General features: G+C 45.1%; 3 protein-coding genes and 1 long non-coding RNA gene across 8 annotated transcripts in view; 2 read left to right on the top strand and 2 right to left on the bottom strand.

The window, feature by feature from the left end:
• Positions 1-1,215: 1,215 nt before the first annotated feature.
• On the bottom strand, positions 1,216-15,696 carry tubgcp3 (tubulin gamma complex component 3). Its single transcript, XM_023803413.2, has 22 exons — positions 15,407-15,696; positions 14,167-14,274; positions 13,545-13,612; positions 13,224-13,301; positions 12,568-12,764; positions 11,891-12,066; positions 9,745-9,857; positions 8,443-8,568; positions 8,298-8,366; positions 7,849-7,981; positions 7,601-7,767; positions 7,004-7,114; positions 6,628-6,736; positions 6,183-6,372; positions 5,794-5,929; positions 5,586-5,654; positions 4,614-4,749; positions 4,330-4,418; positions 4,054-4,185; positions 3,772-3,912; positions 2,489-2,605; positions 1,216-1,541 (listed from the first exon to the last, which is right to left on the bottom strand). The coding sequence occupies exons 1-22, from the start codon at positions 15,480-15,482 to the stop codon at positions 1,380-1,382; spliced, it is 2,703 nt and encodes a 900-aa protein (XP_023659181.2). The 5' UTR covers positions 15,483-15,696; the 3' UTR covers positions 1,216-1,379.
• A 1,671-nt stretch (positions 15,697-17,367) lies between these two features.
• atp11a (ATPase phospholipid transporting 11A) lies at positions 17,368-69,729 on the top strand. 5 transcript variants are annotated; one of them, XM_023830609.2, is made up of 31 exons: positions 17,368-17,835; positions 40,154-40,276; positions 41,272-41,361; positions 41,460-41,540; positions 42,556-42,663; positions 45,393-45,521; positions 46,169-46,272; positions 46,448-46,498; positions 47,226-47,290; positions 47,848-47,929; positions 48,665-48,815; positions 48,904-49,101; positions 49,436-49,609; positions 49,788-49,954; positions 50,138-50,209; positions 51,155-51,228; positions 51,387-51,490; positions 53,211-53,392; positions 53,901-54,152; positions 54,906-55,080; positions 55,513-55,615; positions 56,107-56,252; positions 56,445-56,504; positions 56,746-56,873; positions 56,954-57,089; positions 57,586-57,609; positions 59,921-59,986; positions 60,116-60,219; positions 60,315-60,480; positions 64,116-64,215; positions 65,272-65,407. In XM_023830609.2, exons 1-30 carry the CDS (start codon positions 17,797-17,799, stop codon positions 64,203-64,205), a joined length of 3,444 nt encoding a protein of 1,147 aa, XP_023686377.2. In that variant the 5' UTR covers positions 17,368-17,796; the 3' UTR covers positions 64,206-64,215; positions 65,272-65,407. The 5 variants fall into 5 exon arrangements, with proteins under 5 accessions (XP_023686377.2, XP_023686474.2, XP_023686214.2 ...); XM_023830706.2 differs by lacking the exon at positions 64,116-64,215 and adding an exon at positions 61,772-61,860 and having other exon boundaries at positions 65,272-65,402; XM_023830446.2 differs by lacking the exon at positions 64,116-64,215 and having other exon boundaries at positions 65,272-69,729.
• A 36,431-nt stretch (positions 69,730-106,160) lies between these two features.
• On the bottom strand, positions 106,161-109,415 carry LOC111847084 (SRY-box transcription factor 1). Its single transcript, XM_023818015.2, has one exon. It carries the CDS (start codon positions 107,823-107,825, stop codon positions 106,797-106,799), a length of 1,029 nt encoding a protein of 342 aa, XP_023673783.1. The 5' UTR covers positions 107,826-109,415; the 3' UTR covers positions 106,161-106,796.
• A 10,847-nt stretch (positions 109,416-120,262) lies between these two features.
• The window catches only part of LOC111847154 (uncharacterized), a 5,138-nt gene continuing 3,504 nt past the window's right edge, over positions 120,263-121,896 (top strand). The window contains exon 1 of the long non-coding RNA XR_002839038.2: positions 120,263-120,753. This is a non-coding gene — a long non-coding RNA (uncharacterized lncRNA). The remainder of the gene's footprint in view (positions 120,754-121,896) is intronic.

Raw genomic sequence — 121,896 nt, 5'->3', positions numbered from 1 at the left:
GGCAAACAGTGGGTAAATTTTGTGGAAAAACGACAAATTCACATTATTGCCCCAGATGTTGGATCATGGAGGCATGTATACCTCCTTAAGATCCAGCTTGACTTCATTCATTCCTCCAATATAGACCTTTGTATTTAAATTAAATCAAACTCTCTCCTATTGGCACTCCAGCAACAGGGAAAAACAACTCACACTGATCCATTCAGACATTCGTCACCTGCCACACGGCTGCACTCGGGTTCTCATCCCTGAGGTGGTGTGTTGTGGGTGCGCTGTAATCAGTGCGTGCACCTTAACCCTCTCTCCTATACTGTTGTAATGGCCCCTAGGCCATCTTAAGAAAAAAAGGTTTGTTTTTTTTTAGAAAAAGATTTATTCAAGAGATGACAAGATGGTATTTAACACATACTATACAAAGCAGGAATTGTCATGGTTGACTCCAGTGCGCCCCCCCCCAACCACCATTCAAACTCCTCCATCAGCTTCGTTTCCTTAAGACACCTACTGAAGACTTCAAGACTGACAGCATGTATGAGCCTGTGTCTGGTGAGGCTACGTAACACAAGCTGTCATACTGGGAACAGGCCACTTAGCAATGTCAAAATTTTCCAGTGAGGTGGGGGGTGGTGTACACAGGTACAGAAGCCAGAGCAGACCTACGACCCATGTTTCTGGGATGAACACAGTGGGGAGGGCAGGGTCTGATGTTTGGTACAGAAGGCAAATGGTGGACAATTCAACATGCCGGTGGAGTCACTACGCGCAAAGCAAACAGGTTACAAACGGAATACTGTGTGTGTGAGAAATTTCACCGTGAGCCTGATGGAACAGATCCTGAGCTCCAGGACTTTGGAGTAAGGCAGAAATCGTTGAAGGGCAACATCTGTACTGGTAGGCGTGCTACAAGAACTATAAATAATTTTAAAGTGAGGCGTCTGTACAGGGAGGAGCAATCCTTAAGACATCAGGGTATATGACAAACAAGCAAACATTCTTAAAAGTGCAAAACTTCAGGATTCACAGACTCAATGATTTTAAACTAAACAGAGCAACCAATAACAGGGCAATAAATGAACATGATTATCAGAGGGGTGGAGTTAAGCAGGGCTGAAATGAAACAAGGCAGAGGCAGGGGGAGAGCAGGTATGACCTCGTGCTGCTTACAATATCTTACTTGTGTCTCTGGTCTCATAGGATGATTGCTGAAGATCTACATTTTGGCAGCATGATGGGTAAAGCAGACATGTGGTTTTGTGATGTTTTTTTTGTTTGCCTGACAGTGGATTGAGTTCCATGTAGCCCTATTGACCAGGTGTGTGTTTACACTTTAATTTATCAAAACCGAGGAGGAGGAGATGGCCGTGGGCCCAAGCATCCCATTAAATGTTGGAGCTCCGCCGCCCCCTGGTGGCTCCGAGAGAGACGCGCAGGCGGGGGTCCCTGGCCTTGTAGTGCTCATTGAAGTCCAGGCGGAAGCTGAGAAACTGGAGACTCTCGTCTGAACTGCTCATGAGGAGAACCAGGAACTGCTGCACGATCCCCTGTGACCGAGACACCAGACCACGATTGGTGAGCCAAAGGGCAAAGACAAAGCACAAACACAACATTCTTTACATATTTTAGAGACTCTCCGCCATGGTAACAACTAGATGCTGTTGGAACGACAATGACTAATTTCCCAGATGGTCCCATCTCCCCCACTGCATCTCATCTTCACCCCCGACCTCACCGATCTTTTACCCCCTTACACCAAAGTTGCGCTTTTAATGAGGATGTTCTGGGGAGGTGGAGAGAGTGTGACTCAATGTAATCAGGTCCACCAGACCTACACCTGTCTTTTCATGTGCTATCGCTAAGTGGCACTGCTTCAGTTTTGCTGTGATTTGTCTCAAAAGTTCGAGACCTTCTTCCATACAAAGCGTCTGTGAAGTTTCAAAAAGATCCATCAAATACTTTTTGATTTATCACTCAAACGAGATCAGTGTCTGAGGCTGCCCTTCTCTTTGCCACCACTTGTGTGGTGCTGCTTCAATTTTGGTGTGATTTATCTCAAAATTTGAGCACTTCCAGATCATTACCCATAAAATGTCTACAAAGTTTGAAAAAAGATCTGAAATTCAAAAAGATTTTGGATTATTAGGCTAATGAGACAAGCATCTGTGCTAGCAGTCGCAGACTGGTCCAAAAACCATATATATCTCCCGTCTGGGGAATATAGATAGCATGTTAGCATCAAATTGACTGGACCAGTGTTTCCCAACCCGGACTGTCATGGGTTCCCTGAGGACCGGGTTGGGTCACTTCTAGGACTCTTGCAAGTCAGACAGCAGCTGACAAACTGGATCAGTGCATCCTGCAGTGGGAGCCCAATAGAAAGTCTGTGTATAAGGAGATATTACAGGTCGCTGCGTGAATGGACCCTGCGTGGACCCTGCGTGTGGTGCATTATGTAACGTTGGGGGGGTGGGGTGTGGGATGGCTCACAAACCTGGTAGAAATGTGTCAGTATTCTGAGTTGTGAGCACATTTTTGGTATTGTCTCCTGGAACTTCTGGACTCGCTTCTTCTCCTCTGCCTCTTCGGCAGCCGACACCCCCCACTCCCCCTGAAAAAGAGGCGGGCATCGCATCAAACCATTAAAGGTGCAGCATGTCACGGGGGGCAAGCACGAAATGAAACAATCCTTTATTCGCCATATGCACAAGTATGAGTACAGGTACACTGGAATGATTCTCTTTGCCTACCCCATCTTGCTCTCCATGAGACACACAGACACATATGCAGGTGCGAGCGAGCTTGGGGAACCACAGCGAAGAGCAGAAGCCTATGGGCGCCCATGGAGCTGGGGGTTAAGGGCCTTGCTCAAGGGCCCTTGGACATGTGACCATTATGCCGAGGCTAGGTCTTGAATCGGTGACCTTCTGATCATGGGCAGAGGCGCTTAGCCCGCTGAGCCATTCATCGATGAGTCGGAACCCCAACCTGGATTTGTGTGGTGTCTCTCGAGTTGTGGAGCTGACAAGGTTTTATTTCTCCCACGACTGAACACAGAGCAGCTGTACAGATGGCAAACCATTTTTACGGACAGAGAGAGATATCAGGTAATGTTGCAGCAGATTTGTCACACGCCGCCTGAGATGCGAGTCTCCAGCCTGGAGGAATTTGCAAGAATTCACCCTATTGACCTGCCAAGTTAGGCCGCATCTCATAATCAACACCTGACCAAGGCCACACGCAAGCATTTTAAGTGTCACCACAAGTTTGGAAGTTCCAGCAGAAATTGGGGAATCACTTAACTGGACCAGTTTCTGTACCAGTTGTGTAATTATGTGAAATGGTATCAGGACACTTTGGGTAAAAGGTGCAAATCGATGTAGCTTTAAAAATAAAAGGACATTAAGGAAGCATCAGCGCAGCCTGATGATTATTTACAGGCCTTATAAAACCAGCTACCACCGGCGCTTGTTTACACAACACCTCCAAATGCTCCTCCTGTTGCTGAAATCGATGGTAAGAGAAGACGACCACGTGGCTTGCAAAAAACCTGGCTGCCTTCCAGGAAGAGTGCCACTGGAGGGGAGCAGACATAGAACCAATCTGCGCTGACTTGAATCAGCCGGACACATGCTGCCACAACTCAAGCCACCTACCGTGCTTAGGGACATCTCCTGCAACCTTGGACAGCACATTAAAAGAGTCCCGCCCAGCCCAGAGGCCTCCGTCCCCCATTCTGAGCCCACGTCGCCCTGTGACCCGCCCCTCCGGCTCTACCTCGCCCTCCCGTTGCTGCTTCCTGTCCTCGAACGCCGTCCTCTGCTTCAGCTCCTCCAGGGCGGAGCGGTAGAGGGCATCCTGCGCATTCTGGAACTCGATGATCTGGTCGAAGATGGCCCTCAGCTGGTTCAGCAGGGACTGGGCCGGGGAACACGGGTCATTATGCTCTTGGGGTTCTGGATATCGCTTGAGGATACGCGAGAATAAACTTGTCTTTTACATGTTTCATTACTACAGGGCCTAAGTCTGTGCGAGTATGTGCGAGTGTGTGGGTATTACCCTGCTGTTAGTGTCCAGTAAGCAGCGGGAGATTATGGTGCTCAGGAAAATCTCATGGGCGGCGATAACTTGGTCAAGGTCCTGGGCCTGCTGGACCTTGTTCCACAGCTCGTCCCATGAGCATTCAAGAACCTATACACATATAGGGAGTGACTTAAAACACCAAAAAATACAACGGGGAACATCACCTGGCAAACGTCACTCATAAGCAGCATGAAGCGACTCTCTCAAAACACGCAACTGCCCCTTGACTGTGCTGGACAGAAGCAGCCCTACCTCGAAGGTGATGTAGTACTGCATCTGATGGATAAAGTGAACCATCTCAGAGGCCAGAACGTGACACTGGTGCAGCACCCCTGACAGCTCTGTAACACACAAACAAACCACATCACTGCACCTGTATATGCCTGAGAGAGAACAGCAGCCCACATCCACAGCTGAACGAACGCGACCCTGCTGTCCAGAGTCTTAACTCCTGAATCCTCTAAGGATCAGGACCTCCAGGAGATCGCCAACCTCTCCAGAGGCGCCGCTAATTAGGAAGGGGCCTCGGTTCCCACCTGGCATGCCCTTCAGCAGCTTGCCGCTGCACATCTGGCCTTTCCAGATGTCCGTGAGGATGTACTCCATGCGCTTGGCGCGCCACAGGAAGTTGAAGACGCGCAGATAACAGCTCATGCACTCGCGCGTGAAAACCTGCGGCGGGAGGAACAAACGCACACGCAGGACGTGGCTTAGACATGGCTGAGCACAGCGCAGCAGAGGGCATGCAGCTCACAGAATCACACACGTCCTGCTTGGAGCTCCGACTGAGACACGGTAATGCCACATAACACCCTGGTACTTCCATCTATCACTCTCAGAAGCTCATGTTTTAAATCCATAAATGAAAATCTGAAGTTGGTCACAAAATAAATCCTTTCAAAGCCACAGACTGGACAAAGATGATTTAATAAACACTCATTTTGAAAAAGTACTAAAAAAAAAAACCCCACAGAGCTGAGTTAAGCAGAGTCGGACCTAGCGATAGACGACACCTAGGGTCCGATTGGCACAAGGCGACCCAAATAAAGTCCCCCGTTCAACAAAATAATCTAATCTGTTTCTGGCTACAGGCCTGCACAGGGCTAGGTTCAGCCCTCTGTTTACGTGGAGGATGAAATGATGATTTTGTTGAGTTTTAGATTTGTACAGTCGTTCATTTCCATGTTTTCCAAATTCCAAGTCTATTTTTGTTACTCATTAGTTCGTTAATATAACAAATGTTTGTACATCAATATACCAGTGGGTGGCGAAAGAGACGGTACGAACGATATGTTCACCGATCTGGACCTATATGTGCAGCCGGGTCAGATCGAAATCATTTTGTTCACTTAAAAGATTAGTTTAAAAAGAACCAATCATTCATCAATGACACAAGTCTACACTTAAGGCTATTAACAACACCAACAGGAAGGGGTGTAATACGATAATAATATCGGAAAACCTCCACAGTGTTCAGCATTTCGGAGGGAAAGGATGAAGGCTGTTACCGTGGCGATTGGTCCATCCACATGGTAGTCCAAGCTGAAGACATCCCAGCCAGTATCTCCTGGCGACACCTAGAATGCGATGGCCAGATGTTAGGAAACAACCTTCCGCTGTCCCTGGGTACACGCTCAGTACAACAGAGACAGGAACACATTCAGCCAGACCGAGCACCCAGAATCCTTTGCGGCCAGTAGGCGAGGCCCGAGATACCTCCAAGAGCCGGACGTCCAGCCGCTTAAGGATCTCGGGACTGTCGAACTGCGCGTTGGTGGCTCTCACTGCGGTCTCCAGGATGCCCGTTAGGTTGTGCTGGTAGAGCGTGGTAGCTGGACGTGCCAATTCAGGCCTGGGTACAAGGGAGCGAAGTTCAAAGGTCAGGGGTAAGGAAACACCAGGATGAAGTTTGTAGATGAGTAGATGGAAGCCCAAAATGGTTGTAATTCAGTTGAATCATTACTATGTATGCTAGCACAAGCTTACGATGTGTTACATTCAGCATAGGGAGTCCTTTTCTCAGGTAGCAGAGTCCATGAGGTCATTAATCCCGTTTCTGATTTAGGGTTCAGTTTCAGCCTAAGGACAGGGGAGGGCGCCCTCACTTCAGCAGGTCCATGAGGTGGCGGATGAAGTCCCCCTGGCCCAGCAGGAGGTAACGTCGCATGGCCTGCAGGTGTTCCAGCAGAGAGTACTTCTTGTTCAGGATGTCCAGCAGGTACTTGCTGGTCTCGAAGTACGCTGCGTCGATCTTGCCCTGGAACGCACCCTCCAGGTCGGTGAAGAGCTCGGCTGCTGTGGGGACAGAGGGAGGGGGTGGGGGAATTACTCAAGGCTGACGTCCACAAGATTCGAGACGCTCCGCCAGTGGGCCCCATCGACCGTTTCCATGGTTTCCATCAATACACAACAAGCTGGGGAGTGGGGCTCCAGTGTCACTGGTCAATATTCCTCCCACCGAAGTTCTCCATCTCCCCTTTATGCGGCCCGTGGACGGGTTAAACGGCGATTTTTGAGGCAGAGGCTACTGCAAACGCTTAGGTGGCTCACCATCCCTAGGGGAGTCAATGTCCTTCGACCCAGGCGTGATCTTCCCGGGCGGCGTTCTGTCATGGCAGACCTGATGCAGGAAGTTGATTGACTTTCCAATGAGCAGAACCTGGCAGAGAGAACAGGAGCTTCAGAGACTGTGTGGCTCAGCTGGACAGCACGCTGTGCTCGTCATCGGAAGATTGCTGGTTCAAATCTCAAGCCCTTAATGTCTGTCCCTGCTCGCTCAAAAATTGTTGTTCTTTGTATCGAAGCGCCTGCTTAATAAATAAAACATAAAAATGTAATGTAAATGTCTGTCAAGCATGCTCTGGCACCAGAGCATTACGGATCCGATCCGATTCGCGGGCCTTGGAGCGGCGGGGGCAGGAGGCACCTTCCGGGACTGATCCATGGTGATGAATGAGGGGATCATGGACTTGCGCAGCGTGTACTTGTCGTGCCACAGCCTGTCCGTCTTCACGGTAGGGTCAGAGGCCACAAAGAACTGCAGGGGAGGGCAGAGAAGCACTGTGGTCAAACACAAGCACAAGGACTGAGATCAAATAATAATAAAAGCGGCTGATCCATAAGATGAGGGCGAAATGCAGCATTTAACAGATATCCAGCCCGAAGTCGAAAAAGAAGCATCTCAGAAAACGGCAGGGAGACTGGACGCTTAAGAGCGGCAGACACCGCAAGCCAAATCCCATTACGCGCTGGGCAGCCAGGACTGTGTTAACGCACTAATGGAAGGTCTGGGAGGGGGAGGGGGGCGCCAGCGAGCAGGAACATTAAGGGGAATCCCACAGGGACCGTTAAGGCCGAGCTGGAAGGAGCTCACTTACGAAGCTAAACTGGGGATCTTCCTGGAACTAGACAGTGAAGGTCAGAGCAAGGAAAGGCAGAGGCAGCAGGCATGGGTCTTTCTGCTGGACCTTTGAACAGGTTACCAAGCCAAACAGCTTGGCCCCTGCACCCCCAGCTCCCTTACCTCATGGTAGGTGTCCTCCAGCTCCCCATCATAGATCCAGCGGTACAGGAAGTTGAGGATGGGGTGCGACACCAGAGCCAGGACGTGCTGCACCAGTGCACGCATGGAGGGGTCCCCCGTCTTCCCGTAGGCGTGCACTGCTGAGGCCAGCTCCCCTCCTTTACGTCCTGCCAAGATCAGTCATATGTATTCAGGGACATTTTAAGTGGGCCGACCGCACCCGACCAGACCCCTCCCCCGGCGCTCACCTTGGCAGTAATCCACCAGCGTCGCCAGCGTCTTGAGCCGGACCTTGGGATCATAGGTCCATACGAGGAGCCTGCGGAGGGTCAGGCTGCACTCCCCCCCGACGTTGACACCCTGGTCGTCCTCCAACTGCAGCTGGGGTACACAAATGACCCGGGGTCACACCACCCCCCAGACACCAAAGCACCACTAGCTCTGAGCCATCAGTTAGATGTTATTGGGTACGCCCACCAAGAGATGAGCCCATCCCAGTTAAATTACTTTAACAGAAATATGGATTCCTGGGGCCCTCCCCCTCCTAGATTTCAAAGCCGAGGTTGGGAGTTCAAAGGTACACTCACTGGCAACTTTGTGCTGTACTGTGTAGCTCTGCGGTAAAGGCACTATTTTACAAAAAAAGATGAAAAATCGGACAGGAGGGAAAGAATCAGATAAGCACAGATTGTCCTACCTGTGAGTGCAGGACAGATAGCAACCGGTAGTATTCCTTCAGCTCCTGATGGAGGGCAGCGCAGAAGCTCTGGACATAGACAGAATCCTGTTAACCTCACACACACATCCACCAAGAAAAGGCCGCTCCGGGCTTTGTCTCCTACCTGACCCACCAGGCCAAAGGCCCGGTCTAGGCTCCGGGCATCTGTATATTTCCGCACTTTGTTGTGCAGCCAGCCAAGCTCTGACAAACGGCTGCTGAGGTCCCGTAGCGACTTGGACAGGGGCACCTAGAGGGTGCCACAGGGGAACAATGACAATCAGGGCTAACACCAGCAGCGCCAAAGAACAAGCTAATGCTAATGTCACTATCAAACTGCAAACAATATATGCATTAAACGGTTAACTATGCAGATGCTAGCGACACAGAGGAACATGAAGTCCGGAGTAACCATGCTAATATTAGCGCCAGAAAAGGTACACGGGCTAGGGCTAATCATGCTAATATTAGCGCCAGAAAAGGAACACGGGCTAGGGCTAATCATGCTAATATTAGCGCCAGAAAAGGTACACAGGCTAGGGCTAATCATGCTAATATTAGCACCAGAAAAGGAACACAGGCTAGGGCTAATCATGCTAATATTAATGCCAGAAAAGGAACACAGGCTAGGGCTAATCATGCTAATATTAGCACCAGAAAAGAAACACAGGCTAGGGCTAATCATGCTAATATTAGCACCAAAAAGTCTAGGAATAATCATGCTAATGCTGGTGCCAAAAAGGAACTTGAGTCAAGGGCTAAAAATGGCAGTACTAATATCACGAAGGAAGGTGACTTTAAGGCTAATAGCAATGAAGTTCATATCCACGGTCTAGCAACTGGCTATCCTTGTGTTAAAAAATTTATAGCAGCACAGGGTTAAAGGTTTCTGCGCTTCATAATAGAGAGGAGAGGTGACAGTCTACACTTCAGCACACAAGCTGCATTTAGCAGCAGACGAACACCAGGTACAGAAATGGGTATGGATTTTATTTTGGAGTCCACCTTCTTTATATATCTGGGGGCTTCAAGGGCAATCAAAGCAGTTATTGATTTGTTTTTGCTTTCAGGGCGATTACCAACCAACTGTACAAGACAAGAGAATGCTGAGGCAGTGTGGTGAGCATGCTGTCTGGGGGCAATAGGTCGGGCTGACAGGACAAGACCAAGGAGGAAACACAGGGGTGAACGTGGTCTGCCTGGACCTGGGCACAGCACAGGAGAACCACTCACTACATAAAGCCAGCTGGGAGAAAAGGCTGAACTAACAGGAGCTCTGAAATGAAGATGGTCTAATGGTACCGCTAGATGCTATAAACCACTCAACGTCACGCAGTTCTAGATGCCAGTGTCCGCAGGTACAGCTTCTACGTGGGGCAGGAGAGGGGCGGCCTGAGTGAACGAAGGCAGAGGCATGTGGACGTACCTTAGTGTCTATTTTGTAACAGTTCTCAGGGGTGCACATTTTGATGAACTTGCCGTCGATTCCCTGGAAGACGTAGAGGATGTCCCGGACGAGGGCAGATTCGGCAATCTCACCTGAGCAATGAGAGGGTAGAGGCCTTTAAGTTGAATTCATTTTATGTAATCCTGGACTCAGGGGCGTCGCTTGAGATTTTGGGCCCCATGAAATAATATCATATTGGGCCCCTAACCCAGACCCATCCAATTATGTTTGAAATTATTTAGAACCCCTGGCACGTAGGGGTCCTTTTCCCTGCATTTACGGTGCCCCAGTCTGGACAAGAGCAGAATCATTCTACATCTATGGAGCCCCAGAGATCCACAGAGGAAGGCAGTGACTGCACAGATTTCGGAGTGGACGTGACATTGAGACCCAGATCAGAGATACTGCTTTTCCACTAGTGCCGGGCCGGTGCTGACAGGGAGCTGGTTCTCAGGTGTTGCTCAAATAGCAGGCCCTAAAAACCAGCCTGCATCTCCACTGGTTAAAAACAACATTTATACCAGATGGTGAGTATGCACACAATGACAGGCACGAGTTTGTTAAATAATGTTTTTTGACATATAATGAAAGCATTACTAATTCACCCTCACCATCAACTGACTTCTCAACCATGCAGTATAGCTGACTTTGACAATGGAAAAAAAACCTGTGGGAAGAAAATACATCTGCCCAGATGCTCCAAACCCCCCCCCCCCCCTTAATCAATCTGCATAATGGGAATAAGGCTGCCGCGATTAGCGAAGGAGTCGATGACGCAGATGCTGAAAATGCGTCGACATCAATATTTCAAATCGTTACTTTTTTTGTCATCGATATTTTTTATAATTTTATTGAAATTACATTTTGATTTCTGAAACGCTTCAATCCATAACAACAGTTTTCCTTTAATATCACTGCGTAATTATGGGAGTAATTCAAATTATCACTAAACAAAAAGGTGGTTTGTACACTGAGGTTTCGATGACGTACCAAGGCGGCACGAGCGATAAGCACGAGCACCTGAAGGGGAAACACAGGCGCCGTTCTGGAGGATGTTTATGTCTATTTATGTTTATTGAATTACCATTAATACACTTGCTAAATATACTTATTATTAAAGCCATGAGGTTGCCAAAATAAAACTGAAAGAAAACAGAAACTGATGGAAAAAAAATCATTACCTGAAATAAAAATGGAAACTATGTTACCAAATAAACGAGTCAGACTTTAATCAGCAGAGTACCCCCACCCCACAACGTCTGTTTACCCAGTTTAACCACAGTATCTTCCCTTTAAAAAGACGTTCTGGTGGCTCAGCCGTCCCTTTCTTCACCTCCACTTCAGTACTTACTGCTTCCATTATTTACCCACAGGACAGCATGTGGTGCTTCACCATATTTCATAAGCATAAAGATACTCCGAATTTATACAGATTACTAACTTTGTTGTTTAGACATCTGTAGGACACAACAGACCCTGGATTCAATCGGACGCAACTCATCCAAAACTCCAGCTTCATAATTCATTTGAGTATATAAGTCACCCTCTGGAACACACACTTAGCTGAGCAAGCACCAATTTTTGACTGTGTGTAACCATAAGGAAACGTACTGCATCGCACTATGGAGGCTGGCTGCCTACAATGAACACATCACAGTGGGGCCTTTTTACATTTTTTCTGGTCTGTGCTGCTTTGTGAGTGTTCCTTATTAATATTTAATTTATATATTTGATTTTATATAAAATACATTAAATTTATATTTGTTTTAGTTTTGCTAATTTGTTGATATGAACGCGGCCTACTTTCTCCAGCTCTAATTTCTGCATATTTTCAGGAAACGCTAAAATCAAACAAAACATCGATCACTGGAAACAATATATGCGGCTCTGCTGAAGTTTACAGCCCCCCCCCCCCCCCCCCCATATGCTGACAGCACGGGTTCACAGTTTCAGACCAGCAACTCTCTGGATCTGGGCCGGAGCCAGTTTTCCGAGGCGTGGCACCAGTGGACTGGCACAGAACCAGTTCCAAATTAGGTACCAGCTTGGCACCAGCACCATGTTACTGGAATTGGGTTACGAGAAATGCAAAAGCCCCTTGGGGGGGGGGGGGGCGACGACCCACCGTTTTCGTCACCGTCTCGCCGTGGCCTCAGCTGGGTCCTGGCCGCAAGCGCTGGCGGGGCGGGGGGGCCTCGTGAGGTAGGTGCTGTGGCTGAGGGCGAGGTTCCAGGAGCCAGGGTCCAGGCCAGGCGAGTCCCAGGCTGCCGCAGAGAGTCCCCCAACACCTGGGCCGGGGCCCTGGGGATGACGAGCACACACAGCCTGAGCCTCCAGTGCAGCAGAGTCAGTGAAAGATACATCCTGTCCAGCAAGAGCAGTAAACACTAATGGCAAAGTGAAAGCTCTGAAAGGTCGCCGACGACCTCCACTCCAGTCCTCTGCTACGCTCAGAAGATTTAACGGCAGGCGGTGCCCTGACATCAGTTTAGAACTCAATTAAAAGTGCACCCTCCAGAACACGCTGGGCGCTAATTGCCTCTCCAAGGAGAATCGGAGAGCATTAAACACTGTGGAGGACATCCTTAAACATTTAACGGCGCTTTGGATCCATACAGGGAATGGCTAAACGATCCTTGCGAGGCAGGACGACGGCTGCGTACGGAAAAGCAGTAAGGTACGAGAGCCCATACATTATTCAGGGCTTTTAATGGTTCTGCAGACAGCTTGGGAGGCGTGATGCCGTTCATCAGGGGCACTCTGATCTGGGGTCAGACTGTGGCCGCGAGGCTCTGAGCTCACCCCGACAGCAGGGCTTGGGGAGTGAGGGTGGGTCCGTTGAGGGTGTGCGTGCCAAGGCTGCTGATGCCACTGGTACCCAGGGTGGAGGAGCGCTCTGGGTGGCCCAGAGAAAGGCTCTGGGGACGGGCGCAGTAGAACGGGGTAGAGTGGGCATCCCGGGGCAAGGCCTGGGCGAACATGGAGCCATAGCCGGCCACCTGGAATGAAGAGGTCACATGACGCGTTACGCTAGCTGCAGGTTTGATTCTCCCAATGGGATGGGTGGGGGGGAATTTAGCACCGGTGATTAAACGAATAATTATATGGAAAAGACTGACAAATGCTATTATTGGATATTATCCATGCATCCATCCATCCATATTCTATGGTGCTTGTCCTATGTAGGGTCACAGGGGTCCGCAGCCTATCCCAGAAGCTACGGGTGCAAGGCAGGGAACAACCCAAGAGAGGGCGCCACTGCAGTCTTGGCAGTTATATTTAGACATAATGCTGAAGATCTACAGTTTATGCATCTTTGGAAACTGCAGACATTTTGGATATCAGAATTGGGTGCATCAGGTTAAAATGTGTGTGTCCACCCTATGATTTGTTTTGCAACGCTCTGTGTCCTTTATAGGTACAAGTTTAATGTGAACGGGGCGGAATACCATACTGACCCGGCTGCATGGCTTACGCGGATCCTCACACAGGCTCAGAAGAAGGTATAGGATGGACCACCTGTGCTTGAGCACCCCCTGTATAGAGAAGCAGAACATCCCCTAACTCTCTGACGACAGGTTTAAAAGCATTAACAAAATATATCCCCCCTGCATTTATTTATCCCATCCAGCAAGTGGCTTGGTCATTAAAGAACCAGACAAACTATAGGAACAAACACAGCAGTGCTCAGTTACATTTTACATGCTCCACCGGGGCACCAAAGTTGCAAAATTTTCCAGTATGTAGCAGGTAGCGCGTAGCACAGCGGTCCAACTGACCTGCGTCTGGAGTTTCCGGTGCAGTTCTGAGAAGAGGGCCGCGTCAGCCTCGCGCCTCTGCTTGAGCACTGCAAAGGAGAGCCAAAACAAATAGCCCGGTTACAGGTAAAGGCTTTGCCAATCTTTAAAAACTAGGTAATTTGCACAGCCCTGGAATAATTTGAGGAATTTAAGAAATTAATCTTCATGGCTTCAACGTGGATCAATAAATGGCCATTAAACAGGCTTAATAATTAAAATGCTCAGCACTAAAAACTCCCACTGCACTGCTGTTCTTGGACTATTCTTGGCAAATAAAGATTTGTTTTTATCGGGCCCCTGACCAAGCAAAGTAATAGCATATGAATACAGAAAATTCCTGTCAGTAGAAAGGTAATGGACGTCCTAGAATAGTCAGGTATCACTCAGAGCCGACCGATTGAAAGTGCCTGGACAGGCTGACCTTGACGAGCACAGGAGCTCAAACCCTGTCCAGAAAGTCACAGGTTGAAAACCCACAATTGGGCATAGCGAGGGTGTGTAGGCTTCATAGAAAACCAGTAATTATAAGTGTTCCCCAGGATTCATGTGGGTTCCCCTGAATGGCGACCGACAATCTGACCAAATCCCGTGTGAGACTCACACTCTTTCTTGATCTTCTCTGAGACCAAGAACTCGTCACGCTCGATGGTGGGGGCGTAGTTGCTCCCGATCACCCTGACGGCATACTGGAACTGGTGGGCCACTTCAGCTGAAACAGACGCCTTCCAGTCAGGGATGCACTAGTAGCACAATAACCCTGAAGCACAAAACACTCACTCATTTTTAGTAAAGTTCTTTCAGAACAGAACTATTTGGCTTTTCCACATACATTCACTCTAACACCTGACTAACTTTGGACATGCACCTGTGCACTTCAAAATATCATGAAGATCACACTTAGCCTAAATTCAATTCAATTCAATTTAATTTACTTATATACAGCGCCTTTCACAGCAGTCACCCCAGGGTACTTGGCATGGGTGTGTGTTAATACAGTACAATTCATTGTATTATTAACCCCTTCTGCTTATGTGCATGGTATTATATGTATAATGACATTATTGTTTCTCCACCAATTAATCAATTTCGCTTTGCTCTAATCTAATCAATATTACATAGTACTGTTGGTGTAACAGATTTTTTATTCCTTGTCTTCTCATGGGATCTGGTCAAATATGCACATACATTGGGGTAAATCAATAATCAATCATTTGGGAGGCAGCCACAAACAAGCCGATATTGTCATGATCTATGGAGTTATGTCTCCATGTTAGGCTTGGTACTACCGCGATTAAGAGATAAAAAGCAGATCTGGGATCGGGCAAGCTCACATTTGACAAACACTTGGCGATTAGAGTTACAGTGGTCATGGAACTATTCAGGCAAAACTGGCGATGGGGGCGCACCCTCCTATGATGCTGGCCAATGAGATTTTCACACTGGCGCACAGAAGCATAATTAGATACCAGTTCTTTAGAGCCACATGCCATTGAACTTCAGCTCCAAAAGATACGGACAGTCGCGGGCAGTATCATCATTTATTCACATTAACGCATCTACCACGGCGATATTTTTAAAGAAATTTGTCATGGTGATGTAGATTAAATGCACCATAATATCAAGGCAGTAGCTAACGGCGACTTGTGACAGTTAAAACGCGTCTAACAGGACAGATTGCACCTGCATGTCAGCATCCTGCTTAATTACATCTCTTTGGGCCTTTTGGCTCCTGCTGCACCCAATCTGTGAAAATAGCCACCACCGGTACTGTCCCCATGCCCAAGGCCGGACCAGTGCTATTTTATCCGGCAGGACAAACGCCCGGCGCTGGCCGCAGTTACCTTCGCTTTTCCCAGTGATCCTGCAACAAAGGCTCTGCAAAAGGACGTTAGGCGACTTCTGGTCCAAAGCCGCCATTGCGCCAAGCAATCTTCTACAAGCGAGCGCCGACTGGGAGTCGCCTTCTACCTGCTGTTGTCGTTCGCGCGGCAATTTTCCGCTCTTAGCAACAGCGCCATTTTAACCAAACCCGCCGAAAGCACTTTTCGCGGCTGTGAGTGTGAACTGGGCTGAATTATGAAAGCGTCGCATCCGCTGTGATGTGCGAGCCGCACGAAAAAACGGTCCGGCTGAGAATATGGACACAGTCGAAGGTTCCCAAATATTTCTTCCTACGCCGTTATTTACTACTGAAATCTCATATAATCTATATCTATCTACTAAATATATATATAACATGTTAATTAGACAATGTATTATATAAAACTCCGAAATATAAATATAGGTTAATTAGGCCTATTTAATCGCTTTGTTTTTTTTCGCATAGTAAGCAGTGTTTTTATTGCTATTTGTGCTATTTTTTCATAACGGTAGTTTTAACAGTAATTATTTTGGTTGATATGGTTTCTCTTCTTGAGTTATAGCCCCATCACATAGAACTTCTTAAGGCATGCAATGAATTCCATGCCGCAAGCAAAACGGCTCGCATAATTGGAGATATCTGTTTCATTTTTTACTACAATACTAAATACTAGAGTTTAATTTAATTAACCCCGAAATCCATATATTACTATCGTATCTCTGCCTTCACCGGCCCTGCATTTCACTCTGATAAATCAACAGTACCGTACTCACGTTTTTTCGTCCATAGCAGCCCTGTATGCTGTTCAATTAAATATCTTTAAACTTTGTTTTTTTAAAAAAAGTGGAAAAAATCCCATCATTTCGGATGAGCCTGTTATACCATAGCATACACTATCTTCTCATTCTTAAAGTTCTCAATGAGCAATTTCTCTGATCACTGTTAATCGGAAATAAAGGCACGTACTACATTGACTTTATTTCGAAGTATAGTTCTTAAACTGTGGATTGATAGCCCACTTATTACATTGGCTGTGAGTTTCAATGTGCGTTTTGATACCAACTGTTTTTTTTTGTCTCCATTGAACTAATAACGCTTCTTAAATTGTGAATGTTACTGAGGGTTCACATATTGCATTCAATAAAAAGCTGCGAGTTTAATGTCCGTTTTATGCCAAAGAGTATCCCTTCTCATTCTCCACTTAATTAATAACAAAGAATTACATTGAATTAGGTGAAGATAATTGAATGTTTTTTGCAAGCCAAATATCCAAGAACTATAGGCTAATTCACACAATAAATAATTTTAAGTATATTAGATTCTAACGTTGAATTACATCGGATAGTAGCGGGAAGCAATTATTTAAACTTTCACTTTGATTTAGAGCATGGGCGTCGCCCAGGGTATTTTAAACCTAGCCCCGAGTATTTTGCCCCCAATGCCAATTTTCCTTCAAAAACAAAAAAGTCAAGCCCGAGGTGAACTTGACTTAGTCCAGAATGTTTTCAATGGCTAGAAACTCCCCTAATTTAGAGCAATTCTTTATGACTTCATTGATCAACTGCAGAGTCGTTATATTGTTCACTGTTATTATTTAATGTTTCAGTGCTTGAATTGCGATCTATTTTTTGAAGTTCAAAAATACATGGAATTTTTCTATTTTACGATGAAGAAAAAAAACTGTGTAGTGATTTGTGACAGTCGAGCTGCATAATGCGCTACACGGAATTAAATTTAACGCACTGCGACCCCGCGTAGGACAAATGAAAATGAACGGATGGTATTAATTGCTATTCACTCGCTGCCTGGGTTAGGGCAGACTGATGCGATGTTTCTGTGCGAGCTGTCCCTCGCCATCGCGAGCGACGCTGTCGCTGTCCTTCGGGGGAGTGGGTGTGACTACGGAATGCGCATGCGCCGACAGCTCCCATGACGTATAACGAAAGAAAAGCTCGAGCTCTCCTACGACCGGGGTCCAGGCGGATTACAGGCGAGGCGAGGATGAGAAGGGAGGCAAGGAAAACATAAAAAGAAAAGAAGAAGGACTTGTCAAGAAAGAAGAGTACTGACCCCACGAAAAGTAAAGCCAGGGAAAAGAAGAGTAAATATTGTACATTAATATACGAAGGAACCCCTAAAAACTATGAATCCCCAGCGCGTAGTGTCGTTACCTGTTCGATTGTAAGACATGACAGTTAGATGTTACAGTTTGCCATTGCCGGGCAGAGCTGCTACTTTATTGCACACTAAGAGTGCAAACGTCATGGATCACAGATCAGAAAACACAACTGGCTAGACCTTCAATAGATCAACTGAGGTTTGATAAGAAAAAAAATAGAAATAAAGACGGCCAGGAAGGTGTCGAGAAGAATGGATTTTAGCGCACTTCGGAATCTCATCAGCAGATATGTAAGTAGGGTAGGACCTGTGCTGTTTCACTCAGCCGCTGTTTTCATTCCAACTTGTTGGTCCGAATGCTTTGAGGCAGACTCAGGAACCCCCCACAGATTGATCGCACCTCTTGGGGTATAGGGGGTTACGATTTACATTACACGTTTATTTTTGTGTTAAATAATTTCTGTATGGATGTTAAATAGTGTCTGATTTTCTTGGAAATTATTCAAAACACGGAGAGGTTACTTTGTTGTCATGAATGCAGAAAGACTGACCCACGGATAATGAAACAATGCCGGGTACTTTCTGTAAACCTTCCTGAAAGAGCGTGTTTATCCTTATCGCATCCTGCGTGAGTTTAAGGAAATTTACGTCCCCTCTGTTGAAACTTTAGACCAGTCAAGTATCGCGAAGAAGTGGCCGAAAACGGTAGCATATCGCGCCTATTAAGCAGTATGTTCAGTTTGTTGTTTTCCAGACAGTCGTGTAATTTATACCTGTTATCTTTAACGTTATATAAATTGCGATAAAAACATCTTTTTAAAATACAGAGACATTTGCCATAACAAAATTCAGTATGCCCTGTTTCTGAATGGTATTTCAAAGTGGGATGAACACGGACACGTGTGTGAATTCTTTTGTCCGTTATTTAGGTATAATAATACCATTGGATAAGAACAAACACAAAAACCTGAAGTAAATGTATGTATATCTCATAGTCTGATACAGGTTTAGGTGTATGTTACTGTATATATTATAGGTACTACGCTGGAGTCTCACGTATATAAAAATCTGATTTAATGAATAGAGAAACACTCGATTATTTTCTTCTGACAAATAAACACAGTATTTTAATTTAACTTAACAACAACTTTAACTTTAGCAAGCAACACTGACAAGCCGTTTCAGACTTGTCTTTATTGTAAATTGGAAAGAATTGATACAGAAGCAGATGAGATTCAGACCGCAGAAGCCGAAATACAATATATAATATGGGTAAGCAGGGTGATGTACAAAATGAGAGCGAAACCAAGGGTGACGCCATCGTGGACACATGTTGATTAAACTCACAATAAGCCAAATGCTGTCGTTATGTATTTTCATCAAAGCAGCTGCCGTACACTCATCCTTAGCTCATCCCTTTACTTTGAACGAACGTTTTGCGAAATCGATATACGTTGTAATATGTTGTAATAATGATTGTGCCTCCCTCACGCATTAAAACCTGAATGGATGGAAGGATGGATAAAACAGACGCTCTGGTCTTTCCCAGCTTTTGTGGCAGTTCACATTTCCATTATAGCAATCAAATATAGCATCCAAAAACGTGTTTTTCTTTGAAAAAATATACGTACAATATCGGATAAAAGTGTTGAAATCTACTATTATATATCAGGTTTGCGTGGGTACTTAGCCGTGAAATATGTTACTGTGTGAAAGGAGGTTAAAGATAAAATGAACAGATAACATTTATCAGATCTGGTTGGTAAACGGTAATATTGCCTTATGTATAACTGCGCCGTCCTCCATACGAAGGTAAGAAAGGGTGAGTAGGGTAACGCAGCCGAAGGCCAGGGTTTCCCGTGTTGATACCTGCGTTTTTCTTCACAATGATATGTTGGCAGACGGCCCAAAAGCAAGGTTGTTTTGCAGTCAGCATGACAATAACTGTTGATGAGTGAACATGGTAGGGAGATTACTTGCTAATAAACAGACATGGTAAAGAGAGCGCTCAGAAAAAAAGTCTCTAGGTGATTTTTACTCTTTAACTTGAATAGTTTGCATCATTCATAAATAAACTGTATTTGGCAAAATGATTGGATGAACAGATGCTCCTTACAAAAATTGTCTTTATCAACCCGCAAAGTGATGACAAACTAGAATTGTGTTAGCAGAAAAACATTTATATTAATCTGAAGTGAAAGTCAAATATAAATGAAGTCATGTTGTCACATCACTATTCTGATTACTCATCAGCAGAAAGTTTAGAGATTCCAAGTAAAAACCCATTTTTGGTTCTAAAATTCCCAAGAGGCATTTTTTTCCCCCAGCATTTAGTGTAGAATACAGCAGATACTGAAGCAGGAGGTAAACAGCTGGAATACAGTGCCCAGTGTCCTTGTACTGGGATCTCAGTGTGCCGAGTGGGATCGACGCCACATAGCAGAAAGAGCACAGAGGACGCGGCACGAGATGCTTGAAATAAAGGTCCACTCTGGGACGGAAGCAGTGCGGGGCTAATTTCAGTCGTGTCTGGAAGGAGATTCTGTGTATTGGTGTGTGTAGCCTGGGAGATCTCCACGCCATGGGCAAGAGTGAGGCGGATGAGAGACACACCAGCCCGGGCTGGGGCTGCTGTGGCTTAGGATTCAGTTTCATTTCCCCTTTTTATTTTTGTGTTGGTTTTTTTTCGGTTTCTTGACTTGTTTATATTAAGAAAAGTCATTGGAGCATTTTAATCCCGCAACCCCTCCCTGCCTTAAACCATCACAACATAAACAGTACTAAAGTTATGTGGAGGTGACACAACTAAGTTACAATGTTTCAAATATAAAAATTAACTGCTTTGGGAAACTTTCCCAGCTTTGATGTCTTCTACAGTTCATTAAAAAGATCTTTCAGAAGTAAGCTTTGTGTATCCAAGAATACATGGACTTGATATTCCACTGCAAGCAGCTGTTTCTGCCACCAGCCAGCTGTGCTGGAGTAAAAAATAAGAATACTTGTGGCGTAGTGTAGAGCTTAGTAACGCTGGTGTTTCACTAACGAGGAGTTTCACTTGTTTAGAGATTGACTTTTCCAACTCACAGGACACTGATCAAGCATATTTAACCCAAAATAAATTTAGTCTTAAATTTATTGTTATTGTTTATTGTTAAAGTGCTCCACTCATAATCCTCCCGCTAGGTACAACCAAAGTTAATAAATTTGCTATTTTTTCCATAGCCAATGGGACCTCTGTGTCAACCAAATATTGCAGGATCCCTTAATGTCAGGAGATATTATTTTTCTTCAGAATAGTATCTCCAGTCCTGTAACCCTGGAATGTCAACCAGATGAAAGACCTGCCTGCATTCTTCTTGTGCAATTTCATCCATCTAATGCACAGAAAAAAACGCATTCATCCCTTTAAACAGCTACAGTTGAATCTGATATCCTAATCCGTCTCTCCTTGGGTCCTGCATCAGAGTACAGAGGCCGACTGTTTGTGTAGCTGAACTGGGTAAGACGTAGTGAATGTCGGTGACCTCATATCCTGAACGGTTCATATTTAATGCACGCTTTCCCTCATCTGCCTGGCTGCTCTTTACTGAGTCTCCAGCAGTTTGGCCCTGAGAGCTGGAGGTGCTGAAAGCGCATGGCACGACTACCCTGCCACGTCTGTGATCTCATTAACAACGTTCAAGCTGTCTACAGTACATGGTTCCCCCAGGGCCTCCAGGCACAGTCCTTCCCTGAAAAAAAAGGATGTAATTTACGGGGGAAGAAAGCAAAAACAAACAAAATCACAAAATTAGCAATGGTATAAAAAGCTGATGCAAAATGGTATAATCTATATATAACCAGGAAGGAACAGCTCTACTGAGAAAATAACAACCTGGGGTTTGGTTGCATACTGTAACATCGCACTAGTCCAGCAGGTGGCATAATGGTTAAGCTGCGCTATTAACAATGCAGTTGAAAGGTGTCAGCTTAGGCTAATCTACTTGTAGGGATGAGCAGTGTTACTAAAAGGGGGAAATAGCCAGCTTGTCTGGTGCCTGGTGCCTGGCTGTCTCTGATTGAATAAGATTGCCATGATTGGTGCCACACCGGAGTGGGGGCTGTGGGGGCACCTTCCCAGTGGAGGTTGGGGGGCCACTCGATGTCACAAAGGAGTAAAGATGGCAGCTTGCCCCCCCCCCCCCCCCCCCATCCCCCATTGTCTCCACCCAGTCACGACGCTTCTGTTAGAGCGAGGTCGCCATGGAAACCATCATGGAGACGTGCCTCCATGTGCTCCGCAGATGTGAAGAGGGGGGGCCGTTGCTTCCCTGGTGTTTTTCTCTTCCTGAACGATTTTACATTCTGAACGATTAAAAACTGAAGTGCTGTTGTCCAGAAAAGGGCATGGAGGGGCTATAAAGATCACCCGGATTTATTATGTTAAATAATCTGAAAGAGGACACCATTTAAAGCCAGCTGAAGGAACGTGTTTTGGCCGGTATGTAACAGCATCGCGATAAGCTCTGGTTCCTAGACGTAACACCATGCCTGGCTCAGCCTTGAGCTGGGTAACCTCCTCTGAATTCACCATGTCGAAATACATGGCTCTTTCTGAATACTTTGGGGTGCAACGACGCCCCCTATCCCTGCTTCCATAGATTTGACGCACGCTTAGAGTCAGCTTAGCGGCTGCATGACTGGCTAATCTCCAGGATTATGGCAGAGTTGCCTGTGTGGTGTCTGTCCCCCCCCCCCCCCCTGCTTCTTACATGCCCAGAGGTGCTGGCTGTCATAATTCAGACATTCCTATTACGCCGTCCCCAGTCTCACACTGGTGGAAACCAGGTTTGTTGTGGATGGTGGCTTTTTCACTAAGCAGCTGTTTCTTTGGATCAATTATGAAATATCCAAATGGAAACACAACATATATAACAAATACTGGCTAAGGGAATGAGTGTAGACGGGATTACTATGCCTTGCATTCATTTCCTGGCTCAAACCCAATGGGAAACAGGCAAGTAATTAATGGAAAGTGGGTTGAACCAGCCAATGACTGGCGGCTTATGATAATATTACTGGCAGTAGGTTTGTGCACGCTAATACTCCCATCACTGGAAGATGTGTCTTGCTGATTTTAGGTTATTAATAATTATTGCAACGGTGATTTCACATGCTGATCCTTATCTGAAATATTGGTCTCATCTATTGCATCCATTTTCACTTTTGTGCCGTGCCTGATGAGGATTATTGTGTTTGTGGAGATAATATCAACGACAGAGACCGCAGGAGAAGGTTTTTGTGGGGAAGAGGTCTAGGGAAATAAAGAATTGAATTCTTCTCATATGGGGCTTCCAAGAAATTCCTTTTCTGAAGTCAAAAGGATGGGCTTTAATAAATCTCAGATTTAAGAGTTCCAGAGGAGCTCTGTAATAATATCTCAAAAGGCAGCTCCCCTACTCGCTGGCCCATGAGTTGTACAATAACAGAAATGTGAGTTTTATTTACAACAAGAAAATTGCTGTCTCATTAAATATTTTTTATGTAGCATTAGGCAGGAACTGCTGCATAGATGGTTATATTATGAGCACCTTGATCGTCGTAAAGAATCATTTTTTTCTCAGAGCAAACAGCTTCGGTGAGTTGCCTTTGATATCAGAAGCACTTAAGCTGTCACGGCCAAAAGTGAAAACTCTATCGTAAGAGAGAAAAGCACAAACATTTAAAACGTTGTAGAATTCCTCAGAAAACGCCTTTTCTAAATATATTTATTGTAAGTAATTAAGGTTATTTGCTATTTGGGCTTTAGAGTGTCATTACTCCACAACCTGTATATTTACAGTGACTGACTGGGTGGACAAGTGGGCTCATTTGTAGATTTTAACAAAGCATGGATCTAGAAGTGGAGTTACGGTCACGTCATTGATCATTTGCCTCTTTTTGGGCTTTCTTATGGTTTTAGCACTCATATATAAAGTTTTCTTTTCATTTGACATACATACTCATGGCGGATTCACATGGAACAAAGCGGCGTTCAATATTTAATGCGATTCTGTGTCGCTCCCGGTCGCTATGGTAACGAAGCAGGCGTCTGCACTGCCCGTGCCATGCAGCTGCTGTCCGCAGCCTGGCGCGAGTGTCCCCACGATGCACCAGGATGGTTTAATGTAGCATCAGACTTATGAACTCTGCCCTGGGGTTCCAGTAATGCTGAGTCAGGCAGAGCCATAATTGCTCCTCAGGAATGATGTGCGACTTGAAACTAAGATTAAACAGCAGGAAAGTGCTGAGGTGACCCGCTTGCCCCTGGGTACATCCATAATTTAACCATTAAAGTTCTGCAGAGCTTGAACACGGTTTTAATGGGAAAAGACTTCAAGCACGCAACCCCTGGTAGGTGGATAATGTCATTCTGACAGATTACCGATGATTCCACTGGATGCTCTGTGGTGGCCAGATTTGAAGACCTCTGCAGTGTTGTGGCCAGATTTGAGGACCTTTGCAGTGTTGTGGCCAGATTTGAAGACCTTTGCAGTGTTGCGGCCAGATTTGAAGACCACCACAGCCCCCCCTCCTTAAGATGCCGGTTTTGATCCTGGTGCCTGCCACCTTGGGGAAGTGGTCTTACATCTTATGTCTGTCGCATGGTGTGTGGTGTGTGGGGCGTCCTGATCAAAGACGTTCCTGCAAGACGTTCTCCCACCCCCTCCTAACAAAAAAAAAGCACCATTTGCCACTAACTGTCATTTTTATGAAGACATTTGGAATGCTCCTCCTACCCCGGGCTTCCAGAGGGGCGACCTGAGGCTAACCCCCTGAGTGGTAGCCTGCAAGCTCACAAAATAGAATCAGGGCACCCACTCCGACAAGGTTCATTGACCCACACTGTGACATGATATCATTGACGTGACGTGCAAATGAGTGATAGAGAACCGATTGTGCTGATGTCACAAACAAATTTTTTGTGTGGTTGCCCCGTGCTGCCCCCAGTAAGATGCCGCTGTGGGTGGTTGCCCATGTCGCTCATGCCTAAATCTATCAGTGCTTAGGTAGAACATATATCATTACAGATATAAATGATTATTTCTAAAGTATTCTTTTGGTAATCCTGTAAATTGGACCATCCTTCTCCTTCTTTAACCCTTTTCCTTCACCCTTGTGCCCCCTCCCTGTTGACTTGTTTCATAGTTACTTCCTGCTCTGTCATCCAAGTGGGCAGGGCGTGTGGGACAGTGGGATAGTATCAGAACAAGGCCCATTTCTGGCCTGTCGGTGCGTCGTGACGGGTTCGGATTCACACGCAGTGTGGCAGATCTCCGGGTCATTACCGTACTCTCTGGCCTGGTAGGTCTCTGGCGGAGCTAGTCCCCTGGGCCTACGGTGTGATTAATGCTATCCCCAGCTGTCAGGAAAGGGGGCACTTTTCTACGCTGGCCGGTTTATTTCATGGGTGAGAGGAGCTTCAATGAGGGAGAGACACACGTCGCTGTATTTTAACAAGCGTATCGGTGGAGAAGGTGAAATCTCTGTGAGCTGCTCCGACGGAGCCCTCGGGAGCACAGGCACTGGAGGTCACATTCCGCCGCGGCGAATCGATCCTTGGAAATACATCGGTCTCTTTACACAGAAATGCCGTTATTTATGCTCTGGTCACGCCTTCTGCACGTTGTACAGCGGACTGGCTTCCCGGCCCACCTACGAGAGGCTAACTCGAGCCACCGGGAGAGTGAGAGCATGGAACGCAAGAGAAAAACCAAAAGGAATTATATTCAGCCCCATGTGGATTAATGCAGATTGAAGTTGGAATGTGCAGCGCCGATCACTAATTTCTTGTTGTGTAACCATAGCCCAGAGTGCACAACAGATATGATGTGCATCACATAAATATCGCATAGCTGTCAGTGATCTCTAAGAGAAACAACACAGTGGACACGCCCTGTAAAGTGCTGCCCCAGGAAAGTATACACAGCTACAGGAAACTCCCAGCCTCTAAAAAGTATACAAAGCTACAGGAAATTCCCAACCTCTAAAAAGTATACAAAGCTACAGGAAATTCCCAACCTCTAGAGCTGACCAAAGCACTCGAGCTCAAAATCTCTGAGTTTGGAGCCCGGCAGTAAACACTGGTGTCATCAGCAGTTGGAACTGCAGTTAAGCAGAGCGAAACTTCATTACCAAATCTCTGCACTCATTAAATTGTTATTTGTTAAATGTTAAATTAGGGAAATGGAAACTCATTTCAGATTTCCAAAAGAAAAAAAATAATATCAGCCTTAGTAAGCAGGTGGGAAGGACCTTTTGAGAATCATGTGACTGAGGGTCTTAGAGCTCAGATTAAGGCGTGGCGGTTTCCATGGGCCAGGAGCAGCAGCCTCATAGGCTTCCCTGAAGCTCAGGGGAGGAGAGACAAGTAGGCCCAACGAGGGTGAAACCGGAGTGGAGGAAAGATGGGAAATCAGGAGTATTTTGGCATTTAAAGGAGCCGGGGGGAGGGCATGCGATCCGGAACGAGGACACAATGCTACGTCAGGTATCTTGCTCGTTACGTCCTCAGATCAAAATGAATTTTATTACCTAAATGAAGCGTGTGTGAGAAGCGTGGTATGGATGCTGACTGTATGTGTGAATCTTACCTTGGGGTTAGTGTTTAATATGCAAGTGGATTATAGCTGTAAATGTAGAAAATTCAGAGAAGCAAAGGCTGAGCTTTCACTGGGTGGTTGATGATCATGAGGCTCTCTTGCCTTTGGGTTGACGGTGGGGGGGTGGGGGGGGGTAGTGACATCTATCGCTCTCTGAATTGCTCTGGGACATAGTGATTTGGCTGGCAGTGAGTCACTGCCTGGTTAGCAGCTACTGGAGGGGAAGCAAGAGGCCCTTGCATGCATCACTCTGGCAACTATTGAGAAGTTCTTGAGAAGTTCCTACAAGTTTAAGTACATCTTCACTCCACATTCTAGGGTATTCCTGAATTCCTGCTAACCACAGTCTGAAAATGGAAGGAACTTTATGAATTTTTCATCAGGATGCGTATCACATAGCTGCAAGCGTCAAATGAAAAGGTTGTGGTTTGCTTTGTGTGTTGATCTTTCAGCTTGTAGAAGGGGGTCTTTCCTCCAGGTTGGAGGGAAATTTCTGATCATGCTGGGTGAATATTTGTGTAGCATAAACCATAACGGGACAGGGAACTTGGCTGTTCTCTAATTATTCAGTCTAAGAAACCTGATGAAAATTTTTCTCATTAGTTTAAGACATAATTATTTTTGTGTACTTTGAAGCTGAGCTTTGATCCTGGATTAAAAAAATAATTCCAGCGCAACATAAAAAATGGAATGAGTGTTTCATGTGAGATATTTAAGGAAGTTAATGCAAAAGATATTTGTTATCGGACAGTGTAACAGCAGGTGCTGCTCACGTTTGTGTTTACAGCAGTCCTGAAAAGCCCGTCACTCTCATCCTACCTCCCTGCATACTGGAGAGCTCCATGCCGGCCTGGGAACAGGCAGCATAACGTGTCAGCAGCAGCAGATACAGCCTGGAGGGCAAGCTTTAATGGGGATCAAGTCTCAGCTCTGTAATTGGCTGTTGGAGTGAGCCAGTTCATTCTGCCAGGTTGGGGGTGGTGCTGGAGTGAGGCTGGGGGTTGCTGTTACAGGATGTGCCCAGAAGGGGATGTCCAGTCAGCTGACCTTCTGTTTGTCCTAACTGGTCCCATAGTGATACAGTGGGACCATCCGGCAGATGTGTCAGGTGGCCCAGCTCAACTGACAGGCTGTACAAGCCCCTTAGGTAGAAAACTCATTCAGACGTGTTTAACATTACAGGGAGATTTAGGCACTCAGGGCCTCCTCACATGACTGATCACATGATCACACATCTGATTTTGTAAGGTTTGGGAACTTGTAAGAATATACATCTATACAAATTACTTATACACATACAAGTAGTATTAAAAATCAAAGTAATATAACCACATATAATGCAATTGTGTCATTTTTGGCCAAATGTACAGCAACAGTGTAAACTATTAACAGTCAGCAGCTAATAAACAACCGTAGGGATTGATGTGTAATAGATGGACCATAGACATTGAAAGTGGGTACAATAAGTGAGAAGGGTCTCTGTGTCTCTGTGCTGTTGTCTCAACATGGTCCTGTCTAAAACGGACCGAGTTCTTCCAGTCTGAGAGGGTGGAAGTGTGTGTCTCGCTCTGGAACAAACAGGCGTTTGTTTCTGAAAGTCATGAAGAGGGCATGTGACAGGGAATCTGTTGGGGGGGCTGATGGGCTTTCTGGAACACTTGGGATTGCTAGTCTTCATTCTTGAAGGATGTTGGTGCAGTAGCACCCTGGTCCATATGTTACCCTTGTCTCTGGGTCCAGTGATGCAACAAAGCATTGACAACAGTGACTCAATGCTTCTCCCGCTTCACATTTTTTGGCAAATAATGAGCTATAATGAGCTGCACAATTTACCTGATTACCTGGACATCATATCTGTATATCCTTGCTATGCCTGGACATCCCCTTGGGCACCATTTCAGGGTCACTATCTCAATAATTATATAAAAGAAAGACAGAGAAAACATGAAAGACTTCACTTCAAAGGGGAAATCAGAAGAACCCATTCAAGGTTTGGGAACAAAAGCAGGAAGTGCAGGCAGGACGCCGGAAGGGTGAAACCAGAGAAAGCCCACCAGGACATCTGCCTGGCTTTCCGAGGCGATCCGCATCGGCGCTACCAAGCCAGAGGGTAGAAATGCCCACCAGTCAGTCAATCGCTCAATTAGCTTGTCCACAGAAGATGCCAGTTTTGAAAAACAAGCTAATTAGCTCACTGTCAGGCGTCTTAAACCTAAAAATACACCAACCCACAGGGGAACCTGTTTCTCGGTGTTTGTGAACGGAAATGGAAAAGCTGTGATCCGAGAGTTTCTTCTCACAGTCGGACAGGTTTCTTCTTGTTCTCCAGTGGCCTACACTCCAAGAAGGGCTGTCTGCTAATGGATGGAGGTTACAGAGAGACACAAACCTAACGTCATGGTAAATTGGGTAGATAGGGCACTAGCGGCGCTGACTCAGCAGTGGGGGGGCATTGGCTGTATGCTCGGATCAGTCCCGCTGCTGCATGCATGTGGAAAACCGCTATAAATTCCCAGCTGTATATGGGAGTAAAGCGGTCAAACTGTTAAATGTACAGGACCTCCAGTGCCACGCGTCAGGTTTATTGTTTAAAGCACTGGAACCAAAGCGTCATAGCGCCGACGGATTTCAGACAGCGCTGGTGTTATTGCGGCATCTTTCCAGTGAGCAGGAATCGCTCCAGTAAGTTTCCAGTGGTATGGAAACATTAAACCACAGACCTATGCACTCCAGGAGCAGATAAGGACACCTGTCATGTGGCAAGGGAATAACAATTCGACATGATACAGTTACCCGTCCTGTTATTCAGCGAATAAGGGCTGCGTGAGAAAAAAGAAAAGGATGATGGTAGGAGGGAGGCTGAGAAAGGTGAGGGCCAGGGGGTGGCGGGGTGCGATTCTCTTTGGCAGAGCCTGCTTCCCATTTTCCAGCCGAATGTCCAGATGTCTGGATAGGCCGAGTTTACCCGAGGCCAAGTGCTGTGGCATGGAGATGTTTACAAGGTGAGGGCTGCTGGGGGGCCATTTGAACCAGAGGTGCTGTTTGATCCCCGACACACTTCACAGTTCCGCAAACGGCCTGTTGGCTGCATGCCTGAGTGCCCGAGACACACATAAAACTCTCATCGGGCCCCATAATTTAGTTTCTCCTGGTTTTCCTCAAACACAGAGATGCTCTTTTTAACGGTGCCCGTAAATTTTTGTGCCTTGCCAAATTGCCGGTATTGAATTATTATCGGCAGCTGTTTTTCAGGATTCACACTCGGTTGCCTCAGGAAATTATAAAGTGGCTTAACTTCCCTCTGGAAAATCTCTGCACGGTACATTGGTGACATGTTTGTGGCAAAGATGCACCACTCCTAATAAAATTAAATCCCCCAGACAGCGGCTTGAGTTGCCTGATCTGGCCACCAGCATCAAACAAGCTGGTGGAGAAATGCCAGTGGTGGAGCGCTGGCTCTTCACAGCCTATGGCAGCGCGGCACTGAGGCGGGGCAGCCCCGGCGTGAGCTGCCTGAGCTAATGGCGGGAAGTCGCGGATTATTTATGAAGTCAGTCGGGTGACTCAGTCCTCTGAAATCTCTTGGCTGACTCTAGTCGTTCTGTTTTGTATTGCTGTCACTCGAGGCTCTGCCCCAAAATCGTCCCCAATCAAGTAGAGGCAGGCGAGTGACGGATACACGTCCCTGAGGTACTGAGGAGTTCCTAAAAGGCACCTCTCTCGTGTTCAGGTCACAGACCCAACATCACTTGATGAGAGTCTGCATGTTCAGCACCTACAACCTGCATAATCTCCCATCAGAAGTGTGGGCTGTTCCCGTCTCTGGGGACAATGCTTGGTTGGGTTTCGTTTGCAATCCTTTCTGGCATCACCTTCTTTGACCTCTTCTTAGGACCTTAGGGGGGGCAGCATTTACTTCACGGTCTCCTGAGCCACCTTGGCCTTGTTTTTCTTCTTAACCAATGGTCTCTTGGCTTTTCAGACACATGATTGTGATGCTGCACTCTTAAGATTTGGTTTAATATTCAGCCCGATACAGTAAAATGTGTATCTCTCACAGGGCTGAAAGGCTCCTGAGTCTCCTGATGCCGTAGCCCATTGGAGGAACGGAGCAGAAGGGTTATTATCACGCAGACGGGAGGTTGCAAGTGAGAGGGTGAGAGCTGGATTAGCACAGTTGTGTAATGTTAGAGTCATGTTAGGGCAGCAGATGGGAGTCACACCCTCTCAGGCCTGGGATCAGCTCCCCCGGCAGGTCTGACTGTGCGTGTCAGGCAGGAAATACCGGGTGTGTCTCTGCCTTGGGCTGGTGAATCAGAGCTGGTTTGTCAGTTTGTTAGTCTGTCTGCTAATTGCTGTAATTAAGTCGGCTGTGGCCCTTACAATGTTCCCCCCACTCTTCTCCAGCGAAACGTGTCATTCCGTCGTTTAGCCTGCAGGAGGCGTACTTGCCTGGCACCATCGCCAAGTGACCATGGAGCTGAGGCTGTAGTCTTATGAAAACACATGGCTAGGTGCTATTGGCCATGTGATGGTGTCTCCTCGTGGAGTATCGTGACATGCGAGGAGAAACACCTACAGGTACCTCAGTTGGTGGTTCCTGGGAGGTGAAGTAGCTCATATGGAGCAGGATCAAGTTCCCTGATGAAACCCCTTTGGGTTAGTTGCCTTCTGCTCCATGAAAAAACGAGCCCCCAAAAAGTCCAAGACGTGAATGTGTTTGTTAGGATGATAAGATTTGCGTTCCATCGCAGGTCCTGTGACGGCGGAGCCGTTTCCACCTTAAGAACAAAATGCTGTTGGCTTCATTCCCCGTTTCCCATGTACTTTTCTGTATAGTACATTATCGAGTTCTTAATTGATTTTGTTGGAGTCTGCGCTTTCATTTAGCCTCAGATGCGTCTCCACGGTTCTCATTCCACCTGGCCTCCTGGAAGCCATTTCCCCAGAGCTGAAGGAAAATGGCGGAATGCATCTTGTGAGGAAATGAGATCAGCAAATATGTCAAAAGGAAACCTGACAGCTTGTTGATGCTATAAGCCATCAGATGAGTATCTATCTAAAATGATTTACGTCCAGGGCATCAGAACTGGGGGGAGGGGGGCATATACCCCTTAATATTTCATTTGCTTTCACCCCCCCCCCCACTTCATAAACAGACATTTGTATATAAATTATTAAGTTGTATCTCCCCCAAAATCAAACTCTCTCCTACGCTGTTGATCTACATGGGCAGACAGAGTCAAAACTAGTTGTGACAGCAGTCATAGCACTTGTGACAGTTCTAATAATGGTGACAAGGTCACAGCACCTGTGACAGTGACAGAGTATCAGTACTAGTAACAGAGTGACAGTGATGAATCAGAATCCGAAAACTTTATTGATCCCGGAGGAAATTGTTTAACGGTGACAAAGTAACAGCACCTTTGACAGTGACAGAGTGACAGTACAAGTAACAGTTACAAAGTAACAGCACCTGTGACAGTGACAGAGTGACAGTACAAGTAACGGTGAAAAAGCAACAGCACCTGTGACAGTGACAGAGTGACAGTACAAGTAACAGTTACAAAGTAACAGCACCTGTGACAGTGACAGTGATAGTATTTGTAACATTGGCAATGTGACAGTACTAGTAATGGTGACAGAGTGACAGTAATGTGACAAAGTGACATCACCAGTGACAATGACAGAGAAACTACACCGGTGATAGCAACAAAGTGACAGGAATGGTAATGTGACAAAGTGACAGCACCAGTGACAGTGACAGAGTGACAGGAATGGTAATGTGACAAAGTCACAGCACCAATGACAGTAACAGAGTGACAGCACCAGTGACAGTGACAGAAATGGTAATAGTGACAAAATGACAGCAGCGATGACAGTGACAGGGTGGCAGACTTATGCTGACAGCAGTCCCCGGTGATAATGGTGAACTGCTGAGAACTTGCTGTTCATTCTCCTCTGACCTCTTGTCAAGATGTCGAGGTTGTGACTGGGCCACCAGGAAATGATATTACCCGAGCCGGAGAGCCGCAGTGCACAGATGCAATTACAGGCCCTGCCATCCATTTCTCCTCATTAAACAGGCTGAAGTCCAGCCTGGCGTCACGCTACTCCACGACAAGTTGGGCTTTTCTCTGCCCAGAAAGGCCATTAGCGTTGCTCATAACTCATTCCTGCTACAACCACTTAGTTAACCTTTCGCCCTTAAGGAAAAGGACTTCGCATCAGTGCCACGCTCAGCAGAACTACCAGGTCAGTTATTTTTGACTCGTTATTTGTGGTGATGAAGCCGTGGACCGGCTCAGTAAAAGTAAAAGAATGTCGGGCTGTGGAGAGCCGCTCCGGCACGGGACGGCTGGGCACGTCGTGGCCCGACCCGCTCTTAGCAAACCTAGCGACGCACGTTGAGCTGGTGACATTGGAAGAGAGCCAAGGCTCCCCTGAGCTTCTGCATTATCCAAGTGAATAGGTAGAGAGGACAGCGTGTAGCTGAGTATTACTGCAGGTTAAGTAGGTCAATTAATGCTTCTTTTCAAGGAACATGGGCTGGCTGATCACAGACACCTGTGCTTGACTCCTGAAAGGGCATTATGGGATACAGGAGTTACACATGTCCTGTGACATCCGATCCGCAAGTATACGGCAAACTGCAGCGTGAAATACGTACTTTTGGGGTGGAGTGGCTTTTCTAGCAGAACGGAGGTGGTCACAGTGACTTGTCTTTAATCTGCCAGGCTCGTAGACCGTGAATGCACATAGCGGGGCAACCTCTTTTCCTCTTCTCACGCCTGACAGGACTCGAGGCAGATTTCATGGGAACCCTTCTTCCCTTGGCCAGGTCATATGACTGCTGCGTGATGTTATCTAGATAGAGATCCAGGTTCATGCTCTTGGCTTTAAGGTATTAGGCCACCGTATCACTAGTTTCCTCTGCTAAGCTGTCCTCACCCCCTAAACCTGTTCCTCTCTTCCTTGGTGGTCCAGATGCCAGTGTGTTATGCTCTCTTGCCAGTAAATCCACAAGTTCAATGTTTACTTAGAGGGCTCAGTCACGGCACCATGTGGCAGAAAAATGACAGCGTGTTGCGACACAGGAGAATATTCTACTTTTGTTTGGGGTTACCTGCTGGTCTGGTCTTAAGTGTAGTCCTTGGGCAACAGCCATCATCCAGTTCCAGAGCTGAATGTTTTGCTGAAACCACTTTGGCTATATTTTAACTGAGAGCAGAAGGACATGATGTCTAAACCTGGACTGTTCATGCTTGGGAACCACATTTGGTTTTAGTGCCCAGAAATATCATGAGTTAGGAGGCAAACCTTTGTCATATTCACATTATGGAGACTGTATGTTAGGTATTTGCTCATTGGCAATCAGTAGATTAGGTTTTCCCATCTAAAGGACTCAGAGTCATACTATTGTATGATTTCACTATGTTATGCACCGTATTTTACTGTAACCTTTACATCCATTAACGACAGACCGATAAATTACACCTCTGGTCTGGGAGGCTGGTTTCAGAAATAGGTCTTATCTTTTCCCACTAGCGAGCATCCTGCCTGCTTTTATCATGCTCGTATTTCTCTCAGGACACCGTCAAAGTCAGACACAAAGGGATGCTTGTGCAGTCGCTGGCTTTTCTGTGCATCCCCCGTCACCCCATAGCAATCCGACAGAAAAGGTGGCTTTGTTTACCTTCCAGGGTATGTCCTGCCTTTTGTTTTGTTACCATGGTAATAACATAGAATCAGTGGTTTTAATGGATTAAAGAGCAATCTTCAGCAACCCCCCCCCCCCCAAGCCACTACCCCGGGGTTTGGTTAGAGGAGCCCCAGAGTGCAGGTGAAATGTGATCTTCATCCTGTCACGGGCTGCTAACGGGGCACCTAGGCTCCTTAGCCTTGTCTCTTGGACCTGGAGATGCTAAAGACCTTCCAGCGTCTCCTGTCGTCACTCTCCTGTCATTTTTTTGTCACGTCTGCGTTGTCCTCAGCGTGTCGTGCAGTCTGCTCCTCTCTTGCTTTTTCCCCACCGCACACGACAGGTATTTTGCTGCTCTTATGAACATTTCTGGCACTTGTTGCCTCCTCCTGTGCATGCAGCCCTGGCGTCTGGGGTGTTGATTGAACACTAAATTCACAGCTAGGAACAAACCTTGGATTTGGGTTTGCGGTCCGCCGCAATTCCGGTACAGCAGGGAGAACAGCATTTGTTTTGAAATGATTTATTATTAAACGCAAACACAATTAGGAACAGTAAACCAAAGCAAAGGCAATGTGGCTGTCAATATGTCTGAACAGACTGCATCATAATAATCATTATAACTAAATCTCGTGATCTCTGCTACTGCTTTTTGTTATATATCTGTAGCAAAAAAACACAGCTATGGCCATAATAATTTTTTTAGCCCAGTCTGAATTTCCTGCTAAAAGCATCTTAAATATCAGAGGGAGACTAACTTGCGGAGGCCGAACACACGCGTGGGTGATGTCACCTCAGATGAGTTAGCATGTTTGCTGATGTTTACGGCATCATATTCAAGTTCGGTATAACAGAGCCGCCAGACAGCCATGACCTTATCAGCTACTCTCTCCAGAGTTGGTGTACTTTGCTGGGAAACCAGACTGACCCCAAACTGCTTATTATGACTGGCTGTAACCACCGTTAGCTCACAGCCACAATTAGCATGATGTTTTCTGAATTTCGGTTCCGCCCAAATGAAGAGATGCGCTTATTTGTTTCATTGTGTGTAACGAACCGAAATGATGTAACATAGTGGTAGACGGTGAATACGTGTATCACTACAGCCCCTCCAGGGATAACGATCGAGTCACATCAGCGTGGTCATTAATCTTAGAACCCAAGGCAACGGGTTCGTCTTTTTTTCTTACTTCCTCTCTTATTTCTTGAATTATTATTCTGTCTGCTCTCTTGAACCCTTTTTCGGGATGAGACGGAGCTCGAGAAGGAGCCCCCCCCCCCCCTCCTTTGACCACAGGTGAAGACAGCTTGGCACCTGGCTGCTTGGAGAGCAGGCCCCCATTGTCTGTAAGGGTCTGGGGGGGTTGGTGGGGACTGGGGAGGGGGAGGGAGGAGAGCCAAATAAGGAAACAGTGATGATGTTTCTATAAATAAGCAGCACAGTGAGAAATAGCCACTCTGGTCAGATGTGAAATGTAGTATTGATCCCTCCTCCCCCAGGTCTAAAAATACTCTGATTATGGATTCTGACCCAGCACAATTCTGATAGGAAAAACCATGAACAGAAGTCTCCCACATCACAGACGCTCAGTTCCGAACATGTGACAAAGCAGTAAAACTAAAACCGAATCAATCCAAGAGGTCAAAATCACTCTGAGAAGCAATGCGTCTGTCTGCGGATCGAAGCCTTCGGTTTTCCCAGGCTGGTTTCTCCAGTTATGCCACCGATGTGATGAAGCTGTCACTCAGTGACATGCTATTTCTGGCTTGTTACTTGTGCTCGATTCCCTTACTTGGACGGCCTTGACCGCCAGTGGTGCCTCACATCCCTGTGCGCTGAAATGTAAGGAAGAGGTGCAGGAGTGTCAATCAGGGATGTGTAGAGCCGACCTCATCGTCACATCCCAGATTCAGAGGCTTATCAGCCAATCCTATTCCTGGATATCTTATCCATGCTCAGAGGCACAGTTATTTTGAGAGGACTTCTATGTGTAACTTCAGATGAACTCTTCGGATACAGGAAGGGGGGGGGGGTTTATTTTCCTTGTGTTGGGGAGAGTTCCAGTGGATGCATTTTTCCTGGGGGCTGTAACTGTGGCATTACCTCATGGGATTGCCCCTCCCCCCACCTATGTCAGACTGTTGGGGAATCTTGTGCCAGTGTTCACAGTCGTGATGAGTCTGTTTTGCCTTTGCCAGGAAACATAGGGCCTAACCCTAACCCTAACCCCAGCACCTTTGCATTTCCATCTGCATTTTTTCCCTCAGACAATAAATATCTTTTGCATATGCAAAATTATATTTGTGCTGCAATTATAAGAGTGATCTCAGAAACAAGCCTTGATTCGCTCCCAAATGTGGCCAGCTCAGTGTGATGGCTTTATAACGGGTTCACCACGGACCACCGAAAAACAAGTAAAGGGCCAGAAGACCTTTGGTCAGGACCCCAAGGTCCACCGATGGCATTACCTCGGCGATACCCGCACTTCATGTGACAGTGGATTCAAATTAGTCTTCCTCTTAGTTCCTCACAAACAGTAGCTGACAAATGTCAAATGTCACCAGAGGCAAAGCATTAACACCTAATCCTGTTGTCTTCTCAAATTCGACCCATGGCTGTTTTTTTAATACATTGATTCAGTTTAGGGAAGGATAGGAAAGACCTGTGAGATTTGTATGAGTTGTATGAGTTACAGAGAGGCTTCAGTCTTAATTGGCCAGCCGGTGTGACTCGGGAGACAGAAGCAAACATGATAGGGGGACTTCATCTGAAGACCTGTGTTTACTCTGTCAGCAGGGTAGAATTGCAAATTAACTTAATTGCTATGACGACAGCCTGACCCGTATAAGGCATCAAGCAGGGCATGAGGTTTGACACTGGCGGTGTGGCTCAGTAGGATTTTAGATGTCCATAATTGATGAAAGGTCCCCTAAATAATGAAAATACAATGAGCTACTGTATAGCTTCTGATCAGTTCTCCTTATGAACGGTGAACTCTTAATATTCAGCTTTGAAAACCACACAGAGCATAGTTAACTTATCACCAGGAGATAGGCAAGTTTCTGAGAGACAACAAGGCTGGGATTTTTGAGCTTCTGTGGCCAACGAGGCCATGGGCAGAACTGCTGCGTCGTGTGATATGAATCCGGCCCAGACACTGCCAAACTGACAGTTGGCGGACTCTTCCGGCAAGGAATTAGTTCTGAGCCTGAGGATTTTTGCTCAGACGCTTCATCCCGAACGTTGTCTGGATTATCATCTGCCCCTTGAGTGACAGTCGGCACCCTCTCATTTTGCTGCCCCTTGTGTCAGCGACAGATGTTATGCTATGGCAAATTTATATATAGATGTCTGTTGACAGTTTTTAAGGTAGATCTGTTTGATACAGATTCCGGGGAGCATCTGGGAGCAGATGCTTGCCAGACTGGAGTCTGTGTCCCTGGCAGGTAACAGTCACAGCGCGTGCAGCCAAAGCATGTGGGAGTCTGAACTGGCAGGGCGTAAGACAGCACCCTCATTCCTCATGCTGCATCCTGATTGGCTGATTGGCTGAATGACTGGGATAGAATGCCGTAGTGCACTCTGCTCTGATACAGGAGGGAGGTCATTCGGAAAAGGATATTCCCCTGATTGTCCATCTACAGCCTCCAGACTTTAGAAAGTAAATATATCCGTTAAAAAATATAATATCCATTACTTGATTATACTGTTGGGCCAACACTACTCTGAGATCAGATGCCTATCCCTGAGATCAGATACAGATGAATCTGTGGCAGAACACAACAGAACAGTTGTGATACCCTTTAGAATTCGATAATGTATCTGCGAGGAAATGGCAAAGCAGTGCATCGTTAAACACCACAATCTGCTGTGAACATTCTCCATTCTTAAAACCAAGCGAATTAATTGATGAGTTCACCCTGTAAGACCACCACAAGTGTTGCACTTGTGGACCGGTGACCACAAACCTATACGAACAGATACGACATACATCTGCTCACTCCTAAAGGTGTAGTAAAACCCAAGTGACCCAACTTTGGTCATTCTTGTGGACTTACATAAAATTTGACTCAGAGCTGCTTGTAATTCCTTACTGGACTGCTCACATACAGGAAGGTTAAGACGAATATCCCAGTAGGTTGTATTTACAACTCCATTTAGAATGCACACTGCATGCATGTTTTAAAGCCCCACCTCCACCCCCCAACACACTTTACATGCGTACTTAACCTGCCTGTGAGGTGATTTATCTTTTCCTTCCTGTATCATATTTGATACATGATCCTGATGCCAAGCACCCAGTCTTAGTTCTTCTCTAGCTCAGTGGTTTTTAATGAGACTTCTCTTTAATCATTCTTAACCGCGTCAACCTGAGGAGCACGGCTGTGAAACTGCCACGGAGACAATAGCAACACAACTGTCAGTGCCGTTAGTTGCATGGCAGGTGTCATGTAGCCTCCGTACAGCAGTTCCACAGAAGTCACGGGTACCGGGGGAAGTAGGACACAGTAAAGCAGACACTCTCTGCCGTGACTGCCGTTGGACATGTGTCATCACCCCTTCTCAATGGCACCGGTAGCAACAGTAACAATGGACAAGCCACTCCATTCATGACTCTGCCCCCTCAACTGATTGGGTTACGGCCAGTCATGAGGGCTTGGTGGGCGGGGTTTGCTTTCCAGCTTTTCAGCACTATAATGGCGCTGGAGAAAGTACTACATAACAGAGAGCATGGCAAGCAGTGGTTTATAGATACATAGATCAGCTCGTCAAGTTTTTGGAAAGTAAACCTTTTATGTGATAGTGGAGACATTTTGTGACTCCTTACATAGATATATAATTAGCTAGCTAAAGTAATATATAATATAAAATCTAGTTAATGTAGAATGGTAGCTAATGTAGAAAATCTGGCTACTATAAAGGCTAACTATTGCAAAATCAGTGTAAGAGCCTGAAGCGATTGTCGCAGAAACAGCTGAACAAAGCCACATTGTCCAGTGTGAGTCATCCCCCTCTGGAATGGTGTTACTCTCACTGCTGCCAGGGCATGTTCCAGTGAGCCAACTTTGTTTGGGCTGGGGGGGGGGGGGTGGGCTCAGAAATTGAGTGAGCCTGTAGACCAGCTGGGGAGGATCAAGGTCTGTTGTGTGTGTCAAAGTAAGGACCGATTGTTTGGTGTCGTAGTGCTGATGTGCACACAGCCTCGCCCTTCACTCCTCTGTTACGCTACGCAGACTCTCCCCGTAACAAACCGTCAGGTGCGTCTAGTCCAGATACAACAGCTAACAGCATGCAAACCTTTGTGGATGCTGCGTAGGAGGAGTCTATATCTGATCGCATAGATAATGTGAAAATGCGGGTATAATCCTGTGTGGATGGCAGTGGAGGCCTGGATTCAGGGAACAGGCCGGTCTTGAGAACACCTGTGGAAAAATGGAAGCTTGCACAACTTCCACAGAGCTGGTACTGATGTCTTCAAGCTTATGAGGTCTCACAGGTGCATGAACCAGGATTCTTAAGGATCTCTAGTAACTCTCAAACTTTTTTGCAGACCTAATCCACGACAGGTTTCAGAAACCAAACCAACCAATAGGGTGTGATTTAAATGTTCTTTCCCCCTATAAGTTAATTGATGATAATTAAATATGCATATTGAATGTAATCAGAATGCCTGCCACAGACATTAAAAAAAAGAACAATTAGTTTACTCTGTGTTTTCTGGGAAATATTTTGTCCTAAGAGAAGGAGCAAACTGGACTGCCTTGCATATGAAATGATATTGATTTTGGCATGAATAGTTTATTGATTTCCTTAGGGGTCCGAGGGAGATGCTAGTCCTGCATCTGGTAAACAGCTTTAGCTGCAGATGCGTCTCCTGGCTCGTTTCCGTGACCTCTTCCGTGTTTTACTGCCCACGCAAGCAGACTCATTGCGAAATGTTACCGTCATGGTGGTGACATTAGTCCACATTAAACCAAGGGCGGGTCTCTGCATATCGGGATTGGCGGGAGATATAGTGTGTCACACAGGAATGTTTTGTTCGTGCTCCTTGTTGCCAGTTGGTTCTGGGTACTCATGGTAGCAAATAATGAAAATGTGGGCGTAGAACAGTGAACCCGCCTTCTCTCTCTCCCTGGTAACCTCAGCCCAGTGTGTTAGCCCGACCTTTCTGTGTTGACACAGTCATTTGGATATTAAATCAATTCGCCCATGTTTCAGCTGTCAATCAGGTGCTAATTAAAATGTTTAGGACCACACAATGACCACATCCCTCTTGTCCCACAGTGTACCGGAGAGGAGAACTGGGTAGACAGCCGGACAGTCTACATCGGCCAACGGGAACCCCCACCTGGGACAGAGGCCTACATCCCTCAGCGGTTCCCCGATAATCGGATCGTGTCTTCCAAGGTAGCCCACGGACGTGAGGAGTGTTGGTGCAGGAACACATGAAACATGCTCTTCCTAGATGGATGTTGGTGTTGTAGGGCAGTGTTTCCCAATCTGATCCTTAAGGAACCGCAGACCGTCCACGAGGGAGGGAGCAAAAACATAGGCCATCTGTCGATCCCTGAGGCCCAGATTGGGAAACGCTGTTGTAGAGAGAAAAGGGCCACAGTCACACCCTTGGCTTCAAAGTCTTGCAGCATATCCTCCAAACATAGCCGTGCGGAAATAACCCTGGGAATTTCTCTGGCGGTCTACTGGTCAGGATTTGTAGCTCTCACCGGCAGGGCTTGGCTTTGATTGCCGGTCAGGGAAAGCTACCCGTCAACTTGTGGCCCATTTCGGGGGCTGTGCGTGGTTCAGCGGGTTAATCCCTTGTACTTGTGAACACACGGTCGCTGGCTTGAGCCCAGGCTCTGGCAGAATCTCCACTGGGCCCTTGAGCAAGACTCTTAACCCCCCCCAAAATGCTCTAGGGGTGCCAGATAAATAGCTTGACCCTAAGATTATACCCCAAGCTTTGCACTTAACTCTATATGTCTGTGCCTCAATGGGAAACGAGGCATGTGTTGGAAGGGGATCTGTAAAAAGAAGCACTCCAATGTACCTGAACTTATTTTGCATGAAGCATATAAAAGCATCATCCAAACATGCGCAACGTGTTTTCCTCTGTGATTGTTGCCAAGCTTTCTGAAGCACCGGTCAGCACAGCACCACTAAACCGCCTCCCTGTCACCTTTTCCACAAGCCCAGACGAGGAACCCAATGTCATGCTTTGAGTCATTGGAGCTTGGCAGCTCATATCAGGCTCCCCGTCACTGTCATAGACTTTGTTGCACCTATATGTTTTAAGAACCAGCTCTAAAAGCTTTAGAAGTGTGAACTCCTTTCACGTCACCAAGCATGTCTGACTGATCGCATTAAAATGTTCCGGCTAATTTGTTTCTGTTTCCTCACAGTACACCTTCTGGAATTTTGTGCCGAAGAATTTGTTTGAGCAGTTCAGAAGGGTTGCGAATTTTTACTTCCTCATCATATTCCTGGTCCAGGTGAGGATTTTAGCTCCAAATAACTCCCACAGCTTGCAGTGCGAGTTGTGGCAGCAGTAACCGAGGTTGTTTACCTCTGCCGTCTCCCACCATTTCAGCTGATAATCGACACCCCCACCAGCCCCGTCACCAGCGGCCTGCCCCTTTTCTTTGTCATCACTGTCACCGCCATCAAACAGGTGAGGATTTATTGTCACGGAATGCACTCGGGGGTGTCGGAGAATGTCAGCGCATTGGTTGAATGAAAGGCTTGTGTCAAACCCTCCTATGAGTCAATCAAGCTGGTTAGACAATGCTTGGACTCTACTCCCAAAATGGCCATGCAGTGGTAACTTAGTAGCTCTGTGCAATGGCATAGGATAGTTAGATTTTGCCAGCACACAACTTACTTTTGGTGACAGTGAATCCAAATTGAATGTGGTGGGTACATATCCTCCCCCCCCCGGTTGCCTCCTGCCCACACTGGCCTTGGTGTCTTGCTAGGATGCAGCTGGTCATCAGGCTCTTGCGAAGTAAAGATCAGGGTGCTGAAGAATGTTTTTAACTGCCCTCTGGTCATCATGCACCATGACACGTAGAGCACCAGAGCCAAAATGTGTCCGTAGGCACAAGTGACTTGGACTTACGATGGGATCTCAGTAATCATGAAGCAAGGGCTGGATCCCAGTGGATCCCACCGTTGTGATCATAAGGTATTTGTGGTCACATTTGGGACAGCAGTGTTGTCATCTTATGATATAAACCATTGAGATGCTTCCTATGCTGTAGCAATAGCTGTGTTGAGAGATGCAGTGAAAATCAGCTTTTGTTTATGAACCTAAGAAAGGTGAAGCGGTTGCTGGCTTTAATTTTGCGGAGTTCTCAGATTCGTGAGTCAGACGCCAGAGCTGATGTCGGCGGGGCATGGACAGGGACAGCTGGCTTGGCCTTCACACACTAAGTCAGGCCCACTGACCCAACAAAAATCACTTTCCCCCTTCTCTCTGGTAGCTGAGATGTGTGCACATGGCAAAATAGTGGAGAATCATCTTTCTGTAAATATCTCAGATATCATGTAGAATTGCCGGCTGTATTAAATCATAACAATGAGATATAAATGAAGATGAATTAGGTCATTGTCTTGCTGATAAAACCTGACATGCTACATCATTTGTTTTTGTTTTTTTCTTTTGTCCTCCTGTTATCCCGCCCCAGGGCTATGAGGATTGGCTACGCCACAAAGCTGACAATGCTGTCAACCAATGTCCTGTTCATATCATCCAGCACGGCAAGGTGGTGAGGAAGCAGAGCCGCAAGCTGCGGGTGAGGGTCTGCTGGGAGATGGGGGTGGTTGGCGGGCGCGCGGGAAGCCTGCCGTGAGTCAAACCCCACGACAGCCACTGGGCATCTTGAAAACACCGTGCGGTCTGTGATGTTACGATGAAGAGCCATGTAAAAACAAACCTTTGTCAGTTAAAATATGTATTTTTCTGCCATTAACCCCCATAAAATATTGTTCATCTGTCTGGTTTTTAAGTCGTCATGCGGCTTGATTCTCGAGGTGTGTTGCTCGGCAGTTAAACGGCAGTTTCCTGTTCACTTTGGGATTCTGCTCCACCGTGCAGCCTTTGGTATACCTCGCCTCGGCCCCTCCGCTGCTCATGTCTGCGTGTGGCAGAGCTCTGTTTGCCTCAGTCTCTGTGGCCATCTCGATTTAACTGGCCCACTTAACAATTGGCAGGGATATCTTGGCTTGGGGTGGGGAGGGGAGGGGAGGGGGAGCGCATGCGACTGAGCAGCTGTGCCTGAGATGCAATGAAAATTCCCGCTAAGCCGCTAATGCTATCAGTGTCTTCATATCCTCTTATGTTAAGGACGTGGCAGCCTCACCTGATGCTACCTAAGCCTGCTGTGCACAATCAACGTGTCAGACGTGTTTGGGTGGAATTTTAGCTTTTCCCTCCTTATTCTTTGATGTTAACCGGCTGGTTTACTGGAGTCCAAGCTCCTCTGTCTTCTGGTCAGATAAACCTCAGCTGGTGATTCCTGGGCTCTCTGATTTGCCGGAACTGATCAGTTGTAGCTCTTTATATTGCCCCTTTTTAGGGAGACCACATAATCCACGTCAGGGAGGACACTATGAGCTCGGACAGGATTTGTAAACTACCACCTCAATCAAAAGGACCTGGATTTCACTTAAGCACTGAGTTCTTGCTGTGCGCTGATTGGTCAGTCTTCTATAATCATGCGTGTGTCACCAATGTTAATGTTGATTGTTGTTAATTGGAGACTTTCAATCAAGGAAACAAGCCAGTCAAAACACAAGAGACACTGAACTATTTAGCCAAGAATAGGTGCCTTTCAGTTTTTAAATAGTTTGTGAAACCTGGAGTAGCTCAAAGTGTCTTCCCTGACATGGATTATCTGTCATCCAACCCCATTTCGAGTCCAGTACTGAACACTCACCTCCCTCGGTCTAAAGCTTTGGAGACGCCATGTAGTCATGATAAAAACAATGACTGATTTTTCCACGATTAGATGGTGCTAGTGGCACTTTCCAGAATATCTTGCTAATGAGCCACAGGTCTCTCAGCTCTGGAGACTCATTGTAAGCAAATTGAGCATTTGAATTGGTGAACTTTCCTTGTTGAACTTGTCATTGCACAAACACTGAACATGATTAGTCTTATTGATGTGCCTCTGAAGTGAAATGAACTGTGCAAAAAAATAAACAAGAACAGATGAAAAATATCGCTAATTGAGCTGAGCCATAGTTTAGAGGATTTCACTGTTGCTAAGACATACAGGTTTCAATCTGTTGCGTAACACATGATCCTGTGGAAAATAAATATGAACAGATGACCAAAATGTAATGAAGTCTATATGGGTGTTTATTTGTTATTGTGAGAACCAAATGGTTAATCGAGAGACACCGGCTTGCTGAAATTTATGCCAGTTTTATCATAATAAATTATGTTGCCTGCGTAGTGTGTCAGAACTGTAAAACAAAAAAAAAAAACATGCAGCAACAACCACAGGTACAGCCCAGGGGTCACCATGACATTGTCAGTGCTTGTAACAAGAACCACAGGTACAGCCCAGGGGTCACCATGACATTGTCAGTGCTTGTAACAAGAACCACAGGTACAGCCCAGGGGTCACCATGACATTGTCAGTGCTTGTAACGAGAACCACAGGTACAGCCCAGGGGTCACCATGACATTGTCAGTGCTTGTAACGAGAACCACAGGTACAGCCCAGGGGTCACCATGACATTGTCAGTGCTTGTAACGAGAACCACAGGTACAGCCCAGGGGTCACCATGACATTGTCAGTGCTTGTAACGAGAACCACAGGTACAGCCCAGGGGTCACCATGACATTGTCAGTGCTTGTAACGAGAACCACAGGTACAGCCCAGGGGTCACCATGACATTGTCAGTGCTTGTAACGAGAACCACAGGTACAGCCCAGGGGTCACCATGACATTGTCAGTGCTTGTAACAAGAACCACAGGTACAGCCCAGGGGTCACCATGACATTGTCAGTGCTTGTAACGAGAACCACAGGTACAGCCCAGGTGTCACCATGACATTGTCAGTGCTTGTAACAAGAACCACAGGTACAGCCCAGGGGTCACCATGACATTGTCAGTGCTTGTAACAAGAACCACAGGTACAGCCCAGGGGTCACCATGACATTGTCAGTGCTTGTAACGAGAACCACAGGTACAGCCCAGGTGTCACCATGACATTGTCAGTGCTTGTAACAAGAACCACAGGTACAGCCCAGGGGTCACCATGACATTGTCAGTGCTTGTAACGAGAACCACAGGTACAGCCCAGGGGTCACCATGACATTGTCAGTGCTTGTAACAAGAACCACAGAAATGGTATGTTGACAGTGCAAATGTTGTTTATTTTTTTCCAAAGAAGGTGAAAACAAATGTAACAAACAGCATTTGCTTGGTGCCATCAGGGAGAGACGGGCCCAGGGCTTCTCTCAGTGAAGACGTTGCTTTCTTCTCTGCTCACACTCTGCTTACCTTCTCAGGTTGGGGACATTGTCTTGGTTAAGGAGGATGAGACATTCCCCAGTGACCTCATCCTCCTGTCCACGAGCCGGGATGATGGCACCTGCTTTGTGACAACAGCCAGTTTGGACGGGGAATCCAGTCACAAGGTGGAGATCTTCTGTAGCCTAAGGCTTGTTGGTTGTAGGTCAAGGCTATGATGTTGACAGGGCATCCTTAGGTTACTCTAAAGGTATAGCTAGACTGAAGTCCAGCCAAGCTGGCAAAGTGGCCTGTGACTGAAGGGCTTATAGCTGTGTTTGGACGTGTAGGTAATTACAGGTTATGGTCTTGTGCTGGGAGAATGTCTTGACCAACTTACCTTCACGCCCCCTGCAGGATCCTTAAGGGTCATGCTCTGCAGATACCTCATAAATACTGTAATTCTGTAATTGGGCACAAATAGAACAGAATTATTGTTTAGGTTGTCACAGTCAATACCGCTCCCATTGTTTATCTTTAAGTAACGCATTCCGTGTAATCCCTTTGAACTAAATGCTGAAAGGCATGTGACAGATGACTTATTGTCCTCTTGAATGGAAGAAGGGTGTGTGTGTTCGCATTCAGATAGAATAGTGGGACGTCAGGACAGAGAAAAGAGCAGTACAGAGTGAAGCGGAGAGATGGAGAAAAGGAGATGAGTGAGTCGATGTGTTTGGTGTGGCTCAGGTCATCCTGTGGCCTGACTATGTCTCATCTCCCCATGACCCCGCGGTGTCACATTTACTATTTTCTTGCTTTTCCTTTCCCCCAAAAGACGTACTATGCAGTGCAGGACACAAAGTCGTTTAATACTGAGAAGGAGGTGGACATGCTGAGGGCCACCATTGAGTGCGAGCAGCCACAACCTGACCTTTACAAGTGAGTGACCCTGAAGGACCTCAGGGAAGCCAGTGATGCAGACAAACACAGCGTGTGTGTGTGTGTGTGTGTGTGTGTGTGTGTGTGTGCGTACCCTACATGCGTGTGTGTGTGTGTGTGTGTTTGTTAATGCACCACATAAACAACTCTGCTCGAACCACTCCCCTGCTTTCAGATTTGTCGGACGCATCAATATTTATCAGGACCGAGATGAACCCATCGCAAGGTAGGTCTATCATATTTCCTGCTTTCCCTGCCAGACAGGAAATTGATTACACGTTAAAATAGCCATTTGCTATGTCACAGGCCTCATAGAAACATAAGCTTTGCTGTACTGGGTCTACATTTTTATATATCGATAGCTTGCATGCATGGCTGGTATATTATGCTGATGATTTATGGAAGGCTATTATTGTTTGGCTCTTCCTAAGACTTCCCAGCCCCTGTGTAAATCCCTCACTTACTGCTGTAATTGTTTTTGCATCTGAATTTCTGAAAATGCCCCATCACAATATGTGGGGATTACCGTGTATGTTAACTGGTTCGGTTGAATAGTGAAGAATGTAATCTGACATTCAAGCATGTTTGTGCGCCGGAGGGAAGGACGTGTCCCATCTTGCTCGGAGGTGATGCAGATGGTAAACACACCAGGACAAGATGTTCATTGACACTAAAGAAATCTGTTTCAGCTGTGGGTCTGCTTGTGAACAAGGATGTTTAAGTCAATTTGAGGTCAAATTAGGTCTATGTTATTATATACACATTTGTTTGCATTTCTCTGTTTCGTACAGTCGGTTGTGATTGATTTTAATTTGATTTTGGCCTTAGTGACGTTATACTGCTTCTGGCCAAAGGCCACCAGCCAAGAGATGAACACTGATTGACTTCATGGTAATTTAGTGAAAGTACACACCGCTGTCAATGATGATCAAGCTCTACTGTCTCTCCTTCAGGCCCCTGGGTTCTGAGAACCTGCTTCTGCGAGGAGCCACACTAAAGAACACAGAATTTGTTTATGGTAAGGATCTGCATGGCCTGATACTGCAGCAGCCCGGTGCATTCTGGGAGAGGCCAAACCATTTTAGAAATGATGGGCTATCAGTGAGACGCGCTCATTCCTCCGAGTAGAGCCTTATGGTTATTGCAGAGAGGATTGAAATTGCCGTTATTCATGAGGAAGCAGTTATGGCTCTGCGGTCTGTCATGATCAGTGCTGAATTGGCAGAACAAAATTTACAGGTATTTTCTGCTGCCTCATATTACTGCACACTTCCATCTCATTAAAGAGGAATCGGAGCGAGCCAGAGACAGGTCTGTGATGGATAACAGTGTAAACAAAATAAACAGGTGTTTGGTTCCTCAGGAGAGGACCGGCTTCCCGTACTGCAGTGTGATTTTCCATTAGATGGGGGTTTCATAGTTTAAGACAGACACGGCTCTTGCGTTCTCAGAGTGGAAATCCTGTGTTGGGCTTTTTGAGTCATTAGGCTGACTCCTTGTTAGATGCTTAGACGTTGTGTTGACTGAAGGCATCCTGGCTGATCTGGGATCAGTTACCACTTGCCTTTTTACCAGCTGTGGCCATTTATACCGGCATGGAGTCCAAGATGGCTCTCAACTACCAATCCAAGTCGCAGAAACGTTCAGCCGTCGAAAAGTAAGTGTTGCATAACCAACTCATCTCACATTCAGCATTCTTCTGTGTTTGTATTTATGCTGTATATTGGTGATTTGGTGCATGTTGTGACCTGTTCAGTACCTGTAGAGGTTCGCCATGTTGACTGTATTGATTCTTCTGCTCAAACACACTCAGCTGGTTGTTTCAAGCAGATAAAATCCCAACAAGCTGTTTACATCAGGGTCTGTAATTAGCCTGCTCCACACTGCCTTGCCCCATGCACCCCCCCCCCCCGCCCTCCTTTACTAACCCTTTCCATTCCAGTCAGGTCCATTGCCACCGAATAACAGATCTGTGCTTTTAAATGAGAAATGAGTTTTAAATGGCCAGCTCCTGCCCAGTTGTTCTCACAAGCACCTTGACCCCTGTGCTAATTACTTTGGTAAATCACAGTGTAATTAATGTGGATGCTGTTGATGTAGCTGTTGTTTACGGTTAATGTATGGCGTTGGCCCTGTATGCCTGTCCAGATAAGAGCTCTGTGAACAAAAAGCCAGTTTAATGGATTTGGACTTGGATTTGTGACTAAAAGGGCTTTATTCCTGAGAAACAAACAGGTTTCTGCTGTTGCATAAATTGCTTCAGTACAACACATCTTGTTGGGAAAAGACGTAAATCTCTGTGTGGTCCCTCATCAAATAAAAAACGTCAAGTGAGAGCATGAAGTAGTTTTGTGTGTTCCTCACTGGATCTCTTGCCCGTTTACCTGCATAGGTCTATGAATGCCTTCCTGGTTGTTTACCTGTGCATCCTAATCAGCAAGGCCCTGATCAACACAACGCTGAAGTACGTATGGCAGGCTGACCCTAACCGGGATGAGCCCTGGTATAATGGAAAGACCGACCACGAGAGGCAGCGACACGTGGTAAACCCAGATAGTCCATCTTACAAACTCCCTCTATGCACCTTTGTCGCCTCCCTCTAATGGTGGTTCCACTCTTTTAATCCCATAGATGATCAGAGCTTTCACCGACTTCCTGGCTTTCATGGTCCTGTTCAACTACATCATCCCTGTGTCCATGTACGTCACCGTTGAGATGCAGAAGTTCCTGGGTTCCTACTTCATTACCTGGGATGATGAGATGTTTGACGAGGAGCTCGGCGAGGGGGCTCTAGTTAATACCTCTGACCTCAATGAAGAGCTGGGGCAGGTACGTGGGCAGTGAATGAATCCTTTGCACGGGCGCCTGAAAATCCAGACCTGAGACATAGATGCTGCCTCTGTGTGAAGGACGTTTTGTCCTGGGATAAACCCAGTCAACACAGAACTTCTAACTTTTGGAATATTTTATTTAGAATCATTCTGCACAGTTGACTTCCCACACCCAGGCTATTTTGGTTTGTGGTTCTTCCTAAGGGATCTCAAGGAAAGAAGGGAAACAAGATGTTGTCATGGTTAAGGAATACAGCATGTATTATCACATCTCATAAGGCAAATGTATGGTGGCCTGTCTATGAGGAGATCTGCATCCCCCCACCTTCTAGGTGGAATATGTCTTCACCGATAAGACCGGTACCCTGACAGAGAACAACATGGAGTTCATAGAGTGCTGCGTGGATGGCCATGTCTACGTCCCACACGCCATCTGCAATGGCCAGATTCTCTCTGGATCCTCTGGCATCGACATGATCGACTCCTCACCTGGTCCTGATGGGAAGGTCAGAGACACCTGCATTTACTAGGTCAAGCCATCAAAAACTCAGCTTCTGGTGTTTTTTTGGTGCTTTCGTGTGATTTTTAACTCGCGAACGTTACGTTTCCTTAGCACGGTCGATGTCATTCCCTACCGTTATTGACACTACTGCCCTGTGTATTCTGCTGCCCCCTTGTGGCCAGGAGCGTGAGGAGTTGTTCTTCCGTGCCCTCTGCCTGTGCCACACCGTGCAAGTGAAGGAGGAAGAAACAGTTGATGGCATCAAGCGGGGGATCCACCAGGGCAAGGCGACCTCATTCTATATCTCCTCCTCTCCGGATGAGGTGGCGTTGGTGGAGGGCATGAAAAGGCGAGTGATGGCTGTCACTCAAGAAATGCATGAAGAAAAGAATTGACATTGACCATTATATTTGTCCTGGATGTCATTTCTGCACTTAACTGTAAATAAATGCAGTGTCACCAACTATATTTGATATCTCACGCCTGTGTGTTCTCCAGCTCCTACTGTGTTAACTGCTCTTCTCTTTCCTAGGCTGGGGTTTACTTACCTACGGCTAAAGGACAATCACATGGAAATCCTGAATAGGGAAGATGAGGTAGAGAGGTGGGTCATCTCTGAAGTGATTTTTTCCGCCAGATTTGTAAAGTGTGGCTCTGTATGCAGTATAATTACGTTAACAGCAGCCTGTGTCATAATGTGGATGAGCCTTGCACTAGTCTTCGGTGGTGGATTGGCAGCGTGTCAGGGCTGATCCTCTGCCATGTGCCCAGTGCTTCCAGGGATAGACTTCTTCGGACTGTATAGCACAGTGTTTCCCAGTCTGGTCCTTGGGGACTCGCAGACAGTCCACGTGTAGTGGATGAAAGTGGTTAAAAGATGGATGGATGAATGGATAGTCGAAAACTTTTAGTAGAAAAATCTGGTTGTCAATTGAAAGTCATTCTAAAAAGTACCATCTGTTACCAAATAGACCAAACGTGACAATCACAAGCTTTCATGTTAAGACAAAGACTATCACACTCTGCCTGATCATGTTTTCCCCACTGTGGAGGGATTAGATCCCTCTGGCAAGTATGAGCCTGCTAGCCCCTGAATGTCTACAACACACCAGAGGTGGAAAGTTCAGGTCCAGAAATTACAAATCCAGACCAAGGTTTTATTTCAACCAACTAGTTGAGTACCCTGTGACTGTGACTCTATACTCAACTGGTTGGTTGAAACAAAACCTTGGTCTGGATTTGTACTTTCTAGACCTGAACTTTCCACCTCTGCAACACACACCCTTCTCTCAGGTTGAATACCCATCCCACAACCTGTCTGTTCTCCCCTTGGATTGAAGGATGGAGGAAAACCACAAAAGCAGCAGGGAGCTGGGGGTGGGAGAGACCAATGTGCTTGCTCTCATTTGCCAGGGAACTCCAACCATTGCTCATTGACCTTCGTGTGGGACTGCATTAAGAAAAACGCACAGACTGTCTGAAGTATTGACCACTGATCAACATTTAGTGGTTCCCAGTGAGTGAAGGGCGCTTTTGTTTTTGGCTGCAGGTTTGAGCTACTGGAGGTGCTCAACTTTGATTCTGTCCGAAGGAGAATGAGTGTGATTGTCCGCTCCAGCTCAGGTAGGTTCCTCGGGGTCATTCTGGTCATTACGGCTTCTCTGGGTTGGCTGTTACGTACTTCATCTATAGTGAGATGCTGAAGATGTATTGAAGGAATACAGAATGGGTGAGCAGGCTGTCCGCATCACACCTTATACTCCTCTTCCTGCTCCACACAGGACATCTGTACTTGTTCTGCAAAGGAGCCGACTCATCCATCTTCCCCAGAGTCATCTCTGGGAAAGTGGACCGGGTCCGAGCCCGGGTGGAGCACAATGCTGTGGTGGGTGTCTCAGAACCCGTCACCGCTGGTTTCTTCCACCTTGCCCGCCGGAACATACTCAACTTTTACAGACAGTATGGGTCTGCGGGTGTTCTCTAAAACTATCCACGATCCGATCCCCCCTTTTTAGAACCTGTGTCTGGTTTGGACCTATCCCTGCAGCCTCTGTGGGGTTTGGGCTCCTTGAGGTATCTTCAGGTTCGGTGCACTGTTCCAGTTTTTCCGGTGACCTGATAAGCAGGGATAATTGGAGGACATCTCCCAGGGGTTGGACTGCAGAGGGATGTCATTAGCCAGTACCCTCCCTCCCACAACTCATGGCCTAAATATCGCCGCTCTGTAGACGTATCAGCACCACACCTGCGGTGTCACCAAGCTACTGCAGCTAGGTAATTTATTATGTATTAATTTACCAAGTATAGTAAACAGGTGGAAATGATGGGCAAGTGGTTTGTGGTGCCAGTCAGGGATCAAAGTAGGTTATAAGCGTCCACTGATCCATCATAAATCACCTGTCCACATTTTAATTTCATCAAGAGCCGTCCTAGGTGACCATCTTGACAGGTTCCCTCCTGAACATCCTGTCTTCAGCCAGGCTTCCAATGGCGTGTTTTCTTTTGATAGGTTTTAGTTTGATTGTTTGTACTTCGAGTGAAAATTCTAACATTTTAAAAAGCGTCTTTTTCCCTGAGGTCCTTGTAATCTTTGTTACTTTTACAACATCGCTATTCTTCCTGTCATTCTTCGTTGCTCAGATTTCATATCTGTGAAGCCACAGGAATTATCACATTTTGAACAATTCTGGTATTAGTTAGATTTGCTAAGTGCTACTCCGCAGTATATTTCTTGACTGATGTATCCTTTGTTGCAGATAATTGTTCATAGTGTTCATGACCTGCTTTCTTCACATTTAGCTATAGTCCTACTTCTTTTCACTCTGTTTTTTGACTTGCCTTGTGTCTTCAGATCTTAATTTTTATGCTATAAATCTGGTGTCATCAGCATATTGATGGTGTCCATCTATAAAAACTCGGAACAGTTCTGAAAAAGTAATATGGAGTAAAGACAGGAAATGGCCATAGCTCACACACACACACACACACACGCACACACACACGCACACACACACACACAGGTTTGTAATTATATCTTTGTGGGCACTCTCCATTCATTTCTATGAGGAAAACTCTAATCCCAACATCATGACCTTAACTCCTATCCAGCCCTAAGCTTAACCATAAGTAACCAAACAAAATCCGAGACTAATTAGTTAACTTAGAGAGCTGGTGAAGAAAGCTGTGTTCATCTCATCATCCAACTAGATATCAGTAACTTTCTGGGGAATAGAAGAAATTCCTTTTAGCTTTTGAGTTACTATTAATTTCCATATATTCTAATGTTAAACTGTGTTTTTTGTTCTGAGCAAATATATACGTAGTACCTAGATAATAGCTTTAAACATTTCCTTTGACTGCCTAGGACTTTTGCCCAGAACTGTATAGACACACACAAGAAATCTGATATAAATAAACTGAGCTTTATATATTTGACTTGTATGGCCGGAAATATCTGCTGGTTACACACATAAGAATATCTTTAGACCCTTTCAGTCTTTAGCTGATGCATACCAGCTAAAGAAGCAGTATGATGACTTTAGCTAACCAGTTAGCATTTCCCCCCGCCCCCTCGTGATGATCATGTGATTGATGGCTCCCTGCAGGAGGGCCTTCGGACACTCTGTGTGGCCTACAAGGCCCTGAGTCAGGAGGAGTACCACAACGTGTGCCAGCTGCTGGACAGTGCCAAGCTGGCCCTGCAGGACAGGGACAGGAAGCTGGCAGAGGCCTACGACCTTATCGAGAGGGATCTCATCCTGCTGGGGGCCACTGCTGTGGAGGACAGGTATGGGGAGCACAGGGGGCGCCATGCCCACTGGGGATTCGCTGATACATGTCTCATGGAGGCTGCCACGTTCACTTGGGATTGGCCAATCCAAGTTGCGTAGAGGCTGCCACGCCCACCTGGGACTGGCCAATCCAAGTTGGGTAGAGGCTGCCGCGCCCACCTGGGATTGGCTGACCAAGGTCACACAGCCCATTTAGGGTTTCCCAGTGTCACTTTCCATAGTGGTGACTTTCACTGCACTGGAAGCCGGCTAAAAACTCACACTTGTTTGGATATTTAGTTTCATGTGAGTAGGAGTTACTGAAGAATGCACTGGTTTTAAAGACGCGATTAAGTATCTGTTTTTTTATGGTTTTCAGCGGATTTCCCTTTTCCTGTTTATATTTTGACTAGTTTTTTGGACTTTATTTGGAAAGCAGTTCGTGTCGTCTGCCTTTGTGATGGGCGGGACAGGAAATGGTGATTGGCTATCTGGGTTTATTGACTGTCTGACTGGCCCCTCCAGGCTCCAGGAAAAGGCAGCAGACACCATCGAGTCACTGCACAAGGCCGGCATGAAGGTGTGGGTGCTGACAGGAGACAAGATGGAGACGGCGGCAGCCACCTGCTACGCCAGCAAGCTGTTCCGGCGCAGCACGCAGATCCTGGAGCTGACCACCAAGCGCACGGAGGAGCAGAGCCTGCATGACGTGCTCTTCGAGCTCGGCCGCACCGTGCTGCGGCAACACGGCAGCCTCACGCACGACACCTTCTCCGGGTCCGTGCCTCTGGCTCTTGGGGCTTCCCTCCCACCTGTCCATGTGACATCATCAGTTTTACAGTTATGGCTCCTGTCACTCCAATGGCCCCCCTGCTTCCATAATGTCCTTTGATCAGGGAGGACCCAACCCCGACCTCAATCATCTACCATGATCCATCCATTACTTCATTTACTGAATCCACCTGAAACTGATGTTTTTCAAAAACGGCTGAAAGTTATTTACACTCCAGTACGGAATCTAAAAGTATAAATGTATTCATTATTGCGTAGTACGAATCAGAAGTCTGGACACCCTTGCTTTCAATGCATTTGTCTCTATTTCAATGTTATTTTATGTTATTCACCTTATAATAAAGTGCCTTGAGTCAGTGAATTAATACATATCAAATATTAGAACAACCAATTTTTTGACCACAATTTTATCAAATTTTAGACTCTTCAAAATAGCTCCTTTGAGGACAGCATTGCAGACTCTATTCTTTCAACCAGCTTCCAGATGTTGCCACCTGGAATGATTCTCCAGCATATGGTTTAGGTCGGCGGGTTGTGGGGGCCAGGTCATCTGTCACAGCACCCCATCTCTATCTTTGTTCACAAGACAGTATGTCACTTAGAGGTCTGCTTAGGGTCGTCTCCATGCTGAAAAAGAAATGATTTTCAGTAGGTCTGTCCAGACTTTTGACTGGTATTGCAATTGTCATGAAGCTGTTGTGTTTTGAGGAACTGACCCAAGTGTGTCTCTGCTCGCAGGCTGTCCGGTGAGTTTCAGGACTACGGGCTGATCATCGACGGGGCCACGCTGTCCGCAGTGATGAAGCCAGCACAGGACGACAGCTCGGGGAACTACAAGGAGATTTTCCTGGAGATCTGCCGGAACTGCAGTGCCGTGCTCTGCTGCCGCATGGCGCCGCTGCAGAAAGCGCAGGTCCGATGTCACTTCCTGTGGGCTGGCCAGACCAGCAGATGCGAGATCGTAGCTAATAAATACTCCTAGAAGGGTCTGTCGGTTGTTCTGAACCATCTTAATTGAGTAAAACTTTTAAAGGCTCTCGCTGGAAGGCACTGGACTCACTTCCCTTTGGCACAATCTGTGGTTTCCCAGTTAATGGAAAAAGCTTTGTTTGACCACTTTATTAGTGACCATCATTGAATGTCACTGTGGAGACCAGTGAGACCAGTGGCAGAGTGAAGGATCAAATATCTCTACACCATTTTGCCTGAGGTGTATAAATCTGAGTGGAAATTGCACATAGGGTGGTCTGGCTATGTTCGGCGTCTCCAAGTCCATCAGGGTCAGGTGCTGATTATCTGCTGCTGCTGTTGTCCTCTGGAATATTCTGGATGTGTGTCATTTTAGATCGTGAAGCTGATCAAGGCCTCAAAGGAGCATCCCATCACACTGGCCGTCGGCGATGGAGCCAACGATGTGAGCATGATCCTGGAAGCTCACGTCGGCATAGGTGAGGGGGGGCACCTTGGCAAGCGGCGTCCCTTTATTTTATAACACTTTACAGTAACTGCACCTACTTAATGGGTTTATAATGCATCCATAGAAGATTCAGTGGACCTTCATAATGCATTCATAGAACATTCATAAGCAGCATGAATGTTAACGTGCTAACATTCCTTAGTAACTTTAATATACATTAATAATAGCATTATAATTGCTTAATCATATAATGTTTGCTACTAATGTATATTAAAACTGGTAAGGTATGTTACGATGTTATGGCATACTTGCATGCTGCTTATGAATTCCATGACTGCATTATGAAGGTGCAGTTAGTGTAAAGCATTACCCTTTATTTATTAGCTTTATCTATTACAAAGGGACAGAGAAGATGAAGGCAGGCCATCTCTGACCTGAAGCAGGATCACAGCTCCTCACAGTGTTACAGTTTTTTAAACATCCTTGCTTGCTTTACTGATCTCTTGGTTTGCTCCCCTTTAGGCATTATGGGTAAAGAGGGTCGCCAGGCAGCCAGAAACAGTGACTATGCAATCCCCAAGTTCAAACACCTGAAGAAGATGCTGCTGGTTCACGGTCACTATTACTACATACGCATCGCTGAGCTGGTGCAGTACTTCTTCTACAAGGTGAGTAAGTTACTGATGACCAGCAGGAATCAAATGCATTACCTGAGTAACAAAGTCATACAGAGCCTCTCTCACCATCTGGAAGGTTAATCATCTCAGACTGCTGAGAGTCACCTGCAGGAGGTGTGTGTTTTTATCTGAAAGACGTGAACGTCTCTGTGTGGCCAGGCTGACTGTACTTTGTCTCCACAGAATGTCTGCTTCATCTTCCCCCAGTTCCTCTATCAGTTCTTCTGCGGCTTCTCTCAGCAGGTACCCAGCTATGGCTTAACTATTGTGTGGTCTCATCCCCGTGGTGACCTCAAACCCCAGAGCACATGCCTCCGAGAGCTCCTCATACCTGCGCAGTGTGGAATCAGTTTAGTGACTCACAAAGCGTGCTCTCCAAGGCTCAAGATCAATGTTCTACACGTCGTTAGCCGGATGCATTCATCATATCTCCAGTGGCTCCATTTGCCTGAATTCCCCTGACTCTTCCTTCTGTGTCCTCCAGCCCCTGTATGATACAGCCTATCTCACGCTCTACAACATCAGCTTTACCTCCCTGCCCATCCTGCTCTACAGCCTCATCGAGCAGCACGTCAGCATGGACATCCTGAAGAGGGACCCTTCCCTGTACAGGTGAGGACTGCCTCTATCCCTAGAGACAAGACAGCATGCGTGACAAAACGAGACCTAATTGTTCGTCCTACCTTCTGCAGGGATATAGCCAAGAATTGCCTGCTTCGCTGGCGGATTTTCATATACTGGACTTTTCTGGGCCTCTTTGACTCAATGGTCTTCTTCTTTGGTGCTTACTTCCTGTTCGACAACACTACCTTTACCAGCAATGGACAGGTGAGGTCGCTTGGGCCCGGGAGACTATGCGCTGGCGACGGCCAGACAGGCTGTGTGTGCCGGGATCTCCTTCGGCTTTGAGGCCGACGTGTATTTGCCACGGTAGTGTTTCTAGAGAGGAGGACTGTGAAGCAGGATCCAGGTATTGTAGGCAAGAGCTTAGGAGAAGCTAATAAATTATGGAGCGAGCATCACTAGAGCATCCATCCATAGGTGAACAAACAGCAGGGCTGATCAAGCCATTCAAAACGCCCGGAGACTTACTCTGCTTAAATTCCTGGGGTTTTCCATGAAATTCTCACCGCAGGGGCACATTCAGCTGTGGGTCTATTTCTCTATACTGTTTATTTATGTCATATTAGTCTTTTTGATTGCTTTTTTTGTCTTTGTTTTTCAGTTTTAACATCCTAATTTTCTTTACTTTTTTTGTCCTTATTTCCCCTCTTCTTCCTCCTCTTCCTCTCCTCTTTCGCTTCTTTGCTTTTTTCCTCTTCAGCTAATGACCACCAACACACAAATGGTAAGCCTGTTCCCCTCCCCCTCTCTGTCTGTCCTCTCGAATTAGTTTTTGTTTCATGAACCCTCCCCCATTCATACTTTCCCACCTATCCCTCGTATCTCCGCGGGTTCATACTTCTTGGCATACGTACGCTTCTCTTTTAACACCCTGTCTCCACACCCCCAGCCAAACCTAACCCCTCACCCTTCAGGCAGAGTAGGTAACCTTCATGACTCTCCGCTTCATTATGGTGGCGCGCTTAACGTAGGTCTGTGTATTGTCCTATGTACCATATAGCCCAGAGGGGAGAGACGACCGTGACAAGCCGGGGGCGGGGGGGGGTTTAAGAATTTAGATTCTACCAAAGTCTCTGAGCAAGACTCAGACTACGGGAAGGTATACAGAAAGCTAGAGTGTGTCAGAGACTGATCAAAATGGGGAAAAATTAGCTCGAAATTTTGAAAATTATCAGCCCGAAACATAACCATGCTGGAATGCTCATTTATCTGGGTGAAATTTGTATGGGCTACAGGAGAAGATAATGAAAGTTAGCTGAAATGATTGATGAAGGTGTGAAACATCTTTACAGCTGCAACGTGTTGAAGCAATTAAATGTGTTCAGTCTTTCTGAACAGTGTTTATAATTCATGTAGTGAAAAGAGGTTGAATTTCATTTCAGTGTTCAGATAGTATATTGTTGAAACGGATTGAAGACCATGCCACCTCAAGGTATATATAAGAAGATCAATATGATTTTAACCTGGTTAATAATTCATAATAAGGATTATGTGATTGTCATAGTCATAGTTTTTGAAAAGCCCATGATTTGAAAAGTGAATTTATATGCATTTTTTCTGGTTGGGTTTTCAGCCTGATATCAATATCAATATTTCATATGATATAAAGATTAAAACTGTTTCTTTTCCTCTTGTCAATTGGAATTACGAAAACGATGCCGGTAATGTTGCCTAAGGCGTAAGAGCCGGACGCACGGTGAACATGAAAGCAGGCCGACAGCCGTGTTTCCCTCCAAATGGTCCTTCAGACACGTGGAAACGTTTCTCACAATCTGCTGCTTCTTCGTTGATGTAGCTTCTGGATTCTGGCTTGGATTCATGTCTCCTCCGAGCCTCGGTGTCTTTGGGACTGATGAGGGGGTGAAACTAGTGACTACAGCAGGCACTTGGTGACCGAGCAGCGAGCTCAGGTCTTCTGTTTTAATGCTGCCGCTGGTTTGATGGAGGGAGAAGCTTTCAGGGAAGCCGGCGGGAGGGTCTTGATGCCTGGGGGCAGACAGAGTGACCAACAGCAAAATAATGAGTTCTGATCACAGCACCTGTATCATTTGGGCTGTGTGAATTGGCCCCCCTGTGTGAATTGGCCCCCACTGTAGCCTCCACTGAAGTCTGTTCATGGGCTGAACTCCAGTTTTTCCATTTTGAACAGAGCTTGCGTAACATCATAGTAGAGTTTTTGCTCTAGCATGGAGCATTGTGGTTCTTGTGTATCAATACCCCTATTATTCAAATCACGGTCCTCGAGGCCCGAGTCCTGCTGGCTTTCCAGCCTTCCTTTACCTGTGAGCCAGGTGTGAAGCCTCTGACCAATCAGAATCAGTAATTATTAAACTAACTACCTGTGAGAACTGAAAACACGGCCTGGATCTGGAATCGAGGTCCAGATTTGAAGAGCCCTGATCGATACCAAAAATGCCAGAGACTTAACAGCAAGTTTGTGCTTTTTTCTGTATTAATAATAAATGTAGCGTCGTGGTGTCATTTGTCCTCATTGTTCTCCATGATGTCTGCTTAATCTTACAGTCATGGCCTGGATCACTGTCAGCAACGGGGGAAAAAAGCCATTTTGGCAACTGAGTGAGCTTGTACTACACCGGTGCTTGTTGAAAATTTGATATCCATAAACAACAAAGAGGAGAGATTGTGTGTTAGCCAATAGGAGTGGACAAGGCTGAGTGTTAGCAAATACGAAATGGGCGAGGCTGCGTATTAGGCAATAGGAATGAGCAAGGAGGAAGGAGCATTAGCCAATAGGAATGCGCAAAGCTGGGTGTTAAAAATTAGGAATTGGCATGGCTGGATTTCGGTTATTAGTAATTAGCAACAGTGTGATCAAACTAGCATGACTTTGCTTCTAAACTGATCCACTGCTGAGATCATGGGAAAACGCCATGTGCTTATTGCAGATTGCTGTTATTGTTATCATGTCATGTGACTCTAATCAGCTGTATTCTACTGAACGCATCCGTCCAGCGAAGTGCCCAGAATGGTGTGCAGGCACATTGCTTCATGACTGTTGAAATCCGTTTTCACAGATATTCGGAAACTGGACTTTTGGGACTCTGGTCTTCACCGTGTTGGTGTTCACAGTCACCCTAAAGGTAACATCCTGTTATTTGATAAAATACGAATAGTCTCGTTCTAGAGACTATTCGTTTATAAGCCGTCAGATGGTGGTTTCATCCATTCTTTAGAGGTGCCGTCATCTTACTGTTGTTTGCTCTCTGCAGCTTGCTCTGGACACTCACTACTGGACGTGGATCAACCACTTTGTCGTTTGGGGATCTTTGCTTTTCTACGTCGTTTTCTCCCTGCTGTGGGGAGGAGTCATCTGGTCAGTTCTGCCGTCCTTTATTTGCCATGAGCCAGCCGTGTTTTCTCTGTATGCTGCTGGCATTCAGCCTCACCTCCCTCTGGCTCCCCCTGCAGGCCATTCCTGAACTACCAGAGAATGTACTACGTGTTTGTGCAGATGCTGTCCAGCGGGCCGGCCTGGCTGGGCATCGGGCTGCTTGTCATCATTAGTCTGCTGCCGGATGTGCTCAAAAAGGTCCTCTGCCGAGCACTCTGGCCAACCAGCACTGAGCGCATCCAGGTATGAGCGGGGCATCCTCGCTGCACGCATTATAGTGCATGTTAGCGTAGATTGGCACCATTATGGAAGGACACACAGTTGCACTGAGTTTTTGTTTTTCTACGCAAATGTAAAACTGCTACTCAGATCGTATAAGATTTCATGGTGACCGTCATCGGCTGACCTTTAGATTTCCATATGCTATCAATGTTATACCGCAATGCCGAACGTGAGTGGACCATTTCGTGTGTGGTTTCCCTCATCTGGCATGATTCCTGAGTGACCTTTTCCTGCATTTTTCAACCCTTTGTTATAGCTCAGAAATAGAACCTATATACCGTGCGTTGTATTTGTTTGTATAGAGATACTCTTCGCTTTACGATGATTCAACTTAGGATATTTCGACTTTACGATGATTCCACAACGACATAAATTCAGTAGTGATATACTGTAAAATGATTTATATTGATACTGGGTGATGACAGCATCCACTCAAACACACAACGTATCGCCCAGTGTCTTTTTCACTATGTGATTTATCATATCATATTGAAATTCGACAAACGATATTTTCATCTTACGAATTAATGTAACCCCATTGTAAGATGAGGAGCACCTTTGTTCATTACAAAAATACGCTAAAATATAGTATTGATTCCGAAATAACACAGGGATATTGCCTTTGGTCCCTCCTGGTTTTAACAGAACCTTTAGGCCCTTGTCACAAACTCATCTTCCCCCAGTTCCTCTATCAGTTCTTCTGCGGCTTCTCTCAGCAGATACCCAGCTATGACTTAACTGTTGTGTGGTCTTGTCCCCGTGGTGACCACAAAGCCCTGCCCTAACAGTCACTTCAGAGCTAGTGTCCAAAATGTCAGGACAGCCATATGCCCTCAGAGGAAGCAGATTCTGACTTGTACATTTTATCTTATGTTCCTGCATAGACAGGAGTTCGTCACACTGCTGGCTGTTATTGAGGTCATTAGATCTTAATTAAATAAGGTCCATAGATGCTATCAATGACTGCACCTCTTGTAACACAGAAATGCCTGTTATACTGGAACTTCTGTATTTCAATCTTTACTTGGAGTTATTAGAATGTAGTGTGTGTGTGTGTGTGTGTGTGTGTGTGTGTGTGAGAGAGAGAGAGAGAGAGAGAGAGAATGAGAAAAAGATAGATAACAAAATTTGATGTCTCTCAATGCTTGTAACCACTGTCTCCTCCCTCTTCCCTTTGCTCTGCTCCTCACTGACACTGCCCTGCTGCTTCTCCGTATGTCTGTAACCTCTGACCTCTTGCGGCCGCCTCCAGACCAAGCGAAAGTGCCTTACTGTCGAGCAGTCCACCATTTTTATGCTATCCCAGACTTCCAGCAGTTTAAGTTTCTAACTGGAGTGGAGGTGACTCTTAAATCCTCTCTGCATGGTGTCATGTCTGTGGTCCCCGGTCACCATGGGGCTGGTGGGGGGGGGGGGGGGTTGGGCTTTTGATGCCACCTCTTTGATCACATTTCCCTCTCCTTCTCGATGACCTTTATGTCACAGCTGTTCCCATTGCCGGTTGCTCACGATAAGAGCCTGCTAGCCTGCTTTGTGCCATAAACTGGCCCATTGGCTCTTCAGCCCACAAAGCGAATCAAGTCCGGTTGGTCTCACATCTTGGTGTGAGTCCAGTTTAGCTGTGTTTAAATGCTGTGTGACACCACCCACCCCCCCCTTCCAGCATCCTCAGAAAGACGTCTGTACACTGCTTTGCTTGCAAAGACGTCAGACAACTTAAAAACATAAAAATCCACTTTTATAATATGAAATGTAGAGGCGAGTTGGTAGGACCTGCCTATTATTATCACAGCATAGGCTTATTTATAGGTATGATAATGACACAAGGGGCAGAAAGCTGTCATTGGGTCTGCGCTCTCCCCATGGTGACCTAAGGACGCCTGAAACTGTCCTGTGACGTCGTGCACTGCCCCAGTCTTCTGCACTGCATGCTAGGAGATATTTATAGACGTGCTTTGTGTACATGTAAGTGTGTGTGCTGGAGCCATCGCAAGCCATCCTTTCACATTGGACCCCCCCCCAAAGATTGATGTATCTCAGGCAAGGGCGCAGGTTTGGTTTCAACATTGGCAGGGACAGAATCAGCCCCAAACCTGCCACTCCCACAATGTTGGCAGAGACATGTTCCGACCGTCCATACCTAAACCTGCGCCCTTGATCTCAGAACGGAAACAGGAGATATTCCTGTCTTCTATTTGGGAGCATATGAGGAGGATATTGTCTCTGCCAGTGGATGTGTAGCTTGGGGGCAAATGGTAGCCTTTGAGGGTAGGGATGAGTAATCTGTTTGGGCTGGATGCTCCACACACAGACTCATCGTTCATTGGCTCCCTGTAAAACACAGAGCAGCCAATCAATAGGAAAAGTCCCGCCTGAGACAGACCAGGGTGCACTCCGTGGCATAGCATTCCGGAAGCTTCTGGAACTCCACGCTTGTTCTGAACTTCTGCAAAGCAGCGTTTGATCCGGACTGATGTGGAAACACTTTGCCTGGCGCGTGGTAATGGCTTAATGGGTGACGTCACCTCTGGTCTGATGTGACAGGATGTGCTTTGGCTGAAACCTGCAAGGACGCATGTGCAACTTCATGTTTGTGTCATTTTATCATCCTGTGTATAAATCCATCCAAAATGCAGAAAAAAAAAGAATTTAAATGTGTTGTTCACTTTTTGCTTCCTCCCACAGGTTCATTAAAGCGATGACGGGCTTCTGTTAGATTTTATACCCTTAATGTTTCTGTACATATGTTCTCAGAGCGTTCCAGTACGTTCTGCATTTTGGTGCAGTAGTATGGTCCTCCTGTGTTCTCACAGGTTTGCTCAGAGAATTCCACTTTTCTGCCATATTCATTATACTTCCAGGCAAATGAGTCACAGTAGAGCTTCCCTCAGTCTGTGAGATCCTCCTGGGATCCAGGACCCTGGCTGGGTGAAGCATCTGTACGGACAGATGAGAAAGAGACCAGAATTAGAATCTAGTGCAGTTTTTTTCAAGCAGAAAGTATCACAGGATTGGAAAGATGGTGCATGAAAAAGTCGATGTGTCTCTCCCTTTTTCGGGGCCCAAGCAGCGTAGCTTGAACCAAACTGTTAAGACAATTGATCATGTAACTGAATAGATTTGTTGACTCCCTCCAGTCATAATACCTGGAGTTTACGGTCTTCCCTTCCTCCACTGGAGAATTTTATAGTCTGCGTGTGGTCATGCCTTTATGGACGAGCCCACTTATCTCTGGGTGTTGTGGGGGTCTTCTTTAGCACACAGCTATCCAAAACGTGTCACTGGTCTGTACGTCTTACGCTTAAGGGGGGGGGGGGGTGCAGGCTGGGTTATTTTAGGCTCTGCCTCAGCCCTCAATGACTTTTTTCAAAGGAGCTATTTGTGCAGCGAGTGAGTTTCTGCTCGGAGCCGAACTCTAATTGGCGTGCACCCGGTGACACCTGCAGAACTCCCTCCCTCGACAGCCCCCCCCCCCCTGACTTCAAGGGGTGCAGGTGTGGGGGGGGCCTACGGCCACAGACGAGGTGTGCTGCCTAAAGAGTTATCGACAGAGCAGAAGCCTGTGTTCTGAGTGTGTCTGTTCCTGCTGTTCACAGAGGTTGATGGCAGATGGAGCTTTTCAAAGGGTGCTGCCACAAGGCCACGATTCCCTGCTAGACCCACCTCAGTGCACCACTGAGACCTAGCTGCACCATGGTAACCACAGGGGGGTGAGCGTGGTGCCTGGTGTGGCATACTTTTTGGGGGGATCAGGATGGGGGGAGTTGGATATTTGCTGGAAGCAAGCTGTCTCCCCATTCTGACACACATACATGCATGTTAATCCCCATCCTGCAACACCAACTTGTCTTCTTGCTGCGTCTGTTGGACAGGGGTCTTCCGTGGACTTTCTGTGAGCTGGGCTGGGGAAGTGAGAAACCTCACAACTCAAAGGCTGTTCCTTCCCAGATAGAGTGGACACACAGATGTACACAGAAATCACAGCATCAGCTCATAAGCCTCTTTTTCGCATAAATGAAATGCTTTCATGACAAAAACACAAGAACAAACCAGGCAAAAAAAAATCACGTGAGGATAGAAATCAGTACGACTAAGTCAAATTTCAAAACATTAGCACAGTCCTTAGAGATATTCCCAGTTTATCGTACTTTCTTCAAAACAAAAGCAATTTGCTGCCCTCTTGTGTTGAGAGTGAGATTGCAGGCAGTGCTTAAGCGTTTGGAAACCGATCTGTGTAACTGCAGTTGGCCAACAGAGACTCTCCGCCTTAATTAAACAGTGATGTGCTTCTTGGAAACTATAATCAGATGGAGAGTGAGCTGGCCTTTGCAGCCAGGCTGCCTTCCCCCATGGCTTGAGGTTGAATTAACTTTAGTTACTCAGCACCTTAGCAGTGTGTCCTGACATGGAATGTCATATATAAAGATGACTGTGTCTGTGGATGGACAACCTGCGTGTAGGTTTATATACTGAAAATGGATCTGGTTTCCAGCTGTCTTTCCCTGACCTTAGTGTCCTGGCTCCATCAGTTTTTGGGAACGGACAGCCTCGATGTTGTAGCCACGTACTAGCATGCTGTGAGCATCAGCTGTATATTTGCTGTGATGTTTACGTGAGCACTTCTCTGTTTTCTGGCCGTATCCTGTGTGTCTGGGAGTGTGCAGTGAATGCCAGGCCCCCACTGTGGAGTCCCTCTAACACCCGTTTTTCCTCCCCACCTCTGTGTCCCACCTCCCTCCATCTTTTCCTCAGAATGTGGAGAAGCTGTACCAGAGCCACCTATCAGAGTTCACGCCTCTGCCCTTGCTGAACTCCTCCCTCCCAGACTTCGAAGCCCACAACATCAACCCCAGAAGGTCTGGCCACCGCTCTAAAGAACTGATGTATACCCACTGGAGGGGCACCACTGGCTACTGCACTTTCAGCTCCACCCTCGGTCCCCCTGGCATTGGCCGCACGCACAGATTAGTGGGCCTTGAAACCTCAGTGTAGCCCGGACCTCTGTTACCTATGCCTTTAAGAGACGAGCAAATCCCACAAGAGGCAACCCATGCCAATACCTTGGAGCTGGAGCAACCTCATTCTGCTCTAATTGATGGGTTTGGACAGACAGAGACTAGGCTTTGGTTCCTAGAACTCTGACCCACTCCATCCCTGTGGTGGGTGGGCTCAGTACTGTGTGGTCTGGGACCACACGGCCTCTGACCTCACCTCCCGCTTAACCTCTGACCCCTTTTAATGCTGCGGCGAGACTGTGAGACCCTCCCGTTACGCCCTCCTCCCCAGAGACCCTCATATCACTGCCTCTGCGGGTGATATTACTTGAAAAACAGACACGTAAACACTGGCACCAAGAGCATTGTGATCAACTGTTGGTTTTGTGGCAAAGTGAACAGAATCTGCACTGGATGAAAACCTCTGTGCCCGTTTGTTTAACTTTTCTATTATTCTGTTTTTCTTTCTTTCCTGCTGCTCGCAGAACAAACTGGTGTTGTGCAAATCTTTTGTCGAGAAACACCACATAGGACTCTTGTCCTGTTCACTTTCATCGTAAGTGCTGTAGACCAAGCAAGAGTGTTCACTGTGCTAGACTGGTCTTAAAATGAGAGGTAGTGATGGACAAAATGATGCTTCATGAACCATTTGCTGTATTTTTTTTATCCCACTAGATAGCGCTGTATGTTCATAAATGGGCACAAAGAATGCCCCAAAGCAAACGCAGAGCACCATCTTTTGGGGGTCAAAAAAATGCAGCAAATGGTTCATTAAGCATCATTTTGTCCATCACTGATGAGAGGCCCCCAGCTTCTAGAACCTCCTTCTGTAGCTCAAGACATAGGTTTGATATGGCTGCTTGGTTCCTCATCATATATAACCGCTGACACAATTCTGAAGGATTAGGATCATATTTAACTCTAAATTTCTTCCTGTAACCTGTTGTCTTCCCTGCAATTCATTATTTTACTACAGCCTATTTGACCAGAATCACATTTCTGTCAAATGCAATCGAAAGACTTTAATAGATCTAGCGGTTAGATGACAGACATCGTGTGGTACAGGAAATTCGATTGTGACCTGCGACAAGTCAGAAGTCAACCACAGCTGTGACCTGTTGCCATGGCAGCCAGCGTACTGCATTTGTGTGACACGTTGTTCTGTATGTGCTGGATTTGTGCCCCTTTGTCTGTCCCCAGCTGGATGCTTACAGTGTGATTGATCTTAGTAGAGTGTCTGACAGTGGATGTGTGTGAATTCTCTGCCTTAATATTACTGTTTCTTTCCTTATTGTCTGGAGCCAAAGGTCGGGGGGAAAAAATACCAAGAACAACAACAAGAAAAATAATAATACACACACTTTGTTTTTGCCTTATGCTGAGACTTGGGGTGGCAGGCATTTTGACAAATTGTAAGCTCTAGTTATCTTGCCTTAAATGACTGGCCCCTACATCAGTGGGAGGGGTGGTGGGGAGTATTGTAGCCAAAGTGAAGGACTGCACAGTGCTTGGTTGCCTTGGAGACGTGTGGCTGCATTCTGCATATGTACAAATGGTATAAATGACTTCCCGTCCCCCCCCCCCCCCACACACCCGCCTCCCACCTTTCCACTGCTGCTTTGCCCTCAGCTGCATTCCTCCTTGTTGTTTCAGTTCAGACCAATAGGCTGGTCCCTCAGCCACCCTCACCGTGACTGTGTTTCCCACAGTTCGGCGGTACTTTTACACATCTACACACATTTTACACATTTCTACATGTCTGGTGTCCACAAACACCGATCCTGGTGCATCCACTGGGCTCCACATTCATGACCTGGCCTTTGCCAAGTGAAAAAAAAACTTCTTGAGAGTTCACCAGAGGCACAGGCGAAATTAGCATTAGCGATTTACCATGATGACTAAAATACTAAAGAATACACACACACAAATAAGGCTGTGAATTAGTGATGGACAAAATCACGCTTCATGAACCATTTGCTATATTTTTTGATTGCACTAGATGGTGCTCTCTGTTCAAAAAACGGCCCAAAGTAAGCCAAGAACACCATCTAGTGAGGTCAAAACATACAGCAAATGTGTCACGAAGCATCATTTTGTCCATCACTACTGTGAGCTCTCTTCTCCATGAATTGTCTCTTCCTCTCTTCCTCATTCCTCCCTGTCACTTCTCTCTCCATTCTACTTGTGTAGCGATGCTCACGTGAATGTGTGCACACAGCCGTCGGCCGTCCTGTCAGTCCCTCACCGCAGCTCACCTGCAGCTCGCTGCACAGCACTCACTCCTTGTGGCTGGCTGCCACTCCAGCACATAGATTCAAAATGTGCTGCTGGGTCAGAAGCACAAGTGTGGGGACACTTTGAAGACCAAGGATTTCTTTGTAAATGTTCTAGCTGCTTGTTAAGCTGGTGCCTTCTGGTACTGTCTGTGTCGTGCTGTATTTGGTAAGATATTGTTTTGTTCTATTTTTATATATATACTTTTTAGACAGAGAATGAGGGGGACGGCAGCTTCATGTAAACACACTGATGATGTATTTTAATTTTTAATTGTTTGTACTTGGAGATCTCATGCTTTGTTAAACAGAACAGAAACGTATTTGGTAATTCCTTAAGATGAATGCTATTTGTATGCTTTAAGAATGTGGTAATTATCAGAATGTTTAAGACGTATGGATGTATAAATGTAGTAGTTGACTTAAGGGTGGGGCGGGGCGGGGCGGGGCGGTCCTTTAAACCTGAGTAATGAGACTTAAATCAGAAGGCAGTGTCACAATCACAACTGTAACACAAGCTTATTTCTGCTACTACATTAATATAGATAAATGCAAGCAGGATAATTCGCACTGAGACGGTGTCAGTTGAACTTTTTTCTTGGTCCAAAGCTCTTCTCATCTTATTTTTAGTTCATACGTGACCAGTATTTGTTGAGTCTTTGAGTGGATATAGGACCTTTAATATCCATGTCACTGAGTCTAATGACTGCATTCTTTCTGTGATTAACTTTTTTTTGTGGGTGGGAGTGACCGCTGTCGCTCCATATTTTTGCATTTGCCAAGAAACACATTTTCCCGTTCATATACTTAAGCCATGAGTTACACCTTGTTCAGAGAAGGCGGAAGAATTTGCAACTGGAACCAAAGATTCCTGCATTTTATGTGTTCTCATGTTTTTGGATGGAATTCCTTGAGTCAGATAATTCATATCAATGGCATGGAAACTTTATGAAGTATAATTGACAATGTTTAAGTCTCACGCCTCTGCACTCAGAAACACTGGGGGTTTCTTCCCTACTGTGTAGAGCCTCCCATTGAGTAAAATGTACCACTTAACCCGCGAATGAAGCCAGTGGATGATCACTGTTTATCCTGATTGCGCGTGGCTAATACATGACATAATCATGAATGTACACAAGCCAACTGCGTGCGACCCACGTGTCGGCGGTGAAGCTGCCGCTGGCGATTGGCGATCAGTCACCACCGCTTCACTTGAACAAATAACGCAATTACAGGTAATCACGTGTCCTTTTTTGGACTGGAGGAAGTCGGCTTGATCCAATAGCGTTGTCTCCGACGTGTGTCTGACGTCCATCCAGTATTAACCAGCTTAGACCTTTTGTAAATCTTCCTGAAATTTGTTTTGCTACTTTTGTACTCAGGAGAGAAATGGTATGTTTTATTTATTTATTTAGTAGGATTTTCAGTTTCGTCACCATAACTAGATGCCGACAAAACAAAATATATATATATAAATATAATGGGAAGTACAGAACTTGAAATAAAGCTTTAAAATGCTTCTCTTGTTAACACATATTTATTGAAAGCGAGTCAATGGCATTTAGCCTACATGAGTCTTCTCACATTGGCAAGCGGGCCCTCACTAAAATCATTTTAAAACACGTTTGTGAAAGTGTAACCTTGCCGATAAATATATCAGACACACAGCGTTTACTCATTGTGTAGACAAGTTCGGGGTCCAGCCTACAGTACACGCAATGTGTATCAAGGTGTAATAATCTCACTCTTAATAAATAAGATACACAGTGCTGTATAGTATAGGTTATATATGTACATATACAAAATATTCATTCATGTACAGTTTTGGGGTCTTTTTGTATACAGTTTTTAAAAGATTGATACCTATAGATACCTGTCCATTTTGCCAGACTTTATGTAGTAACTGTACATTTTCCTGTAATAAAGAACATTTGAAATTTGAATTAATGTCATCTCACGTAATGTCTCACATAACAATAACATCACTGAAATAATTTAATATCATTTATGACCCTAGTTATCCATAAGGTGGCACTGAAGTTTAATTAAAAATACAATCAATTCCATTTTCAATACCAGTTCCGGTGCATGTCGGTTTTTAATACGTATATTATTTACTAATTTTTATAACAAGCAACGAGCACGTTTTTAACTTGATGCCAAACACAGTAAACAAAAACGTCTCCTTTAGTGTAGTTTACAGTTAAATTGTATTTTTGGTATATGATAGCACAATTAGGAAAGCTATTCATCCTGACATTTTAATGACTAAATTAGGTCACGACTATTGTCGAGCCTTGCAAGTAGAATACCGTTTACAGGAAGAGTTCGCCAATGTTGCGACAGGTAGGGGAAACGTATAAGGATGCAATGCTGGTGTTATATTAAGGTACTGAACGATGTGGGCAAAGCCGGCTCGGGACAAAATCACTAAAAACCGGGCCCCCAAGACGAGCAAACCCGCCCACCGGAGCCCAGCTGTCCTCACGAGACCGCGGGCCTGCATGTGTGAGTCAGGACACGCGTCAAGTTACCGCTCCTTCAGTACCGCCACTCTGTCGTTAGGGGTCAGCATTTTGCTACTTTTCCCCTCATCTCTCTCCCTGGTCATAATTCTCACTGCCTGAGGCCATGGAGCAAAACAGGCCTCACGTTTTCCTGTTAAGGGGCCTGCAGTCCCGTTTTAATCCTAAGAGGCTATAATGGTCTAATCCTAAACATTTGATTTCCATTGTAATGCTGTACCAGGATCGCCTGATTAAGTGATGTGAAGGGCTATTGAAGCAGGAGAGCCCCTGCATTATATTCTGAGACATGCCAAGTTTAGGGCGAGCGGTCAGCACAGTGTTGGCACATGACTCAGAAATTAAAAATAATCCAGCTGCCTCGATTCTTTATTCCTGCTCAGTCTGTTTGTGAGCAGCTTCTTTTCTGGGATTTGATGAGTGGGATTTGGTTACCTGCCGCCTGCGTATCGCACAGTGAATCAATGCAGGAAGATGGATTTGCTCAAAAATACCCCTGCGACTGTGGCATTCGGGCTTTAGTGTTCTGTTTTAAAGGAGCATCGCTAACGTGCTAGCAGGAGCCGGCCTGGCACCGTGAAATAGGATTTTGGGGGAGCCAAGAAGCGAGGAGGGAGGGAAATGGGGTGGGGGGGGGGGGAGGTGGCTGCCAAGTCTTGTTGATGGCTCCTTTTTTTGTCACACCCCCTCTGTAGCTTCCGCAGTTGGGAGGAGGTGAAGGGGGCCCACTCTGAAGGGACCTCCGACAGAGAGCGAGCAGGAAGGCCCGAACGTGACCCCCATCTGAACTGGCGCGTTTGGGAGCCTGGGATTCTCTGGGTCTGCAGAATGTGTTGTTTAAGCACTGGGGGGTTTACTAGCCTATTGTCTGTGTGTTTGTGTGCGAGTGTGTGCAGGCGGCGGATTTTGGAAAGGCCAACTTCTCCTGCATTCGATATTGCCCACACATGGCAGTCGGCGGACTGTCCCTCACACTGCGCCGATCCTTCTCTAAGCCCCAGTTTAAAAGGGTGTTTTAAACTAAAGTTCGAAACATGCTTCATCTTCTACGCCAGTGGTGACATCAGTGGTTCCTTCTCAATCACTTCTCAGCTCACACTCTCTCCCCGTCAGCTGACCAGGGGCTGTATTTGCAGCCCAGACAGAGAGCATGCTGGGAAGTGCATGTTGAATCTGAGCGACACAGGAACCTTCACAGACAGTAACCACAGAAGGTGAAAACCTCTGCCTGCTTCACGAGGCTAACGGCAGAATGAACATTGTGAGCCTCAACATCTTCTGTACTGGACAGACACATCCCCCCATGACAGATAAAACAGAAATGTCATTTTTGTTACTTTTCATCTGTCCAGTACAGATCCTTCTCAGACCTGGTATGATTACTGTCTGATCGATGCCTGATCCATCGATTAAATCAGCGAGGAAGGTGAAAGGAATGAGAGAAATGTACCCCAGCTGCCTCATTAGCGATGATATGCACTTCCACTGCGTTAATGATGTAGGGTTAGTGGGGAACCCCCCCCCCCCCGCCGAATATCCAGTACGGATGTCCTGTTGTCAAACATGCTCCGAGGTTTTCTCTCAGCGCTGGGAAATATTATTTACCATTTCAGCGAATTAGAGTAATTAATCGTAATAAGCAGTGGAATCACATATATGTAGGCGACTCTTCCAAGTCTTCTAGAAGTTATAATCTTCAAGTAGGGCTGCCATTGAGTGTGTTTAATGGAGTGTGTGGAGTCACTGGGCTGTGAAGTGTTTCCATTAGCCTCCAGACGGCACTGTCATTTGCCAAGATTGTTTTTGAATCATTACACCTTTTCTTTTATCCCCCACCCCCCAACCCCCACCGCCCTCGCCTGTACATGCCACATCGCCTGCTCATTATCGACTTCGGAGAGAAGCCGTCGGTAAAAACGGGTGCCGGGCCGTTCGGCGGGGGCAGGCGGAGGGTCGTGGCTCCGGGCCGCACAGGTGGGAGGAGATGAGCGATGGCCTCTTCAAAACGTGAAGCGGCTCTGCAAACACTGCGCGCACACTCCTCTGTTTGCATCCACCCAGCTATTTGACATTAAAGCTTAGCGCAACGTGTTCAGCTCGGCCGTGCTGGAAGAAAGGCTGACTGAATAGCCCGTCTCACCTCCTAACATTTCATCCCTCAGCTTTTTCTTTATAGATAGATGAACAGGCAGGTGTCATGCTTTGCAGACGCTGTGTCTCGCAGCTCATATCGTCACCGTGGGGCTCCAGTTTGGCTGCGCAGACTCCCACTCTGTCATTATGAGTCACTCGATTCCTGTGATGTTTACACATCGGGGGACAGGTACCAGGGCTGCTGAGTGAATGCGTACGTGAATGACAGGCGGGCAGCAGCCGGAGCTGTTAAAATCACTGGTGCATGGCTGGTGTGTGTGAAGCGGCACTGCCCAGAGAGGTTCTGCGTTCCTGCCTCCCCACTCAGTTTCATACTTAAACAGAGCGTATCTCCCCAAAGACCCTCATGCAGATTCGGATTTTCTTAACATACCTGGTTCATCAGGGTGTTTATGGGGATTTGGCTGCACTTCCTGTGGGTCTCGAAACTGACCACCCTTCTGATGGACTGGAGCAGGAGCCGGAAAAGGTAACACTTGTGATTAATGAGTAAAAAACATTATAAAGTTATACCTACAATGGTTGTGTGGCGAAAGGACTGAAGTTAGAGTCTCCGAAGTTTTCACACCTTTCTGAACGGACAGGACTCAGCACAGATAAAACACAGGATAATATTAATATAAAATCATGCTGTTTCAGTGTATCTCTAATCAAGATGAGCTTTCATCAGTTATTAACTACTCTATTAAAACCTTAACTCTTTTAATGCAATTAAGCTCCCCCATTTCAAATCTTATTGAAGAGGATCCAAATGCAGGGAGCCAAATTACTCTTATTTATTCCTGTGATTAAAAAAAAAAAAGATTTAGTAATTTAATGGTACATTATGTCTAAAGATTATTTTACATCCAACCATTACCATTAACCATTATTTTTAAAAGATAAAATGAGGCACACATTTTTAAAGACTCAAAAGCAATTAGTGGCATACATATAATTTCACAAGAGTGCATTTTCAAAAGAAATAACATCTGTTATTATTCAAATGACGAGAACAGAGGACATTAAATGATTTGATCAGTGGTTGAATCAGATGGAATATGTCTACTCAACAGCATGAAATATACACACGTCCCCCATGCCAGATAAACCTTTTCTTTCTTAATCAATGACATGAAAAGGTTTCTTTTTTCATTTCCACAACAAACGGAAGGTCAAGACCCCTTGACCCCATCCTCCCCTCTGCTGAGACATACGTGAAAGCAGGAGAACAGAGTGCGATACTTGGGCCTCGTCTAGCACCTTAGACGGGGGTAATCGATTTTGTGCTCCGCCTTATCAAGTGCAACAGCCGTCGTCAATAACAACGGCATACGGGACGAGTACGGCCTTCCTCTTCAAGGTCTGCAGGAAGCAGGATCAGAGCAGATAAATCTGTCCCAAAGCTTGATGAGAAGATTTTTTATTCCTAATGAAGGCCTTTTTTCCTATCTGATGCCACGGCCAGTAAAACTTGACAGATGTTCAGTTCTTTAAGCTGATAATTTCAACACGGCCAGCACTCACAGCAGTTACCACAGCAGATATGCAGAACGGTCACGTAAGCCCCCATCTCGAGGAAATTAGCACACTGGCACATGCGTATCCGTGCGGCGAGAGCGTACTCCGACCCGAAGGATGCTGCACATCAGGATGAATTTACTGTTCCTCGGTAAAGGTAAGCTGACCACGGGCTCGGTCTGACTGAACAATCCGTCTCCGCGGTGCTCTCTCATCAGTGTCCTGCGGAGCAATTGAGCCATCTCATACTTCCCTTTTCATAACGGCAAATTCACATTTTTGTACAATACTTCCTCAGAAATTGGATAGTACACGCGATGGGAATTTGCATACGTACCCGGCCGCTTGTATTTTGCGGAAATGACTTGTCGATTTTGAAGACAGGATCAAAACTGAGTCGCATGGTTTCCTGGGTAATATAATTCCAGTGAGGCCTGGGGCAAATTCTGAAAGATGCTGTAACAGGACAGACTGCAGACAGGACACCAGTGGCCAATATTCCAGCATCCCCGCCCCCCCCCCAGTTACTTATGCTTCCTCAAACAAACTGGATCTTTAAATAGATACACAACGCATTACTTTTATCTGCCGAAGGGTCCTCTCCTAGAGCTTGGACCCAGAGTTCAGCGACACCCCCATTCCACCTGTCAGGCCAGACCGTTGTCACACAGGCACCTTCAATCAGCAGACAAATTTTTTGCTTTAACGGAGTCTTAGAGCCATTTAATAATAAACACACACACACACACACACACCATAAAGTCCATGGCAGATTGGGCAAAAATAACACATTGTTCACATTGATGAAACTACAAAACCGCCGCTTGTGTACCGAGAGAGTTAAAGCAGTCAGCAGAAGGGTTTCTTCTGTGCCACGATTCATTAAACGACTTTATAGGCCTCTAATATGTGTGTAATATATAGCCTGCTTGCTGACATGGTTTAATGTTAACATCTGTCTAATTTGCCAGGGTTATCTCACGTTTCATTCTTCTCCTACACTAACAATGCAACCCTGGATCCATGGTTTCATATTTACTGCTATCGATCACAGGTAATTGCCCTGTCTTCCACGCCTCTCCGTTCAAAGCCAGCTTCCCTCAACATCTGATGATGGATGGCTGATGGCCTTTCCCCCTTAGCCAGAAGGGGGCGCTGTCCAACTAAAACCTAGAGGGCAGATAACTGCTGTGGATGCCAATGAGTCAAGACAGGACTGGTGCCCCAACATTTCATTGTTTCAGATATTTATTTGACTATGTTTTTTTGTAGCTGACGGCTCATTGTTGCACAATTCATTTGGTTGTTGACATTTCTTTTCTCGTGTACAAGTTTTCATAGAATTAACAAAAGCATTTCCATTGTTAATATTCAGTGAATTACAGCAAGCAGGTCTAACCAAACCTGATTGTATTCTAACCCGTCCGTCTTCATTACAGATCAGATTCATACTGTCGATGACTGAAGACAAGAATACCCATCAGAGTGACAGAGCTGTGTATCTCCGCTTAGTCAGATGCGGGTCAGTATTCCTAGGCCACCTCACCTTAGGAGACTATATATTATGGAAATTAAATGATTTAAAAACATGAGATTGTGTACAGATTCTGTTTGTGCACAGCAATCATACAGTCACCTCACTTTTTCTGTAATCTGTATCAGGCCTGGTATAATTCAGAAATTTTGCAGTAATGTTTATTATGCTAATCTGTTGGCTGATCAGTTGAGACACTAACCTAAATATTTTGAAATTCCTGCTGTTTGTAACATTATGGATTAACTCCGTGCTGGAGAAACTGACTTTGCCCGAATTTGTGGAGCTTAAAAAATGCTTTCTGTAAGTAAATATCACTGAGTATTTTTGAGTTTCATGTGTCGTCGCCCAGGGCGCTTCTTAAATCCTCATTATGAAACGCAGTGTGAAAGATCGCAGCATCAAACCCAACGCAACGTCACCTTTGCAGTTTGCGCGGTTCAACTGTTTGATACATGTTTGGAGATTCGTAATTGTACTTAAAATATTTCATTCGATCATCTTAAGGCGCATTTAGATTTAAAAATGTATTAAAACTAATGGGCACTCGAAGGAACAATAGCATAATCAAGCGTAATAAGGCAGCAGGCACGGCGCAGACCTGTCGGTACCGGGAAACCGTGTCTGGTCAGGTGGGTTTATTTAACAGGTGAATGACGTCAAAGGGCTCTCAGATAATTGCTCTCAGGTTGAGGTCATTATTCGGCTAATTAACTCGGGTTATCGGGCTCCGATCCGGGTACAGCGGCGACCGCCCATAAATGCGAACTTCAAATCAGCGAATATCGATTCGCTGTGAATAAAATACACCTCGTTCGCTCTCATACAGCGACATTTAAAAACAAGCGGGGCGCGTAGTTAGAGATGAATGAATAGGGGGTTGAGTCTTTACTGGGATATATGGCAAACATATATAATAAAAAAGTTATTAATGACTCAAGCCAATAAATACATATTTATTTGGGGGGGTAAAAACATTTTGGGGTGCTAAAGCTCCCCTCTGAAATGATGCCCATAAAACAAAACAAGCTGAAAAAAAATATTTATTGCAACCCTTGTCATGTAATATATAATGAGAGTAAATGTTTGAAAGTAAAGCTACAAAGCAGGTGTTTATATCAACCCCCCCGCGCGCGCATAGGCAGAGTGCGCACTTTCCTGCATCAGCTGTGCAGCCCAGACGGGGCCACCTTTGCACCTGTCCCGGGCGGCTTGGCACGCTCCGCTGCCCTTCAGCAGATGTTCCCAGCTTTTGTCAGCTTCTTTCTCAGCAGCCCCTCTTCAGGATGGAGGGTGGGGGGGTTGGGGGCTTTTCCTCACTGCTATGCTCATCAAGAGATAGGCAGCATTCCTCTCTTTTCTTCCTCCTGCAAGGAAAAGGGTCAGACCGCTCAGCCAGCCAGAGGAAGCTTGGCGGCATAAGTGCTTGTAATTAGCAATTTTAATTACCAGGTGCTCGCGGGTCACGGGTACCAGACACCCCCCCTCCATCCTATTGTATCAGGGGCTGCCGTTAGAATTTACCCAGCAGACTCCCCCTCCCCCCCGTTTGATTCATCCCTTAAAGAAAAGTCATCTGATGGAAAATTTTGCTTTTTAAAAAATGCCCTGCCGGTTTTTTTTTTTTAAAGCAAACATGGCATTTAAAGGGACGAGTGAAGGTTTAGAAGGTTGAAGGAGACGTTATATGCAGCCAGCCAACTCTGGGCTTTTCACCTCTCTGCCATACAGGCACGCAGAATGCAAGGCTATGGCGCCCCCTCCTTCCACATCGCAAGTCCTGGGCTTTCTCTTTCTCATTTTTTCTTGGTTGCTCTCAGGAAGGGTTGAAGAGCCCCCACTTTCCCCGATGGATAACGAGGAGAGCAGTAAATGTTGAATAGGACAAAGTTTTAAGTGCGGTGCCATGACTGGATTTCGTAACCTTGCCGGAGCTCCGCTTTGTTTTAGTGATCGGCGTGGGTGTTTTTTCCGGCTACATGGTTTTTTCCCTTTTCCAGGTTATCAGAAAAACTTGTTCTGAATCCCGCTGAAGGCTGCGCGCCCCCCCTTCAGCCTTGTTCAAGGTCTAGGCCCCCCACTCGTGTCCAGGTGAATCGAAGCCCTCCGTTCTCTGAGCAGAATAAAACCACAAAAAAAAAAGAAATCCGGACATTATTTATGCTGAGCTCCCATCCATCAGCACGCTGTCAAACCGCGGGCAGCCTTGGGTGGCCTGTTCAGTGTTTGGTCATTAATCCCCCAAGTTCAGACCCCGTGCGAGACAGAGTTCATTCAAACCTGAAAAGCTGGTTAATGAAATGTTCCAGTAGACCTGTCTACTGCCCAGCCCCAGCTATAAACAGAACCGAAATGGTAGCAACTAGCGGTGAAAATCAGATGTTAAACTTCATAAAATATTTTGTGCCATTTGCAAAAGCTTGTTTGGACTGTGCTCTTTATTTTGGATGTGGCACGAATGATGTGTGATCTGATTCGCTGGTTAGGTGCAGCAAATAAGGCCCTTAATTGAATGCTAACATGGTGGGAACCTGCATTATAACACATCCTACAAAGACATAATGGTGGAGATGGAGAACGTCCCCATTCTAGGTGCTTCTGTAACGGAACGTTGAACGTGGACTGAAATGCCCTCAACTCTGCAATGATGCAAGAAAAACAGGAGAACAATAAATAGTGAAAGACAAAACGTATAATAATAATATTTTCTGAAATATTAAGCATTTTAGCAGTTTTTTTTTTTTAAGATACTTGTGCAAGTATCTGCTCCATTGAAAAAATCAACAGGATGTTGTTGTTTTTCTTTTTAATAAAGGAAGCCAGGGAGGTTTAATAATTTTATGAAAATTGCTTTGGGCTACTATATTTCTCAGAAATTCAGGCTTTCCAATCCACCCTCCAGGGCACTAATCAGTCCAGCAAGTCTTTCATATCTCACCAGACATCTCAAGTTGAATAAAAAATGCAAACAAATCAGTTCTTAGTTTTGTTTTTCTTTTGTTATCTGAACTTAATTCAATTACTGTCTTAATATACAGCCCTTGTCACGCTATAGAATGACACCACCAGTGTTGTTATCTGCGTATGTTTTACAAAGAAAGAAGCCGGAACCCCGGTCCAGCAGTAGGTGCCCAGCATGGCATTCTGGGATAGGCGCTCATTAGCATACACAGTGAGGCACGCCACACAAAAGCCACCTTTGTGACGGCCATGTTTTGTGTCTTGAGTTCCGACGAAACTGCTCGTTAACATGTGTGACATCTATTGACGAGCGCGACCCCCTACCGGTCTCCATTTTTTTACAGTGCTTGACAAAATCTGTGGTTAGCCTCACAAAAGGAGCTCCAAATCTAAAGAACAAATGGCTTCTCAGGGAACCCTTTTGTGCCCAAATTTGGAATGACAATCGTCTGTTAAAAGGATGACAGGAGATACAGTTGGTTAATGAACAAGCTGCAGTCCCCTTTGCCAAAGGTCCCCACTGTGAGTGATGTGGTCACCTGAGCTTGGGTCTCTGAAATGTGGCTGGAGAGATGTGTCAACCATGCTACCAGGTTCTCTGGTTGTCCATCCATCTGTTTTCTGTAACTGCTTATCCTATTTGGGGTTGTGGGGGGTCTGGAGCCCATGAGCTCATGCCCATCACAGGGCACATTCCCACACCATTCACTCACACATGTGACTCCAATTAACTCCAATTAACCTGAGCATATTTTTCAACGGGGGGGGAACCCCACAATGACACAAAGAGAACATGCAAATTCCACACATATGAAGCCATGGTGGAGACTTGAACTCTGGTCCCAGAGGTGTGAAGCAACAGTGCTAACCGCTGTGCCACCATACTGCCCCCACCTCTGGTCGTTATTACACCAGATATTTTGGGGCTGGGAAATATATACAAGATTAGTCTCTGGATTCCAGAAAGTTCCTTGCCTTAACTTGAGTGACTAACAGTTTAGGTACCAGGAGAATTCTGAGACAAATGATTCCCTTCCTCGCTATCAAGGGTGGTCTCTAGTGCTTGGAACTGGTTTCCCAAAAAGCACTGCTTCAGATTCATGGGCATGTGCAGACATCATTCTCCTTTTTGGATCCTTGTTAAAGTTCATCACATGTTCTAATGTTGACAACCTGTCTGCGAAATCAATTATCTTGCTTGTTAACAACACCTGCTTATAAGCTATTGGGTATCTTGCTGGTTCAAAATCCACACATAACTATATGTTGCCAGTTCAAGAAGTAAGCGGTGCCTCACGTTAAGGTGCTCAAGCTTGATAAAAAGTATCAAGCTGCCTGAACAGGTAAAATGCTAAAAGTGTATGAATAAATGTGTTAGTAATTTGCAGGGTTTAATGCAGATTCACTGATGTTTGGACTTCCACGCCTCAGGCCGTGATGAGCTGAAACTCACCGCTTGAATCTTCTTGACTCACTGACTGTGCTGAGGTCTGGTTAAGGGCCAGAGGGGGACTGCGAGAAGATGTGTGGATGGAGGCATCTCCAGAGAGTCATATGGTCGCCTTGGGGGGAGGCTTCCTGTGGGAGCCATGTGGTTTTTCTGGGGAGGGGTGGGGGTGTCCCCTGGGAGAAATGTGGTGTAGCACCACACCTGTAGGAAGGTCCCTCTCCCTGCCACTCGATCCAGGATGAAAGTCAATGTCATCCCTCCATGGCAGATACGGGTAAGAAAAAAAAGCAGACTAAGCCATGATGGACAAGTGGAGATTAGGTGAACAATGCTGCTGAATTAAAGGTTTTTACACAGAAGCTCCAGCATCCCACCCCCCTCCCTTCCTGTCCCCACCCTCACCCCTCCCAGATCACTGATGTGGAGTTTAGGTAAGTGGCCCCTAGATGGTCAGGTGCCTGGCGTGACACAGGGATCGTTACCTGGCATCTGATTGAGTTTCTGCTGGAGTTCTAAATGCTGAGAGCAAAAGAGGAAAAATGCCATTGTCTTGGTGGGGTTTCCTTCCTGTACAGTAGGCATCCATACATTAACAGACTCTTAGGATCATGTTGCACACATAGAACTTTGTGAAGGGTTCCTCTACAACTAATTATAGATCCACAGCAGCCTTCCACCGATGAAAAAAGTCCACTACCCCTTAAGTTGTTTGGTGTGAGTAGAATTCATGTCTACGTCATTTGCCTAAGAGAAAGTAGGCCTGTGATTTGTATGTATCGTATATTTTGGTGTCCACTGGAAGACGTGGTCAATGGAAAACAGAAAGAGGCTCTTATCTTCTCTTTATTTGTGTAAGTGCAAACTAAAATCCAGACACAAAGAGGATCATTTATGTTTGGGGAGCAACAAGAGCCTTCTGGGGTCAATTGTCCCAGCGGTCCTTGGCAAACAGGATTATCTAGTCAATCGGAAATAAGAGAATATGAGACCATTGAAGTCGAGGATTGTAAATAGTGTCGGCAGCATGGTGCCATGCTGATGCAGAGTTCCCCACCGAAACGAACATGATCCTCATCGCGTCCGCGGCCGTGGTATTAGCTTACTGGTAATTGACAAGACCTGGCTAAGACCCAGACCAGCTGGGAGACTAGCATACGTGGACAGGTAAGGCCCATTGCTTCAGGTCTGTGGGTGTGGCAGGTTGTCATGCAACCTTTCAGACAAACAATTGTTACAAACCACCTCTGTTTTCTTGTTGCATACAAATGCACAGCAGAGAGAACTGACAGCAGACAGTATGTCTGTTGACTGTGTCTGCAAGCGTGTGCCAGTAGAACAAGTGTATAATTACATGAGTTCCTCTGAATATGCCTATAAATTAATAACAAGGATGGTTAAGGCTCGTGGCTATTAAAGTTCATGCCTTTTGGTTTGATTAACCCTCTGACAGTTATCCCTCCCCAAAGGTAGCTAATTATGGGGGATATACAGTTTCATTATTGGCCAGTATTGATGTTAGAAGTAAGGTTATCTTGGCTGTCAATCACGCATCCTGGTGCAGGATGAGTTGGAGGGATTAGTGGAAAGTGGGAGAGGTATGAAAGTGTGAACCATCTCACACCACTTTGAATACAGGGCAATGTTATAATAAGGCGTCATCCAACGACCGTTTCCAAAGGTGAGTTCAATGGATCAACTAGCTTTTAAACTAATAATCTGCCCAGAATCTGTGTATTTCTATATGCAATTTGTGCAGGAGCAGATTTGGAAAGCAGAGCTGAACTGACTACGAGGACGTGAAGATGTTTCTGCCCAGCTCAGATATGCACCCCCAGTGTTTTTGTATTGTCTTTTTATCTTTCCTACTGGGCATGGTGGCGTGCTTTATGGATCTGCTCATTAACATCTTCAGGGTTGCAGGTGCGAGCCGTGTCAGAGGTCCCCATCTTATTCCCGTACTCATATGGGTCTGTTATCGAACTCCAGATTGTGCGTGTTCTCCAAATGCTCTCCCAAAGCACAAATGTGCCACTCGGATGAACTGATTACCTCACATTCAGGGAACTGTGCCGAGTATCTTTACTCTAAGTGTATCCGGACCACCATGACTATAACAGACCATTACAGTAAACAGATTGTTATTGTGCTACATTATTAAAACATCTATCTATCTATCTATCTATCTATCTATCTATCTATCTATCTATCTATCTATCTATCTATCTATCCCAGCTGAGACATTTTACTTATTCAACAGACACTTTCATCCGAAGTGATGCACGTTTCAGAGAAAGCAGCCTTGCTCAGTAGCCCGACAGTGAAATAACTCTGCTGCCAATCGCAGGCGCAGTGACCGAACCCTCGGAGCCACACACTGGACCCTGGCCTCGTTTTGGGTTTGATGTTTTAACATAAATTAATGTGTACTACTTTTTTTTTTGCCCGGGGTTGGTGTTGACGGGCTTGCTGGGGGGACAGAGAGGAATGTAAAAGCAGCTGGAGAAAATAAATCAAATCAGGAACAAACTCGCAAAGAACAAGGAATCAGACGCGCCCAGCTGACCTTAAGGGGGCCACTCTGCTGCTGGAGTTACGTCCCCTGCCTACGGTCCATTATACTCCTGCTGTTATTGTGTCTGTGTGCTCAAAAGGGGGCGGTGTTACTGCGTGTGTCCGTCCTCCGCGCCCCGGCGTCCGTGACCCGGCCGAGGGATGGGGAGCGCACACACACAGTTGGGGTTGAGGTACCAAATGCTGTCTCTGTGCCCCACTGGACCGAAGACAAGCCTCCTACTCTGACCTGGTGCCAGGGGTTGTTCACCAGGGCACAGAGCTATGCATCTGAGAGCGAAGCTGACACAGAAAGTGCATTTCAGGAGGAGGACCAACAAACACATTGCAGCAGGAACGGCTCAGGAGCGACAAAATCTGTCAAATTTACCGTGAAACTGTGTACAGTATTTAATCTTAGATTGATTGATTGATCGACTGATCTTGAAAGAAATTGCAAGTGTTACAGCAGCAAATACATACAACTACATCATAACAGGCACAATATAAATAAATATAAGGCACAAGAAAAGACAATTAACTACTGGGCGCAATGTGTAAAAACAGTGTGCAAAAGATACACAAGGACAGACAGCTTATGGTCAGGTAGGTGATGCCAGGAGAGAATGTCAGTCTGATGGCAGCTGCCAGGAATGACCTCAGGTAACCCTTAAGGCTGCAGCTGGCTCTTCTCAAAATAGTGTAAAGCATTATGGCATTTCTCACACAGAAAGCCTATACGATCAAAACAGTACTGAAACAGCCTTCAAAACAGGACCACCCCCATGGCACCACAAGGCACTATTAACTTCCCTCAAGGGAGGCTTGAAATTCATCCAGCAATGAAGACTTCAAGAGAGTCTTTTATAGCCTCTTATCAGATACGCTTTTCTGTTTGCAAGCTGGGGTCGACACGCAAAAGGGGAAACACTCATTTCAGGTAAGCTCTAAAGTTTTGGTTCACTTATGTCGTATTCGTTCCATCCATCCGTCCACCCACCCATCCATCACTCCATCCATCCATCTTTCTGCTGCCTATCTTGGTCAGGCTTGTGGGGTTAGTCTATTCCCACCCCAGGCAGTACAGAGCACAATGCTGTGATACACCCTGGACGGGACACCGGTGTGTCTTATTACAAATTCAGTTTTATAAGATACATTATGCATATATTAGTATCCACATACCATTACATGTTCCGGGGTTTCAGCAGAATTTTCACAATGATATTTTTACTGTACGACAGTAATTTTCTGTGGCACTCTTCACTCTTACTGAAGAGTGATGCACTTACACGAAGATGCACCCTAAGCAGCTTCACCAATCCTATGTTTCCTCTCAGCCAACCTGAAAAATATTTTTCCCTGTATTTCAGATTGAAAGTGGCAGCCCCACGGAAGGCTGAGCCCCCCCTAGGGGTCAGATTCTAGAATTGTTCATGATACGAGTCCCTGAATGTGTGCATGACAGTCCTGTTTCAGAATGTTATATTAATCACATGGGGTATCCACTATAGGAAAGATACAAGTTAAACATTTTAATAAAGTGTTGCATAACAAGAAGCCATAAAATCCCGAAGTCAGGGCAAAGAACATTTCAGAAAGACATGCTGCATTACAGCCCATTTTATACAGGTGAACTGTTTACCAATGTGTGTAACGAGGTGCTGTGATTCTCTACCTGCAGCACTTTTGTCTTTGGTGGGGTGTTATTCCGGTGTATCCATGGGACGTCAAACATACCACGGGTCTGTGGGCCAGGAAACAGACCCCCCCCCCAACACACACACACACACAGGTTACTAATTATATCTTTGTGGGGACTCTCCATTCATTTCTATGTGGAAAGCTTTAATCCCAACATGATGACCTTAACCTCTATCCAGCTCTAACCTTAACCTTAAGTAACCAAACTAAATACGAGACTTCTGGCATTTTTACTTTTTTGATTGCAGTCACTTTGTGGGGGTCAAAAAACAGGTTTTTATAACATTGTGGGAGACATTTGGTCCCTACAATGTAATACAAACCTAATCACACACACACAAACACACACACACACTCACTCTCTCTCTCTCTCTCTCTCATACCCTGTCTTCCCTGCCGAGTCGGAAGCTCACAGAGTTAACAGCAGTCAGTCATGGTCTGGGCGCTTTCAGATCAATGCTTTCCTCTCCATATTCTTGTGCGGATGACATTATGCAGGGACCGTGCCCCTGGTGTCGTTCCACCCTGCTGGGTACAAACTATTACAGTCCCTCTCTGGGCTCCGTGCTCCTGTCACGCTAAAAGCCAAGCTTGAGGGTTTTAAGGTTAAAAGGTACAAAATGAGCCCAAAAGGAAAGTATGTGACTGTTTAGGGCTGATTGCCACCTATCAAATGAAGAAAAATAGTCACTCGTAATGATTCTCCTTTCACCACCTTAGTAGAAAACGGTAGAAAACGTATAACAGACACAAATCTACATTTTTTTCCTATTTAACAGCATGTTTTGTTTGCATATATTTCACTTGATGTTTCTGTCCAGTGGCGACTGGCCGCGCAGCTGTATCTGTTTTCAGTATAATGATGTTTTCCATGTTTTCAGATATAACAAAAGGTGGAGCAAAAATGCCACTTTACTGTGACTTTGTACAGGATGCAGGATATGAGAAATTCTAGTTACTTATCTAGAAAAGGGTGATGACATGACAGTTAGATTTTAAGGATATTTGAAAGGAAAACTTCTGTGATGGATTGTGACACAGCCCCGTCACGCAGGCTTATTAATCGCACACTGAGACGCTTCCATGGTGGCACGGGCGTCCGACCAGTGAAGTGAGTCACTCAGTAAGATACTCAGTAAAGATCAGTAAGGGGGGGGGGGTCAGCATAACTGAGATTCTTAAAACAGAAGAGATTCCTTTTCCCATTGTAATACAGGTTTTCCTCTTCTCTATTGTGGGAGCTGTGAATTAAATAGGGGGGTGGGGGGGGGGGGGGGCAGTGTCTGAAACACTGTCTGACCTAGTTGGCCAGAAAGTCTGCGCATGCCGAATCCCTCCTTGGCCACCAGCTCATAGAGCAAACCCTAAGTCTATTAGCCCTCCTGTATTTTCTTATTTCCTGGGGGGGGTCATTCCTTTAGAAACCGTAGGCTTCAATCTTGCCCTCCCAACCCCCCATGACCCCCCCCCACCCCATGGCTGGCATCAGTGTGGCCCCCCTGCTTCACCTTTAATCTGCCAGATGTCTGGATGGAGGGGGGGGGGGTGTTGCAGAGGCTCATTTTCCAGCTGACTGGATTGGTAAGGAGCAGGGGCACGGGAAAATGTGTGTCTTAGGGGGTGGGGGGGACACCGGTATTCTTAAGAAGCATCTGAGGAAAAGTGATGGAAGAAAGTTCTCATCCGTTACCTCCCAGCATAATAAACGTCATCATTTCTATGATTTATAAGCTGTAGTTTATTGAGCTTCAAAAACAGCTACAAAATAACACAAAACACACAAAATAACAGGTTTGAATCCATCCATTCATCTATTTTCTGTAACTGCCTATACTACTCAGGGTGCGATAAGTCTATCCCAGAGGCTACGGCAACAAGGCAGGGAACAACCAAGGATGGGGCCCCAACCCATCACAGTCAGGTTTGGATGGAGGAGAGAAATTCACACAACAGAATGTTTTCAGCTGATTCTCTGTCACCAGCCTGTCTTAAAGACCTCCCCTAAGGAGCAGTGTCTGTCTCAAAAGGAGGTTTTCAGCCGCTCTTAAGCTGGGGACTCCCAAATGGGAGAGTTATAGACCACCCTTGATGTGTGGTGTCAACCTCAGTCTGCCCTATAAACTACTTCTGGAGTTTGATGTCCCTCTCAGTCTGTCTTGAGCCAAAAATTCAGAATGAGGTTTAACATACTAGACTATAAGACCAAAAGCCCAGAACCAGACACTTGACAGACTGCAGTGGCCACAGATGAAAGTACCGTCTTTTTCTCTCGCGGTCTTCAAAAGGCTCTTTTGCAGCATGCTAAGTTGCTAAGTGGCCTCGTGATAAAGGCTGGGATGCAAGCGTTGGTGAGTGAAAGGGAGGCACTGTTTAGTTATCCGTGCTTCTCTTCATGCATGTCAGACAACCAGCTAAATAATAAGTTGTAGACACAGAGCACCCAGTCAATGCGGTTAGCCTTGGGCAGCATTGAAATAACAAGAGGCAAAAAATCATAAAATAAACCTTTGTTTTTGTGATACCCCCCCTGTCATCAGCTGCAAGTACTGCTCCCACACAGGTCCATTTTTGTGTACAGTGCAGTGGACACATATCCTGTAATACGGTTAACAGTGTTTTGAGGACGCAGCTCAACACAGGTGCATCTGATTGGCTGAACAGGGATCATTTTGAGGAGTAAAACAAAAGTTCTCTCCTTGTGCATAAGTCCATGCCATTATATGTTGACATTTTCAATAAAATAGCGATCTGATTAGTCTGTAATTACTCTGAGGATATGCAAATGAGAAAGATAAGACATCTGCAGACATCACCGCAGTCCTCATGGGAGCACAAAGTACCGGAGACAAAGGAGCGGATACAGAACCAGTCGCTGCAGCTGTTTTTGTTTGTCTCAGATGTGCATTCCAGCTAGCTGAGGCCGAACGCAGAACGTATGGAAAAATGTCAGAAAATGAAGCATACCTGTTCAGCCTCTGGCAATAAACGAAGGTGGGCGGAGGAAGGAATCGGAATTGAAAAACAATATGAGGTCATGTCAGAATTGGAGAACGTAGCAAAGCGACCCCCGACACGCCTTGATTGCAGGGCATGGAACGGCGGCCCAGCACCGCGTTCAATTAGGTGACCAATTAGCCGCGGCCAAAACGAGGGATTCGCTCCACGCCGTGGCCGAGCTGAAAGGGAGCAGTCTCAGGGGGATCAGCGGATGGCTGATTTCCCGAACCTGGGCAGCGGGCAGAATGTCATTATGTGGTTCTGGAATCAGAGGCTTAATGTGCCCTTCGAAAGCCGCGGAGCCACGACGTGCTGAGCCGAGGCACAGCGCCACTAAATACTCTGCTATTTAGTGCAATTTTTGCATTTTCTCGGCAGTCCCTGCCGCTGGCGGGTGGAAAAGTCGCTGTGGAGAGATGGCGATATAGAACAAAACCGTGCCGGGGTGATCGCCAGGAGCAGTGCGCGCTCCGAGCTCTTAGGCGGCAGCGATGTAATTATTAGAATTATTTTTAGCATTTTAGCCTATTACCTTTGTCTTGGAATAAACCATTACCATTAGCGTTTCTCCAGAAGTTTCACCCTCAGAAAACAAACCGTTTCCAACACCTGTTACTTGGGAATGAGCCTTTGCCACCTGTGACGCTCTAACTTTCGCTGGAACACCAGCATAGACCCTACAGAGGATTCTGGAACATTCCGGAAGGAGTCTATCAAGGCCATGGCTCCGGTTTCAGCTGTTTCTTCCTCACACGCTGAACGGTGAACCCCGGTCAATGCAAAAACAAAGGTCAGAACTGTGGAAATGTCACTCGTTCCCTCGCTCTGCACTTAGAAGCTAGGCAGGCGGGTTGGGGGGGGGATGGGGGGGCACAGACGCAGAGGGGAGAGAATAATGTGGCCCACCACTGCTGCCTCCGTCTCCCTGTGGCCGCGTGGAGCCGGTCGGAGTGGCTCCGCTGGAGACCTTTGTTGGCCTGTGTGTGTAACAGTTTTCTGATTTCTTCAGTCAGCAGCTGGGAGGGTGGCAGCTATGGTTAAATTGTTACTGAAAAACTGTGACTTGCTGTTCGAGTTCGGCACCGCACTTTCATCCGGGAAAATCAATAAGGGGATATCTGTTTACAGTTCTATTCACCGCTATATAAACTTGGAAATTATTTATATACCTTTGGGTATATTCCAAACACGTGGGATTATTATGGCAGTAAATACCACTATAGATGCATAATACCAAATATAAATACGTGTAGGCGTGCACATCAGCTGCATAACTGGTTATGCGGGATGCTGGGAGATTCTCTGAATGAGGACAGCCCTGGATTAACCAGGCATACCCACTGGTTTGTAGAGGGAACGCTGAACCTGTGTGGTCTGCTGGTTCTGGAGCATGTGACCCAGGGAATTGATGCTATTGGCTAAAGAAGTGACTGGTTAAAAAAAAAAAAACACACAGCCACCCTTGTCTGATCACCGGACTCGTGAAAGAGCATGAGGCCACCATTCTGCTCCTATTAATGAAGGGACTCCATCCCTTTGTCATGCACATGAACCTCATATATTTTTACCCTCCGCTTCCTCCTCTACCAGTGTCGGCAGGCCTTCCTGATTCCTTCTGCTAGAGGGCAGCCAGACCGCAGCACAAGACCCATCCTTTCGAGACGAGGTCTGCTTGCTTGGCTTTTCTCGGCCATCCAGTTCATACTATCTTCCTGGAAAGACATTAATCCAGGTAACTCCCCGGGTCACCAAGAACGTGGCAGTGACGTCCGATGGGCCAGTTCTTTCCTCCACATGAAAACCCCAGCCAGCTTCATCCGGCATCAGGAGAGAGCCTTCTGCTTGCCCCGTTACCAGCTGCCCCTTATTACTCAGCTATCTTGTTACGCATATCTTGGTCTTGGTCTAGAAGATGTATTAGACACACGGGTCTGAACCACCCCCCCCCCCACTGTCCCCCCCTTCGGATGGCAAAGTGTGGCTGAGAAACTAGAGACAGGTGGCCATTGGCTGATCTGCAAGTGGCAGTTGTGGATGGCATTCCGTAGGGGGCGCTGTGAGAGACTAATTTTGTGTTTGACCCGGGGGACAGCATCCCCGCCGGGGCACCGAGGGGCCGATCAGATGATTATTTCGGGGAGATAAGTGGCTGAAATGGAGCCTTGGCGGTTCAGGTAATCAAGGCAAATTGGAATAAAAGGAAGGCCAACCCCAAGCAAAGACACAGCGGCCACCTGAGATTCGATTACCTGTCGTCTTTCAAGCATAATAATGAGGTTATGGTAACCCTAAACTGGCCCAGAGGAGAAATCTGGCGATCTGTCAAGCCCTTTGTGTGCAGTTCTGCAAACAACACAGATCCTGTTCCTCTCGGCCTGAAACAGGACGCCCAAGGCGCACTCTGAAAGAGGCCTTCTACTCGACCCTGGGCCTCTGACAGGCTCTGACTTGTGCTGTTTACAAGCGCTAACAGCAGTAACATAAACAGCGTCCAAAGCGCTGACCAGATGGATGACACAGGCAGGCATGACGGCAACGGTGGCGGGATGCGTCTGTGGGGGTGTGAGAATGCCAATTTAGAATCACATGAGGCGTGATGTCTACAAGGATGAAACACAATTATCCCCAGCCTTCTAGAACGACTGTGCACGGTGTGACCGCTTTCCTTGACATATTACATCTGTAAACAGCAACATTTGGTCTTATAATCAACCAGTCTACAGCAAACAGGAAGCTGTTGAGGAGTCTGGAAATATATTAAAAACATAGTTCATCATCTGAAGATGAAAAGCTATTTTATAAATAAGGGTTGAGTTTCTCCTCAATGGTGCTGTAGAGAGAAATATGTCCTTTGAGTCACAGTCTTAAGAGTCAGCGAGACTTAAAACCAGAACATTCTTGAGGCCCTCTTGGATGGTGGGTGTGTATTCCTGAAAGTTCATATTGAAATGGAACGCCTCAAAGGTATTCGTAAGTGAGGAGGTACCATGGATGGGGTCAGGGAGGGGGTGTCACTGAAGAAACTTCCGGAAGCTGCATTCAAGAGAGCATCCCGCATCCCAGTGTCCAACACACAGGCTTTTTAATGCCATTTCTGTGGAGGACAAACAGTGATTCATAGGGAGTGAGTTGGGCAGAGGTTGACAAAGAGAGAGAAGGAGGGAGAAAGACCTGGAATTTTGTTCATCTGATAACATATAGCCAAGGTGTCAATTCTCATGCAGGTCATATTATGAAGGTGAAATATTTTCTTTCAGGGATGATTTTAGTTGCCAGCTGCCTGGAAAGCCTCTATCCGTCCATGTTTACACAACAGGCCGTTGCTGTTTTGCCTCTCCTCTCCTCTGCACCCCTCTCGTTGTCTCCCTTTGTCTTTACGCGCTGGTAGGAAATCTGCGAGACTTGCTGTTCGGCGCCAAGCAGTGGCTAATCTTCTCCTAAAGCATCTTAGCAACGCCGGGAATTTGGTGATGGCAAAAAAACAACCGGGTGCTTAGCGTCAGCTTCCACCGATGGCAGGGAGCGCTCGCTAATACGTCTTCAAATATTTTTTTTCAAATATGAAGATGTGATGACCATGAAGCAAAACAGGGAAGGTACGATGTACCATTTCAAAAGAATATCCCTAGATATTCATGAATATCGAATCATGCTAATCACCTGCGCTCTGTGTAATCTCAATGGTTGAGTCCATGACAGTGTTCTTCTTCTGGATACGAATGACCTCTGTCAGCTTGAGGTCGTCTCCGTGACCTTTAGTTTGTCAGAGACTAGAGTGGGTGAAACACAGTGATGTTGCCTTATCAGCCCAAGTAAAGGTCTGCAGAGCTGAGATGTCGCAAACATGGCATCTGCAAAAGGTTTCACTGTAATAACCCGAGATCACTAGCGTGAATGTTGTTAACACGTCAATCCCATAGATGTTCCCTGGGTCCTAAGACCAATTATGTAAAAAATACAGGCTCCCAGGTGTCTTGTTGACTGTCTTCTTGCCCTCTGGATGTTTGCGTTGGTTGCTGAAATGAAACCTCACGCCTGGCCCTCACTGAACCGCCCCCCCCCACCCCCCCGAAACACCAGCAGACACCAGGAGTTTGTAAGCTCTGCCTTTGCCCAACTGAGCAGGAAGTGGAAATGGCATCCTTTCCCTGCTCACCTTAGGTCATTCCAGCTGACGCCCCTCCCCAGGGAGGGGGCCTGTAAGTGGAAACCCAAGGCTAGGGATGGGTGGGGTATCTGAATATCTGAGCCTTAAGAAAGCCCTGAAACAAGGATCTATTGTTCCTGAGTCTAGTACAGTGCTGGAACGTGGCCTAGATGCCTGTCGGTCTTCGTTTTGACTGTTTTATTGTATGTTTTTTGGGAGATGAAAAAGCAAAGCAGAGTAAGGAGAAACATCCCTTAAAGTCAAAGCAACACTGTCATCATACTTCCAAGACACTAGGGGGCGATGCAAGAAGATCAGCATTCATTGACAGTTCTTGATAGTGTTTTTCTTTTACATTAGTATACACCGATCAGTATTAACATTAAAAACGAATCTGCCTAATACTGTGTAGCTCCTCCTTGTGCCACCAAAACAGCTCTGACCCAATGAGCCATGGACTCCACAAGACCTCTGAAGGTGTCCTGTGGTATCTGGCAGCAGGACATTAGCAGCAGATCCTTTAAGTCCTGCAGGTTAAGAGGTGGGAAGTCCATGGATTGGACTTGTCTGTCCAGAACATCTCATAGATGCTTGATTTGATTGAGATCTGGGAAATTTGGAGGCCAAATTAACACTTTGAAGTCTTAGTCATGTTCCTGAATAACTTTTGCAGTGATCCTGGGTGCACTGTCCTGCTGACTGAGACCACCTCCATCAGGGAATACTGTTGCCATGAAGGGGTGTGTAGGTGGTACGTGTCAAAGTAACATCCACATGAATGACGCAAGGTTCCCCAGCAGAACATTGCCCAGAGCGTCACGCAGCCTCCATCGGCTTGCCTTCTTCTCTTATCCTGGTGCCATCTCTACCCCAGGTAAACACACATGTACCTGGCTGTTCACATAATGCAACAGAAAACGTGACTCATCAGACCAGGCCACCTTCTTCCATTGCTTCATGGTCCAGTCCTGACACCCACGTGCCCATTGTAGGTGCTTTCGTTGGTGGACAGGAGTCAGCATGGACACTCTGACTGGTCTGCGGCTACCCAGCCCCATACACAGCGAGCTGCGATGCACTGTGTCCTCTGACACCATTCTGTCATAACCAGATTAACTTTTTCAGCAATTTGTGTTACAGTAGCTCTCCTGTGGGATCAGACCAGACAGGCTAGCCTTCGTTCCCCACATACAGTAATGAGCCTTGGGCATCCATGACCCTGTCGCCAGGTTGGCCTTCCTTTGATCACTTTTGGTAGGTACTGACCAGGGCATACTGGGAACTCCCCACAAAACCTGCTGTTTTGGGAGATGCTCTGACCTGGTCATCAGCATTTGGCTCTTGTCAGAGTTGCTCAGATCCTTAAGCTTGCCATTTGTTCTACGTCCAACACAGGAACTTCAAGAACTGACTGTTCACTTGGCTAATATGTAACAGCACCCCTGACAGCGGCCATTTTAATGAAATAATCAATATTATTCACTTCACCTGTCAGTGGTTTTAATGTTACGTCTGATCGGTGCATTTCTGATCGAGGTGAAACTCATATAGGTGAGAAGGAATCATGCCGCATGAATCATCATATAAAATGGCTGAAAGACAAGCGTAAATGTTTTTGAAGCAACCTCCATAAGGCCAGCATTGGGAAGAAGGTTAATACCATATAAGGGCATGTCCAGTGTTATGACAAGTCATGTGACGATGTCAGGAGGACACAATGAAACACACAACACAGTGATAAATTTTAACGAGCGTTTTAATTTTAATGGAATCGCACGATACGGAAACCACACAGAAACTATGTACATTTGGAAAAATAGTTACATGTAAGTGTGCCAAATGTACACCATTAATGCTGCGGCAACAATACAAATCATTTATACATTTCTTGGTTTCTATATGGAAGATAAGACATTTTAAGAACAAATGGAACCTTAAGTGGTATTCAGCACCATATCCATGCGGATTAATACACTGTTTTTTACCATTTACTGTACAAAACACACACATCCCCACTTATTCTTCCACTGTGTGACTCAAATGACGTGGTGCGAATTAGCAGAGATCGCCGCCCTTGTGGTGGATACTCTCAGACGGCAACCTGAAGCTAAGCTCACACTGCAACAAATAACTATCATGGGGTAGGGATCAATAAGTGTCTTTCCGTGTGTGCTGGTGTTCTGGCCGGGGTGGGGGTTACATATAGACTATAAGAACAATAAGACTTTCACCCCCATGCTGTCTGCGCTTGCACCTGAGTAGGCCAGGGAGATGCGGGCCTTACGGCATCGTGGCGTTAATAGCAACACGACTGAGAAAAACACCCTTGAGACAACAAATAAGCTCTATTTGTGGCATTATGTCAGTAAACAAGTAAATATTATACCTCTGATGCTAGGAGGTGTGCATATCTGACGGCTCTAAGGCGACTGGCCAACGGTTTTACTGGAAGGCCTCTGTCCGGAATTTTTTTTTTTTCCGTTTTGACCTGATAATATGATTGGCTGGCAGCAGCTGGAGACAGCAGAGATTCAGATCACTATGACCGTCGTGTCGGGAACGAGGACCCGCCCGGGCTGGCAGGGCAGCGTCCAGTGTGCCTAGCCCGTCCCCTGTCACGGCTGGCCGTGTCGGCTCCGGCGGACTTGCTGTGATCGTCTTACATCATATTAAATTATATGGTTCAAAATTAAATTCTGTGTCTGCGACGGGAGCGACATCCACCACCTTCTCCCTAATTGAATGTGTTGATTCCCTTTTTTATGGAATGCTTTGTGCTTCCTAGCGCAGTCGGCCTCATTAATCATTTATATGTAAGTTATAACGCTGCCAGGAAGGTTGTCAGCAGCACTAATTAGGAATGTTTGCACCATCACAATGATAAAGAATGAGCACAGCAGTATTTGAATTTATGTATTTATTTTTTTTAGCACAGTGTACTGTGTAAGGGTAGGGCTGATTAAATTTTACTGACTCTTTGTTTATTTGTGTTGCCTACTGTAATGGATGGTGTTCTGTTACATACATACGGCACAGGAATATCTTAGAAGACGTAACGTGATCGATTTTTTTGGGGGTGGGGGCCTAAGGGGGGGTGAGGTCGTGAGTGTAGGAAAACTCCGGCGAAGTCGCATGGAGACGGAATCATGGCGCGAGCGGCGGAGTCTGATTATGAGGCAATAATGAGAAATCGCAGAGTGCTGGTGACGGCTCCGCGCGCGGCGTCCTAATCCGAGATCCGCCGTCAAAGCTGAAATTCCCTCGCCGCGGACACTGTGCTAATCGCCACGAAAAGGGGATAAAGGCAGGCTGTGACAGGAGGTGGGTGCTGCGGGAAATCCACAGGCATGGCTAAGGAGCCTGCCTGCTAACAAACATCCGCCCCCCCCCCACATACACATACGCACACCTACTAATACCTCCCATCCACAGGAAGACTGCAGTAAGACTGCACTGGCATTTGTGGACATACAAGGGGCAAAACCAAACCCCCATCCCCTCCTTCCTCAGCTCCGAAATCATTGAATAAAAACACCCACAATGCACTCAGCTCCCGCATTGAGATTAGTGAGATTAATTATACAAAAAACTCAAAACCAAAGTCGCAGACACGGCCGACAAAGTCAATAAACGGAAAATCCCCGCTTTCGATCTCAGCGGTGTCTGTCCTGTTCATTCCACTAAACAATGTCAATGAGCTAAATAACTCGTAAGGCAAATATTTCATGACTCATTTACATTATACATTTTTTCACATTATCTGCAGAGCATTTTGAATGGGGTCAAATGACCGTAAGAGCAGCTGCAGCTCTCTGTGCATCAAATCATTTAACTGCAGAAAATGTCAGGCTATGTAAACATTATCTTATTCATCTAAATGTTCTTGGGCCTGCTGGGGGGGGGGGGGGGGTTAAAGGTCATGAGGGCAGCTGTGAGCTATCAGTTGCCCCCAGAGCGTTCGCCTATGTGCAGCCCCCACCCTGGTCCATCAGTTTCACCTGGACTTTCTGCTGTTCTTATCTCCGTCACCGTCAAACACCCGCAGCCTCCTCACCGACACTAGTGAGTGGGCTCCGATTTCACGCATCCTTGTGCCTCACAAACACGGTGAATCATTTTTGAGCTGAAGGGAGCTTCTGTCCAAGTTTAACTCAGTGGTGAGCCTCCTTTGGTGTCTTTAACTCGAGATTTCTTGTGTTTATCCAGTTTTCAGAGTGACAACTGTGTCTTGATGAGGTAGCGGGTCCAACACATTTGATTTGAAATGACCTTTTCAGGAGTTCCTTTCCTAACTAGTGTAGGGACACAGTTTGTCTACAGTCTGGTGGTGACCCTGATATACTCTTGGTAGTGGTGTTGGTGAGGGGGGGCTTTTGCACCAGGATTTGTGATCCCAAGAGAGGAAGAGGCCCAGAGTGGGTGAAGCTGTCCTTCCGAGTGCCAGGTTTCCACTGTCCACAGACCAGATCTAAGCTGCAGCAGGTGTGACCAAACGAGCAGAACCACTGTGGCAGCCAACGGGAATATCGGTGCTAATCAGTCTGGCGTGGGCCTAAAGGGGCACAATGAGTTCACCCCCACCTCCACCCCGCCGCGGAGCTTCTCGCCGCGCTAATTAACCCTCCTCGGCGAAACCCGGCTCAGCTGACCACTCGACTCGCTGCCAACTACGCGGAATTAAACGCCAGGTTATTCCTATATCCGTCTGCCATTTTATTTCCATTTTCTCTATATTTAATAAGCTTCCGAAAAAGGGTACGAGGCAAGAATTGGCAAGTTAGCTGCTGACGGCACCGTCAGTTGCTTTGGGGGACAGACAGCCCCCTAACAAGAGGCCGAAAACACACCCAAGGCGATGTTTGTGTTTATTGCTCGTCTCTACAGCAACATGCTTTTTATAAACAAACAAGACACCTGACAAAATGGCAGACATCTTTTCCAACAAGGTGTGCCCCGGGTTTTGTGGGCATGACGACGAAACGCCCCAAACGAAAGCATCGGGTCCCAGCTCTCCTGTGTTGGTCCCCCTGCCTGGTCGGAGGCCAATTTTGAACCTCTGTTTCAAAGCTCACAAAAAAAAAAACAAAAATAAAACATAGAAATTTACGAGAGTACCCTCCTGCCCTGCTGGCAGACCCAGGGTGTCTTTCTTTGTACGGGCAGAGAGAGAGAGAGCGAGAGATTAGAAAGTGGCAGAGGAGATGCTTCTCTGAAGACAAAGCGGAGAACAGAAGGAAGAAAGTGAGGAGCGTACAGTCGACACTTAGGGCTATGAAACTCTTAAAAACACCCTCCCATTAAGTTGCAATTTTGCTGCGGCATGGTCTTTAAGTAATAACACACAACGGGAGGTGTCATTATTCTGCAAAGACCGGTGGACCCGTGGGAGTCTGCGAAACCCACTGCCATCGATCATCCGGGGAGCCTTGTATCCAACACTGAAGGACAGTCTCTCTCTTTGTCGCTCTGCGAGCGCGTGTGTGTGCGTGCATGCGTGTGTGTGCGCATGATGGCCAGCGTTTTCTGCATGAGTGTTTGTGCGCTCTGCACTTGCAGAGTGGATCACGTTTGTATTCCATCTGAAAAATCAAGGACGACGTCCGAAATCAATGGTCTATCCATGGACGAGAAATGCTTGGCTTTCATTATTCGGGAACTGCAGAGGCATGACGATATTTCCAGGGAGAGTCAAAGTCTGCTGTTGCTGCGGGCAGCAAGACAACAGATGGGACACAAGTACTGGGGAGCTGAACTTCATCTTCTCCATAAAAACATGGATCTAAGAAAGAGATCCAGTTTGATCTGCGCTTGGGTTAGTTTGAAGTCCACATCTATGCTCATGCATCAATAAGAAACAGTGATGAACCCTCAGACAGCTAGCATACTGTGTGTAAAACTTACTGATTGGTTATTTAAGGATTATTTGCTTATAAGACATATTACTGGGATTTAAAGCAGTTTCTTCCATAGACATAAGGTATTTGACATTAATTTGACCACCCACACATAACTGTAGTCATACCCACTGCAAACACTCCAGTTAAATGTATAAATAATGCCTCTAAATTCTAACATAAAAATGTCTCTAATCATTCACAAGCATGCATATTTCTTCTCTATCACTATTGTGGTAAGTAGGTTCACTGACAAAAGTGACTGTTCTTGGTTTTATATAAAACTTCTACGGTGAGCTGGAGTTACCCCAAGACGTTACTTTACTCCTCTTAGTTCAGTGTTTAATGTCACGAATTAGGGTTAATATGGCATATCCCTTATGGACAACGGGTTTTGAATGTACACAGTAAAGAAAAAAAAACGGTTTAACATTTAACTATTTATTATTCTAGAAATTTCTGATGGCTGTTCCGCGACACAATCAAAGCACAATTTCGCGCTTCTGTTTCAAGGTAAACATCATCGTATTTGTGCACGCCGACATTTAAATCGACTTCTTTGCCATATAAGCCTTTTATATTCCGTATGTAAATGCAAGGAAACACAACTGCTTAAGATGAAATTATCCTGGGATCCGTGACTCGCGGGAGCTGGACTTCATCTGCCGTTTCCCTGGAAATTCGCTATCTGAGACTGTAATCGTAGAATAAGAGGAAAATGGCTTTACTGTAACGTATGTTTCCTCATTTTATACTGATAACATACATTAAACACGAAGGCGTGTAGATACGTCAGGCGACGCCAGCTAATAAAAGAAAATGTTCACAGGTTCTCAGTCTTACTTCTTAAAAGATCAATCATGCTACTGTTCTCGTTTTAAAATAATAACTTTAGCTCAAGGTTGTTCTAATGTAGAAATTAGAAGGTATTCAGCGATTACAAAACGCCAGACTGGTTCGGATTAACCCCAGAAATTAATTTTAAAATCCGTGCGCAGGATTAATAGGCCTAAGTAAAATACTTATTTGATATCCAAGGTTTAAGCTTGGGTTTATTAAATGGCTGTTCCAAGTTTGTTGATGATGAAAGGGCGCACCTCACCCTCATTTTCATGGTTTATATTTGTGTATAAGAAAAAGTTCAGTTGTGTGTCTTTGAAGAAGGCTATTTTGAAAATACGATGTGTCTCTGCGTCTCCAAAGTGCATGCATGTGACATTACTATCAGACTGTCGCCGCTGAAGTGCTCAGAGAGGGTTTACTTTAAATAGCAGGGCAAATCTTGCATTTACACAAATCCAGAAGGTGGACTTTCTTCCTTTAAGTCGGGCTGTCTGAATTCAGCACTCGGACAGCTCCCACGTACAACGGACGAAGTAAGTGTCCTCAGGAAAAGGCGAGTTATTTAAATGAGAATGAGCTGCTTCACCCTTACGAACTCCTTCTTCATCACGCGTTCCCCCCTCCTCTCTCCCTCTCTCTCCCAGATGCTCGGTCAGTTGCCCCGTATGGTTATTTAATTGCCTTCCCGGTGCGTAATTCAGCCATAAATACCTGTACGTCTCAAGATCGTTACATCAGCGTTGAATACAAAGTGCATTCGTTCTTTAGCTCATTTAATAGATTAAGAACTTGAGAAAGGATGCATATAAAGTTGGAATTGTAGTAATCCTCCCATCTTCTTTCTAAGTACAATCTTACCGATTATTGTGCCAACCTTTCTGCTGCAGTAACCCAAACAGTAGGAGACAAACAGTTGTAGGGATGTCGACCTCCGGAGCAGACGCGAACTGCATGGAAATTAGACCGCTGGCCGACTGAATATGTATCATGGCTGTGAATCACCCAGAAGAAATAAACTTGTTTAATTAAACTTTTATCCAGTTCGGTGGCAGTTATTAGCAAGTCGCTTTCACACTACTCAGTATTCAGTGGTTCCACTTCAAATCTAACGAACGAGAGATTTAATAATCTAGAATCAACTTGTTTGTAGTTTTTTGGGGTCCAATTTACACTCAAGGCGTCGATACATAATTTAAGAGAGTGCCCCAGACGACTGTAGCGCCGCAGCTGTGTGGTGCTGTGAAATTGGCCTAACAATTGGGGCCAGCGCTGGCTATCTTCTCGCCTTTCTCCTCCATTTGTATAGTCCGTTCTGCTTGATTGACTACCATAGCCGGTCCGGGAGAGCGCTTTTGTTCTGTAATCAGCCAAAGACGGCGGTGCTGACAGGACTCAGGTGAGGGCAGAGAAGACATGGATTAGGCGGAATTTATTTGGAGCACAAGTATGGGAACTTGGAAAAATATCTTTTACAAATACCACAACTATCCGATATGCTTAAAGCGACATAGTTATGTAACTATTTCCTCTTTTTTTTAACTCATGTTGGCTAGCCAAAGTTTTCAGCACGTTTTAATACTTATTCGCCATTATACAAGTGTTAACTGTATTTAATACTTAGTTGTTTCACAATGTTATTCATAAACTAAAATAAATCAATAAAAACAGAAACCGAGAAGTAATTTCAGAGCAATTAAACTTTCAAATAGGCCTAATGAAGCAACATCAATAGCTGGTGTACAAATAAGAATTAACCTGCATGTTAACCAACCCAGCAAAAGTGACCTCATGCACTTTAAAACTTCATGCAAATTAATTCACCAGTCAACTAGCATTAAACACCAATGAATTAAGTATTTATGGGCAATATAACGGTGAACCCACCTTCCGTAACCTCTGTCCTGTCTCTCTGTTCACTTGGAGGTCGTATTGAACACGGGGTTTTAAGATAACTGATTGTGATTGAGACCACAGCGAATAAAACAGACAATTACCCGCTGTTAGCTTTGAAGACATATCAAGTTCACTTGAATTAGTAAACAGACAAAGAGAAATTAGTGGACTGGCATTTTTTACCCTAAGTCAGGCACTCGAGACCGCACGGCGAATAACGGGAAATGTAAGAATATATTACTGAAAAGTTGATTTAAAGTTTGCGGTTGTTTTAATTGTTATTTGTGTTTTTGTTAAGGCCATTTCGAATGTGCATGCAAGCAAAAACGTGGTTTGGGTATTCCAGTATTATAACTGTTTTGTGTGTTTACAAAACAGAATAGCACATAAATTTGAATACACAGAGCGGGCTAAAACAAATAAACAAACAAACAAATAAATAAATAAATGGACAAATAAATAAAGACGGGGGCGACATGTATGATCAATCGAAAGAGCGTATTGCCTTATGAATTTATAGCAATAGCCCGTCTCCTGGCAAACAGACAGGGACACGAAGCACAATGAATTCTTTATGCGTTCCTGAGCTCAGATTAATATTCACTTGTGGGAAATGAGAAATCGGCCGGCCAGTGGCAAGCTGGTTACCTGTCCCTAGGGATGCTCTGTTTCTCCCCAGTAACTGACAGTTAGAAATTGACAAAATTCTTCTGGCCAAATTATGGAACAGCATAGTACTGTATTATTATTATTATTATTGTTGTTGTTGTTGTTTTGTTGTCCACATATTGCTTTATCTGCTGCAGTTTGATGGAGGGATTTGGCGAAAAAACCTTGAACTTAACTTAGTCTAGTTGTATTTATTTTTTCACTTTAAATAAATTATTTATACTTTATTTTTAAATGGCAATGTATTTTGTTCTTAAAATATTTAATCCCCAAAAACCATATTATAATTTTTTTCATACCAATCATAGTTTCTAAAACTGCTTTAAATAGCTGTCAGTGTATCTAACCTGACACACCAGTGCATCTGTAAACCTCACTAAACTTTATTTGGCGAGTATTTTTTCCGCATATCGCAAAAGCTGGATACAGGAGGTTTTAGGGACTGTGACACGCGAATCACCGGGTTAACGCATAAGAGTAACGTAAACTAGTAAGTGCGCTACTTTTTCTAGTGTAAAATTACGAGTGAAATCCACTTCACTTTTCGTGGCAGTGCTTGGGCTGTTAGTCATGTTAATAAAATATGTTTATGTTCAGTTCACCTTCAGTTTTATGTTGACAACATTATTTGCTGTTTATTTCGTGGTCTGAGTTCGTTTTAAAGTGCACCGCGTCTGTTCCACTCTCATTCTGCTAAATCTTTTCCCAAGACTGCGGTCCGTTCCCGCGGGGAGCTCGGTTTTGTGTGGTCCAGGCCCTTCCCAGCCCGTCCCGTCCTGTCACTGTTCTGAAGGCTTCCCCAGGCCCCCTTGCACCTGCACTGCTGCTCTGTCCCTTCAGGAATTCGCTGAGGCTTGTAATCAGCTTTGTGGAGCCATTGAGTGAACGGCTGAGTGAAACTTCCCAACCTCACAGCGAGCCGGCCTGCTGAATGGGAGTCAGCGTGGGGCGACTCTCCAAACCCCGGCTCTGCCAAATTCCAGCAGAGTCACTCACAATCACTCCTACACAGACCGCGCAGCCACAGACCCCGGGAACAAGGGGGGGGTGGGAGTGTATCTGCGTGTGTGTGTGTTTGTGGAGGGGGGGGGGGGGGGTCAAAACGAACTCTAACAGATGATCGAGTCAAAACATGTTCCTCATCACTCACAGAGGAGTAGGCCTGGAAAATACTTTTTGCTATTTGTTCGTCACTCAAGGTCATTTTGTTGCTCATACTTGATCATTATAATCTCAGTTCATATTTCTCTGTGTAGAACACATCAGATGATGAGTTCATGGTGCGGGAATATTTTCACGACTGGTCTAAATTTGATGTTAATACTTGTCTATATCGTTAAGCGTATGTGTTTAATGGTTAAACATTTTAAAAACAATAGTATGTCTTAACAATTTAAAAAATAGTAATTATTATGAACCATACTTCTAAATGATGGCCTCGCAGAGAGTGTGCAGAAGGTGAATTATGCGGAAAGCATAAGGAGGTAGAACTTTTCAAAATAAAGTTTGTGTTCATTTTTGGTGGTGGTGGAGCGGGGTGGGAGGGGGGATTTACGATATACGGCAACGTTTTGGGGTTCCACTGTAAGGGCGTTCAGCAGAAAGTACGTTGCAGCATTTCTGCTCTTGGAAGGGCGGCGGATTAAGAGGCTGGAAGATTGTTAAACATGTCAACGTGTAATTGCACGATAAGGCCCTCGCGAGGAATTTATTGGCCCAGTTGCTATTTCTATTCCCCTCTAATCTCGTTCAGCACATTCGTTCTATGCAATCTGTCTCCGTAATCTTCTGTGACAGAATGGCGTCCAATGGCAGCGTGCGTTTTTGGAAAGGAGAGAAAATATGCAGAGGCGTGATAAACTGATGCTAATTATCCACATTTAGGACACCAAGTGCAAGAGATCGGGTTTACAAATAACAAATACGAGCCAAATGCGACGGCTTCCTGGTGCTGAATATATCGGTGGCTACAAGATAAGGGTATCACATCCTGAAGAGATTTACTGGTCAGAGGTTCCCCTCCCACTTCCCACCTTTACAGCAATATATTATTTTGGTGATATATATATAAACGTTTCTTTTTATTTGGCAATGCGCCACGACTTACGCGTCATTTTGTTTTTCGATGCAAATCCTCAGGCCTCTGCATCTGTAGATAGGACACCGCACATAGCCGCTCGTTTAGCAATTATTTTATACCGATGCGTACCGAGGCTGGAGTGAACTCCGCGTTACTGTTAACGTGGTTTCGATCACCTGCACTATACTGAAGGGGACAATTCGCCCTTCGCGTCTGATGTCAGTAAGTTTGTTTGCTAAGGTTGTTCCCACTTCGCTCTCTTCATTGACGAAAAGTGCATAGGCGTCATTCAAGTGATTATCTCGTTGCAGCGTCCTTATTATCTGCTGACTGTATTTCAGATAGCACTGTGTATCAAAAGAGGACCGTGTGTTGCTTGGTACAATAATTTCATTAAGGTTTTATGGGGAAATCTAATAAGCCACCACTGACACTGATGACATGTGGATAAAACGTGACTTAGTTTAAAACCAGAGGGTGCACACTTTCGAGTTTGACACCTGGAGTTATTAGTCATCCATACTTCATATAAACAAATAAAGAAATGAAAAGATTATTTAGATAGATAAATATATTTGATAGATTGATAGATAGACAGACAGACAGACAGACACACACACATATAGATAGATAGATAGATAGATAGATAGATAGATAGATAGATAGATAGATAGATGAACCATCACATTTTTAGCAACAGGCTTAAATTTTTCCTTTTCAGTGTCATACAGTAGATAGTTTACAACATTCAGTCCTACTATCTAGAAAGCTTAACATTTCATCGGACTGTAATTCATTCAATACTTGTAAAAGTAGCTATAGACGACCCCCAAAATATGAAACATCGTAAATGTCAATTTATATGATTATATTTAATTTATTAACTTTGGATTAGTGTCACATAGGCAAATGATCTTACTTATTTAAATAGTACAGGGTTACAATATTATTTTGTCATTTAATTCAAACACGCATTTCTGTTGTGTACTATAGAAATATGATCAATGAACTTGTTAATATGTTATTATACATAATATATGTTAATGTATGTATTTGCGAAGCGTTTTTGAGTGATAATTGGCACAAATAATAATATGGAAACTTAATTGAGTTTATACTATTTATTGTATATGTTGAATTACCACACGGAAAGTCAGGACTTGAGAGAAACGCATTCCCGGAGTTTGGGTCCGCAGGCAGAACCACTTGTTGCCGGAGATTTCAGCGGATGACGTCACGGTTCCGGCGGTAATTGTAAAAGATTGACTTGCCGCTGACCCTTGGGGTCAACCCCTCTGCTGACTAATCCTATTCTCCGCGACACAAAAAACTCTCTACTACTCTTCTCATCCATCTTAATCCCATCTGACACCTAACGGAGGGCTAGCGAAATTTTCTTGACGGCTTCATAATTCAGTGCATCGTTATCCACCCCCCGCCAAAAAAAAAACTATATAAAGTCTCGGTGAATGAATATTAAACCTTCCGACGTTGCACATGTCCGTCTTCACATATATAATGTTCTCAGTATTTTTCCACATATAAATAGTTCATTATTTGATACAAAGCGAATAAGTAATTCAAAGGATCCCCTGGTTCCCATGCAGACGGATTTAGCTGAAGTGGAAAAGGTTTTAAAACGTGTGCCCGTGTCTGCATCTGGCGGGTAATACATCAGCCGAGAATCCATCCACCAATGAATTTCTGATTTTCTTTTCATCTACAGCACTCCGCATTTAAATGGACATTCTTTGTTAAAAGATCAAGGAAGGAAGCTTGAACTTTGACCCCTGGATCCTAAACAAGCAAATAACCGAATCGCTTTTTAATTTCAGCCCACGGAAAACAGAGTAAGCCATTTTCACAGGACGACGATTAAATATCATTTTTTGCAGTGACATGAGTATAAATTAATTATTGAAAATGACAATACATTAAAGGACAAGATAAAAAAAATGCTAACTTATCGCTTTATTTTAGCACCTTCATGTGTAACAGAAAATGTTTAGGCCTATTTTAGGTGAAAATTCCAGGCTGATTGTAACAGGGTTGATGCAGCTTTTATTACAAGCGCATCTGTGCAAGACATCATCATTAAGCAGGTTCGAAGCAAAAAATCTCTGAAATTGCATGTTACTGATTATTTATTCTCTCCTCTTTTTTTAATGTAGCTATTGTCAATGTATATCATTTTATACGCGGTACCAAAATCTCTCCTAAACTCATCTTTCTTATGCAAAACTAAAACATTAATGTTATAATTAATTATTATACATTTCCAACAATTTCAATAAGTCCTGGCAGTCAGAAACATAACAGTTTTACGGTGGGAAAGGAATAAATAAGCAAGTCTATCGTTTTTACAGGAAAAAACAGACATACCAATTGTCAGTTGCAGAAGCATTATATTAAATTAACCCAGAAATGTTTACAAAGAAAATGCGCACGCAAAATAAAATCGCAAAAAAATTAATGAAATAGATTGAGAAAAACAGGTTTTGGCATTCTGAGTTGGCTTCACGCTGCATTTAAGCGCCACTGTAGTAAATCTTCCGTGAAACGGTAACGGACTGTCAACTTCCAGCACTGCGCACAACCGACTTTCCGAAGAGATAGCTGACACCGAAACTGCCCTTAAAAATTAAAAATCAAAGCATTAGAAATTCCCTTTGAAAACCAGACACTGCCATTCAACAGGTGTTAAAGTCCGCCTTCTGGTCTGTTTCCTTCATACTAAAGACAGAGACGATATTAGATTATAGATTCTATGGGAAAATATTCACCATTTTACTTGAATAACCACGTTTGACAATCAAATATATTGTGGCAAAATTACAGATTGCTTACTAAATACGCACAGAACTGGAAAAAACTATACTCACGTAAGTTCTTCGAGCGACAAATATGGCTGCATATAATAGTGATAGAACTTGAAGAATTTATGGACGATCAGTTGGGATTTAAACTTTACATAGCATTTTATTTTATTTTTTAGACATGGCAAAGGGCGTTTAACCCGCTGATACAAACTAAACCCTTCTGTCTTCGCTTCTGTGTAATTAGTTATAATTTATTTATCTTTAAATAAAACTTAACTAAAATTAAAATAGCTATTTAGAGGTTTTTTTTTTTTTTTTACCAAATATAAATAAAAAATTCATTTGCATATTCTGCACGTATTATTATGTATAAAAATGTATCTAACGGGCCTGTCCTTAGTGATTAACTCAGCGAAAACATTTTTATTTATTATTTTGCAAAGAAAAGGGTTTTAAATGATAAAGACAAGTCTATTTACCGACTGACCTGAACAATACTTCATCAATGACCTTGATAATAACAATAATAATAATAATAATAATAATAATATAGTTTAGAAATATAAGTTTTAACTATATTTGAAACACACAATAACACAAGTAATGAAACTTGAGACACTTTTTTTCCAGAACCAGGGCACCATATCTGTAAAATTTATTTAACTCATAAATCAACGCAATGTCAAGATTTCCTTCTTTTTTCTTTAAGAGAAATGCATTTAGTAAAATATTTACAGTTAGTCTCTTGTCAGCTTCTAGAATATTGCAAAATATTCACAATTTACAAGAAATATTACAACAAAAAATAAATCATTCAGATACAGAAACTCACATGTTTACAAACGTCTGGGAAAATGTCAAATGGGGGAAATCTATAAACTTTAAAAACATGTTCGTGTTTGTTCAACTTAATTGTTACTATATTTTTGTTAATAACGCTATAGTCATTTTGCACAGAAAATGGGGATGACTTCAAAACCAGTAGATTGAATTTACAGGAAAATCGCAATTGTTTAAAACGTTAAATTAGTTAATGAACTAAAATGGAACAATTAAGGGTTTAATATAAAGAAAATGATGGAATAGTAGCCGATGTCAAAACCATGTCTTCTTGTGGTATATCTTATCGTTTTTTCCTAAAAGGCATCCAAACCATATTTAACTTAAATTTTACATGAACATCAAAACATTCTGTACAAAAGGTAGTTAAGTGACAATCTAAAAAAGAGGTAAATATTTGGTTAAGAGTTTCTGTATGTTCGTTGCAGTTTGTATTCATTTTGTTTACGCTTAAATATGTGTCAGCGGAACTGTGCCGTTCACCCCTGCTGTGGTACTTTGATAGTGCTGTGGCAATGTATGCAGCCTACTTTGGACTGACGGGTCACCTGGATCGCCCGTGGGTAAATACATGCTTATCATTTCCCTCAGGTCTCCCGGACACGGAGCTCTGGAGTGAGTGGAAACAGGAGGGCTCACGCTTGGCTCCGATTTCACCAGCGACCCCAAGGTGCCAATAGCCCCCGAGGAAGCCACACTCGAGTTCTGGTGCTGAGCGTAGGAAATTCCCCCATACCCCGACGGAGAGGCGCTCATGTAACTCTGGGAGTTCGAGATGGGGCTATACTGGAGAGCGGCCATGTCGTAGCGGTGCATAGGCTGAGGGTTGTGAGGGTGATGGTGGTGTGCGTGGTGGTGATGAGTCCCGCTGCCCGGGTGCTGGCTGTACGCGAGCTGCGCCTCCTGCATCATCGCCGCGGCGGCTGCAGCAGCTGCGACCTGGCCGGAGTAAGCGCCGTTTGCCCAGCCGTTCATGTGTGCATAGCCCGCGCTTGCTGCGCCACCGTGACCCCCAGGACTCTCTAACCTCTGTCCGACCCCAGCCGGATTCATCCCGACGCCTAGACCAACTCCACCGCCACTGCCAGCTCCGGTGAGCAGACCTCCAGCTAAGGAGTACTTGTCTTTTTTCAGAAGGGTCTTGGTCTTCCTCCTGGGTCGGTACTTGTAATCCGGATGCTCTTTCATGTGCATGGCCCGCAACCGCTTCGCCTCGTCAATAAAGGGTCTCTTTTCCGCCTCAGACATGACTTTCCACTCAGCGCCCAGCCTCTTGCTGATTTCGGAGTTGTGCATTTTGGGATTCTCCTGGGCCATCTTCCTCCGCTGACCCCGAGACCAAACCATAAACGCGTTCATCGGTCTCTTCACCCGGTCTTGGTTAGATTTGCTTCCATTGTTTGGCCCCGTCTGCCCCGAACTCGTATTTGTTTGGGGTCCTGGGGAATGCAGGTCCGTTTCCATCATCATGCTATACATTCAGCTGGATTTAACTTTTTAACCAATATAGAAGAACATTCAGTTTCTGAGCTAAAGTCCGGCTCAGCTGGCGCGAACGAGCGAACCTCCGGCAAAAAGCGAGTCACACAATGCAATGTAATCCAGGACGGTAATGATACTTCGTTGGACTTTTTTCAGAGTGTTTCCCCCTCTCCACTTGCTTTTCAGATCCACAGCGATGAAAAGCGTCTTTGAGCTACTTTCTCTAACAGTGTAGGGAAGTTAATAGAGCAGCAGCCATACGATGCGCTCTGACAGCGATTAAATGAGCTGAAGGCGGCCAATGGCGTTTTAGAAAAGATTTGATTTGCATGGTGTTCGGTCAGGTGACGTAGAGAGGTGAGAACAAACTAGTAGGCGGGGTGTAACAGGGGGTCACCACCGCCTCTAACGGAAGGTAAATAGTAATAAACCAGTTAGAGGAGCATTTTCTGGCCAAGTAAAGCGTCACATTTGTTAATATCAAACGTAAGCGAGACAATGATAGTCTTCGTCTTTCATAGGCTACTTTTCACAGTCCTGTATACTTCATCATACGGGTATGGACCGCTATACTTTTAAATTATTAACCTAAATGCAACAACAGCAATAATAATAATATTAATAATAATATTTAGCACATTTTTCTGAGTTGATGAGCTAATGACGTGGATTTCTTAATGAACACAGGATACGAATTTATTTCGGTTTACATGTACTGTGATGTTCCACTTTATTTTTCTATACTTAAAACGTAAACGGTAAAATAATCTGCCTAAATAATATCAGTGTGCTAGTCTAATCTTGTAATATGTTCTTTCCAAAATGCTGGAAGTGATGTTTAGCTATGGGGAAGATGTTTTAAAACTATCCCATCTTTTCGGGCTCTTCGAATGTAAAAAAAACAAAAACCTAGGGGTTCCGAATTCTCCGCTCTGCATTTAAAGCACAGTTTTATATTACTTTCGCCTCATTGCCCTTTTAAAAAACTAAATCCGTGAAAAGCCTTTTTCAAATGGGAGCCACAGGTGCTCTCTTGTTGTGACGGTTGCTAAGAAACAGGTGACTGACGCCCACAGCACGTGCCAGCCGAGGCACTTTTGTCCAGTATCCCAGTACTACAGGCAAGCCATGAATGAGACACTAAAACTGTAATCGCTTAGCAAAAGATCGCAAGGAGGCTGCTATTTATTTGCGTGCTGCAAAGACATATGTAGACACCTATTAACGTCATGTACCGTGTTTTTATGTGCACCTGTTTTTTTGTTAGGTAATTATCATATAGACTATCTAAGATAGGCCTATAGATTTATGATGAAATGTAAGAGGTACTTTGCCGGTCGTATTTCATCTTTCCTTTCCTAAAGCAAGTCGCTTATGTACAAGTGATGTTCCCTCATAACACTGTATTCAGTCACTTCAGTAGGTTCACTAGTACTATTGGGTATCCATAGATAACACTAGATAACACCCAGCCGCCGCAGTAGGTCAGTATGAAAGTTTATAAACGTTGCTATTCGTTCCGGGGCCATAATTTGAACATTTGGATCAGAGACCCCCGGGAAATCAGTCAGCGGGAATAGAGCAGAGTTTGACCGCCGTCTACTGGTGGCGGAGGCGGCGCCAGCTCACGAGGTGGTGCTGAAAGACAGCGCCCCGCAGGCTGCACGCGAGCACGACCGCAGGACCGCAGCCGGCGGCCGTTTGCTGGCTGATTTAGCGCACACGCCGCAGGCGAAAGCAAATAAAACAGCCGGTGGAAAAAGGCAACATTGTAAAAAATACGTATCCTACGATTTGTACCTATATGTTCCCAAAGTGTATATCCAATTTAAGATCTCACAACGAACAAAGATCTGAACCACAAAGCCACATTTGTCTTTCAAATTATGATTGACCAAGTTTAAAAAAAGTTAGTACTAGCAATTATATTTCACTCCGACCCAGTCATCTTTTAATGCGCGCATTTTCAGAAACTATTGGTATTTATTTAATTGGAGCCGACCAAGCCGTACATCTGTCAAATTAATGAATAAAAACGAGAACGCAAATAGGCCAAAATACATTGATGAATAACATAAACTGTTACATTTTGTCATGGTCTCGAAACACTATAACCCATTCAGCGATGCAGTGCATGTGTTTTAACTTTTGAGTAACACTTACCCCGTATAATTCAAATTTCACAGCTGACCTATTCTGAAAACCCCAGTCGACTGCTAATTGAGGGCAAAACAAAATATTACTTCCTCACGCAACAGTTAACGTTTTAATAACAATAACAGAATTTATAGGTTTTAATTAGACGCACAAAGATGCTAAATTAACAAAGAAACAACACTGGTCTGATGTATTTTAGTTCTGTAATTGTGTTAACTACATAACGCTCACGTAATCGTCGGTGTTCAAGCCGTGCACTTTACCGGTTTGCAGTAAAGAACTGAGCATATTTTAGACACATAATCCATGATGTCCTATAGACTACCGAAAATTGTATGTTATTGCTCACCCAGTGGTTCCCAGTGCTCACTATAACCGAAATATTTATACTACTATTAACTACTGTAGTAGGCTAAAGTGAACGAAACCGATGAGGATCTGTTTGGTGGTGCAGTGTGTAAATTGCTTATCAGTGGAATGCGCACTTTTACTAATTTTTCTTTTTATGTATATATATGATGATATTTGGTAAAAAAAAAAAACCAAACAAAAAAAACAAAACAATACAACCAGCATCAGTACATAAAAATTCAACAAAAACACTCCGAACACAACTACGACAACCACCTGCAACAATAAACTAATAATATAATTATGAAATGAAAATCTAAAGATAACGTCCGAAAATTTCATTCAAAAACTATAAGGATTTGAAGGTAATCATAACAAATAAGATTTGGATGGATTTATCTAACTAAATTTATAAATCATAGTTGTGCTCCGACCGACCCATTTTAACTGTTGTGTTTAATCTATTGTATTACTTTGGTGGAAGTAACCATTATGAATTAAGGTGCGGGTTATCTGATTGTAAAATCTTAAGTACAGTTAGTAGGTTTGAGTGACGTTTTTATTTGATTTGATTGTTTTAAATTTCTCTTAAATTACTGAAAAATATGAAAACTATCAAGTGTCGTTACGGCTGGCACACTGATGCAGTATATTACAAATAACTTTTCCGCGAAATTTATTTTGGTTAATAATTATACATTTTAGCATTTAATGCGCCATTTGCAAGCAGCATGATTAATAAGAGGATGTTAGAATGATTAATCGCTTACACGGCTCCAATGTCTCGAATATGCAAATATGTTTTTTTTTTTTTTTCATTTTTGGCTTTGTAAAGAAAAAAAATTAATTTGCTTTGTAATTTTTCAAATATTTTGTAAATTTACAGTTTCTGTAATGTGATAATATTTTAAGAAATTTGCACATTTAACAAGAACAAAATGTGTATATTAGAAATATTAATATTTCTTACATAATATTACAAACAACAATAATACATTTTTATGTATTCATGTAGACATTTCTATATATTAGTAATATATAATATACTTTATAATAATGCCGGTGCTAATAATTCTACTTATCATTCTAACAGTATTAATCCTTCCAAATTAACGTTTGTTGCAAAATTATTCTTAGTCATTATTCCAATTGTTGCAAGAAACCCTGGGCCTATCTTCAAAACGTGATTTAGGATTTATCGGAAGGGCCATATAAAAATAGTTAGTTAAATGCAGTAAAGAGCATTTAATATAAATGGATCGTTTCGACGTTTTCAAAACCTCTCGTTTACAAACAGAAGTACAAATTGATCATCACTAGTAATGTGGACCCAGAGGAGGGGGCTGCGGGGTTGATATTTACTTGTGTCTTATCCCTCTCTGTCGTTCACGGAAGCTTTCGGAAATTTCCTGAGGTCTTTCAGCCCCCTCCGAAGAGCAGCCTAATATACATTTGCCGTTGCACGCGGCGAGTGCAAGGGTCGTGATGAGGGTCTCCCACCCCGCCCCCACCCCCGCGCCTTAAGGAACAACACTTTGGAGAATCTATTCACTCCCTTTTAGATTACGGATTTTTTCTCTACCTCCTTGCGTTTCGACGATTTTCATTTCTTTTGACATCAAGAGTCACATATCATCTGTCTACAAATGAAATAGGCTATCGTATAACGTTAATCCCGTGTAATCAGTTACTATTTACTTTTCGAGTATCCAGCGCCATGCAGGAGTTATTAAAAGTCAATCATCTGCAACATTAGCAGTACACGTTCCTAAAACATACAATATGGATACGACGCTTTGCTTTTGACTAAGTCTATTAAATGAGAAGAGACATACCTAAAAAGAAATTTAAGGTTTTACAAAAATAGCATTTTCTGGCATATTTATGTATATCGTCATATTTGTGCAGACAGAAATGTGCAATTTCACATGCCATTGCCAATCTTAGTGCTTCATTTTACCAAGCGGCACTGTACAATCAATACTTCATAAACTGGAAGCGTGTTTATACGGCGTGCAGTATTTCGGTTTTCAGCCGCTAAATACTGGCTTTCTGCTTTTTAAAAACCGTTATCTGAAGCAGCGCAGCCCTCCTCGTTCCTTCCCCTCTTCTCTAAAAGTGAAGCTAAAGTGTCTCTTGAACTTGTGAGAAGGCCTAGTTTAAAATGGCCGCCGGCTGACAGGTGTTGCCGGTCGCTCCGAAGCGCACTTTGTAAACGTAATTGAGGTTGGAAGGGTAGAGGGGGTCCTGATGGATTATTTATCTGGTATTACAGACTGGTAATACTGGTGCCGAGCTGGGTACGCGAACCTCTGGAAAACGCATTATAATGAAAACACAAACGTTACAGGACGTCGGTGGAGCAGCTCTAAGATATGAGCAGTTAATTATGAGATTTTTCACAAGTATAAGACCAAGACGAACATGGACGTAGGAGAGAGTTTGCTGTCGGGGGAAACACAACTTAATAATTAAAAAGCAAAGGTCTACTTAATGGGGGTGGGGGGTGGGGACGAATGAAGCCAAATTAAATACAGGGGTTCATGTCTCCCCGTCAGCACCAGTTCTTACGCCCCTGGAGACGAATATTATAATTTTTCAATAGAATTAGAAAATTAATTATTTTCGGTTTATACTGCTTGTCAAAAAATGCTATAGCTTGTTATCCTTGTTTAATGTTTATCAGCTTATTCATTATCTAAATCAAGAAAAAAATATTAAAGTCCTTAATGACAAACTTGTTATTTTAACCAAAATACTGTTTACACTGCATTTGTGATCCCAAACAGAATTGTTCTGGCACTCTGGGCGAACTGGTCTTTCCACCAAACAGCCAATGCAATTAAACTTACGTTTTATTGGCGTAATTGACTGTCGCCGCTATCGTGCGAAAACACCTGTTTCTGCCTGGGCCATCGCGCGCACTGTATCTGCCCATCAATTTCACGACACTTTTACTTCGTTGCTCCCGTCTGCATGAACAAACCAACTCATTCCGAACTCCCAAGTAACGCTTTTGCAGTTTCATTGACCGGCTACATCCTGTATGTGTCTAGCAAACAGCAAAACTAACAATAGATACAAAAGGTTCTTAACTAATTCTACATGCAGCGGGAAGACACGCAGAGACAAACTTCTACTGCAAAACACTATAGATGGATGAAGAAATTTTACGTGTAATATCGTAACTTTAACAATAACGCACAATAGTCTCAAGGATTTATAAATTGATTCTAAAATGTATTAATTCCAAAGCACGAAACTCAAGAAAACACTTTGTTATGCGGTTCCACTATCGATCAATAGTATCGCCTTTTTTATTGATTGGTAATTGCATCTATCCTGCGTCTTAATTTCGAAGTTAGGTAATTAAGAATTTAATTAAAATAAAATAAATAATTCCCCAATACATCGACAGAAAATGCAGCGAAAGCCGACTAATTATGAAACCGAAAATCGCTCAATAGTTCTGGAGTTATAGATAACAGCCTGGACAGAAAAGCAGACATAAACAATATTGCCGACTTCGTTAATCATCGACTGAGCTCATCATGTGTTTCTTTTCTAAGAACAACTGTAGTATTAAATCAACGCGAAGCCGAAACGGAATTAATGCGCCGCACTTTGCTCCTTCTTCAAACGCGCTGCACATGTTGCGTTCGCTCAGAAACAGGATCAAATGATCCACACATTTGATCCAAATTAAACGACAAATTCTGACCTTTGCCATAAGGTTAATAACCCCGTGTCGTTTTTTTTTTGCCGGTTTCTTTAAAACGCCGTGCTAACGCAAAATCTAAGCGCTCGAAATAAAGGCACATTCTAGTACGCATATTTATTTACAATATACACATTGTTTTGTCAAAAGACGTCCATGTTTGCAACTTACCGAATTCAAATTAAAAGAAAGGTAAAAAGCTAGCCGTTGTATTTTAGGTCATGCAGATATACGCGGGTTCCATTGTCCCTCAATCGCAGACAGTGATGCTGAAAAAGTAATCTTCATACTCATTCGTATCGCTATGTCCTTTCCTAAACAAGTGGTGTGTATATATATAAAAGCCTCACGTAAACCCGCTATCCCCACCAAATTCTGTCGTCTAAGTGTGCCAAGGCCGGCCGTGCCCAGCTCCCAAACCCACCACTTACTCAATACACACTGAAAGGGAGAGAAAAGAAAATGAAATTTATTATTGATAGACTTTAAAGACAATTTCAAGTTATTGTTTCTCTCGGCAAAAGGGCTCCTTCTTACATAATGAAGCGCCTTTTGTGTGACGCGGAACAATACAAAACAAGTATTCTAATAAATAGCCACTTTTTTGTTCCCTCTCGACGATGAATGGAATTGAACAGTTGGGTTGAAAACAGCTGCTACGCTTTCAGCAGATGGAGGTGGAGCCTGAGCGCCGCGTCCCCGCGCTGCCAGGGACCGACCTACAGAGCGCCTCCGCCGTCTCACAGCCTCCTCGTTGCGCTCAGCCGCTCCGTTCACCGCGCACCTCCGCTTAACTCGCTCCGCCGTGAGTCCGTTACCGCTAACATACCGACCAGTCGTTCTCGTACTTCTGTTCATTTTATTTTAACGCGATATAAGCGATTGTCGTCCTCCCCCGCATGCAAACCTGTTGTTCCATGATTCTTAGTACTCCAAGATAAATTGTTATAATTAACAACGGTCCTGGACCCCAGAACTCTTTTTAAAACGTCCGGTGTATGTAAATACCGTAATACACGTCTGGCATTCTAGTAGGGCTATATGTATGATCAAAAGGCTTTCAGACAGTTAACAAACGCTGTAATTTTCTTTTGACGCTTGAGTTGATATATTTAACTTTAAAGTCCTCAGTACGATTTCATAACTATTTTTATGAACTCATATTGTAAGTAAGATAAGTATTCATGCGGAATATAAAAACTAGAAGTCGCCTACTAAAGTTTTCCATTAAATTATCCACAATAGCACGTAATTAATTCCCCAATCTATTGTCAGGACAGCGTGATGGCGTTTAAAGAACTTAAGAAAACTTGCTGCTAATTAATTTTGAAAAGATAATCAACATTTTCCACCCAATGCCATCTGTTACTGTCGCCCATTATGTTTATCAAATACATCATATAAATCGATTATATGCGTTTGTTCAGTCTAAATATCACAGCGGTTTTTCAAATGTCAATAAATCAAATGTCACATAGTTTCAAGAGTTATTTCCACGGCGTATAATAAAGTCTTGTACAAAGCACTCAGATCTAACGTCCACGGTTCAGAAACTGAAATGTGAATGTTTTTCACTGTGCATAAACTTTAAGAAACCATGATCCGAATGAAAAAAACAAACAAATAAAACAACAGCAACTAATAAGGAACTAACTTCCTCCGAAATGGCACCGTAATAGGGCAGGTCACTGGGTTTGGTCATGAATACGATAGAATCTCTGAAAGGTTCCGGTCTTGCTTGGCAAATATGAGGTAAGCAGGAACGCGATGCCGTCATCGGAGCGCACATTTGGCAACCGCGTGGACCTGACAGCCTGTCACAGTCTGACACTGTGTGCGGCTGGAAGCGGTTGCCCACAAATCATTCTGGAAAACAGATGTCAGGTCAACGGTTGCTGCGCTTCGTTTGCGGTTCTCTGGCTGCGCCAAACTTTGTCGTTTTTTTCGGCGTTTCAGACATGGCTTCCAGCATTTCGGCTGAACATCTTCACAGTCTTTTTCTTCCAGGAACACAAATAACAGAGCTCCCGACACTTTACATGAATCAACGTTTAAATGTTAAATTTGTATAAGGTGTTTTATATAGATCAGAATACGTCACTAATAATAATAAAGGAAAGCATGAAGCCATTGCATACAGAACTATTCTTTAATTCATGTCTTTGGGTTGGTTTTTGAGTCTCTAAGGTTGTGACCCCCAGAATTAACCAGTTTATCCCAAAAAAGTGAAAAGTTTACTTTCCACTATTACGACAAACAGCAATAATTTCAACAGAGCCAACCCTTTAAAAATTTAAACAATAGATTAAAACATTCCCAACAAGATGTGGGTGAAGAAGACAACACAAGGGCCAGTTCAACCCTGACCCCCCCCCCCCCCAACCCCCCAAGAGAGATGGCTCAGATCTGTAGATTTAGCCTAAAATCACACAAAATTGCGCAATCATATATCTTATCAAAGTGAGAGTCTGTGTGTATGTGGAACAATGCGAGGGCTTCCATTCTGAAGTATCTGGGGAGATGTCTGATTCGGTGAATTTTGAAAGAGTTATTTTTAAATTCCCTTTTATTCTCATGTTCTCATGGAAAGGAATCAGATTACTTACAACGTTCAGGGCGCCTCTCATTAAGACACATGATTAGAAAGTTGGTCTGGGGATTATCCATTTTTTGTTTTCAGCAGTGAGGGAAACCTTTCAGCATTACATCCAACCCTGAAGATAAGGTACCACACTGGTAATTATGTCACAAATGGCTCCTTGAGAATTCTAGAACATCATACAATAACTGTCAGGAGCACCCAATGAGAAACCAGATCACCTGACTCCAAGAAAATTTCCTGTGCCCAATGATTCTTGGAAACATAAATAAGTCAGTAGGACCTAAACATGAACAGGCAGCAGGAACAGGTGTGAAGTTTAGGCGAGACGTTGTGTTGCACTTTAGGGTGACATAAGGACGACTGTGTCTCTCTTATTGGGTCTTGGGACTGCAATTTGTTTTCCACTGTTGTTCTTTCTATCAGCATAAACAAACACAGACTGGGGTACGGTGGCTTTCACCAGCATCCAACTCCACAATGGGAAACGGCAGCTAGAGTGACGCTTCGGCCTAATCAGCAGGAGTTACCAAACAGATCTTCATTCGCCCGCATGCTGTTTCCTCCTGTTTGTTAACAGAGCTTATCGGGCCTAAATACCTTCCTCTAATTTTCAGTTCCTGCTCACGGCACCATTTCTGTTTTGATTTGCTGTTTATTAGTGCCGCACATCTAATCAGATCCCGCCGTTCTGCACGTATTTAAATGCCGGCAGGTGTCAGCCTCGTGTCAGACGCTTAACGCCACGATCTGTTTACAAACACTGATTGGTGGGATAATCCCAGCATACCCACCACAGGTCTGCGCTTTCCATTGTCTTCAAACCAATGCGTAAAAACCCCAAGCAGAAATAATTAAAATCCATCATTAATTTTGCATTTCAAACCTGTTTGGATTCCCACATCGAAATAAATAAGAAGATACCATTTTGCCAGTTATTTATTCATTTTAGTGAATAATATTCCTTTTCGTGTAATTTTATAACATGCTCTCGTATTATTGGATTTTATTTACACTCATAACCAGTGAAGTGCTACATGTGGTAATGAGGTTCTGGTATGCAAATAATTGTTTTCATGTTGTATTACATTAATATTCCAAATTATGTCAAATAATTTGCCGTTTTATAATGTCTGGTGAATGTGCTTTAGTGAAAGTGATTATTTTCAATAAAAGACAGCCGTACGCACAAAACACTACACATTTACATTTTAAACACTCTCTTTTGCCTATTATATTATTAGATTGGGATTAACTGGATTTTTGAGTCCAGCACTGGGTATAATAAGAATATATTGGCTTTCAGTCCTTGATTCAGATGAAAAAACACACTCTGACTGTGCTTGACCACAATGAACCTCATGAGTTCTCTTTGATTACCCAGAAGCCCCAAATCTCTACATCTGAGCACCGTGGCTGTGTCTCAGCAAAACTAGATCGGGGCAGAGTAAACCGTGTGCTTTTTCCTAACTGATGTAGTCTGTAAAAGCTCCGTGTCTGACTCGTTTAGTCCAATGTCAAAGTCATGCCTAGTTCTCAGATCTTTGCGGTTACAATTCAAGCTTCCAGAAAGCAGATGTTACTGGAACAGCAGATGGAATAATAGACCTACAATAGACAAATTATAACTTTCAGTGCGATTGACTGCGCTGTTTCGATCCTCTAGATTCCACTACATATATTACAATGTATTGTATACTAATATTAGGCCACAATGGACTCTCCAAAGCTATTACGGACCCATGAGCGTGCTAATGACTGTGTTTGGCACCTCTTCAGATGAAGTCAGCTCAGCCCGGGTCACACTAAAGCCAGTCACTACCCGGATCAGAACACAGATGAACTGCTCAGGGTGACCAGCAGGTCAAACGAGCCACCTCGAGGGATGAGGTGGGGGGGCATGCATGCTGCCCCACCCCCAGGGCTAAAAGACTTTGTAGCAAGGCAGAGGAAAATGAAACAGTCCTAAAACATGGTGTGTGTGTGTGTGTGGGGGGGGGGGGGGGCATGTAATTCCGGGGCCAGGAGGAGTTCACACACATAAATTCACACACATAAATCTTCACTGGAGAGAGTACCACCTCTAACAGAGATTTAACCAGAGGGTTGAAGAAGGCCTTAAGTCGAACCCTGAGCCCGCCTCGTCTATTAGCAGACACGGGGCCGGGGGCACAATCCCACTTTGATTTAATGTTCCCCTACAGCTCCAGGCACATTTGGGAGCCGCTCTGCCGCGATCGGCTCTGCCAAACACTTGCGGTTCCTCTGCTTTCAGCGCGTCGCTTTGTAAACAGCGCTGGATTGTGTTCATGGAGAACGCGTGACTTCGGGTGTGGGGTCGGACACGCGCTCGGACACGCGTCACGGCGGGCCGAGGTGGGAAGTGAGGCATTTCAGACTGCCAATGATGTATTTACATGTTAACCATCGGTTGGTTATTAATTTTAGCATTAAATACTGATTTGTTTTAAATGTACGACGATGGCCGTTGTGCACGCGTTCGCTTTACACTCCGACTCCCTCCACCAAATCAGGCGGAAAATCGCCGAAGCTTCCCAGTCTCGTTCACACGCTGCCAAAATCCCAGCACCATCGAGCAAATCAGACATGCAGCCTCTGGCTTTGCTGCGCATTGGGAGTGAGACAGAAACTCTCAACCCAACACCATCTAGCACACACACACACAGATGAATATTTTCAGATGTCGGCTCTGGAAATATGCTGGCAGACGCATAGAACAAGATTCCACTGGTTCAATACCCTGGACGCCAAGTATTGAGTTATATGCTTAAATCCTTTGGCAACCAGATGCCCTTGAAAGCCGGAAGCTTGTAGGTCTGCTGTGCACCAGCCACACAGAGAATTTCCCGCTCAATCCTTTGACCTTTCTTACAGCCAGAAGTTATCGATGATACACACTGCCCGGCATGTTCCGAATCATAAGATAAGCAGAAATGAACTAAGTGGAAAAAAAGCAATATTTCTGTTACCAAACACAACATGCAGAGCCCAGTACTGCTAAACAGATTTGGGTTAAGAGTGTGTAGGGTGCTACAGAAGGACCATCAGTGCACTCTTACACGGTCATTTCCCAGCTCTTAACGGGACTGCAGCGTAACGCTTAATTCTACGTAAATACCAGCAACCGCCTCTGGCCGCGTTCCGGGTCCCACGCCACTCTGAGCAGCACATAATGCTCACAGCCACTGCCAAGGTTTCCGGGGGGGAAACAGATGGCCGACTCCCCCGCTCTAACCTGTCCTCAGCAGGCCTGCTGGTAAGAGCCATGGCAGCATTGCCCAACATGGCAGAACACAAAAATATTTATTACCACCAAACTGCCTCTTTAACCCAAGTGATTAGGCATTAGCGTGTGCAAAAGCCTTCCTATCTATTAACCTTAACGTGAAGGCTATGTAATTTACTGCAATTTAATATCTGACTTGCTGCTCTTCCCCATTGTGCAAACTCTTTGTGATGCTTCCCAGTTGTTTCTACTGGAATTATTCAGATTCTTGGCGGTGAGTAATTACTCCCAGGGCTGCATGTTTACGGAGCGCTGCACTGCTATTTCTCACCAGAATATGTTTGTCAACAGGAGTCAGATGTCTGGCGAAGGAGACGCCTCTCGGCGAGCGGCACTGAAAACACCTTGATCGTCGCCAAGGCGGGTCGCGTGACGACTAGAGAATCAGACTCCGAGTGGGAACTTCTGCTGTACCTTTCAGAGGGCCGATATGTGAAGTGGCTTCGCACTGAAGTACGTGGACAATGGAAAAGCATGAGTTGCGTGAGTCACTTTGGTTAAATGCATCAACAGGGCAACAAAACAAGATCCATGCATCCCCTGTAGCTGCCTTTCCTGCGCAGGATCACAAAGGGCAGAGGCTCACCTGGGAGCTACAGGAGTAACGCAGCAGGGGGCAACAACCCATACCTGCAGCCAATTTGGTAACCCCAATTAACTTCGGCATGTTTTTCTGACTGTTCGGAGGGGAGGAACCGGAGTACTCAAAGAAAACCAACATGACGACATGGGAAGAACACACAAACCCCATACTCATGGGGACATTTCGGAGACTCAAACCCTGGTCCAAGAGGTACGAGTCCACAGGGCAAACCACTTCGCTACCGTACCACCTGCTCAAAATAACATACAAAATATTAAAGCTGAACAAACATACACGCACCCTTGTGACGACTATTCAAGACACGGTAAACTTGTGCCGAATTTCCCCCAAAATGAAAAGTAATGATACACTGAGAAGATGCCATCTGATCATATATACATGTTTATATGTACATATGCTGTTTTTATCAGCTTTTGTACAGTACACAGCTCCAGAATCACCCACAACACATTCATTTCTGTTTTACTAATGTATTTATAAATATGCTCATGTCAGTACAAAAGTATTTTTTCTCTGAGAGCTCTGCAATTATTGTTAGATTTTAACCATTGTTCCATTCATCAATTAATCGCAACACCTATTTTGATTGATATGTAATGAATGTAATGGTTCAAACAGTTCACAAGCATATCACTTAGAGCAGCCCTGTTAATGGGGCTGCAAGCTCTCTGCCTTTAATAATGTCAGCGTTTCTGAGTACATTTATAATTAGGGACCGTGTCATTCATTACCCGAGTAATAGGTCCTAACTCTAATGGGTAGCAGATGAGGGTCTAGTGTGAAAGCATGTTTTAATGTAGTCATTTAGTTGCCCGGGGTCAGAAGCTGTGAAAGAGGCTCTTTGCACTCGCCGGAACACAATGGTTGCTACGTGCTGGCCAGAGAGAGGGGCTATCCTTCATTAACCACTTAGTGACTTGGCCTCGTTAAGCAGGTGCGCTATATGGAGTTTAGGACCTTGACTAGAAGAAAGCAGTTCTACAGATGTTCCTTCGGCAAACGTCATCCGTCAGCTTTAAGCAAAAATAGAGTCGTTTGTGGCTCCTGGGAATGATGACCGTACAAAAACAAGATGGCCGGCTTGTTGAGAAACCATCCCCACATTTCCCTGAGGTGCCTGCTTACTGCCTTGCTGCCTCAGGCATGCACTCGACACTAAATGTGTGGGATTTCAGGGGGGGGGGGGTGGGGGGTGGTTGCCTTTGAACAGCGGCCCGTACGCAGTCGGCCTCCTTATCCGCCAGTGGCCCTGTAATCCCCGCACAAGGGTCACACGCCCCCCCCCGTCCTAATAAGCATAATCTCATTACACAGCAAATAAAAGTTTCCCTA

This window comes from Paramormyrops kingsleyae, chromosome 1, assembly GCF_048594095.1.
Source record: "Paramormyrops kingsleyae isolate MSU_618 chromosome 1, PKINGS_0.4, whole genome shotgun sequence".
Taxonomy (NCBI): Eukaryota; Metazoa; Chordata; class Actinopteri; order Osteoglossiformes; family Mormyridae; genus Paramormyrops; species Paramormyrops kingsleyae.
Note: the sequence above shows the minus strand (reverse complement) of the source record. Positions and strands in the feature narration are given on the sequence as shown.

What these genes read in the sequence shown, in the direction of transcription:
- tubgcp3 (XM_023803413.2), bottom strand. Translation starts at nt 15,482, where the DNA reads ATGGCGGCTTTGGACCAGAAGTCGCCTAACGTCCTTTTGCAGAGCCTT. An exon ending in TATCTGTCCTGCACTCACAG is followed by an intron (nt 7,982 to 8,297) that starts GTAGGACAATCT and finishes TGTGTACCCCAG; the next exon opens with CTGCAGTTGGAGGACGACCA. An exon ending in TGGACGTCCGGCTCTTGGAG is followed by an intron (nt 5,655 to 5,793) that starts GTATCTCGGGCC and finishes ATCGCATTCTAG; the next exon opens with GTGTCGCCAGGAGATACTGG.
- atp11a (XM_023830446.2), top strand. Translation starts at nt 17,797, where the DNA reads ATGGATTTTAGCGCACTTCGGAATCTCATCAGCAGATAT. An exon ending in GGAATCTCATCAGCAGATAT is followed by an intron (nt 17,836 to 40,153) that starts GTAAGTAGGGTA and finishes CTTGTCCCACAG; the next exon opens with TGTACCGGAGAGGAGAACTG. An exon ending in TCTGCGGCTTCTCTCAGCAG is followed by an intron (nt 56,505 to 56,745) that starts GTACCCAGCTAT and finishes TGTGTCCTCCAG; the next exon opens with CCCCTGTATGATACAGCCTA.
- LOC111847084 (XM_023818015.2), bottom strand. Translation starts at nt 107,825, where the DNA reads ATGTATAGCATGATGATGGAAACGGACCTGCATTCCCCAGGACCCCAA.